General features: G+C 42.9%; 2 protein-coding genes across 3 annotated transcripts; one reads left to right on the forward strand and one right to left on the reverse strand.

Moving 5' to 3' along the window:
- The first annotated feature begins 10,595 nt into the window (after window positions 1–10,595).
- Window positions 10,596–88,392, forward strand: LOC148525240 (uncharacterized). Of its 2 annotated transcripts, XM_088470997.1 has the most exons (6): window positions 10,596–10,838; window positions 33,291–33,637; window positions 70,978–71,080; window positions 79,497–79,668; window positions 86,444–86,552; window positions 88,098–88,168. In XM_088470997.1, exons 1-5 carry the CDS (start codon window positions 10,737–10,739, stop codon window positions 86,530–86,532), a joined length of 813 nt encoding a protein of 270 aa, XP_088327123.1. In that variant the 5' UTR covers window positions 10,596–10,736; the 3' UTR covers window positions 86,533–86,552; window positions 88,098–88,168. The 2 variants fall into 2 exon arrangements, with proteins under 2 accessions (XP_088327123.1, XP_088327122.1); XM_088470996.1 differs by lacking the exon at window positions 86,444–86,552 and having other exon boundaries at window positions 10,599–10,838; window positions 88,098–88,392.
- On the reverse strand, window positions 87,288–104,555 carry GATD1 (glutamine amidotransferase class 1 domain containing 1). Its single transcript, XM_088470998.1, has 8 exons — window positions 104,157–104,555; window positions 103,037–103,113; window positions 101,529–101,634; window positions 100,299–100,406; window positions 96,839–96,933; window positions 90,950–91,043; window positions 89,143–89,254; window positions 87,288–88,773 (listed from the first exon to the last, which is right to left on the reverse strand). The coding sequence occupies exons 1-8, from the start codon at window positions 104,245–104,247 to the stop codon at window positions 88,767–88,769; spliced, it is 690 nt and encodes a 229-aa protein (XP_088327124.1). The 5' UTR covers window positions 104,248–104,555; the 3' UTR covers window positions 87,288–88,766.
- Between the last annotated feature and the right edge of the window lie 39,624 nt (window positions 104,556–144,179).

Genomic DNA, 144,179 nt, shown 5'->3' on the forward strand with positions numbered 1-144,179 from the left:
GCTGTATCAGCCCTGTACATTCGAGCAGTGCCGGCTGTAGCATCCCTGTACATTCGAGCAGTGCCGGCTGTAGCATCCCTGTACATTCGAGCAGTGCCGGCTGTATCAGCCCTGTACATTCAGCAGTGCCGGCTGTATCAGCCCTGTACATTCGAGCAGTGCCGGCTGTAGCAGCCCTGTACATTCGAGCAGTGCAGGCTGTAGCAGCCCTGTACATTCGAGCAGTGCAGGCTGTATCAGCCCTGTACATTCAGCAGTGCCGGCTGTATCAGCCCTGTACATTCAGCAGTGCCGGCTGTATCAGCCCTGTACATTCAGCAGTGCCGGCTGAATCAGCCCTGTACATTCGGCAGTGCTTCATGTATCAGCCCTGTACATTCGAGCAGTGCCGGCTGTATCAGCCCTGTACATTCGACCAGTGCCGGCTGTATCAGCCCTGTACATTCGGCAGTGCTTCATGTATCAGCCCTGTACATTCGAGCAGTGCCGGCTGTATCAGCCCTGTACATTCGACCAGTGCCGGCTGTATCAGCCCTGTACATTCAGCAGTGCCGGCTCTTTCAGCCCTGTACATTCAGCAGTGCCGGCTCTTTCAGCCCTGTACATTCAGCAGTGCCGGCTCTTTCAGCCCTGTACATTCGAGCAGTGCCGGCTGTATCAGCCCTGTACATTCGGCAGTGCCGGCTGTATCAGCCCTGTACATTCGGCAGTGCCGGCTGTTTCAGCCCTGTACATTCGAGCAGTGCCGGCTGTATCAGCCCTGTACATTCGAGCAGTGCCGGCTGTATCAGCCCTGTACATTCAGCAGTGGCGGCTGTATCAGCCCTGTACATTCAGCAGTGCCGGCTGAATCAGCCCTGTACATTCAGCAGTGGCGGCTGTACCAGCCCTGTACATTCAGCAGTGCCGGCTGTATCAGCCCTGTACATTCAGCAGTGGCGGCTGTACCAGCCCTGTACATTCAGCAGTGCCGGCTGTATCAGCCCTGTACATTCAGCAGTGGCGGCTGTATCAGCCCTGTACATTCAGCAGTGGCGGCTGTATCAGCCCTGTACATTCAGCAGTGCCGGCTGTACCAGCCCTGTACATTCAGCAGTGCCGGCTGTATCAGCCCTGTACATTCAGCAGTGGCGGCTGTATCAGCCCTGTACATTCAGCAGTGGCGGCTGTATGAGCCCTGTACATTCAGCAGTGCCGGCTGCACCAGCCCTGTACATTCAGCAGTGGCGGCTGTATCAGCCCTGTAAATACAGGATTTATGGTGTGTCTGCCATTTCTGATTTCACATAAATTGCCCAAAAGAGGATTGATCCCTCACACAAGATATGACTTTATGCTGCACCACCTCTGGCCCCTCCTCTCATTGTCTGAGATATGTGTAGCTGTCACTATTTACTGAGCAGTTTGTACTACAAGCTAAAGACCAGACTTAACTCTTTCCAATACCCAATGTATCAATACATAGTGCTGCCTTTGAATATGTATGAACTGGCTAAATACAGTAAGATGCTGTATAACCATAGGGGTGAGACCAGTATAAATGGTATAAAGTAATAATAAGGTTCTGTTGCAGAGTTGCTCCCAAATCTGTTTTGTGGATGGATCTTATGATGTTTAACACTGAGCAGGTAACTACGGGCAGCGCAGGGTTGTGCGCAATTCAGTCGCAACTGCATTTGCAGCTGAATGGGTGTAACAGGACGTTTCACGTACGAGAAGTTTAGTTTAGGGTACATGGTAGGAATTGCTGGCTATGAGGAGTTGTATCTATGCAGAATTCTCCCTGATTTTAGCAGATCTCTTGCACCAGGTATAAGTGTATGAATAGGGACACTGCAGTGGTAGCAATGTGTACAACTCGACATACGGGCTATATCAGAATATGATTCAGAGATTTATGCTAATGCAATCGCAACTGCATACTCTCACGGATCGCAGTTGTTAAAATATGCTTATGCCTTTCAAAGCATAGTCCAGCATAGAGGCGCCCACTGCTGCCTTCTCATATCTGTCCAACGACGTGCAATACCATAAGGCGCCCATAACTTTATTGCAATTAAAGACAATATAACAACTTACAACTAACTTATACTAAAATAAAGACACAGACACAGACTGCTTTGGTTAAATGGTCATAACTTGTTTTTATTGGAGGTATAACCCAGAGCTTTTAATTTACTTTTGGGAGACAAAGAAGGATGCTACAAGCACTCAGCTCCAGCCATATGTTACTTGACCAATATTAGGAAGCGACTTATACGACCCCCCTGTGGTCATTGTAAGCTGAGTTGTGAACACTCACCACCCCCTATAATACTACATACAGTAGTATGAGCGTGTCCGCAGAGACAGACGCCCAAAGTCCTCCCGCAGAGGTAGGCCATACTATGACCCTTCAAAGGAAATGTGCTCCACAACGTTTTCTTACACCTTACGTGGCTGCTGGTTTGTAGCACCTTCTCGCCCAACACGATAATATAACATAGTGTTAGTAAGAACACAACACAATAAAGAGCTTAGGAAAGAGATAGGGGAGGGAGGGACAAACACCGTCCAGAAAGGAAGCTGCTGGATGTACACCAGTCTTATAAAGTCCACATATAGCCATATAGATCTCACACGTGGTCAGAAACCAACCAACCAACCAAATAAACCCCCCAATCTTATCTACCTAGCAACAGTTGACTAAATTCTAACCAATTACAAAAAACTAAGGACTCTTATATAGCCTAAAGCCTATGCAGCTCTCGTCTCATCTACACATTGGTGCAAGCACGCAGCATGCAAGACAAGTATGACCAGATGCAAACACTGCAGCTCTCCTGAAATGCAGAGAGCTCTCATACCCCGAAGGTGAAACCCCTGTATTTTTCTAAACCCCCTCCCCCCCACCGTTACCACCCTTAAATGCTGACATCCTGTCACTCACTTTGCCAGTGATTCCTATGTAGGAGAGTAATCACAAAGCAATAGCAGAGAACGCACATGCAGAGTGAGTGTTACTGTGCCAACTTGCATGCAACTCTGAATTGGAAACTAAGGGCCTGATTCACTATGGATCGCTATTCTGCTTATACGTACTCAGATGCGTTGCTAATATCAGTGGTGTTATTTAAATGTTTGCATTCGCAGTCTGACATAAAGATGCCCCCTACCCCATGCTCACATCCGTATACTTTGACAACATAGCAAAACAATCGGTAACATCGGACAGTTAGAGAAGCCCAGACCTTACTCAGTAATTGCTTACCTCTGCGCACGCTATGAGCAATGGCTAATTTATGCACACCTGGATTCGCCCAGCCAAGGTCGCAACCCACAAACAGCACTTCCTGTCAATCACTCTGTCTTGGGTCTGTGTACCCTCTGCGATCGCAGTTCTGAACGCAGTGTCTGGCTTGCACACGCACAATGCATACGCATGCGCAGTGCGACTTTATCGACCCATTGTGTGTGTATAAGCAACTGCGTTCCTTGCTGAATCAGGCCCTAAATATTAAAGTGCTTATTAAATATAACGCCCATACTCACAGATCCAGATTAACAATGGGGCGGATGGAGCTACAGCTCCAGGCCTCCACATAAAGATAGGCCCATCATCATGACAGTATGATGATAATCAGCTGCCTAGATGGTCACCTCATCAGCCATAACACATAAGTATTAAAATAGCTTTTCTAGTTTTCTCACAAAAGAATGCAATATTTACATGTTTCTGTATTTATGGAGACAGTGGGGCTGATAGTGTAGGAGGTGTACACACCCACATGGCTCTGGTCACACCCACACAGCACTAGTCACAGCTCCTCTCCTTCTCAATATAGGTCCTGGAATATTTTCAGCCCCAGGCAGGGCCGGTGCTAGACTTCCAGGCACCCTAGGCAAAACTTCTGCATGCGCCCCCCCCCGGTACTCATTTAGCCCCTCAGGTGAAAATTACTTTGCACAGGTGGAGTGGCGGAAGAGTTTTGTGTTAAAAAAATAATAAAAAAAATATGCATTTATATATATATATATATATATATATATATATATTTTAAGAAAGACCCAGCACTCCATAAGCCCCACACTGGGTAAATGCCTTGCTCCAGGTGCCCTCAGTGAGGCGGAGATCACTCCCCTCTGTATAGTCCACAACAGGTACAGCGGCACTCAGGAGACTTCACAACAAACGTGTATTTATTTTGACGTTTCGGGATACGGAGACCCCGTCTTCAGGAACATACAGATAAACAACATGCAATAACAGTGGTCTTAAATACCTGTGTCTGTGCTGAGTGGAAGCAACTGGTCTGCCCTCCTCCGGCAAACGGACCCCACACATCCGGTCGCAGCACCCGCGAACCGGAAGTGACGTCATCCACTGCCCGGAAGGTGACACAGACTCTCAATGGTGCAACAACACTAATACAAGTGCATTATTAAAATACCATCAGCGCTAGCCTGAAAATAGACAGCGCTATACACTATACTGTCTATTTTCAGGCTAGCGCTGATGGTATTTTAATAATGCACTTGTATTAGTGTTGTTGCACCATTGAGAGTCTGTGTCACCTTCCGGGCAGTGGATGACGTCACTTCCGGTTCGCGGGTGCTGCGACCGGATGTGTGGGGTCCGTTTGCCGGAGGAGGGCAGACCAGTTGCTTCCACTCAGCACAGACACAGGTATTTAAGACCACTGTTATTGCATGTTGTTTATCTGTATGTTCCTGAAGACGGGGTCTCCGTATCCCGAAACGTCGAAATAAATACACGTTTGTTGTGAAGTCTCCTGAGTGCCGCTGTACCTGTTGTGGACTATATATATATATATATATATATATATATATAAAAACCACAAAACTTATCTGCCACTCCACCTGTACAAAGTAATTTTCACCTGAAGGGATAAAATAGTACGTAGAGGGGGGTGCAGGCAGAAGTATGTATATACTCACACATTATACTGTGTATATATATATATATATACACGGTACATATTATATATATATATATATATATACACACACATCCACACACACACAGTATCAGGGGTGTAATGCGGCCCCTGTAATGCCCCCAGTAATGCGACCCCTGTAATGCCCCTGTAGTGCCCCCAATAGTAAGGCCCCTGTAGTGCCCCCAGTAGTGTGGCCCCTGTAATGCGACCCCTGTAGTGCCCCCAGTAGTGCCCCCAATAGTAAGGCCCCTGTAGTGCCCCCAGTAGTGTGGCCCCTGTAATGCCCCCAGTAGTGCGGCCCCTGTAATGCCCCCTTTTAGTGCCTCCAGTAGTGCGACCCCTGTAATGTCTCCTGTAGTGCCCCCAGTAATGCGGCCCCTTTAATAAGCCCCACCCGCGCGCGCACACACATATACATACATACATACACACACATAAAAAAACAACAACACTTACCTTAAACCTTGCTCCAGTGCCTGCTGCTGTCCGTCCCCGGCACCCGCTCCTCGGTACTATGGGAGTGACGTCATGATGTCACTCCCATAGTGCACTTCGGGACCTGTAAGACGGGGCTCAGGAGTGAGCTCCGTCCTCCGGCGCCGGGGGAGCGGGGGGGGAGAGAAGGAGCCGGGTGCCCGCTGGTAACACATTCTCAACGGGCAGCCGGCAAATGGGAGGGGGTGATCGGAGGGCCGGGCGCCCTCTAGTGGCCGGGGAAGCTGCCTAAGCTTGCCCATATGGCCCTTAAGCCAGCCCTATATCCCACAGCATAGAATGGTTAATGGCAAAAGAGGCGTGACCATGCTACAGCTCTTTATCCAAGATCTTGTCCTTCCTGGGACACATGCCCATTGTTATTCAGTTGGTTAAAAGTGTCTGTTAACTGGGTTGTGGCCATGCAAGTCAGAAGCTGCATATGGTTGTGTAATTTGGAGAAGTAACTTTTGGCAAAATCATTTTGAATTATATTCTCTTGGTGTACTGTTTGGCAACATATCATAGATATTATTGTATGATATTGAAAGAAATATGAACACCTATTATCTTGAAGCAGAGCATGGTTCAAAAACTGAATGTTCATTTTCTACATTTCTAATGGTGACAAATGCATAGAGCACATCATGGAATAGTATTCCTGGTCACGATATGCCAGGCTCCTCTCTATGAAGCCAACAGTTGTGCTTTAGTTATATTATGCTAATAATACTCTGTACATTAATACAGAGGTTCCCAAACTCTGTCCCCAAGGCACTCTAACGGTCCAGATTTTAAGGATATCCATGGTTGAGCACAGATGGTTAAATCAAATTGACTGAGGTACTAATCAAGTCATATGTGCCCAAGCATGGTTATCCTTAAAACCTGGACTGTTGGGGTGAATTGAGGAATGAGTTTGGGAACCTCTGCATTAATACCCTTTTCATGGCAACAGAGGTGCAACAAAAACATTATGGGTACTACAGCAACGTTGGGCCCTCCAATGTTTCTAGAGAGGGTCGACAGAAGAGACAGGTCTAGTCCTGCTTGTATTATGTTTTCCTCCCTATCTCCCACTAGTATTAGGTTCTCATTTTTCTCCACTACTTGTATTGTGCTCCTCTTCCTCTACCCAGCTTGTTTTGTGCTCCCCTTCCACTACCTGCTTGTGTTGTGCTCCCATTCCTGTCCCCAACTTGTGTTGTGCTCCCCTCTCTCTTCTCAGCTTGTGTTGTGCTCCCAATCCTCTCCCTGACTTGTGTTGTGTTCCTCTTCTTCTTCTCAGCTTGTGTTGGGCTCCCCTTCCTTTTCTTGGCTTGTGTTGCTCTTTCTCTCCCTGACTTGTGTTGTGCTCCTCTTCTCAGCTGGTGTTGTGCTCCCATTCCTCTCCCTGGCTTGTGTTGTGCTCCTCTTCTCAGCTGGTGTTATGCTGCCATTCCTCTCCCTGGCTTGTGTTGTGCTCCTCTTCTCAGCTGGTGTTGTGCTCCCATTCCTCTCCCTGGCTTGTGTTGTGCTCCTCTTCTCAGCTGGTGTTGTGCCCCCATTCCTCTCCCTGGCTTGTGTTGTGCTCCCATTCCTCTCCACAGCTTGTGTTGTGCTGCCATTCCTCTCCCCAGCTTGTGTTGTGCTCCTCTTCTCAGCTGGTGTTGTGCTGCCATTCCTCTCCCTGGCTTGTGTTGTGATCCTCTTCTCAGCTGGTGTTGTGCCCCATTCCTCTCCCCAGCTTGTGTTGTGCTCCCATTCCTCTCCACAGCTTGTGTTGTGCTGCCATTCCTCTCCCCAGCTTGTGTTGCACTCCCCTTCCTCCTCTTGGCTTGTGTTGGGCTCCCATTTCTTTACCCGGCTTGTGTTGTAATCCTCTTCCTTTTCTCAGTTGGTGTTGTGCTCCCCTTCCTCTTTTTAGCTTGAGTTGTACCCCCTTTCCCTTCTTCAGCTTGAGTTGTGCTCCCCTTCCTCTCTCAGCTTGTGTTGTGCTCCCCTTCTTCTCCCCAGCTTGTGTTGTGCTCCCCTAACTGTTATTGGCTTATGTTGTGCTCCCCTTCCCTCTCCTTGGCTTGTATTGTGCTCCCCTAACTCTTATTGGCTTATGTTGTGCTCCCCTTCCTCTCCGTAGCTCGTGCTGTGCTCTCCTTCCTCTCCTCCCCACTTGACTTTCAGTCACTTCTGTTTGTCTCAGGTACCACTCTTTAACATGTTGTAACAGTGCCCTTTGAGAGGCACTGGTCGCACTGCTGTTCTGCTTCATGTCTGGTAGTTGTATAATGTTCCTTGTTAATTAATCACTAAAATCATATGACTCAATCAACTCTGGGGCAGGTGTAAAACAGTGATAGCTGATTTTATGAATTTGGCTGGGTTGGAAAAAATTGTGAAGGCAAAACCCATAGCGCATACATTCTCAGCTACCACAGTAGCTCAGTCTTTATATGGAAACCCATTTTAGAAGGATTGTGGTGGTTGTAAATCACCCACGGTGCTGAAACCTATGGTTAGTGAGATTATAACTACTTATTTTAATAAATACAGATACATGTAACAAAACCTACAGCACATAGAATTTATCTGCAATCCATGTTTTGACAAATGAGTGGACATTATACAGTGGATAATATTACCTAAAAGGGGTTGATTATCAGGGGTTTAAATGAATGAGGAACGAGTGAGAGGTAATTCCCTATGTTTAGTTTTATTGAGATATTTACTATATAGTATCCATATTAATATAGAAATCAGTATATGAAACTGGTTGTCTAGTCTAATGCTGGTCTTAGTTGTAGAGTGTTTTGTGGACAGATCCAGTAGTTAGGATTTGAGACCATACCTTATATTACAAAACAAGGCTATTGCAGTGTCGCAATTTAACACATTATTTATTTATTAACAGTTTCCCATACAAGATGGCCGCGGGCAGCCGCGCATGCGCAGAACGGCGCCAGATGCCGTTTTTGGCGCTAATCAGTACCATGTCAGTTGTGATATAAATAGGGCACCCCAAGTAGTTCACCCATACCCCTGAAGAAGTCTATTTGGCGAAACGCGTTGTAACCCCTGTTCCAGCTCCTCTCCACACTGCTGATTATTCAGATAAGCACCTCATTATCTTATTTATATGTTTTTTTAACCCTTTGTGTACCCTGTATCCCTATGTAGTAAGTGTCATTAAAAAAACCCTTGTTGATGAAGCTCCTCTGAGTAAGGGTCATTTTCTGCTTATTTTAAGCTGACCTACTCCACCTACATACGTTAATGCTGGGGCCATTATGGGAGTTTGAAGATGCGACTTAGTACTTTATGCAGTGATTCAAGTGACGTTCTGGTACGCATTCTTAACTATTTATCACACCATTCTATTTGGATGAAAATTACTACACTATATGTGCTTATTTTGGCTCGATGTGAGTCAATCTTATTTAAGGTTACTGGTCACCCTGAAGCTGTGAATACACCACACCACATGAGGTCCCAGCAAAAGATCCACAGATAAGCGTTAAAGTTTTATTTTCTGGTACGCACATTTATATTCGAGCACGTGCTAAAAACATTTTAAAATACTACACTATCAGGCGCATGTTCTTTCCAAACCCCATTTCCATATAGTATCCATATTAATATAGAAATCAGTATATGAAACTGGTTGTCTAGTCGATGGCTGGTCTTAGTTGTAAAGTGTTTTGTGGACAGATCCAGTAGTTAGGATTTGAGACCATACCTTATATTACAAAACAAGGCCATTGCAGTGTCACAATTTAACACATTATTTATTTATTAACAGTTTCTTATATAGCGCAGCATATTCCGTTGCGCTTTACAATTGTAAGCATTAATAGAACAAAACTGGGTAATAACAGACAGATATATAGGTAGGAAGGCCCTGCTCGCAAGCTTACAATCTATACTGCATCATATTGCACCTCTTATGTCAAGATAGAGAAACTTTTAAAGCCTCTCCACTGTAGGCGTTGTGGATTTGAGAGCACTTCCTATGCTGAGCAGCATATACACTGTTTCTCAAACTGGTTGTAACAGTCTAGTTGAGATTCTGATGCAGCACATGTTGGAGTCATGCTCATTCTTGACAACTAGAAAGAAACCATTTGTGTCACCAAACGGGGACTCGTCCAAGCCTAACAGAATATCATCTTTTTGTTGGTTATGCAGCCAGAGGACTGATGGAGAATCCTGGTAGACTTCTGTTTGAAGATAAAATACAGCAAGGTTTTCAAATTCATACTTGTGACTTGACAACACCCTTCTCATAAAGCCTATTACTTTAAGTATGGCCCAATCCCATCTGTTTAATAACTGGCCTAAAATATCTAGCTTTTCCAGGTACAGTACTTCCGCATTAAGATGTGTGGGACAAACTAAAATTACAGTGATACCCAAAAACATTAATATCAACATTAACACCTCAAATTCAGGGAAAGATTTAGGGGTCAGGCCGCCCCTAGGCACAATATTATTGGATGGCTGCTCCCTACACCCCCAGTGCGGGCTTCTGGCGAGACTCCTCCCCCTCTGGCTACCAGTTTTTATTTTGGCTTTCCCGTGGGTTTCTATCATAGTCTCCTTTTTTTGGCTTCCGGATTGCACATTTTAACCCTACGGAGACTCAACCTGACAAATCTAATCTGGTCCTGGGCTGCACAGGTGCCCACTCCTGAAACCCCCCTTGATGCACCATTGGGGATGTAGTCTTTGTTCTGTAATTAAATATCCAACGATCAATTGGGGCACTTGAAAGCTCTGATGCAGGGGGACTGCTTTGCCCCTAGGCACGTGCCTAGTGGGAAATTCAGCACTGCTAGTAAGTAACTCTGCCTTTGCTGCATTTTTCATATTACGATCTATCCCTGCTGCTTAGAACAGCCTGTACTCAGATCCTGCATATCCCACCACACACACAATAAGGGAAAATAATTCACCCGGCTTCACAGGATGAGCAGAGAGTCTGGAAGATATCTTCTGTTATAATGATCTGACATCTGCTTACACGTTGTCTTGTTCTTAATCATGTACATCACTAATTCCTTTCTGGATAAAATGCTTATTTGTTGTTATGGAGCATTTTCCATCACGTGCAAGTGTCCTAACCTTACCTGAGGATAGATGCATCAGAAATTTAATGAGTAAACATCAGGTTCCTAATTTGGCAGCTGAAAGTTTGAGCCTCCTCCCTCTGTTTAGCAGACAGACCATTATTAGACACATTTCATCTTGAGCAGCACTAAGGTATATCCACACCCTTCATAGGAGCAATACAAATCTGCAGTGCAAGGATCCCCTTTAACAAGGCTCTTATGGACCTTTGGCTCTGAAATGGGGCTGCAAAACTTGATCACACTATGGATTTTATATTCGTATCTGTTATTTTGTGGATTGATCTGTGCTGAACTGTCAGATAACCAAAATCATGTGCAGGTAAGGGCGGAAATGTCTTATCCATTAATAGACAACTGTTGTAACTGTGCAAATAGTGCTGAGCGCCTCCCAGCATTGTCTTATCTTCTTCTTGTGACTTAAATGCTGTGGTCTGTAGTAATACATCTCCTCACTGTGCCTTCTATTGACTGTCATTATTACTTAATAACACCAATCTTTCACCATGAATCCGTGGAAGTGGTTGTTACGTTATTATGAACATTTATTTATGGTGCCAGCACATTCTCTGCTCTGCAGTGCTTTACATTTGGAACATACACCGTAATAAAACAAGATGATCAGAGACAGTGGTAGGATGGCCCTGCTTGCAGAATTACACTCTATAGGAATTGACACTTGTACTTCATCAGATGTTAATGAGAAAAACAGCTTAGCAGGGCTATATGATCCAGTCACACCGCATTAATTGTTTGGGGGTTGAGCATAGAAGGAGAATAATTGTTTAGTTGGAACATTATATAGTAGAGGTAATCAGAATAGTTTAGGTTGAATCGGGAATACAGTATCAGAAATAGACCATGCCCACAAATTTTGTCAGCTATCAGGAATTTGTACTGTTGTAAGTGGATAGAAATTATTTTAAACATGAAATTTACAACATTTTGAATAACAAATATCCCTTATTAGGTCTGGTGAAAGTATACTCGACACTATGGGGCATATACAATTGGATGCGAGGTTTAGCAAGGAAAAAACCTTGCGCCCCTCACCCCCAAATTAGGAATACCGCGTTTATGCACGCTCCCGATACCCGCGGTGTCCAATTAAATAAAATTGTGGTTGCAGAGTTTTCAGCTCTGAATACCCCGCGCCTCGTAAAAAAAAAAAAAAAAAAAGGAAAAATTATTCACTTTCCTGCCTGGTGGTCTCCGTGACTCCCGGTGGCCTCCCCTCTATCTTCTTACTGGAGAGGGGGCTGCTGGGAGTCCCGGGGGCTCCTGGGAGGCTCCAGGGGCAAGGGCTGCTGGGAGATGTAGTTCTCCCAGCGCCCATTCCAGGGGGCACACTGCCAATGGGGGTCATACACACTAACAAACACCACACATACTCACCCTGCTGCAGAAGAGCTGGCTCCCGACGCTGGATGAAGAAGACAGCACTGCAGAAGGTAAGTAATTATGAACTAATTAAGCTAATTGGAAACTTCCAATTTCTTAATTAGTCCTAAGGGGGGGGAGTGTTGCCGGGGTGCCAGAGCAAGTCCCACTGATTTTTTCAGTGGGACTTTCGTGAAAAACAACCTTCCGGTGTGCACAGAAAAAACAACCACGCACCTAACTGAATAGCAGACAACCCGCACCTGCAGGAAAAACCTCGCAGGTAGGGTTTTTTTGCTATTCCGCACCCAAATGAATTTGCCCCTATAAGTGTCCCATTACCAAATGCTGCTCCACTCCCCTACTGCTTCTTATCATATGTGGGGGGGAAAGGGAATGGCTGGCAGAAGGGAAACCAATTTTTTTATCCACCATCGATGGTAAAACTATCGTCCATCAACTGATATCATTCAATTGTTTCTAACAATCGATGGCCATCTCTAACAGACAGAGGAGGGGAAGGTCCGTCTCAGTGCTGCTTCTTCTAACGGCTATTTCACACCTGCCAGCTTTCACTGGCCGGCAAAAATCCTGGCGTTTTTTTTCCGGGTGTGAAATTTAGTGGTGGATGGAAGCTGGTGGGTCCTTTCACAAGACATGGGCACGGCATGGTCGCCGTGTTACAGCCGGAAATATCCACTAAGAAGGATGGTGTCCATGCCATCCCTACAAGCCAGTGGAGTATAGGAAACACTGTTTCCTTACACACACACACCGGCCGCTTGTACAGCAGCTGCTGCTGCGCATTCCCAGAAGATAAATAAAAAAGACATTAACAACGTCTCAAAGCCACAGCATGTGAAAGGCTCTGAGTGTTTAAAAAAACAGCCAGCTTCTGCCTGGTTTTTTGCCGGCCGGGCAACACCAGAGAGTGTGAAATAGGCTTTAGGGATGGACATTGGAAGCCCTGCATTGAATGGCTGTCGGGCTTCCGACATCAAATTCAGCTATGCGATGGCAACTAACCATCGCATCGCAACCATTAAATAGTTATGGCAAAAGGGTTGGAGCCTATGTGAAAGAGGGCGGAGCCTTGCAGCACCCCACCCCATCACTGTTGTGGTGTTCCCAGAACTCTCCAAGATGCTGGGCTGCCCCCAGGCTCACCCTACACTGAGAATAGATGCGCACGGCATCTATTATCCTGCTGTTATGCAGCGCAGCAGTGTGTGCCCTCCACCTCCCTTGCAGCCAGCCATCGGATGTGCATCGGAAAGCTGCATCCGATGACTGGTAACCATCAAATTCCCGGTATTCGATGGAAAAAGTACTTCCATGAAATTGGAAACATTGATGTTTGCTAACCATTGGCTTCCGATGTCCACCTCTACTTCTCCTCTGTGTTAGTGATAGATGGGAGCACTGTGCCACACTGCCAGCCCAAACCAGATTAATAATAGGGTGAGCAGGTATACAACCCCAGGCCTCCTCATAAAATATGCCCATCATTATTACAGCATGATGAGGACCAGCTGGCCACGTGGTTGGCCATAAATCATGTCTATTAAAAACGGAAGTTTTATTTTCTTCACTTTAATTATGTATTTTTGTCTACTTTCACATATTTAGGGAGACATTGGTGCTGATAGTGTAGGGGATGTACACGCCCACATGGCACTGGCCACACCCACACAGCACTGGTCACACCTCTTCCACTTCTCACCACAGATCCTTGATAATTTTCAGGCCATTTGGTCCCTGGTTCCAGCCTATCACTGATACAGATGAGCAGCAGCTAACATTAATACAGAAGGTAGGAAACAGGGCACGCTCAAGTTAATTGAAATGATTCAACAAACTGGGGTATATTTATTAAAGTGAGAGTTTGTAGAAATAGAGATGTTGCCCATAGCAACCAATCAGATTCTACTCAAAATTTAACTAGTACGTTCTAGAACGGATGGGGAACCTTTTTTCTGCAGAGGGCCATGTTGATATACATAACATTATTCGCAGACCGGGTGCAACCCACGCCCCCTTCGCGTGACGTTACACAGGATGAGGCCAAGAACAGCAGCTGTGTGACCATCTGAAGTGTCCTAAGAATGCTCCAGACGGCACTGCTGCATAGATTCTGGCTGCAGTGTGCCATTCTAGGCACCCTGCTAGCCAGATGAGGCTATCAGAAAAAAGCTCAGAGGGCCAGACCAAATGATTCTGAGGTTCCCCACCCCTGTTCTAGAAGATAATAGCTAGAATCTGATTGGTTGCTATGGACAACATCTCCACTTCTAAAACTCTCACTTTAGTAATATACCCCACAGCCTCTTCTTAATTTTCAGCAAAATTAGAGGGGAAGGTTGTTTCATTTAAATCCCCAGTCCAGCTGCATAACAGTGCGGGGGCATCACAGGGAAAAAAAAAAAAAAAAGCCTCAATGGGTGACAAAATGGGCCAAATGCAATTACCTCTGATTTGCAGAAAGTGATTATTTTTCAGATGGATTTAAAGCAGCAATTTTTTAAAAAGGCAAAACCAGATTGGATTTGCCATTTATAGAATGTCTGGAAAATATGTTTGGAAAATATGCACTTTAAACAAACTGGAGGATATTGCAATAATCCACTGTCTGTTTTAGGTGACCCCAAAATGTTGGAGCTTTAGGCAACAGCCATACTGTACTTTGACTAATGGTAGTGCCGGCCCGACACACTATATGATAATACTGTTATAATATTTGTCTGTGTTTTACCAGAACCGTTTCTGGTTTTCGGCAGTAAAAATATTTATCTGAGACTGTTTATTTTCATATAATTTAGTTTCCGGATGTACATGTACTTGTCATTTGCATTCTGTGACTGATAACTAACAACAGTGCTGCTAAGGTACACTTACAGAAGTGCCTGTGCAAGTAAGATACAATAAGGTTCATTTAAATGGACTTGAAAATAGATATTTTATTTTTTGAAGAAAATCACAGAGATGTCTTAGAGTGCGAAGGAGTGCCCATGGCAGACCTGCAAACCTGTATATAATGGTTTTCTTAAATGTAGAATACTTATGTTTATGAATATAACTGATACAATCTAACATGAATTCCTTTCTAGAACTTCTTCCCCCTAGAGTCCTCTCTCAAAAAAAATTCTCCAACCGGCTCTATTCCCTTCTTTGTACAGTGACAGAGAGCCATTTAAATTCCTTAATCCATTCTAATCATCAAAACATGACCACATTTGGGTAGAATCCTTAATATACTGTATGTAATCTAAAGGTGCCCATCCACTAGCTGATTACACTGTACGATTGCACGATTATGACATCGTAATCGTGCAATCGCTCAGTAATCGGCCGCTAATCGTGCACAAATCGTGCATCCAAATGTCGGAAACGACCAGTGATGCGCGCTCCCGCTTGTTGTTTCCGACATCAGTCATTGGTCGAACATGCAGGCCAATCTGCCGATAACGACACGTTGGCCATGTTTGGGGATGATTGATGTGCCTACACTAAATTATGAATCGTTCAGTGTAGGCACTGCATCCCCTAGGGGAACTATGGTGCGATTACAATGTCGTAATCGTACCGTCTTTCCCTGAACTACTAGTGGATGGGCACCTTATAAGTTTAGAGGTAGTGGAACCAATCCCTGATATAGCTGGACAGCCGTTCAGATAGTCTCAATAGAATTCTTTATTTATATTGCTTCTAAAAGCTGAGGATGTGAACACTATTGCTACCGCAGCTGCTAGTTTGTGTGCAGCGGCTGTGTGAAAATTTGCAGATGTTGCAGCTGTCGAGACATGTATTGAGATGGCCTCCAGCGCCTTCGCAAATCCAAGCATCTGCATACAATGACCCAGCATCGGCCTTCGCAGTAACCCCATGCTTGCACAGCATAGCCGTGTGTACTGAGACGCCGGAGACAATTTTATTGCATACAGGATTGCAGACGAGGCTGCGACACACCTCAAAAACTGGCTCAACACTGTCACGGCCAGGGTATTTCAGCATGGCGCTAGGCGAGTGTTACCTGTGAGGTCATTGTGGCGCGGGCTGTCTGGTGGCGGAGCTGGTGTCTGGCGGGGGGCTTTGGCTGCGCGCGTTGTTGTGCGGGCCTGTTGTCACTCTGCGCTGGTAAGGCCTGGCGGCGTCTCCATTCCGTTTGGCATGGGCGCCGCCATCTTGCCTTCTGGCCATGTGATGCGGCTGGCCAATCCTGGTGAGTAACATGTTCCCTCCGGCCAGTAACAGCACGGCATGGGGTATTTAGGAAGGGTCAGTGCCTTCCTTCTTTGCCAGTGCAACGTGTATCTCAGCCTAGCTAAGAGGGAATTCTCTGTGCTTTCCTGTTCCTGTGAATTCGCTGTCTGCCAGTCTGCCTGTCAGCTCCTAGCTCCCACTGGACTACCCCGCTTCCTCCATCACCCTTGCCCATACCTGATTGCCTGAGCCTGCTGACATCCTGCGCTTCAGTTCACTACCTGCAAACCTGGCTTGATTATTTTCAGTTCACTACCTGCATACCTGGTTTGATTATTTTCAGTTTAACTACCTGCACACCTGGACAGCTCTAATTGTTTCTACTTGGACATTAACCCTTTTACTCCCACCACAGAACTCTTGTGCACATTTATATATTCCTGGACTTTTATTTACTGCCACATTATATGTCTACTCAAGCACTTATTAAAAATCCTAGTTTTATTTTCAAATCTGCTTCTGTGATCGCTCCTGCTACCACCCCGGGTCCACAAACAACCCAGAACATCACAAACACGCCTGCGTTTTTGGCGCTACCTCCCCCAAATACTCCCTATCTGTCAAACACAATGCGGGTAGTCGCTGTGAACAAAGACGGTAATGTAGCATGACACATGCACTGTGCGACTTAGACACATCTGCAGATTGCCGATAATTGCTCAACTAAGTAAATATCTGCATTACATCCATCTCTGAGTCAGTAGAAAGTCAGGATTCCATTTGTTGGCAACTTTTTACATTGATCTTTTTTTCCCAGAAAACAATGTTTTTAGGACTACATAATAAACCTGTTTACAGCTAAAAACAAATTAAAACTGCTTCAACCAGTAAATAAATGTGTTGAACTAAACACTGGTGTACATTTGGTTTATATGGTAATATACCACTATACATTATGATATAGGGTCATATTCAATTAGTTTCGCATCGGCGAGAAAGTTTCGCCTTCCTGACTTTTCGCCGCCTTCGCGTGTTTGGATGTGAAAGCTTTTTGTGCGCGCTCCCGATTTATTCCGTATTCAATTGCCAAACAGGCGAGAATGGGACACGGCGAATGTGAAACAGGCGAAAAGTGCAGGTTGAATTGGGGGAATCACTCTGTACCCCAGAAAAAGATGGGCTGACTTCGGAAAGCAATATGGTAGTTTAGTATTAGCCCTAATTGAACTACTAAGTGATGGTAATTGCTTGCTATTAGCGTCTTGGTAAAAGTGGTGAAGAATGGCATCAAGCAGTGTTTTTTTTTTCTAAGAAAATAAGTAGTTCCATCAAATTTGGGGTGCTGTAAATGGGTACTACCATATTTAAATGTCTGTAAAGTGAAGTTTTAGAAAAGTGAAATTCCTCCGTCATACAAGCACCTGCAATCCCCAAAACACTTGGCCCCTTCTTAGAGCACCCTGAGAAGCTTATTTCGCAAGTTTTTGAATTTGTCCCCCAACTTTTTTTAATTTTCGCTCCAAATTTTGTTGGGGATGAATTGTACATTGGGGGGGAGGTGTACCAAGGGTTTTGAGTGGTTTCCCAACATCTGAACCCCAAAATATCGATTTTACACTTTTTTTCACCTGCTATTCTGTGGAGAAAAAGTATCGCCTCTTTCAGTGCCTTGATTTTTCACATAGGCAAAAACGGCATGGAATTATAAAAACAGACAAAAAAAAAAAAGGCTAAATTTTTGCAAAAAAACATGCGATAACAGCTCTTTGCTCCAAATTGAATACGGCCCATAGTTTGTAAACCCCACACACCACCACTTGAAGCACTGGGACTGAGAGGACCAGCAGGAGGAATATCTATCACACTATCTGGGTGGAGAGGAAATGTGAAGAGGACTGAGACTTAATAAGAAAACCCATCCAACAGACCATATGAACCAAAGATAGTTACATCAGTTTGTTCTGGGATTATTGAACACCCTGCATACAGAGGACATTTAAGGACTAATTTTCTACTACAGTCAATTTCTGGACTTTATGCGGATAATATGTGCAGTGGTGGTGCAGCCGGTGCCTTGCAGAGGGGACCGCTGTGGTGCAGGGGCCCATAGCCCCAGCAGCCAACAGCGCAGCTGCACCCGCCGCCAGTGTCCCCTGGGCCCCACAGTGTAGTGCGGACCACAGTGAGTGCGGTCTGCACTACGCACCAGACACCGCCGCCAGCCACCAGTTAACATTTTTTCAGTTTAAACTCTGTGATAGCAGCTACCAGGTTTCAATAAGTATGACAGATAGTGTAGGACCTGCAGAGAAATGGGGTGCCGTGATGTGGGCTGCAGGCTTAAATGCATTGATCAATCCATGAACCAAAACCCCCATTATTTATGTATTATTGTGAATGATTTAACAATGGTGAGTGCTGAGTTTTCTGTCTTTATTTATTTAAGCAATGTGGTCACAAGCCACTTTGCACCCCAGGCCTGGGAATGGTGAGTGCAGGTTTGCACCCCAAATCTGGGAGTGGCGAGTGCAGTGGATTTCTGACTTTGTTTTTATATACAGTGGGGCAAAAAAGTATTTGGACAGCCACCGATTGTGCAAATTGTTGCACTTTAAAAGATGAGAGGTCTGTAATTTCATCACAGGTACACTTGAACTGTGAGAGACAGAATCAGAACAAAAAATTCCGGAAATCACATTGTCCAAATAGTTTTTTTCTGAAAGAATATACAAATAAATTGTTTAAAAATCATACAATGAAAAAGTTAAACTCAATACTTTGTAAAGTAACCTCGGTTGCCAATTACAGAGGTCAAACGTTTCCTGTAGTTCTTGACCAGGTTTGCACACACTGCAGCAGGTATTTTGGCCCACTCTTCTCATGTTTTGGGGCTGTCGATGGGCAACACAGACTTTCAACTCCCTCCACAGATTTTCTATTGGGTTAAGGTCTGGAGACTGGCTAGGTCAATCTAGGACCTTGAAATGCTTCTTACGGAGCCACTCCTTAGTTGCCTGGGCGGTGTGTTTGGGGTCATTGTCATGCTGGAAGACCCAGCCACGTTGCATCTTCAGTGCTCTTACTGAGGGAAGGAGATTTTTCCCCCAAAATGTCACGATACATGTCCCCATTCATCCTCTCCGTAATATGGATCAGTCGTCCTGTCACATTTGCAGAAAAGCATCCCCAAAGCATGATGTTTCCACCCCCATGCTTCACAGTGGGTATGGTGTTTTTGGGATGCCACTCATTATTCTTCTCCCTCCAAACACGGCATGTGGAGTTTATACCAAAAAGTTCTATATTGGTCTCATCTGACCATATGACATTCTCCCAATCCTCCTCTGGATCATCCAGATGGTCACAGGCAAACTTTAGACGGACCAGGACATGTGCTGGCTTAAGCAGGGGGATCTTTCGGGTGCTGCAGGATTTGAATCTATGACAACGTAGTGTGTTACTAATGGTAACCTTTGTGACTGTGGTCCCAGCTCTCTTGAGGTCATTGACCAGGTCCACCCGTGTAGTTCTGGGCTGATCCCTCACCGTTCTCAAGATCATTGATACCCCACGAGGTGAGATCTTGCATGGAGCCCCTGGTCGAGGGAGATTGTCAGTGATCTTGTATTTCTTCCATTTTTTAATAATTGCGCCAACAGTTGATCTCTTCTCACCAAGCTGCTTGCCTATTGTCGAGTAGCTCATCCCAGCCTTGTGCAGGTCTACAATTTGTCCCTGGTGTCCTTAGACAGCTCTCTGGTCTTGGCCATGGTGGAGAGGTTGCAGTCTGACTGTTTGAGGGTTTGGACAGGTGTCTTTTATACAGTTAACCAGTTCAATCAGGTACCATTAATACAGGTAACGAGTGGAGGATAGATGAGCTTCCTAAAGAAGAAGTAACAGGTCTGTGAAAGCCAGAATTCCTGCTGATTGGCAGGTGTCCAAATATTTATTTTCCGCAAGAATATACAAATAAATTGTATAAAAATCATACCATGTGGTGGGGCGTGGCCATGGCAGCAATGTAGCTGGACGTGTTCTCTAGGGCTCTCCAACTGAACATCCTGCGACCAGAGGGCTGACTCTGGTGGGTGACTTGCCCTCCCCTGGGATCCAGGCTTCCGGTGGTCCGGTCTGTGGGTACCAGGGACAAAGGAGAGACGCGGGCGTCATCAGTGAAGTCTCCTGCAGAGGTACAGGGGTGCATGTGGTGCTGCTGAGGTCAGACTGCTAGCACTGACACATCGCGGGCAGTGGCAGCTTGACTGCTCTGCTGCGCTTCCTGAGTGGGGCCCACTTTGATCCTGCTTGCCTGGTCGGTGTGGTCTGCCCTGACTCACTGGCTGTTTGGTGCTGATTCCTGTGGAGGTGGCAGCCATTGTTAAATGCTGCAGTGCTCCCTCCTTCTCAAAAGCCCCCTGCTGGAGTAGTGCAAAATTGCATGCTGCATAACCCTTTCACTGCCAGAATGGGTAAAATCAGGCCATGCTGCTGCAGCAGCTGCTAGACTGGAGATTTTCTCCAGATCATCTACTCCTCAGCCCCCTTCCAGTGATGATTCCAGGGGTCCCCCCTCGCTGGCTAAAGATGCTCAGCCACCTCATCAAGACTCCCAGCCTCAGGCTCTCTCCTCCTCATCGACACCTGAAGTGACCCTTCAACAGGTCCTGGAGGCAGTCAATTCAAGCGAGCAGAAGCTGTCTGATAAGATAGGGAAAGTACAGTCTGATTTGTACTTTGTACGCCAGGATTTGCAACGAGTCCATGAGCGAGTTGGGGAAGCTGAAACTCGCATCTCCACTTTGGAGGATGTACAAGCTCCTTTGAAAACGCAAGTAGCCGCCCTGACCTCCCAACTCTCTTCTATGCAGCATAAAATGGCCGATATAGAGGGCCGGCTGAGATGCAATAATGTTCGCTTTGTTGGCTTGCCAGAAAAGGAGGAAGGGTCATCCCCTGAGGCCTTTTTGAAAAAATGGCTTGTGGATACGTTTGGTCAGGATTCCTTCTTGACTCAGTTTGCAGTGGAAAGGGCGCATAGAGTTCCTGCTAGACCAATGATTCCTGGAGCCCCTCCGCACACCTTCACAGCAAAATTCTTGCATTACTTTGACTGACTCTGTGCTCCGCATGGCTAGGATAAAGGGTCCATTGGAACGTAACGGGGTGAAAGAATCTGTGTTTCCAGATTTTGCCGCTGATGTGCAGAAAGATAGGGCTAAATTCATACCTGTCAAAAAAAGACGTCTTCGTGAAATGAATATACAGTATGCCATGCTGTTTCCATCTAAATTGAGGGTTGTGGTAGATGGAGAATCAAAATTTTTTGTTACCCCTCGTGAGGCTGCAGCATGGCTAGATCGCAGGGCATCGGGCGCCAGACAGTTGGCTCCTGATTGATATGTTTAATTTTGAACGCTCGCAGCCGGGCTACTTTTTCTTCCTATATGCGAGGCTGTTTGCTCTATTATATTGTAGGTGCGCAGTTATTTCTACTTTGTATCTATTCGGATGACGCTGCCTGTTGCATAGATATATGTAAATTGCAACATCTTTCTTCATATTCATATATATGTTTATATTAGATTATATTACGTTAAATAGTACTGTATTGGATCAAGGGAAATTATATACTATGTTCTATTGGTTTTAAATATGTTGGAGAGCCCCATTGCTTTGGTGGCTTTGATCTCTATTTGCTCCGCCACTTAGCTGGGTTATATGGCATAGTGGGTAGCTAAGGTTAGGTTCTAGTTTGGGATTAGGTATGCCAACATTTGGGGTGGTATACAGGGAGGGGGGAGGTTGTTGGGGTTATATAATGTTTAGTTATATAAGGTATCTTTTTTTATTTTTGCCTGCATTGTATCGCTTTTTGCATAATCAAAGTATTTTAGATGGAGGGTCTGATATGGACCTGATGGTATTTTTGGTAATTACATTTAACATTTTTGTCGATGCTGAATCTTTTGACATAGAATGTGCGTGGTGCTAATGACAAGATCAAGCGGTCATTCATTTTTAGACTCCTTTAAACAATATTGTCCGGATATTGTTTGCCTGACGGAAACCCACTTGGTGGGAAGCAGAATCCTATCATTGAAACGCCCTTGGGTGGGCTGGGCATATCATGCCTCCCACACCACATCCTCTAGGGGGGTATCAGTACTCATAAACAAAAATGTGCCTTTTATACTGAACAGAGTCCAAACTGATATGTATGGGAGATTTGTATTCTTAGACTGTAAAATTTATTCTACTCCACTTTTCTTGTTAGCAGTTTATATTCCTCCTCCGTTTAGCTATGATGTACTTAAATTGGCTACTGGATTTATTGCTGACTTCCCTAGTACTCATGTTATATGCCTGGGGGACTTTAACAACATTATGAACGGGTGCTTGGACAGGTGGCAGCAGACACCCATTAATCAGGGGTTGACTGACACTAGCTTTGCAAGATTTATTGAGGGCTTAGGTTGGATTGATGCCTGGCGTAAAAATCACCCTGCAGTACGCCAATTCTCATGTTTCTTCTCCTCATATAACTCTTTTTCAAGGATTGATATGGCACTGGTTTCATCCGATCTGGTTCCCATGATAGCTAAAATTGAATACATGACTAGAGGGGTGTCAGACCACTCTCCGATGACACTGAGTTTGGATTTAGGTGGGCCGAGAGGACAGACATCCCTCTTGGTTGATGCAGATGGGGGCCGGGTCTGAGCTTGAGGCATTATGGTCGGGCTATTTTGGAGACAACATAGGGTCTGCTAGGTTTGACATGATTTGGGATTCATTTAAAGCTTTCATGAGAGGGACTTTATTGAAAAGGGTTGCCGAAATTAAAAAATATTATAGGGACAGGGAGGTAGAGTTGGAATGCACTTGTAGAAATTCTGAACTGCAATTCTTACAAGATGGACTTGATGTTTCTAGAATCATATGGTTGGCTGCTCAGGAGGCTTGGTCTGCCCACTTAACAGATAGAACTAATCGTCAACTCCAATTTCGTGCTAATTCCCATTACATGTATGCTGATAAACCAGGTAGCTATATAGCAAGATTGGTCCAGTCCACCAGACCTGTTAATACCATTTCAGAGATTGTGGGAGGGGATGGCGGTGTGGTCACGTCCATCTCTGGTATAGCTGATGTTTTCCTATAATTCTACAAGTCCGTCTATAAATTCCATTAGTCATGTAATTTGGAAGAGTTACGTGCAGTTGCAAAGCCTTTCCTCAGAATCTAGGGCCTTTCTTGATGCTCCACTGACTGCAGAGGAGTTAGGGGGGGGCATTGATTCCTTCCCTGGGGGTACGGCGCCGGGTACGGATGGTATCCCATTAGAGGTCTACAAAAAACATGCTAAAGTATTTGTCACTAAACTATTAGAGCTATATAATGACCTGTTTGAATTGAATTCTCTTCCACCATCCATGTCAGATGCCCTAATTATTGTATTATTAAAACCAGACAAGGACCCCAGGTTCCCGGACTCGTACCGTCCTATTTCTCTGATACCAACGGACATAAAAATTCTTGCCAAAATTCTGTCTTTAAGACTAAATCAGGTCATCACCTCTTTGGTCCACTCGGATCAATCCGGCTTTATGCCGGGCAAATCCACTTCTATAAATATGAGGCGCCTGTCTACTCATGTTCAGGCCTCCCATGGGGACGAGTCCTCCTCAGTCATTGTGTCTTTGGACGCAGCGAAGGCTTTTGATTCTGTGGAGTGGCCGGTCCTGTGGGAGGTCATGAAATGTATGGGTTTTGGACCAGTGTATTTGCGGTGGGTTCAGTTATTATACTATAGGCCAGTTGCTAGGATCTCTGTCAATGGATTTATCTCCTCTCCTTTCTTATTAGAAAGGGACAAGAAACAGGGCTGCCCCCTGTCCCCAACCCTTTTTGCGTTAGCAGTTGAGCCTCTTGCTTGTGTATTAAGGTCACACCCTAAGATTGTAGGTCTTAAGATAGGCACCAGAAATGATACTGTGGCTTTATACGTCGATGATCTGCTGTTATTTTTAACCAGTTATTTAGAGGCTCTGCCTATAGTTTTACAGGTTATTAATATATTTGGTGTTTACTCTGGGTTAAAGATTTATTGGAATAAATCCTATATCCTTCCTCTTAAAGGACAACCACCTGTACTTCCTCCCATACCTCTTCCCCTGCGATGGGTATCCCAATTTAAATATTTGGGTCGTCTACATTACAAACTCCCCACTTGACTTTATAAGGCTCAATCTGGATCCACTATTTGACTACCTAAAAGTCAAAATTAAAATTTGGAGTAAGCTGCCCCTCACGGTTACAGGCAGGATAAACCTAATAAAGATGATAGTACAACCTAAGATGGTGTATATACTTCAACAGTCCCCAGTGTTTATTCCTCAGTATTCTGTAAACTGGACAACATGCTATCTTCCTTGATATGGGTGAACAGACGACCTCGAGTTAGACTTAAAATATTGATGAGACCTAAGTCTGCCGGTGGGTTAGCGCTCCCTAATTTTCGACTATACTATTACGCGACACAACTAATGTATGTGAGAGAATGACTTCAAGATAACTCCCCTAATGCATTACACTCACTGTTGGTGTCTCAGGCCTCCCCTGGTCACACACCCTTACAGGCCTTGTTGAGTGACAGGGTTAATAATCTTATTCCCCAGATACTAATACAGGCTGTCAAGGTCTGGCGGGCTACCATTAATATCACGCACTCTTCTGGAGGAGTTTTCCTTACCGAAAACTCATTTTTACAGATATCTGCAACTGCGGCATGCTCTCAGTGTTCAGCCTTTTCCCATCAAGACAGTACTCACTTCATTGGGTCCCCGTAGGTCTTTGTCCTTTATTTATTCATACCTTCGTCTTTTCAACATGAATCCAGGCTACTTGATCTTAAAGGAAAATGGGAGGCAGATGTGGGCTTAATAGATGACAAAGACTGGGATATGGCTTTGAGTATTCCCCGAATCTCCACTGCCTCCGTGAGATTCCAGAAAATCCAGCTATATAGCTTGCATAGAGTCTATCTAACTCCAACTAGGCTGGTGAAATTTGGGGGCCTTGCCTCCAATGTTTGTCGAAGATGCCAGATGGCTGTTGGTATATTCTGGCACTTACTCTGGGAGTACCCCACAGTTCAGACATTTTGGTGCAGGGTTATACAGGTTCTTTCCAATATTGGGATTCAAGCCCCTCTCCTCACCTCGTTGGTATGCTGTTTGGGTGTTCTGGACGATACCACTCTTGATGATAAATATGAAAGGCAGTTGGTTATCAACTTGTGTACTTTAGCTAAAGTCAGTATAGTTTGCAATTGGTTGGCCTCTCAGGGTCCGGACTTCCGTGCTTGGCTGGCGCTGGTTCGCACCACTGCCAGACAAGAGAAATATCTGTATTTAACTCGAAAGGCTGAATTTAAATATGACCGTATTTGGGGTAGTTGGTACAGGTCCAGTTATGCTCTCCCTGAAGTGTAATGGCCAATTGTTGTTTAAATGACTGTATGATTTACTGCAGGCTTGGGAGAAGCTCCTCTTCTCTCTTTTTTATTTTATTATTATTATTTTTATATATATATATATATATATTATATAAGATACCGTTTTTTCTATAATAAAAGTAGGTTTTGTTTACCGTAGGATGTGGGTGTGTGTATTAAATAATATGGTGGAATAGATGTCCTAATTGTGATATTGTATTAGAATATTTTGTGTTTAGGACTCAGTGGTACCAACTGGATGTGTTTTGTAATATATGCAACATTTTTATAAAGTCGAGATGATGTTTAAAATTTGAAGACATGTTAGGGTTATTTAAAATACTGAATATTTCTGTACCATATGACGGTGTAAATATACCCTTATTTGATACGATGATGTATATGTTTTTACTTAAATATGCAATTATTATTGTTCCTGTTTGTATTGAGTGGTGGTTTTGTGAAAACTCCAAAAAAAATAAAAATACTCAATTTAAAAAAACTTAAAATCATACCATGTGATTTCCGGAATTTTTGGTTCTGATTCTGCCTCTCACAGTTAAAGTGTACCTATGATGGAAATTACAGACCTCTCTCATCTTTTAAAGTACACCAACTTGCACAATCGATGGCTGGCCAATTGCTTTTTTGTGTGTGTGTATGTATATATATATATATATATATATATATATATATATATATATATATATATATATATATATAATTACACAATGTGTGCATATATTATAAATACATGGGGGCCTATTCATCAACACTAAAATAAAGTTTTTAAGGACATGTTCCTTAATTGACGTTGGTTTAGTATTCATGAAGAGACTTAACATAGGAGATATCACTGCGTTAATTTCCACACTCCCCATACATTAGTATGGGGATATAGAATTATGCTATTCATCAAATTCTGAAAATGATGTATATTCGGAATTTGATGGAGTTACTATACGCCACTGTATTGTGTTCTGTTGGGAGAACACCGTGTCGGAGCAGCCACCAGAGCCAGAGGAGAGACCAGAGCGCCGGAGGGAGACGCTGGAGGACCTGCCCAGCTGAAAGCAGGTAAGTGTTACCTACTATACGCCACTTCACAGTGGCGTATGGTAACACCATCAAATTCAGAAAATACATACTTTTCGGAATTTGATGAATAGCATAATTTCCATATCCCCATACTAATGTACTAATGTATGGAGAGTGTAGAAATGAACGCAGGGGGACTTAACCAGGAGATATCGGAGATATCTCCTATGTTAAGTGTGTTCATGAATAGTAACATAACGGTAATTAAGGAAAATGTCCTTGAAAAAGTTAGTGTTGTTGAATAGGTCCTTCAGTAATACATATCTACAGTAAGGTCTGATGTATCAGGCTCTTGTAAGAGGGTGAGGTTTTAAACTTTTTATTTTTAATTAATAACCTACTTTTATATTCCCTTGAAGTTGTTTTCCTTAGGCTCCAGGAATTCATTTAAATACATGCAAACCGACAGATACATTATACTGCATTAACACAAAAGGCAGAAAAACACATGTAAAAAAAACAACAACAAAGAACATGACTATCTTGCCTGTCATCCTATAAAATATGAAAAAGAAGACTACCCCCCTGAACGAGCCATGCTACTTAGCACTTATGCCTCTAGGAGGTGATACCAAACACATTGGGATAAGTTAACTGAAGGTATTGCATCCTCATGGTACCCCTGGCTGGTGGGTACCAGGGTAAAATAAAAATTACTTAAGTTATATAAGCTAATGTGTGCTCCCTTTCATTTAATAAAGAATGTATTATTAAATAGAATAAAAAAACAATATCTGAACCCCATTTGTTTTTAAATCTAGTATTGGTGCCACTTTATTTTTATATTATCAGTGCACCCTTATAAATTAAAAATATCAGTGCACCTCTTTTTTTTATTATGTTCATTGCCCATTTTAATAATATTTAATGCAGTCCCCTTATTTTCTGTAATGTAGTGGCTATTGCTCGGTTTCTACTTCTTATTTTGCTCCTATGTAGACTAATGGGTTAATAAAAAAAAAAAAAAAAAGCCCAACAAACTGACTGAAAATGAGTTTTACCAAATCATTGTTATGGATTCCTAGGCTGTTCTGTGTAAACCCCTAGAACCCAGGCTAGTGAGGTCTTCCGCCGCTAACAGCCACCTGCTGTTCCCTTAGAACTCTAAGACGTTCACCGGTACTTAAGTGGCGGTCTGGACTTAGTACTCAAAGTCGTAGAGGTTTACACTGGTTACCTTCGGAAACTGGAGAATAGCGGAAGATACTGGAAACTGGAAGGACAGTCAGTAGTATGGCTATGAGAGCCGATGGCGCGGCTTTGAACGCCGAAGGTGCGGCTAAAGCCGGTAGTACAATTTGAATAATTGATGCAGTGGCTTGGAGGCCAGTGATGCGGTTTTGAGAGCCGGTAGTGTGGCTGGAGAGCTGGTGGTGAGATGCAGCTTTGAGAGCCAGCAGTATGACTGGAGAGCCGGTGGTGAGATGCGGCTTTGAGAGCTTGTAGTGTGGCTGGAGAGCCGGTAGTGTGGCTGGAAAGCCGCTGGTGAGATGCGGCTTAGAGCCGGTAGTGTGCTGGAGAGCCGGTGGAGAGATGTGGCTTTGAGAGCTGGTAGTGTGGCTTGAGAGATGGTGGAGCAGCTTGGAGGCTGACAGTGCGGCTAGAGAGCTGGTGGAGCAACTTGAGAGCCGGTAGCACTTGGAGGCCGATGGAGCGGCTGGAGAGATGGTGGAGCAGAAGCAGTTTGGAGGCCCACTGAGCGGCTGGTAGCCTGGGAAACAGCATGAACTACAATCAGGAGAGATGAGAACGCTGACCATGCAGCAGAGTCGAGAAATCCACAAGGAATGCTATAGTCTGCGAGGTGGCAAAAGGCCAGCGTGTACAAAAAGGGGAAGAAGCCAACCATGCCGTGTTGTGGACAGCACATGACATCCTGCGGCGTCCAGATTGCCTAGCAGCTGACGGAACCGGAACCAGACTGCCAGGAGGAGGTAAATTGCTAGAGGGAAGCAAGTCGTGACCGCGACTTGTAACAATCATCTTTATAGACATGCTCCAATAAGAAGCAGTCTCTCTCACTGTGAGTAATGAAAGAATGCTTCTGGACAAGCTTTTATTGAATCTGCTTTGGCAGATGAAACGCATCAAAATAAAGTTACCACACAGGTAGATTAGACTTTTTGGATTATACATTATAATGAACATATTGCTTTGTACCTCTTCATAATAACAATTTGAATGTGCGGTTTGCTGTGCACAGCAATTTAAGGTTGTTGCTTGCATCCGAAAGGAGTTGTGGTAGACCCCCCAGAAATTACTGTATCACATAAGCCCAAATCATATTTTACACATTGGTACTCAGCTAATTCATAGTTATCAGCCACTAGGTTGATAGGAATTTCCTGCACTACAAGTTGCCTACTGCTTATTTTATCATTTTAGATGGTCACCCTGGCAAACAGCAACTTGTTGTTGGGACCACTGCAGAGATAACTCGCTGTTGCCCTTAGTGGTATTGGAACGGCAGGCTTCTGGGCAGGTGCTAGGCCCCAGAGCACCATGCTGAGAAGTGGCAGTTCCAGGACATTGCACCAACCATCAGCTGTGATTTTATTTTATTGGGGTAGCTGTAAAGTCCAATGGTACTAAGGTCTTGTTTTTACAGCACATGTATTGTGTTTTAACCTGCAGGAGGTTCAAAGCAGATAATACAACAACAACAACAACAACACAAAATAAGAAAAATGCAGACTAACAAAATGGAAAACAGATTAAAAAAACTGAGTAATATTATTAGTTTTCAGTCCTGATTCAAACTCGCTAAGGGTGTAGAAAGGCAATTCGGCAGTCTGATTGCACATACAATGGACATCTTGGATGTTAGTCTGCCATTGGCTAAAGCAATTTAAGATGGGATGGACCAGGTAGTACATGATGAAAGGGTTCCAGACACCCCACCTGCCCCCTCACCACTGTGATGTGTTAGATGTAGCTGTGATGGGTACAATAAGGCAGCATACTTGCCTGGCCTCAATCCACATGCGTACACTCACTGCTCCACCACCATCTCCTCCGTGAAACCTCCTACAACTCCTGATCCTCAACTCGATTAGTTGCTGATAGCTTCATTTACTTTAGTGGCCCTATCGTTATTATTCATCTGTATAACCATCTTATTTACCTGTATCATCTGTACTGTCTACAAAGTTCATCATATATCCACATATTCCTTATCCTGCCTATTGTAAGTTAACTTATGTAGTGTGCCTAAGATGGCTGCCTGTCACTTTTGTGGGCAGGATGAACAAATTGTGACAATAATGATGCTATGGGTAGCCTGTATTTCATGTGCTTATTTTGTACTCTCTCCAATGTGTATCAATATTAATTTAATACATCATATCAGCATGCAATGCTTATACCACCCACTCTATACTTTGTAGTGCGCTGCCTCGCCTGGTGTTTTATTATGGGTGGGGATGAACAATCTGTGGGAATGATGTTTCTGTTTGTATTTATTTTTGTCTTGGTATACTTTACTCTGTATCACCCTAAAGTATAGTCATGTCTCTGCATATAGCTTTCCCTACTTATTGTAACCTATGTCGTGTGCTTCAGATGGTTTCCTCGCATGGTACTTTTTGTAGGTGGGGTGAGGGATTAATGAAACGGATAATTCGGTGGTTAGTTTGCGGTTCGTATTGTTTCTCTTGTACTTTGTATCTTCCATAGGGGTAATCAAGTCTCCTATAGACAAAATAATAAAGAGAGACTGGAAAGGTGTGCAATAAAACCGTGGGTGCAGCTTAATCAGTGTATCTTAAGTAAAAACATCCAATATTACTCAAAAAGGAATACCATAAAAAACATAGTAGTTACACTGGAAACACAGCGCTCCCCTGATAAATACATTTCCAAAAAGAGCGTTCCAAAAAGTGTCTAATTAATTACCATTTGTTCAGGGTTGTCTACCCTCCTGATTTGGCCTGGAGCCTCCTGATAAATGGGTGCAGCTCCCAGGCCCCCCGGAAAGGCAGGCAAGCCTCCCGACTGCTGCCGATTCTCCCCTCCGCGAATACCTGTTAAACCCTCGCAGCGGGGAAAGCAGTGACGCGATTCACGCTGAATCGCGTAATTTTGGCCCCACCTGCTGCTTCACAATGCCTGTTTTATCGGCTTCCTCGGAAGGACCAATTGGTCGGAAACGCGTTAAGCAATTCATGGTTTCTATGTGCTGAAGGACTCCAGTGACCAGATCCGTGGGGTGTACCTGTTTTGCATGAATTGGTATTCGGAAACCTTTATCCAGCTACGCTTAACTTACATTTTTGGACTGCAGGAATCACCTACCTGGGAGCTGTGTGCCACTGAGGAGTCATTTTACATGCTTTATGTTTCTTTTCAATTATAAGTGCAATGTGTTTATTAAATTCTTATCTGTAAAAAGTATTTCGGCACTATTCTCTTTCTATGTGGCCTATTCATCATACCTAAAAAATCGATGGAGGTAATTCGGTTTAGAACTCGCATGGAGTTGTACCCAATTACCAGGGGAATTCATCATTCCTCCTCTCCATAACTATCTATTCCGAAAAGCTGTTATTTTTGCAATGAAAGCTTTTCGCGAAATAGTTTTCCCTGTCTACACTAACTTACCGCAGCTGGAATCTGTGCTGCGCATGTGCTGTTACATCTGTAAAACCAGCGCATGCGCAGCACTGCCTACACCTGCGGTAATTTTGTGCCCCCCTCCGCATACCTCCCCCGCCCCCCATCCCCGACTTACCTGCCCACTGCAGCGCCTCCGGCACCAGTGGCTGCTCTGACACGTGTTCTCCCACATGACCACAGTACAGTTTTGAAAAAAAAAAAATATTTTTTTTTTTCTAAACTTTATTGTTTTCTGCTGGGAGAACACTTGTCAGAGCAGCCATCGGAGCCAGAGGACGGACCAGAGCGCTGGAGGGAGACACCGGGGGACCTTCCCACACTGACACAGGTAAGTTGTACCTGCTATTCGCCACCTCGCAGTGGCGTATAGTAACTCCATCAAATTCCGAAAATGCATAGTTTTCGGAATTGGATGAATACCATCATTTCCATTTCCCCATACTAATGTATGGGGAGTGTGGAAATGAACACAGGGGGATATAAGTGATATCTCCTGGTTAAGTGTGTTGATGAATACTAAAATAACGTTAATTAAGAAAAATGTCCTTAAAACCGTTATTTTAGTGTTGATGAATAGGCCCCTATGTGTCTTCCCTAATTATTGATACTGAGAGGTACAAGGAGAAGGGAGGCACTGTCTTTCAGATTGGGACAGAATAAAAGAAGACTATGGGCTTGATTTCAGAGCTGCTCGCTCTGAATCATGGCGGGGATTTTTAATTTTTTTCTTCAGGCCGCTCGCTAAGCTGTGGGTGCCTAAAGCGCCTCCCCTCCCCGCCTACAAAACTGGGCATCGACAGCTGCCCCATCTTGTAGCGAGCCCCGGAGCGACTGAACTTCAGATGCTTGCTGGGGATCGCGCATGCGCACGCCAGAGGCGGCGCATGCGCAGGGGGCAAACATCGACCCGCTTGCGAGCGGGTCTGAATCAGGCCCTATATCCAAACTTCATCTATTACAAGGGGATTTTTTTAAATAAAGTTTCTATTGAACAAGCCTGCATTGTGTTACTCGAAAGAATATTGACGGTGATTATCCTTTCTCTAAATTGTATGAATAACACAAATGATTTTTAATTAGACACTTTTTGGAACTCTCTTTTTGGAAATTTAGTTATCGGGAGTGCTGTGTCTCCAGTGTAACTACTATGTTTTTTTATTGTAATCAAGTCTCCTGCAAGGTAAAGCTTTTTGAGTCCTTACGGAGAAAACTTCTATATTAATAAATATTATTATTATTACTCTCTCGGAATGTCTGAAGTTCCACATTCCTGGAAGCTCTCCAGCAGTGTCGGGAGAGTAGGCCAGCCCACTTCGCCATTATATTGGTCCCGCCTCCAATGCCTGATGTCACACTCGTGCATTAAACACCAGGTTGTGGGGACACTAGGATTAGTGCACGTATCTCAGGAAAAATTTGGAAAAACATAATGTGTGAAAATTTTCTCTATTGTTTTCAATGTAGGTGGTCTGTGCACATCTGATGAACATTAGAGAAGGTAGTTCCCGATGTCTGTATACAGCAGACCTTGACATAATGTGGTACATTTATTGCACTAGGTTGTCTTATTGTATACCAATCAGGTTTCAAGCTAATTGTTGAGATCTTCCCCAAATGATGGATAAAATCTAGGATGGTGTGCCACACGGAAAAATGATCGGTATGACTGTGAATTTGCAGTGCAGTGTTAACCAGTAATGTGTGTGTGTGTGTGTGTGTGTATGTATGTATGTATGTGTGTATGTATATATATATATGTATATATATATATATATATATATATATATATATATATATATATTATATATATAATATATGTGTGTGTGTGTGTGCCAGAAGTGTGCTTTACTGTACATTATTTTCTTGCATCACCTTCTGTCATTGTATTTGCTTTATGCATGTTGTGGTGGCGGGGGTGCAATCTCTGGGTGACCTGAATTTGTCGATCAGTAATCTTCTTCTTCTTCTTTTCTGCCTATGTAGGAATATAATATGGACCCTACCATGGACACTGGACTGGGAAATTGTACAAATCACACCACGGCACCCCAGTGTCACATCTTCCAGCAGACCAACTTTGTATGGACAGACTCCTTAACAGACAGACAGTTTGGCAAATTCCGCTTTGGTATTGGACTCAGAACAGATGCCACCTCAGGAACCAAGTTTGTGAAAGAGACCTTAACATCTCTCCTGCAGGTGAGGGGTACAGAGCAGGTTTATGTCACAGTGACTGCAGAGACCAACCGCAGTGACGTCATGCTGGTCATCATCTCCTGCAAGCTTGTGAGCACAAAGAACAAAACCAGGTCCTACTTCATCCAGGATGGGTAAGAGCCAGACAAACAGTTCTTAAGTTATTATCAGTCCAAGCCAAGCTAATATACTAGAAATAGGGGGTAAGGAAAACTAAAAGCTACAACAGCTACTGGTACTCACGTAGATCATATTTCTATGTATTTTATGCACTTGCTAGTTGCTACTCAGCGAATAACACGTCCAAAGTACTATTAAAGTTCCGCTGCGTTAGGTGTAATTAAACATAGCCAGTTTTTATGGTTGGTGATTCTTACAATAATTACAATGTGGATGTGCTTTTACACAACATGAGCGTGCAGAGTGCCTGATTCAGAGATGCACGCAAATCCCGCTACAACTGCGATTCCCTAAGTAGCAGACTTGCTAAAATGTACTAATGACTTAGACGATGCAGGCTTGCCTACCCTCCTGATTTGGTCGGGAGCCTCTCGAATATCGGGTGCTGCTCACGACCCCCCGGAAAGGCAGGCAAGCCTCCCGGCAGCCGTCTGCCCCCCCAGACCACTACTAGAAACCCCCGCAGCGTGGGGCCCGATGACGCGATCTGCGCCATTGTAGCTCCGCCCCCTGCTTCACAATGCCTTTATTTTCGGCATTGTGAAGAGGGGGCGGGGCCACAATGACGCGATCGCTCGGTCACGCCCCTGGCCCCGTCCCCATATGGAGTCAGTGCCCGGCAATGCCCCGCGCTGTATGCAGGGTTTCAGCTCCCTCCCGGAAGGAGGGAGCTGAATATCGGCAAGTATGAGATGATGTCTTATGCACACATCCACCACATACATACAAAAGAGGAAACATTGGTCGCACATTGAACCTCTGAGTAACCCTATGCTGTCTCAAAATTAGTGGATCACCTAAGATGCCGGGGCCTCTCTATCTGCCTACGAATTCGCAGAGGCTCACTAGGGCATGCCCAGAAAATGGACTTTACGCTCCTGACACCCCTGTTACCTCCCCCAAATGCTGACTACCTAGCACTCGCTTTGCGAATAAATCCTCTCTGTGACCGCCGTTGCTAACCAATCGCTATGAATGCACAATGCGGCTTTGGTGCATTCGCAGTTGCACACAATTTGCTCCAGTGGATCCGGCACCGACCATCTCTGAATCAAGCCCATACTTGCCTACTTGTACAAAAACATTTCAGGGAGATTGTGAAAGCAGCACCTATGAGCTCTGTGGTAAAGTGGGCGTGTACTGCTACATATGAGAGGCGTGTCATAACACTGACTTACATCCAAATGTAAACCCCAAAGCAGTTACTAGATATATTTGTTAATGAGAACATACTTTTCAGGGCTTGCACATGTATTGTGTTTTACAAGTGGTTCCATCTAATACCGCTTTTACACCAGAGAAAAAAAATGGGTTATTGCTGGGTCTACCCGGGTCGCAGCTCAGTGTAAAAGGGTCCCTGAACTTGACCCGGCAATCCAAACCAGGTAGCTACCAGGGTCGGACCCAGGATGTACCCGGGTAATGGTGCTGTGTAAACGGCGCATCCCGGGTTATCCGACCTGGGTCATGCCTAAAATGAATTGATTGGTGGCTGTAGAGCATTCACCTCCCACTTTTTATAACCTCACAGGTTTAGCAGGGCAGACCCAGGCTCAGTGTCAACGGGGCTGACCTGAGCATAACCCAGATCAATGGTGCTGTGTAAATGGTGTCTGACCTGGGTTGGAACCATGTCTGAAAACCCAGGTCGGACCCGGGTTTTTGGTGGAAAAGAGGTATAAGTGGCCACAGGTAACTTTATATGAAAATGCATGTAGCCATAGGGATCATTCTGCCTCATAACCAATGCAGGAAAATGGCACTTATTATACAATTTGAATGAGATGTGTGTATGTGTGTATGTATATGTATGTATGTATATATATATATGTGTGTGTGTATATATATATATATATATATATATATATATATATATAATACAGTCAGGTCCATAAATATTGGGACATTAACAGAATTTTCACATTTTGGCCTCTATTCACCACCACAATGGCTTTGAAATGAAACAAACAAGATGTGATTTAACCGCAGACTTTTAGATTTAATTTGAGGGTAATTACATCCAAATCAGGTGAACGGTGTAGGAATTACAAAGGTTTCTATATGTACCTCCCACTTTTTAAGGGGTCAAAAGTAATGGGACAAACTAAACAATCCTCAAATCTAACTTTCACTTTTTAATACTTTTTGTTGCAAATCCTTTGCAGGCAATTACAGCCTGAAGTCTGGAACGCATAGACATCACCAGACGCTGGGTTTCATCCCTGGTGATGCTCTGCCAGGCCTCTACTGCAAATGTCTTCAGTTCCTGCTTGTTCTTGGGGCATTTTCCCTTCAGTTTTGTCTTCATCAAGTCTAATGCATGCTCAATTGGATTCAGGTCAGGGGATTGACTTGGCCATTGCATAACATTCCACTTTTTAGCCTTAAAACACTCTTTGGTTGCTTTTGCAGTATGCTTCGGGTCATTGTCCATCTGCACTGTGAAGCGCCGTCCAATGAGTTCTGAAGCATTTGACTGAATATGAGCATATAATATTGCCCAAAACACTTCAGAATTCATTCTGCTGCTTTTGTCCGCAGTCACATCATCAATAAATACAAGGGAACCAGTTCCATTGGCAGCCATACATGCCCACGCCATGACACTACCACCACCATGCTTCACTGATGAGGTGGTATGTTTTGGATCATGAGCAGTTCCTTTCCTTCTCTTCTCTTCCCATCACTCTGGTACAAGTTGATCTTTGTCTCATCTGTCCATAGGATGTTGTTCCAGAACTGTAATGGCTTTTTTAGCTGTTGTTTGGCACACTCTAATCTGGTCTTCCTGTTTTTGTGGCTCACCAATGGTTTGCATCTTGTGGTGAACCCTCTATATTCACTCTTGTGAAATCTTCTCTTGATTGTTGACTTTGACACATATACATCTACCTCCTGGAGAGTGTTCTTGATTTGGCCAACTGTTGTGAAGGGGTTTTTCTTCACCAGGGAAATAATTATTTTGTCATCCACCACAGTTGTTTTCCGTGGTCTTCCGGGTCTTCTGGTGTTGCTGAGCTCTCCGGTGCGTTCTTTCTTTTTAAGAATGTTCCAAACAGTTGATTGGGCCACACCCAGGGGCATAGAGAGCCACGCCGGGCCCCGCTAAAGAGGGGGCGTGGTCTAATTTAAGAAGGCGTGGCCACGCCCCCTTGAAAAAAAGGAGTTTTGCAGCGGCGCTGCACGCCGGGGAGGGGGCGCTGTGAGCCCCTCAGCCCGGCGCAAAGCCAGTGGGGGGCGCAATCAGTGTGATCGCTCCCCCCTTCAGGCATAGGAGATTGCTGTGGCTGCTACTTAGCAGCCTGCATAACGGTGGGTTTCGTTCTGATCGGAATGAACTAGTACACACATGAGACCAATATGAGTGAGTACAAATAAACACTTTATTTACAAGTAACAAACAAACAATAAACAAACAACATACAATGTATACAGTATACTCAACATTTGTCTATGTATTCAGATGACACCGGTAATTCATCATCTTCAGCATAAGATGTACTTCATCTTATCTTCTCTCTTCTCTTCTGGGGAGCCCTCATTTCACAATGCCCAGATAATATATACATTATACATTGGCAGCATCCTACTGCAGTCTCAGATCTACCATGAGCTAATGGGTCCTTTGTGTACCTCCTGATTATATACCCTAGTCTGGGGTGTTGGCTTTCCGGATATTAAGCCCATATTAATTACATACAGTGCTCGGTATCAAGCACTCATTGGTCCAGCATAGCACTGACCAAACTTATCTCTCTTGCACATGCTCCGTAAGCACTAAGATATATACTACCAGACAAAGACATACAGTAATGACGTATCCTAGTATGGAGATGAACTGTTTCAAAGCTCCTTTGTGTGTAGAGTATGGATCACACTAAGTTACCCATAATGCTTAGCATCTCTACACAGCTTTAAAGTGGTCACCTCATTGGAATGTGGTTCACTAGTGATAAGAACATGTAGGCTATGAATGGCTCATTATACTTATAGTTGCAATAGAAATGACAGGTAGAGTAGGCCCCTCAAATTATGGCTTATTTGACCCCAAAAGGTCATTTGACCATTCTATGGAAAAACAGCAACTGTAATAAGACAATCTCATTTCAAACCTCAAGAGGCCTAGCAAGGGGTTAATGTGTTTGTAACTTATATGCCTATGTATAAATTAACTATTTAATCCACTGATTACATTCCACCCTAATTTCTACATCAAATATAAGGAACATGATCCCCATTGCATAATCCAAACCTCCATTGTACTTTCACCACTTGTCCTAACAAACTATGTAACAACATATAACATAACAAGGTTAATACTATGATTACATATAACAAGTAATATAAAATCACTAAAGCAACATTTCCATTCAGGACTTGACCACTTTGGCTGTATTGCAGAATCCTGGCAATAAGCATCACTGAACTCCTGTTTCATTTCTAACTCTCCACATATACATATATATATACATATACACACATATATATATACATATACACACACACACACATATATATATATATATATATATATATACACACACACACACATACATATATATATATATATATATATATATATACACATACAAATATATATACACACATATTCCTCTATATCATTTGAATATTCTAATAAAACAGTGAAGAATACATATGATTATATCAAATATATGTTACTTATGAGATAATATCAGTAAAGTAAAGCAAAGTTCAGTTCAATCACATCTTGAAAAAATCTTGAGAATATTGGCGAGTGTGGATCCAACCAATATAAGGCACAAGTTCAGTCTTGCAGAATACACATAGATGTATGTAATGGTTGTGCTGTCAGATCTTATATTTCTTTTGTCTTCCTGGACTCTCTCCTGTATAAGAAATCACTCTCAGGTCATCGCCATCTTAGACACACCTCCAGCGACGTTCTCTCACCTCCAGCGACGATCATCAATCTGTTGGCTTAGACAAAGAAACAGTGTGAGATAAACCATAACAAAATAAAATAAGCATTTACTTATCCTGCAGCAATTATATATTACACTTGTCTCTATTCTCTTCATACTAAACATCTCTTAACAACCTTATCATAAGTGTTTGTGTCTGTGCACCAGATATCTTAAAAGTTCAACCTTTTACCACCCTCCGGTTAACAAAATATATATATACTGTATACAGCCTGCTCTAAACACCCAACATTGTATATATAAACATTCCTGTTTCCTAAACAACACATCCATTCATTCAATCATACTGATGTCAGTTTTGTGAATGGTATGAAGCATAGAAAACCCAATACACTCCATGTTTCTGTAAAATGGGCGTCTTTGTCTGCTTGAATCTTCTCGGACATCCCATAATATCAACAAATCAGTCTGTGTCACATGTTCAGGAAAGTCTCTTATCTTGTATCACTCTGCATGAGACAACTTCACTCCTGAATGACAGTGTTCTGTAGCTGTTCAGTACAACACTCGTCCTCCATCTTCTTGGTGGCAAACGATGAATTCAAATTGCCAGACTTGTGCAGTCATTTCACAGTATATGAGGCCTTTATCAGTAACAAGCAAGGTAGGCCACATTTCCAGCTGTTGGCAAATGTAACAGGTTTTTGCAATGTCTCTGACCATGGTTTGGATATAAGGAATCCCTTTGATTTGAGCTTGCTCGAATGCAGCTTCAGCTCCATCATGGCTTAACAGTTCTAGCACGATCAGTGCTGTCTTTGCGGTGAATTGCACACCATGTTCTGTGCTCAGTTCACTTGTGCACACACCATTGAAGTTGTAGGTGTATGTATCAGCATGTCCCACGTCAATCTTCCAGCTTTGGACAGCAGCAGTCCATATAGACTTTGTGTCAAATGTCCATTTCTCAGTGAGAAGACTTTCAGGGCATCCAGTCTTGTCAGTGACTTGGAAAACAGTCATAGATGCAACAAGTTCTCTAGTCCCTTCTTCTGTCTGTCGGCTGTCAGCTTGTAAAGAAAGCTGCTTTGCTTCAGCAAAAATCCACAACAGTCCTGTGTGGGTGCAGATAGCACCATAGTCCATGAACCAATAATGCTCTCTGTCTTGGAAATCTTCCCACCACCGTGGAGCTGTGATCATAAAGAAAACCAGTATGGACAGTTCAAACATTGGTTTAAATTTCACTCGGCCAGCAAGTAGTGCTTTGATCTCCTTAATTAGCATGAGAGTTTCTGCCGTTGTTGTTAGCAACTGTGTGTCTTTCAGCTGCTTCAAAACCTTTGGCTGGTAAGGCTTTGTAAGGAAATACACTGGGATGCAAATTTCATTACCAAACACAAAATCTGCAACTTTATCACAAAACAAACCCACAGTCAGTGTGTCTGTACTGCATGTATGCCCCTTGTGGTTAGTCAGTGTGTACCCACCAACCCCTCCTTCACAATGAGCAAGCAAACCATGAACATCATTTGCAATGGATGTTTCATCAGAAAACACATCTTGTTCACTTTTTGCATTTTTAAATTCAACAATGACACATTGATCATGCCATGTAAAAGTAATGTTGTCATGGGGGAAGTGTTCAGTCTCAGGGGCATGGTCTATAACTGCAATCCTGCCCATTTCCCACCCCTTGGCTTTGGGCAATGCCCATGTCTCATTGGGCAAGGCAAAAGGCATCATCACCACCCCTTCACTCAGCGACACCCCTTCGAATGGCCATGCAAACACATCTTTTTTTTCAATCAGTTCACAGTGTATAGCAAACGGGACAGTCCTATACAATTCAAGCATACCATCATTCACCTCAAGAGTATCACTAACCAATGGCATGTTATCAGAAACCTCATTTGCATTCAATTTTGAATCTGATTTCTGGACATATTCCCTGCATTCATGGATTTCAACATTTTGTTCATATTTTATGAAATCATCAGAAATTTTAATCACACAATCACTGCTCTGATCAAATATATTTTCTGTAGTGTGAATACATTGTTTAATTTCTGTTTCAAGTTCTTTCTGCGTAACTTCACACACTTCTCTTTGTATTTCAAGCTTACAAATTTCTACACTTTCTGTGTGTAATAAATCAGCACTTATATCTGCGCTAGCTGGCATCTCAACTCTTGCTTGTGAGGATTCCCTCCTCCCCCCTATGGAATTTCTCAAAGGCAAACTTTGAGAAATCTCAGGAACACATAATTGCAAAACTTCATCATCTGATGCAAAATCATTAGCTTTCAAAAACCTCATATCACTACATTGTAAAGGCGTCCCCAAACATGTTGGATTAAACTGAGATTTTTTAACACATTTCTGAAATTTCACCAACTTTTTCTGTAATCTACCCTTAGCATTTTTCACATGTTTCAAAAGTTTGCAAAGCATTTTTCTTTTTTTTTAAGAAAAAGACAAAACAACATACAGTGTGATTTAAGCTAAATCACAATCTTTTTTCTCATAGGAATGAGACAGAGAAAACATACACAATGCAATATACAGGTCAGCAGAGAAAAAGCAAAACATCATTTTGCACTTTTTTTTTACAGAATCAGTCAATTGGTCACAAACTAATTAACCCTTCCGATCCCACTTCTCGACACCAAGTGCATAACGGTGGGTTTCTTTCTGATCGGAATGAACTAGTACACACGTGACCAATATGAGTGAGTACAAATAAACACTTTATTTACAAGTAACAAACAAACAAACAAACAACATACAATGTATACAGTATACTCAACTTTTGTCTATGTATTCAGATGACACCGGTAATTCATCATCTTCAGCATAAGATGTACTTCATCTTATCTTCTCTCTTCTCTTCTGGGGAGCCCTCATTTCACAATGCCCAGATAATATATACATTATACATTGGCAGCATCCTACTGCAGTCTCAGATCTACCATGAGCTAATGGGTCCTTTGTGTACCTCCTGATTATATACCCTAGTCTGGGGTGTTGGCTTTCCGATATTAAGCCCATATTAATTACATACAGTGCTAGGTATCAAGCACTCATTGGTCCAGCATAGCATTGACCAAACTTATCTCTCTTGCACATGCTCCGTAAGCACTAAGATATATACTACCAGACAAAGACATACAGTAATGACGTGTCCTAGTATGGAGATGAACTGTTTCAAAGCTCCTTTGTGTGTAGAGTATGGATCACACTAAGTTACCCATAATGCTTAGCATCTCTACACAGCTTTACAGTGGTCACCTCATTGGAATGTGGTTCACTAGTGATAAGAACATGTAGGCTATGAATGGCTCATTATACTTATAGTTGCAATAGAAATGACAGGTAGAGTAGGCCCCTCAAATTATGGCTTATTTGACCCCAAAAGGTCATTTGACCATTCTATGGAAAAACAGCAACTGTAATAAGACAATCTCATTTCAAACCTCAAGAGGCCTAGCAAGGGGTTAATGTGTTTGTAACTTATATGCCTATGTATAAATTAACTATTTAATCCACTGATTACACAGCCGCAAGCAATCTCCCGCTGCAGCCCAGCACTGCTGCAGAGGGAGGGAGGGAGGAAGTGAGGGGGGGCGGTGCCAGACCCGGGCCCCTCTGGAAGCCCGGGCCCGGATAAACTGTACCTGCCCCCAGGGCTGCCATCAGAAATTGTGGGGCCCGGGACTGCCAAAATAGGCAGGGCCCCTGGGCCCCCTCTTCCGCCGCTCCCCCTTCCCCCGCTACATCTCATAAATCATGATTTACCTTAACGCCTTGAAGAATGCTCCTTTCTTCTGGCTTCTTCTCCTTCAGGTCTTGCTGGCACTGCTCCTCACGCACCGCAGCTCCTCTGACCTCTCCCTTCCAGCATCATGGCGTCATGAAGTCTTGCGCGCCGACTCCAAAGGAGAAAAAAATATATTGAACAAGAGCAGGGGCAAACTATGGATTTTCTGGGAGGGGTGTATATATATATATATATATATATATATATATATATATATATATATATATATATGTATGTATGTATGTATGTATGTGTGTATATATATATATATATATATATATATATATATATATAGCAATCTTTGAATCCGGCACTTGTTTTAGGGAAAAAGGTTCTTTGCGCTCCTGTGCCTTCCGACGGGTCTCAAACCCAAACAAACAGTAAGCAATTCGGCGGCACTAGGAGACTTGGTAGTGTAGAGTAAAATGCCTTTAATATCCTACGTTTCGGAGGTTAATCCGTCGTCAGGGAAACGTTTCCCTGACGACGGATTAACCTCCGAAATGTAGGATATTAAAGGCATTTTACTCTACACTACCAAGTCTCCTAGTGCCGCCGAATTGCTTACTATATATATATATATATATATATATATATATACGCATATTTATAATTTATATATAAAGTATATAGTAAACATGTATATATTATATATAACAAATATAAACTGACTAACATATACAGTGTACACACACTAACACATATACAGTATTCACACACTACCACATATATATGCATTATCATACATACAGATACATACACACCAACACATACATATACACTAACATGCATACAGACAGACCAACACATATGTACACACATACATACACATATATACACACTAACATACATACACACCAACACATATGTACACACTAGCACATACAGGCAAATACATACTCTATATACACATATACAATATTCACACATATGCACTAACATACATACACATATATACACACTAGCAGATACATACACACCAACACATATACACTAACATGTGTTGGCGTGTATGTATGTTAGTGTGTATATATGTGTATGCATGTTAGTGTATATGTGTTGGTGTGTATGTATCTGCTAGTGTGTATATATGTGTATGTATGTTAGTGCATATGTGTGAATATTGTATGTGTATATAGAGTATGTATTTGCCTGTATGTGCTAGTGTGTACATATGTGTTGGCGTGTATGTATGTTAGTGTGTATATATGTGTATGCATATGTACACACTAGCACATACACATTCATATATACACACTAGCACATACCTACAAAAACATACAGACACATACATACACATGCTAAAACACATACATACTTTTTCTGAAGCAACAGCAGCTTGATAATGGGGGCGGGCACCTTGCCTCATTAGGCTCCGCCCCTCCGGGGTGACGTAAATCGCGGCCGTACGGGGCGGGGCTTACTACATTGGCTCCGCCCCCATTTTGCTCAGCCTGATCAGAGAGGGGAATTTAATCGGTTCAGCAGAGGAGGCTCTCAGGTTGGAGTTGGAGCAAGTGCGGGCAAACGAGTAGTGTGGGCCGGCAGGCGGTAGCAGCACCCCACCCCAGTCTTAACTCCTGGGGGTAGTGCGTGGTATGCACTGGTGGTAGGAGCGGGCGGTACTAGGTAGGAGCCACGCGGGCCCCCTCTCATGCTGACAGGGTCCGGGCCCGGGACTTCAGTCCCGGCAGTCCCCCCCTGATGGCGGCCCTGCCCGCCCCCCCCCCTCTCGGCGCCCCTGGCCACACCTAATGTTTTTGCTATCTCTCTGATGGGTTTGTTTTGATTTTTCAGCCTAATGATGGCTTGCTTCACTAATAGTGACAGCTCTTTGCATCTCATATTGAGAGTTGACAGCAACTGATTCCAAATGCAAATGTCACACCTAGAATCAACTCCAGACCTTTTACCTGCTTAATTGATAATGAAATAATAGCCCACACCTGTCCATGAAATAGCTTTTGAGTTGATAGTCCCATTACTTTTGGCCCCTTAAAAAGTGGTAGGCACATATTGAAACTGTTGTAATTCCTACACTGTTCACCCGATTTGGATGTAATTACCCTCAAATTAAATCTGAAAGTCTGCAGTTAAAGCACATCTTGTTTGTTTCGTTTCAAAACCATTGTGGTGGTGAATAGAGGCCAAAATCTGAAAATTCTGTCAATGTCCCAATATTTATGGACCTGACTGTATATATATATATATGTATATATATATATATATATATATATATATATAAAGAACAGCGGCACTCACAGGACTTGAAATAAAGTAGACTCACGACTCCAAAGGACGCTGATCCTTTGGAGTCGTGAGTCTCATTTATTTCAAGTCCTGTGAGTGCCGCTGTTCTTCTTTGTATATTTGGTTCATGCACCATTAGAGGGCACCCAGGCAGGTACTGATTATATTGTGGAGTGCCGGCGTTATCTCTCTCTATCTATCTATCTATCTATCTATCTATCTATCTATATATATATATATATATATATATTGGAGCTTGTACGGTATGATAACACACTACATAAGCTTCTGAATGATTTATGTGACATTTTTCCGGGATAGTTCACTCTGATGCATTTCTTCTACAGTGTGAGCAATACCAACAGGAGCTCCCAGCACAGAATTTACAATAAGAACCTTTATGAAAGCTCACATTATGTGCTATTAAGTCTCCTAAGAAACAAGAGCAGACATGGAGTTTGCTCAGAGACACTTGGATACCTAACTGTGAGTGTTGTGCTGTGCTTTTGTTGCTGGCGAGAGCATTAGGCCCTGCCAGGTTCTGGTAGTGAGGGAACTACCTGTGAAGTTAGTGCCCCGACAGGGCTAGGATTTATATTTATGTTTTCTTTATGTTTCTGACATTGTACAATAAAGACTGGCACCGACCAGCTTGTACTTGCATCCAGACTGGTGTGCTGCTTCCCTGCTGCTGTGTGTATGTGTAAGGAAGGAGTCCTCTACCCAGGAGAGGGACCCCCTAACCTAACTGTGTCACAATATGGTGGAGAATGCGGGCATCCACACACACTAAAGTTGCAGCAAGAGGAAAACTTTCCATTTAAAAATTAAAGGGACAGACACCCAATTTGTGAGTGTGGAAATAACACTGTGTCCTTGGAGTCCCATAGAGGAGGCGTCAGCCAATGCTCAGAGAGGCAAGGTTCAGCTTCCAACCTACACCCCAGGACAAAATGGAGGACATTATTAAGGCCTTGCTCCAAGCAGCTCAGCAGGAATCTACCAGGGCTCAGCAGGAAGCTACAGCAGCTCAGCAGGAGACTAACAGACTTCAACAGGTCTCCATTGAGGAAACCCGCCAGGCCTTAAGAGAGGTGGTACAGCACCTGGTCGCCCGGCCCAGGGATGTTAATACTGGTCCTCCCACCACCACTCACTCCGTACGAGCCAGTCCCTTCCTCCAAAAGATGACTTCGGGCGATGATGTGGAGGCCTATCTCGCCGCATTTGAAAGAACGGCCGAAAGGGAGAGTTGGCCCCAGGAGCAGTGGGCAAGTCTGGTGGCACCTTTTTTGTCTGGGGAGCCACAAAAAGCATATTTCGACTTATGCCTGGCTGATGCCAAGGACTATAAAAAACTAAAACAGGAAATCCTAACTCGCTTGGGAGTCACCACCTTTGTTCGTGCCCAACGGGTCCACCGCTGGGAGTTCCATATGGACAAGCCTCCACGTTCACAGATGCATGACCTCGTCCATCTGTCCTCAAAATGGCTACAGCCCGAGACGCTGACGGGACCACAGATCGTGGAAAGGGTCGTGATGGACCGGTACCTGCGATCATTACCCGCGACTCTGCGCAAGTGGGTGAGCCATGCAGACCCTAAGACCGCGGACCAGTTGGTCGAGCTAGTGGAGAGGTACGTGGCGGCTGAGGAGCTGAGGAGTATGCCCCACCAAGCCCCGATGGCGCACCGGCGAACTCCCACAGACACTGGTAAGACTGTTCCAGGGGAGAAGGGTGCTGGGCGGTGGGATGTACCTAAGACTGAGGGTGTAGAACCTGGAGACAGGCCTGCCAGGCCAGGAAGGTTCTTGCCCCGTAAACGACTAGACATTAATATGATTCAGTGTTTCCGGTGTGGTGACTTCGGCCATATTTCCGCTAATTGTTCACTTACAACTGAACCTATGCAATGTGATACTGCTCATGTCTACCGGAGGGGGTCTTTCTTTGCACAGACAGCCTGTACGGCTGACCGGCAGGCTGAGACTGATAAGCACATGTGTGTACTCACTGTAGAGGGCAACCGAGTAGAGGCACTGTTAGACTCTGGTAGCTTGGTGACACTTATAAAAGCTGAGCTGGTGAACCCCTTGAGGCATAAGGGGAAAACTGTTGGTGTGACCTGCATACATGGGGATAATCGATATTATGTTACTGCCGAGGTGAACATCGAGACACCATGTGGCTCTGCTATAGTTTCTGTGGGTTTGGTGCCTGGTCTGATATACGATGCAATATTGGGGAGAGACTTTGCTCACTTCTGGAAATTGTGGGAAAGCCGTTTTGTTCCAGAAGTGAACAACCCCAGTCCACTTGAGAAGGTTGTTGATATAGTGGAGGAGGGAGTTTCTTCTGAGTCAGAGTTATTCCCTTTCTCTACTATGATTGGCGAACTAGAGAATGCGGAGCGTGATGGTGGCCCGCCAACTGATGTGCCTCCCATGGAGGTGGGAAGTGTTGTTGGGCCAGTTGATCGTCTGCCTGATTTAGAGGTCAGAAGAGAGGTCTTTGCCATGGAGCAGTTGAAAGACCCTACTTTGGTAAAAGCCAGGAAGAATGTAAAGGTAGTTGATGGTAAACCTCTAGACCCTGATAGTCCTTTGTCCTATCCCCACATGGCAATGTGTCAGGATTTACCCTGCCCTGAGTGTCAGTATCATGCTCCCAGACCACGTTTTAAGGGTCCACTAGTTCCATTGCCTATTGTAGAGGTGCCAATAGTGAGAGAGCACCTGAAACAGGCTCAACAGGCACAGCAGAGGGTATACAACTGCAATGCTCGGTTACACAGCTTTGCTCCTGGGGACAGAGTGTTAGTGTTGGTTCCCACTGTGGAAAATAAACTTTTGGCTAAATGGCAAGGGCCCTTTGAAATCTTAGACAGAGTGGGACAGGTCAATTACAAAGTTTACCAGCCGGGGAAAAGAAAGCCGGAACAGATATACCATATAAATCTGTTAAAGCCCTGGAAAGATAGAACGGTACTGTCGGCCATCCGAGCCCCTCCAGTAAGTCCAGGGCCCTTAGTTCCCGAAGTGACAGTGGCAAAAACCCTGTCGGCAATTCAACAACGAGGGGTCAAGGAGTTTCTGGTTAGAAATAGGGTGCTGTTCTCTGACGTACCTGGGAAAACCTCGGTCGTTAAACATGACATCATCACTGACCCAGGGGTTAAAGTTAATCTAAAGCCCTATAGGTTACCAGAAGCACCAAGAGCATTGGTGTCGAAAGAAATTAAAAATATGCTAGAGTTAGGGGTTATTGAAGTATCACATAGTGAATGGTCAAGTCCCATTGTGTTGATTCCAAAGCCCGACGTGAGTGTGCGTTTCTGCAATGACTTCCGAAAGTTGAACAGTGTTTCAAAATTCGATGCCTACCCGGTGCCACAGTGGAGAAGGAGGCGTTGGCCATAAAGTGGGCGTTACAAACTTTAACATTTTCGGTGGAACACAGACCAGGGGGCCTGTTGTTTAAAGCAGACGCGTTGTCACGCGTTCATTGTTTGGGGGCTTCAGTTGTTCCGCCCCATAGGTCGAAACAAAGGGGGGGATATGTGATAGGATCACTGGTAAAGTGGTCTGTGACAGGGATATTTATCCCAGATTCCTGTCCTATGTGTTTAAAATCCCCAGGAGAAAGTCTGCAGTGTAGCAGGCTTGAGTTTCGGCTTTTTGAAAAGCCGGTTTGGGACCTGGGGGTTGTGGGTGAGAGGAGAGGGAGGGCTCCACCCACGGCCACTCCAGGTTTTGGTTCTCGCAGCCTGGTAACAGGCTTGTTAGTTTTCCACCTGAGAGTGGCCAATATAAGCCTAGTTTGTTTAGGGCTGATTGTCTCACCTGGGAGAGCAGACAGGGAGTTTGCTCAGAGACACTTGGATACCTAACTGTGAGTGTTGTGCTGTGCTTTTGTTGCTGGCGAGGGCATTAGGCCCTGCCAGGTTCTGGTAGTGAGGGAACTACCTGTGAAGTTAGTGCCCCGACAGGGCTAGGATTTATATTTATGTTTTCTTTATGTTTCTGACATTGTACAATAAAGACTGGCGCCGACCAGCTTGTACTTGCATCCAGACTGGTGTGCTGCTTCCCTGCTGCTGTGTGTATGTGTAAGGAAGGAGTCCTCTACCCAGGAGAGGGACCCCCTAACCTAACTGTGTCACTATATATATATATGTATATATATATATATATATATATATATATATTTTAATATATTAATGTGTGTGTATTATATAGCTACATAATGGGGGTAAGGTGCAATCAGGGAGACTATTAGGCTCTTCTGGGAGTCAGGGAGATTACTACTATTACAGGGAGTCTCCCGACATTCGGGGAGAGTTGGCAAGTATGATCTAGCCCAGAGTCGGGTGTAGCAAACACACTCATCTTGTGACTGGGCCTGATTCATGTTTGTATGCAAATTCGGATGTTTATGCAGATTGAGCAATTATAAGCCATTGCACATGCATGTGCAGCAATTGTGTTGTGATTACGTTCGCACAGAGGAATCATTCGCAAAGTGAGTGACAGGTAGTCAGCATTTGGGGGAGGTAATGGGGGGTGCATAGAGAAACGCAGGTGTGTCAGGAACGTTTAAACACCGTTTTCTGGATGTGAATAAATTAGCCAATGCGTCCTTGCTAGCAGCAGGAGAGCCCTATGCATGTCTGGAGACCCGCTATATCTGTGACAGCTTGGGCTTACTCAGCAGCCAGGTGACCCCCCTGATCTGCGTTCGATGTTACCGGTTACATGCATGTGCGGTTAATGTGAGATGCTTCCAGTGGGCGTCTCTAAGCACTAGTCCGTGAGTGGCTCATTAGCATATTTTCACATTGCGATCCATGAAAGATCGCAACTGCGATTGGATTTGCGTACAAACATGAATCAGGTCCGCTGTAGCTACATTTATTTCTAATTCTATTGTCTAATGCTGGGTACACACGGGACAATCAGTCAGCGATAACGATTTTGCTGACTGATCTCCCTACACCTTCCCGGAGTGCTGGATGAACGATACTGATCATCCAGCACACCACCAACCCACCAACGATGGGCCAGCGGAGTCCCTATGTAACCTAGACTATATCGTTCAGGTTGGCCTGCATGCACAGCCGATGGACGATATCGCTATCGTCCATACGTGCCCACGCATCACTGGTCGTTTGTGGGTTGGAAGGCACAAAAAAAATGAACAATAACTATATCATTATCGTTCTTATTGTTCATTTTTATCGTACCGTGTGTACGCACCCTAAGAATTGTGTAAGCAGAGGAAATAATACATACTTCCCTACTCTCCTGAAAGATGTGTCCTTATTTCATACACCGGTTTTGTCCTTCATTCCTTATGCTGGCCATACACCTGCACAACCAGCATAAGATCAGATTCATCATACGATTTCCCTACGATTCCCCGGAGCTCCCTGGCAGTCCCAGCAGCATGTTTGATGTTTTTCTTAAGCACACGATCTGTCGTAAGATCGATCCTTTGTCTCACAGGCTCATAAGGGAAACAGTCATTGAAATGATGTGAATTGCTGCACGATGGATCGCATGAACAAAATAAACGGCACGATCTGCACACGATACAATGGATAAGATGTGCTGCACATCTGATCATAAGATAGGAGCTACGGAGTGCACATCGGATCTTATCTTTCTAAAATAATGCATGATTTTCACACGATCCATCTTATGACTCATCGAAAATTGGGCAATCGGCCAGAAATCGTGCAGGTGTATGGGCAGCTTAAGTGTGATTGATTGTAATAATTGACAATTAATGAGAGTATTAAACTGTCGGCAATGGCAGCTGGGAATGAATAGATTAGTTTCCAGTTACACTAATTCAAGCAGAAGGGAATGGAATAATCAACACTTCCCAGACATGGGCATAACTAAAAAGGAAGGACCAATTACGATATTTAAAAATTACCCCAAAGTTTTCTAGTGAGGGACACCTTTAACAATTCAGTGTTCCGTGCTGCATTTGTATTATGTTCCAGCCGCACACAAGTGGCTGTGCTATTCCGTCCTGCAAAAAGGCAAATGCAGAAGGAGATGTCTGACCCCTCCTCCTGCATCTGCGATCCCAGCGCAGTGACTGAGGTCGCAGCCTGGGATCACCATAGACGATGGTCGCCCCTTTGGTCAGACTGTGGTAGCTGAAGCCGGGTCCTGTCAGCCTGCAAGGCCACGAAGTCTGCATCCATGGACGCAGATCATGGCCTTGCCACTCCGTGAAAACGCAGGCCACTCCTGCACCGCAAACGCCTCTGCCTGTCAGTCAGGCAGAGGCATAGGGGCCGGTGTGAGATTTCACAGATTGCACATGTGGAGAACGGCTCCTTTGCATGCACAGATTCCAGATGATTGGGAATCTGCGATCATCAGTACACGCAGGAATCAGGCCTTCATTCTGGAGCTTGTACGGTATGATAACACACTACATAAGCTTCTGAATGATTTATGTGACATTTTTCCGGGATAGTTCACTCTGATGCATTTCTTCTACAGTGTGAGCAATACCAACAGGAGCTCCCAGCACAGAATTTACAATAAGAACCTTTATGAAAGCTCACATTATGTGCTATTAAGTCTCCTAAGAAACAACACACATTGGATAGATATCCTTGTTTTATTAATATTCTACAACTTGGGACATCATCTACAACTATGTATTAATATCTGATTGTTTATTGCTATTGGTTTATATTGTGCTATTTATATTATTTAGGGGGAGATTTAATAAAGCTTGGAGAGAGATAAACGTGTGAGAGATAAAGTACCAACCAATCAACTCCTGTCATTTTTTCAAACACCGCCTGTAAAGTGACAGTTAGAAACTGATTGGCTGGTGCTTTATCTCTCACAATTTTACCTCTCTCCAAGTTTTATTATGTCTCACCCTTATTCTGTTGTATAGTTCTGATTTAAATACGAAAGTATAAAAATAAATCCACCGATTTTGCTTGTACTACAGAAGCCCTGTGAGTGCGCAGCAAACTCCCCGACACTACTTTTATAGCTGAGGGCACCTGGGCACATGGCGGACATTTGGGACTGAGTGCCGGCTACAGCCTACTATGTAATGATTATATATATATATATATATAATTTTTTTTTATTATCGATTTCATTCTTTACAACGGGATTATGTCACATGATCAACATGTTCACAATGTCGACATCTGAAATGTTGCCATGTAAAATGTTGATATTCTCAGAATGCTGATGGATAGGGTTAGGTGCCGCCAGGAGGGCTAGGGTTAGGCTGTGGGGGGAAGGATAGACTGTGGGGAGGAATTTAGGGTTAGGGACTAGGGGGACAGGGATTAGGATTGGTGACAGAATACTTACCAGAATACCGGTCCTCGGACGCCTTCGCCGTAACTGCACGTCATATGGCCGCTGGGTCCTGGAAGGCGAAGCTGGAGCCACTGCAGCTGCTGTAAACAGGTAAGTGACCGCTGGGCCACCAGGGAAGTTAGGTTGACATACTATCCTATCGACATGTCATACAAGTAGACATGATAAATGTTGACATGGTCACTGTGGACAAGGGCAGATTGAGCCACCGGGAACGTTCCTGCTGGGCTGGTGTTCCCTGACTAGCGGCCCCCTGACGACCTCTACCAAGATCGGAGCTCAGCTCCGATCGGGCAGCAGTCAGAAGCTTCTGACTGTAAGATGTAAAATGGCCTTGGGAGAGCTGCTGCGCATGCCCAGCTACAGCAGCTCCTCCCATGGGCCTTTTCGGAGCTTGTGAGTGATAGCTGTGAGGGAAGAGGGGTGCTGTGCTGAGAGGGGTTCTGTATGGAGAGAGGTTCGTGTCTGTGATGGGTGATATGCTGACAGGGGTTCTGTACTGTGATGAGTGAGGCTGGGGTGCTATGCAGAGATGAGTGCCGTACTGTGAGAGGAAAGGGTGCTATGCAGAGAGGGGTGCTGTACTGTGAGGGGTGCTGTGCTGTACTGAGAGGGGTGCTATGCTTTGAGGAAATAGGGGTTGTTATGAGCCATCGTGATAGCTCATATCTGCTGCAGGTTCCGTCCAGAGCTGAAAGGGTTAACAGGCAAAGACAGCCACAGTGAGGTTTGGTCCAGGCTGATCGCTCCCAGCTGGGAAGCCTCTGTGAACATGCAGCACTCAGCTGCTCATAGTGTTAATTTCCAGAATCTGGTCTCGTTTTCTCACACTGGATTGGCTCTGACTTCTGTTATAGGGCAGCCGGCCCATTCCTGCCTTGCCGGAGACAGTTTCTTGTGGAAGTCGTGCCAGCTGGTCCACGTTCCTGTATTTGCTGTTTGGTATTCCTGGTTCGTGTCCTGGCTCTGCCTTGTGTTACCTGTACCTGTTACAAGTATACCTGGAACATTCATTGTGCTGCAAATCCACTCTGCAAGCCATTTGTGTTCTGTACTGTTGCTATTCCATTCTACAATATATGTACATCTCTCTTGCCGCTATTATACTCTGCAAAACACACGCTGGTTAATATATTGCTATTCCACTCTGCATTATATGTTTTATGCTGCAATTCCATACTGCCAGCTGCAAGTGGATCTGAATTTATTGCTATACCATCTTGCAATATATCTGTTGTTTGTGATTGCCACTACTTTATGTAGTTGTGCTTATAAGCAATCATATTGTTATTGTCCACAGTGCACGCAGCTCTTTGGCAATTAACCTGCGATATTATTACTTAGTATTGCTGATATTCACACTTCCTGTTTATTAGCGTGCAATTGCATTCTATCTTGCTTGTGTCCATGGCTGCGGACAAGGTTAATATTACCTTTGTAGTACTACTCCAGTTTTACTTTGCGAACTCCAGCTGTTTGTATAAGCCCCTACTGTCCAGAGGTTAAGACTTTGTGGCATGCTAAGTACCAGTGAGTGCGTCGTACTCTATGGGAACAACGGGCGATTGTTACAACAGAAGGCCTCCGTAGAGTGACTGGGTGAGGGGAGTGCTATACTGAGAGGGTTTCTGTACTGTGAGGGGTGCTATTCTGCAAGGAGAGGGGTGCAGTACTAAGATGGGTGCAATAGGCCTAACCATGGGTGCAAGGTGTGTAGCTGCTATGGGACCCAAAGCTGAGTGGGGCCCATCTTCCTTGTCAAAATTACATGTGTTTTATATGTACATTTTTTACCATTGGGTGGTACATAGGGGCCCTTACAAACTTTTGCTATGGGCCCTTCAAATACCTAGTTATGCCCCTGATGGGTGCTATACTGAGCGGGGAGAGAGGTGCTGTACTGTGATGGGTGAGGGGTGCTATGCTGCAAGGGGATAGGGTTATGCTGTACTGAGATGGGTGCTGTACTGTGAGGTGGGCAATGAAGGGGGCAATATGTGGTGTTGTGAGGGGCTCCATGTGCTGTGGGAGGGAGGGGCAATGAGTGAGCTAAAATGGAGGTCCACTAAGGGGCGCTAAAATCTATATACGCTTACTAAAAAAAATAGGCTCGGGCTACCCCTGTTTGTATGCTGCATGTAAGGAGAGGATTGAACCTGCACAGCCTGTGAGGAGGATTGTAAGGAGCCGGCAGGAAGATGAATAGCTGAGGAACTGAAGAAATAAAACATAAGGAGCTAGAAGAGGATAAGGCAGTAAGTAAGAAATAAGTGAAAAGGAAATATTGTATGTCATATTACGTACTGGGGAGCATGGAGTGGCATATTATCTACTGGGGGCACTGGGTGGCATATTATGTAGTGGCGGGGCATTGTGTGGTAGATTGTATCATACTGTGTACTGTGGGAACACTGAGTGGCATATTGTGGTATTGTGTACAGGGTGGATTGAGTGGAATATTATGTACTTAAGGGGCACCGAGTGGCAGATTATGTAGTGGGAGGGCACTGTGTGGCATACTATGCACTGGGACACATTGTCTATTATACTGTGTACTGGGGGGGATGTGTGCCATATTGTGTAGCTTACATGGGGAACACTGATACCCCTTTCAGACATCCGACCCGGGAATTTCTCCTGTGCAAATTCCCGGGTATTTGGTCGAGACCCCCCCCCCCCCCTTTCACACTACATCGTCTACTCTGGAAATTCCCAGGTAGACCCCTTTCAGACAAGAGCAGGGTTTTTTCATTTTTAATATTACCTGCTTCTCCTCTGCTCTTCCTAGCCTATCCCCTCTCCGGCTGCCGCTGATGATGTCATCATCATGCAGCCAACCAATCACTGCAACCATTTTATTAATAATAAATTATTTAAATCTGCCCTGGTGGTCCAGCGGGAGTGCGGGCGGCCCACTGTGACAGAGACCAGCCGGCGGGTGTCCCCTGCATCCGGCTGGGGTTCTCTGTACACAGCCACCAGCGCAGGGGGTGGTGAGCAGCAGCGTTGAGCGTCCAACTCAAAGCGGCAGTGCTGAACGTCCGCGCTGCCAACTCAAAGCAGCAGCGCTGCCAACTCAATGTAAAAGCTGCTTGGTGCAGCCCGGGAGTAGTAAATTCCCGGGTAGCACCATTCAGAAATAAGCAGGGTAATTTCCCGGGACTTAAGTCCTGGGAAATTCCCAGTTCGATTGAAGGGTGTTCCCGGGTAGGTACCTTTCAGACATATGCAGCAACCCGGGAATTTGGCAGGCCAAATTTCGGGATTCTCGGTATGTCTGAAAGGGGTATGAGTCTCATATTATGTACTGGGGGACAATGTGTTTTTTTTTTTTTTTTTCCCTGATGGGGCCAATGGGTTTTTTTTTTTTTTGCCACGCCCCTTGACAAACCCCACCCCCTCAACAGATCCTGCCTCATTTAGGGCTGCTTGCATGAATTTCCCAGGCTGGTTTTCCATCCCAATCCACCCCTGACTGTAGTCATACTGCATGTCACCATTTCGACCATGTCAACGTAATCATGTTGACCCGATGCACGGCGACATGACCTAACATGACACACCCCTGTAGAACCCCATGAGCACAGCTTAATTTATTTATTCAGTCATTATTTATTGCACTGTTGGCAATTAATTTTTTTTTTTTTTTGTTAGCTGCTGCGAGGAGCATGGGTGTAACTACCATAGGTGCAAGGGGTGCAGCTGCTATGGGACCCATTTTCCTTGCAAAGTTATATACATTTCACCATGGTACATAGGGGACCTTACAAACTTTTTCTATGGGGCCTTCACAGTGGTGGAACTAGCGGCTGTGCAGCCGGTGGCTTGTGCAGGGGTCCATAGTCGCTGCTCTACCCACCGCTAGTGTCCCCACAAGTGTAGTGCAGACTGCAGTGAGTGGTCAGCACTACACAGTAACTAACACACAGCCGCCAGCTGTGTCAGACAGACTCATTGGCTGCTGCGTCCACAGAGGGAGCTAGCTGGAGCTCACTCATAAGCTCCACTTTCCAGCTCCCCCTGCAGCGGGTGATGGGCGAGACGTCATGACGTCTTTCCCATAGTGCAGAAGAGCGGCCCAGGAGGAGTGGACATTCAGGTAAGTTGTGGGTTTTTTTGTCTGTGTGTAAGGGGGCATGGGAACTGGCACTGTGTAGGGGGGCTGCTACTGGGGGCAGTGTATGGGGGGGCTGCTACTAGGGCAATGCATGGGGGCACTACTACTGGGGGCAATGCATGGGGGCACTACTACTGGGGGCAATGCATGGGGGGACTACTGCTGGATGCAATGCATAGGGGGGACTACTACTGGGGCCACTGCTTTGGGGTGACCACTACTGGGGGCACTGCTTTGGGGTGACCACTACTGGGGGCACTGCTTAGGGGGGGACCACTACTGGGGGGCACTGTATATGGGGCACTGCCAAGGGGGACCACTACTGGGGGCACTGCATAGGGGGGCCCAAAGCATATTCTTGCACCAGGGCCCACCACTCTCTAGTTCCGCCACTGGGCCTTCAAATACCTAGTTACAGAGAGGGTTCTATTTTGGGTGCCTTTGAGCACTGAGCTGCCCTTTTCCAGCAAATATTTAATACTTTTACAGGACTACAAGTCAAAACAATGATCGTGCCAACGTAAGCAAAACATCTACATACCATCACTTTATGAGCATTCCCTTAATTACAACGTTTAGATTTATCATCTAAGGTACTGCTAGTAAGATAAATCATAATTGAAATGTTAAATTTTTATAGTTTAATTTCTTTATTATATTGGTGCTTTTATGCATTTTAAGATGACCATGAAGTTACTCTTTCTGCATATAGGCTAAGATGCTTCTACATTTCTGCATTCTAAATTGCAATCTTACGTCTGCACTACAATCTAGGAAAATATTGTCCTGAGGTGCCTTTAGCTGGAGTCCTGGGATCTGCTCCATACAGCTGTTTTCCCTAGTGCTCCTTCATTCTCTCCCAGCCGTGGCTGATGCCTGCGGATAAAAATAAAAAGTATGGTGGTCGCTCACATCAACTTAATGACATTGCACAGGTGCTTGTAAAGGGCGGGGTTTACACTGAACCACAGAAAAAAAGGGATATTCCCTCCAGCACACTGCAGCAATATCAACAAAAATACTTGAATCCTACATGATAACAGAATTTCAGAGGTATTAGTTTCATACATTTGCAAATATATGGATTAAGCTCTGGGCCAACGTCAAGGCTCCTCTATACCGGCGTCCCTAACATTAAGGGGTTCACGTCCAAGGCGCAGGGCACCCCAAAAGAATCCAGCCAAGGACCATCCCCAGGTCATCACACAAAAAAGGGAAAAAAGGTGATAGTGAAGTGTAAAGTATAGATGTGTAAAGATAATCAATAAGTGTTAATATAATGAGAGAATTCAAATGACAGGGGTACCTCCTAGGTGAGTCAGCTCTCGGCTTACACATGTGCTGTTATTATGCAGTACATTAATTTGTAATTATATGACCCACAGTGGGTGCTACTATTAGGTAGCAATAATTATGTTGGGGTGAGCATTTGGGCGTGGGGCCCCCAGAGTGCCTCTGGCTGGGCTTTTTTCAGGGCATCACCGCTTAATTCACATAGATACTTTTTCATCACCTTTCTATTTGTTTGTTCATTATTTATGTAATTTTAATTCTTTCTCATTATATTAACACTTATTGACTATCTTTACACATCTATACTTTACACTTCACTATCACCTTTTTTCCCTTTTTACGTGTGATGCCCTGGGGATTCTTTTGGGGTGTCCTGCGCCTCGGACGTGAACCCCTTAATGTTAGGGATGCCGGTATACAGGAGCCTTGATGTTGGCCCGGTGCTTAATTGTATATTTGCAAATGAATGCAACTAATACCCCCTGAATTTCTATTAACATGTAGGATTCAAGTATTTTAGTTGATTTTGCTGCAGTGTGATGGAGGGAAAATCCCTTTTTTCTGTGATAACTGGCGATCCAATGGGGCCCTAGGCAAGATGCCATTTTACAACCCCACCCCAGGGTTGCCTGCCCCTTCCGGGAGGGAGCAGCCAGATCAACATAGCAGGGGGGCGTGGCTGGCACAAGGGGGTGGGGCCGGACAGCTTCCCAGCATTTGTGGGTGGAGCGGGGTGTGGCCATGCGATCACGTCATCTTGGCCCCACGCCTGCTACACAATGCAGAGATTACTGGCATTGTGAAGCAGGGGCGGGGCAAAAATGGCGCAATTCAACGTGAATCGCATCACAGCCCCCCCTGCTGCGGGGGTTTCTATTGTTACCGTGAGGGGGGCCTGATTGGGTTTCTTGCCTGCCTTTCCAGGGGACGGGAGTGGCACCCGATTTTTGGGAGGCTCCCGGCCGAATCGAGAGGGTAGACAAGAATGCCCCACCCCCCCTTTCCATATTTACAAATAGACAAACCTGTATATATGGGGTGGATCACATATAGAAAGATACACATACAGGGAGGATCACATATAGGGGGAGACACATATACAGGGAGTATCTCTTAATCCTATAAGAACTCACGCAGTCATACATACATACATACATACATACATAGGGACATATTCAATTGGGCGTGAGGTTTAGCGAGAAAAATTCTCGCGCCCAATTTAGGAATACTGCGGGTAAAAAAAATTCTTCACTCCCGTAACATACACACTTACAAACACCACACACACTGACATACTCCCCCTGCTGCAGAAGAGCCGGCTCCCGACGTTGGATGAAGAAGACAGCGCTACAGAAGGTAAGTAATTATGGACTAATTAAGCTCATTGGAAACTTCCAATTGCTTAATTAGTCCTAAGAGGGGTGCCGCCGGGGTGCCAGAGCAAGTCCTGCTGATTTTTCCTAAATATAAAGATTTTAGGAACAATCACGCTTGCTCTGGAGGTGCGTGAAAAAAAGCTCCCGACTCAGGAACCCCCCCCCCCCCCCCCGCAACTAACTGAATTGCAAAAAACCCGCACCTGCAGGAAAAACCTCGCATGTGCGGGTTTTTTGCAATTCACGCACCCAATTGAATATGCCCCATAGAATGTTCGCTGATAATGGATCTTTTGTAGGTACAGTTATTCTCAATGTGTTTCTACAGTGTTACTACAACCTTTGTGATGAGTCCCAGTGTATACGCCTATGGTGTTTTAATTTATAATTGTGCATATCAAATATACATACTTCTAAATATGATCTATAGTCTATACGCATTATGTATGATTTTCTATTGTTATATGTATGTACATATGTGAATATCACGATTATTGATTTTATTAAGTAAAATTGTGTTCTATATGAGTGGATACATCAGTGATTTTTGTGACTATAAATTGCACTCCATACACTTTGCTGCTTTGGTTGTGTTTTCAGCGGAGATTTGCCCTCTCCGGCTTTTGTTGCAGCCAGTGGCATAACTAGGGTGTGCAGACAGACTGCATCAGATGGTGACACCAAAAGGGCAGAAACCGGGAGCGGGCATTGTACGATAATGTCACAGTGCAGCGCCCAGCTCACGGTTACTGCGGAGGAACCGGTAGTGTGCGGAAAGTCTCTGGGGGGCACCCCAGCATCTCTGGGAGTGCTGGATCCCCCCCCTGAATGATGAAAATGGGGACATGCCACAGAAACAAAAACCTTAGAACACCCCAAAAAAGACATGTAATTTTTGGGGTGAAAATTTTAAAAGTGGGGGGATAAACATAAAAAGTAGCGAAATAGACTTCTTGGGGATCCCCAAGTATGGGTCAGGTGTTTTTGGGATTGCAAGTGCATGCAGCAGGTGGATTTTTCACATATTTTAAAAGTTCACTTTAGAGACATAAAAACATGCTATCACCCATTTGCAAGTACCCCAAATTTGACAGGACTACTTATTTTCACCAAAAAATACTGCTTAATGCTATTCTACACCACTTTTTTACCTAGATGCTAATAGCAAGCAATTTACACAACTTGAGTACCCAAAATAGTTTTATTAGGGCTATTAGTACACATCTATATTGATTCCCTATGTTAGAGCATCTTTTTATTGGGTACAGACTGATTTCCACAATTCTTTCAGTACTTTTCGCCTGTTCCGCATTCGCTTATTTACGTTTTCGCCTGTTTTGCAATTGAATTAGGCGAAAAGCGGGGACGAGCATGGAATAAATTCGCCTATGAAACAGGCGAATGAAGCGAAAAGTCACAGGCGAAAACTTCGCCTCTAATTTTAATTCCCCTCTAGGTGTCACTAACCCTAGTGACGTCACTGGATGTAGCTATTTGGTCCATTGGTATAATACTTCTATATATAATCTTTATGTTTTTACATTTAGATTTGCTCTCAACTCTTTTTGTTAGTGGTTAAATAAATCCTAGCCTTTCTGGCTCTACTTGTGTGGAACCTAATATCCAGCCCACACATTTACAATAATTAATCCATACTTACCTACTTTTGTAGGACATTGGAGGGGGCAGTGATGGGGACGGAGACGGAATATTCATGTCATTAGGCACTCACAAGGAAATCTCATGAATAGCACATATTTGAATAGGAGGTGGGGCCAAATTACGCAATTATCAAAGACTTGCAGACCTTGGACTGCAGGTGACATTCTCACCATTCCGGGATGCGGGAGAAGTGCCTACTCTTCCAGGGCGCTACCCAAAAAATCAGGAGCCTCCGGCAGGTTCGTTGAGAGTAGGCAAGTATGAATGAATCACTCTGCATAAGCTTCTCCTGCTCAGCTAGTGAGGTATGGGCCTGATTCAGAGATGTATGCTAATCTGTTACGGATCGCAGTTGCTAAAATATGCTTATGCCTTCTAAAGCTTAGCCGAGCATAGGGACGCCCACTGCTGCCTTCTCATATCCATCAGACGACATGCAACAGCGCAAACAGCGATACCATCGATGAAGATCGGGCAGCCATGCAGCATGTAAGTCATCTGACCAGCCACAAACGCTGCAGCTCTTCTGACACGCAAAGAGCGCTCATGCTGCGAAGGCAATCGCAAAGGCTGCTTTATGCACGCCCATGAGACGGCGTTCAATCTGCAAAAATATCGGCTTTACGTAAATCTCTGAATCAGGCCCTATATTTACTAAAGATCGATTTGAAATTTTTTTTTTTTATAACAATTTCTTTTATTGAGACACTGCACGTAAGCACAATCAAATACATCAAAATAACAATCACAGAAAATACAAATATACATAGAGTACATTAGACATATAGATCATAGTTGTTACGGACATTATAAAGTAACAAATCAAAAAACCATATATATATATACGTAGCTTATGATAGTAGTGCTCCTCGATATAAACACTGTATATATCCTAATTATCAGATCATATTGTATATCAGATAATGTTTGAAACTTCCAACATCTGACAAATACAACCAAAAACAAATATAAATAATACAAGAACAAAAACAAAAAGGGCTCTCTCCCAATCCTCCCCCCCCGCCCCCAAAGGAATCACAATCATCTGCATCCGATGTAGACACATTAGGTCGTGGTAGAGTTGATGTCTATCGGTGGATTATTTCCAATAGTCTGGAGTAGAAACCAAGATGTATCCTTCACACTATAATATATTTGGCGCCGCATGTCTAGGGATAATGTGGATATATATGATTCCCACATATCAAAAAATTTCTCTACTTTCTTATCTTTCTCTAAGACTACCTCTACCCAATCCATTCGAAATATATTATATAACTTTGCCTTAAATAACGCAAAAGATGGGGAGGAGGTCGAAATCCATTCCTGCAGTATTGTTTTACGAGCAGCCGCGCTTATTGCCAATAACAATCTTCTGCTTCCTTTGCTAGTTCTCATATCTGTAGGTATAATGCCAAAAATAGCCCACTCTGGAATGAAAGGGATATAATTGAGTAAAGCTGACTCCGCATATCGTTTAATCCGTAACCAAAATCCTCTGACTATTGGGCACGACCAAAAGCAATGGTATAAGTCTGCATTATCTTCTCCGCACCTATAACAGGAATGAGAAACCGAACGTCCCATTAAAAAACTCCTATGCGGAGACAAATATGCTCCATGAAAGATGTTTAGAAACATCTCTACATATATTGTTGATGTTAAAGATTTACAAGAATAATTAAGGGCAGTCAATAGCTCGTCAACTGTATACAAGGGAAATTTATGAACCCACTTCGAAAGACCCCTAGCATTGGACATGTGATCCAAAGATACTTTAAAATATTGGTAATAATTAGAAATAGCTTTCTTAAGCATTGGGGGTTTGGAAAGAAGGTCATCTACTGGATTATCCCAATCTTTCGCCGCAAACTCCTGGATTACTAAATTGATATAGTGTTTTGCCTGCAGGAAGGCCTTGGGGAACCCCAACAGAGTATCATACTTTTCTGCTGCTTCGCTAAAAGACAAAGCCCGACATGTTTCTTTATCTACTAAACAACCTATTCTCTGAATGCCACCCACTCGCCATATTGTGAACGGATATGTCGCCTGTCCAGATTGGAAATGCGGATTTCTTACAAGAGGAAGAAATAATGACTTGTGTGAGTTAAGGCCCGCCTCATGTCTTATTAAATGCCATACTCGTTTTGTATTCCACAATAATGGATTAGTTTTAATTGTGGTGGGTGATTCCTGATCATGGGAATGAAGAAACGTAATCAAATCGCCCTGGTCTAAAAACTCTCGTTCAAGTGAAGTATTAGCGTAATTTTCTGTTCCATTTATCCAATCCGACAAATAGCGGACCATAGCTGCCTTGTTGTATAATCTGATGTCTGGAAAGCTTATTCCCCCATTCAATTTGGTTTGTTGCAATTTTATCAAACTAATCTTGGGCCGTTTACCATTCCATATAAAGGATCTAAATAACTTATTTAAAAGTCGCAGATCTTTAACTGTAATGAACAAAGGTAAAATTTGAAGCGTGTACATTAACCTTGGAAATGAAATCATTTTGACTAAGCTCGCGCGTCCCATATATGACAGAGTGATATTCCTCCAGCCTTCCAACTCGTCCGAAATTTTTTTTATAATGGGCCTATAATTAAAAGGATACAAGTTTGCCAAATTGCTAGGAATTACAATACCTAAATATGCAATCCTGTCCCTGGCCCAATTGAGTGAAACATCGCTAGGCAGACGTGGCAATGAATTGCGCGAGCCCAAATAAAGTGCCTCTGACTTACTGATGTTCACTGCAAACCCTGATATTTCTTCAAAACTTTTCAAAAGCCCCAATATATGAATTAGACAGTCATGAGGATTGGCAATGTAAAGCATAATATCATCCGCAAACGCTGTTAATTTTATTGTTTTAGATCCAATTTTTATCCCTTTAAAAAGATTGTCCTTTTCCAGTATTCTAATCAACGGATCTATAGCTAGATCAAATAAGAGGGGTGAAAGGGGACACCCCTGTTTTGTTCCTCTAAACATCTCTATAGGTGCACTAGTACAACCATTTATCGTTAGGGACGTCACTGGGGAAAAATAAAGATATTTGATCAATCCGATAAATGAAGGGTTGAACCCACGCACTTGTAATATGTTAAATAGATGGGGCCATAACACTGTGTCAAAAGCCCTTGTCGTATCTAAACTTAATAAAGTGTTAGTAGAAATTGAAGATACCCCGGCTGACACTGCCACTGCGGCAATGGCCGCTCTAACTCCTCGAACTGAGTGACGCCCTTTTACAAAACCCAATTGATGGGGAGTTAGTAATTCTGGCAAAATAGTTTGTAAGCGACTTGCCATAATTTTAGCTAATAACTTTACGTCTGTATTTAACAAACTGATAGGCCGGTATGATTCCAATTTTTGGGCATCCTTTTGAGGTTTAGGGATCAATATTGTGGTAGTATTCGTAAAATATGGAAATGGAGAGTTGTTGTCTATTATATCATTAAACAAATCCACTAAAATCGGAGCCATCTGATGCCGCAATATTTTATAATACTCGTTTGAGAAACCGTCTGGGCCTGGTGATTTCCCAAGTTGTAACTGTGATATAACCGACAGCACTTCATCTAGTGTTATTTTTCCAGAGAGTGCCTCCTGTTGTTCTATAGTTAATAAAGGCAACAAGTCATCAGGGATCAAAGCATCATATCGAGATTGATCAAAAGGAAGATCTCTATACAAGTCCTTATAATACTCCTCAAACTTACTCATAATCTCTTTATTCGTAGTGAGTAAAGCATTAGTATGTGGATCTTTAATGGCTGTGATATACGTTCTTTTACGCCAGGGCTTAGACATGTTGGCAAGCAACTTTCCAGCTTTATTCCCCCATCTGTAAAATTTATGCTTAGTAAACAATACATCCTTTTTAGCTTGGGATAAAAGATGCGATTCTAAGAGTTGTTTCGACTGAACATACGTTTCCCGAGAAACTTCAGTAGGGTCTGCTATATAATTTTGTAACGCTAAAGTTAAGGCCTCTGACATTGATTTATAAACAGCAGCCTCTGCCTTTCTTTGGGAAGAGACAAAAGCCATGATCTGTCCCCGCATTACAGCCTTCGATGCACCCCAAAAAATTACTGGCGTATCCCATGCCTCTATATTATCGTCTTGATAATTCATCCACTGTGTTAATAGGTGGTCTTTAAATTTAGTGGACTTGTACAAGTAAGACGGAAACCTCCAATGTTTCAAGCCCCTCGGTGACTGCGTTAGACTCAAAGAAATTGTGATGGGCGCATGGTCAGATATTAGAATTGAATGTAATCTGGAATCCTGTATTCTAGATACCAGGCTATCTGAGACCAGAAATAAGTCAATTCTCGACCAAGATTTATGGACAGCCGAATAAAAAGTGTATGATTTATCTGTAGGGTTCAACAGCCTCCAAACATCCGTAATTTGATGGTTTGCTTTGAAAGATTGGAATTGTCTCCAGATTGTCATATTAGATGAACGGGGAGTCGGTTGTCTGTCCAATGAGGGATTCTCTACCGAATTAAAATCTCCCGCCACTATCAATGCATAGTTAGTACGTTGTGCTAGGATGTCCATCACCCTGCCTATAAATTCTTGAGGTGAAACATTTGGCGCATACAAGTTTACCAGAGTATAACAGGCACCCTGAATCTCTACATCAATAATCAAAAATCTACCATTAGGATCAGTTATGGTATTTATAATAGAATATTGCATATTCCTTTGAAATATTATGGCCACCCCCCTGATCTTTCTGCTACAGCTAGCCTTAATACATTCCCCTATCCATGGGGCCCTCAAAGTAGAAATATCTCCCTCTGCCCAATGCGTTTCCTGCAGGAATATAACATTAGATTTAAATTTTTTTAAATGAGTTACTACTCTTTTGCGTTTAATAGTAGAGTTCAAACCCCCAATATTCCAGGATAAAAATTTCAACTTACCAACCGATGACCCAGTGTTACCAGCAGTCATATCGTTAGACATGTCTTATCCAATACCTTGTCGTGGGACAAAATAATCTAAGAACAAAATTAAATTAAAACGTGGCACTCCGTCCCAGCAAGCGGAGACCACCTTTTTTGAAGAATGCGAGTCCTCCGGCTCCAGAGTCCCCCAGGGAGGGAGAGAGAAAACGAGAGAGAGCCAACAAAAAAATAAAAAATATAAATGAAAAGAATAAGAAAGAAAAACAAACCAGAAAAAAATAGATGCATTATACCTTTTTGTGCAATGTCCCCTACACCCTTTTCTTTTATTTTCTCTCCAACATTTCAATGTGGTGTTCATCACTTACAACCTGTGATTCACACCTGAACTACTCAATATCACCTATAAAGTAGCAAACAAAACGTGAAGCAGTATACTAGAAAATCTTCACTGAAATGAGGAATGCTCCTTTATGTCAATCAGACATGATGTCATTCAATATTAGATACTCGTTAACAAAATAACATCCAATGTAAATAAGCAATCTGTTCCTAGGAATGAACGTGGTTACTTTAGAAATTAGAGTCATACCCTAAAATGCTACTATATCAGATATCCAATTATCTATTTGGTGAACGTTGTGGTGAGCGCTCCCTGTCTATACCCACACCAAAATGACGCTTAGCAATCTTAGGGTCTGAAAAATACAATGTTTGACCCCCATCCTCCACTCTCAGCTTGGCAGGGTACAGTAAAGCAAATCTAGTGTTGCGCTCATGCAATAATTTGCACACATCTGAAAACTCCCGTCTTTTCTGTGTAACCGCTGCCGAAAAATCCTGGAATACGAGCACCTTAAAACCATCTATCATTAGTGTGGGTGTCTTTCTATACTCAGCAAGTATCCTTTCCTTCATTCGATAGTCTAGATACTTAGCAATCACCGGTCTAGACCGTGAATTAGGCGCTGGTCTTTCTGGGCCTATTCTATGGATTCTCTCCACGTGGGGCAAGATGGAATCCTCTGACAAATTTAGGGCTGCAGGAATTTTGTGGGTTACCAGTTGAACCAGAGCTTGGCCAGTTATTTGCTCAGGTACCCCAATAAACCTCAAATTACTTCTTCGAAGTCGATTTTCCATATCATCAATTTTGACTAAAAGCGATTGTATGCTATCTGATTGCGTGCCTACAGTTTGTTGCATATCATGGGAGCGATCCTCCACATCGCTAACTCGCTGCTCTAAAGTAGTGAGTCTGGAGGCATTTGAATCTATTTTAGCAAGAGCAGCGTCAAATGATGACTGGAGGGAATCCAATTTTTTATCTATTAGGGGCATTAGTATTTTAGAAATTTCCTGAGCAGTTTCAGCAACTGACGAGGGACTCTGAGAATTATGACTAAAATTTGTAGCTTCCTCAGGTTCCATATCAGCAGTGTCACTACGTGTTGGTGAAGGAGGAATAACCTTTGCTGGAGTTTTAGATACTTTGCCCATTTTACTCGTTGACCCTTGTGAGGATGTAGCGGGAGTAGACTTACGGACGTATCTGTCCATAACCTAACAAGAGATCCCTAGAAAATTCTACTCAAAGTAGATCTTTAGCAGTTAATAAGGTCTGAAGAATTCCAAATTCCTCAACAAGACACCAAATTAGCAAGAGATATAGCAAGATACAGGAGTAGATGTGCACGAATCACCCCTATATTGTAAACATATTATGAAGATTCAAAAATATGCATCACTTTGTCAGATGCCCATGTCTTATATTCTGAACAAGAATAATTGGATTGCATTCCTCTATATGTTGGAGCCCTAAAAAGGTTCCATGATATACCGTGTACTTATAAAGTGATACTGACAAAATTTGCTTCCTTTACTGCCAGTATGTGGCAATAATACTATATAGATAATTTATGAAATTACTATTATCATAGAGGCTAGAATTAGATACTGTTGTTTGTCACTTTGACCACTAGGTGGCAGCGGTGAATTAATGTTAGATCAGATACAGTACATATAAAAGACAATATATTATAAACTTGCAAAAAGAAAAAGAAAGGAAAAACAGCAAGTATATATAATTAGCAATGTTACTTATCAAACTTTTAACACGGGCACAGCAAAGTCCAAGATCAGCCTGAGTATTACCCAAAAGCAGCAAGCTGATCTCCCCGTCTCCCACCTGCTACGGGGATAGCAAAGATAGAAAGTCCAGTCAACAGCAGGTCAAGGACAGAGTCAGCGGAGCCTCCTCAGCACCCAGAAACCGCAGGAACCGCGGTGTGGGGATAGGATTGACAGGGATCTGTAGGGTACCAACCGACAAGGTGAAGCTTCCGGCCACCAGCTCCAATTACCTTCCGAATAGCAACCAGGTCATAGTTCCCAAGTTAACACTATTATGCAGATAAGGTAAGTCAGGCAAAAGGGGTGTCTGTTGGAGTGTTCACCAACCGCCTCAACTGGAGTCAGTGGGAAGTATCTGTGCAGTGGTTACCCACTGGGTCAATTGCAGGACGATAGGGCATTCAAGGCAACACACATCACCCCAGGTAAGCAGCCACGTCACCAGGTCACAAAAAGATCCCAAAGGAAACTGTAAAAGTTACTCAGCGGAACCATAGGACTCCTCCAGAGCCGCACAGATCAGGAGCAGGTGATTAAAGATGATTGCCTCACCCTTCTGGCAGAGCTCCACTTCCAAGTCGACAGTCCGCACAGTGCGCCCAGTCTCACGCGGCGGCGCGCGTCAGCCTCCCGACAGCCGCGCCCAGTAAGTAGCGCGATGAACGGATGGCCACAGCCAGGGTTATTTCACAGGGGCGTGAGCGGAGGATCCGTTCAGCCGACAGGGCACAGCAGGAGATTCCGGAACGCCGCGCTCCACGAGGATCCGCCGGCGTCAGACCTGTAGGGCCCCCGCAGAGATCCAAGGCAGCACCGCCCGGTCAAGCTGACATTAGTCAGGTCAGTGATTGTTGCGGACTGGGGCTCAGGTGCAGGATATCTCCTAGGGGAAGCCAGCGGTAAGCGTTTTCGCGTCAAACAGTCCGTAGGCGGTCATGCAGGCCACCAAAATGGCCGGACTCCGGGGTAATAATGAGTGCTCCTAGGCGATATGGGTATCAGCTGATTCCCCAAGCAGTAGGGAATGCTATAGAGGACCCAAATATTCTTTAAGTTTTAAAGTTCGACAGGATGGCCTGCGATTCTTTGCCTGGTGTAAGGAGCTCAGCTAAAAAGCGGCCATGCTGGATGCCCCGCCCACCGGAAGTCTCGATTTGAAATTTTAATCAATCTCAAATCAATACAAATCAATCAACACTGATGTGTTTCTGGGGCTAAATCACACATTTACTAACACTTAAATAACCAAATCAGTACTTGTCTGTTAGTAAATGTGTGATTTAGACCCAGAAACACAACATCGATGTTAATTGATTGTAGATTGATTAGAAATCGATTAAAGTTGATCCTTATTAAATATACCGCTAAGAGGAGGTTGTCACACCCATCACGCAGCCTAACCTATTATTAATCAGCCTGTAGAAGACCCAAATTAGCCCACTTATATAAAGAGGTGTAGCGTGAAGCCTCGGAACCCCGGAGCAAGCACTTATTTTGCCCCCCCCCTTCCACTGCGCCTTCCCACCCTAAAGTATGTGACCATTAAAAGTAGTGTTTCGAAGTGCACAGGCAGGATACAATTTAAGTAACTATGATGCATGCTCTGGTTTTCAGATTTGAAATCCCCCTCTGACTGGGCACCCCCCACCCCACTCCCCATGTGGTACATCTAATTTCCACTCCTACTAGGCACAATTACACCACCCCCTACTAGTGGACACACCCACCCTACACTGTACACCCCATCCCCCATGTATGTGCTTCAGCCTACCCGTCCCTCCACTGTGGTGTGCCTACTGGACAGGCACCACTGCTTTACTGGACATATTCACACCAGTCCATTCCCAACCCCCATCCTGCCACAGAGAGTCTCCTCTCCAGTCACAGTCCAGCCACTGCCTTAGATTCGCGCTACGGTGATCCCGGCATCAGAGACCTGGCAGGGGAGTTGGGATACAGAAGAAGGGAGGAGAGATGGAGGCAGGACAGAGCAGAAGGGATGGAGGCGGGATGGAGAAGAAGAGTGGAGGGAAGGAGCCAGGCAGGGGAAACTGCCGATGGTGGCCAGTAGTGGTTGACGGGGGGGGAGGGGTAGGAATAATAATAAATGCAACACAGATGGCGCCCTCGGCTAGGGCAGACGCCTGGAGCATGAGCTCCGCCCTTGCTAGGCCCCTGCATACATATATATAACGTAGCAAGTATGTGAAAGTTTAGAATTACATTGATTTCTGCACAAACTGGCCGTAAAACATGATCTGATCTTCATCGAAATCACAAAAATAGACAGTCTGCTTAAACTAACACAAATTACAGTAGATTTCTTCTCCATATTCCGTTACATAATTACTTATTCCTTGGTACCAAACATTGTGATTTGAGTATTTCAGATATATCTGATCTCAGCAAACCATTATTTGATGGACCTCGCTTTTTTTTTCCTGTTGAATCAAGAAAGCATGTTCCCACTGCTCCAGAGTCCAATGGATGTGTGCTTTACACCAGTCCAGCAGACATCTGGCATTACATCTGGTAATCTGAGGCTTGGGTGCATCTGTTTAGCCATGGAAACTCATTCCATGAAGCTCTAGCAGTTCTTGTGCTGCTACCCAGGGCAGGCTATTCCCATGTGCTTCAGCGTTCGGCTATCCCATTCTGTGAGCTTGTGTGGCCTACTGCTTCAAGGTTAAGCTGTTGTAGCTCCTAGACATTTCCACTTCACGATAATGGTACTTACTGGTGACTGGGGGAAGCTCTAGCTGGGCAGTAACTTAACTAACTGACTTGCTGAAAAGGCAGCATCCTAAGGCAGGGATGTACTAAAGGCAAAAATACAGTAAAGCCCCCCAAAATGCTGTTTTCTGAGGTCTTACTGCATTTCCCAAATGCTCTAAGCACCGGACTGCATCGACCCGATGGGTAACGCCACCTACATGAATTGTTTGGGGTCCTGAGGACCGAGTTTGCGAACCACTGAATTAATGAATTAACTCACGACTGTCATGAAGACATTTGTGAGTTACATCCTTTTGAATCTGGTTATACCCAGCCAGTACTTCCACGGAAATCAGGCAGTAACACGGAGGTTCCCAAACTCTGTCCTCAAGGCACTCTAACAGGTTTTAAGGATATCCATGCTTGGCCACAGGTGACTTAATTAGTACCTCAATTTGATTTAACCACCTGTGCTCAACCATGGATATCTCTAAAACCTGAACTGTTGGGTGCCTTGAGGACCGCATTTGGGAACCTCTGCACTAACACCATCTTCACTGTGTCTAGATACATGAACAGGGCCCTATCCCAGGCATGTGTTACTATTTCCAATGCCGACATTGAAACTGTTGTTATACATTTGAATCTGTACAACTTTGTTTACCTCACCCTGTATATGATTTACACTATGCTTCCTTAATCCAATTACAGGTGCTTAGATAACAGAACCGTAAAGAAAATCACTAGAGAGGACAACAAAATGGACTTCACGCTGCATCTCTCAGGAGTAGCTCAAGCTCCTAGCTCCTCTGTGGTAAGTGTGACTACTTTCCCTGAAGGTTTGTGTATTAATTTTACTGAGAAATGCCATGTTGCCTATTCTGCTGACATCAAATCTGACAAAGACAATATTGGAACCATGTTCGGTGTGTCCTAATGAATATAAAGCTAGACCTGTGGATGCATATACCTTGCAATAAATAATTAAAATATAGAGCAGTGTTTCCCAACCTCAGTCCTCAAGGCACACTGTTGCCCATAGCAACCAATCAGATCCCAGCTATTATCTTTTTTTTTTTTTTTAATCTTTTATTTTGAATACACTACACAAATATGTCACAAATAGTTAAAAATAGATATCAGAATATATAGAACAAAAATATACAATATGATACAAAAACAGAAGTAACATTCTTTTCAGCCACAATATGACTAGTGTAATTTTTTTACAAAACTTAAAAAATTACTATATATATATATATATATATATATATATATATATATATATATATATATATACACGGTACCAGTCAAAAGTTTGGACACACCTTCTCATTCAATGGTTTTTGTTTATGTAAATTATTTTCAACATAGTAGATTAATACTGAAGACATCAAAACTATGAGAGAACACATATGGAATTATGTTGTAAACTAAAAAGTGTTAAACAAATCAAAATATGTTTTATATTTTAGATTCCTCAAAGTAGCCCCCTTTTGCTTTGATGACAGCTTTGCACACTCTTGACATTATCTCAATCGGCTCCATGAGGGAGTCTCTTTGTGGAATTACTTGCCTCCTCAATGTGTTTGAGACCATCAGTTGTGTTGTGCAGAGGTAGGGTTAGTACACAGTGGACACCACTATTTGACTACTGTTGTAATCCATATTATGGCACCAACCACTCAACTCAGTAAAGAGAAACGACAGTCCATCATTACCTTAAGACATGAAGGTCAGTCGACACAGAAAATTTCAAGAACTTTGAATGTATCCTCAAGTTCAGTTGCAAAAACTATGAAACGCTATGATGAAACTGACTCTCATGAGGACCGCCCCAGGAAAGGAAGACCAAGAGTTACCTCTGCTGCAGTTCATTAGAGTTACCAGCCTCAGAAACTGCTACTCAACAGCACCTCAGATTAGAGACCACATAAAGTCTTCACAGAGTTCAAGTAGCAGATAAATCTCAACATCAACTGTTCAGAGGAGACTGCGTGAATCAGGCCTTCATGGTCGTATTTCTGTGAAGAAGCCACTACAACAACAATAAGAGAATTGTTTGGGCCAAGAAACACAAGGAATGGATATTAGACCAGTGGAAATCTGTACTTTGGTCTGATGAGTCCAAATTTGAGATTTTTGGTTCCAACCGCCATGTCTTTGTGAGACGCAGAGAAGGTGAATGGATGGTTTCTGCATGTGTGGTTCCCACTGTGAAGCATGGAGGAGGAGGTGTGATGGTGTGGGGGTGCTTTGCTGGTGACACGGTTGGTGATTTATTCAAAATTCAAGGCACACATAACCAGCATGGCTACCACAGCATCCTGCAGTGCCATGCCATCCCATCTGGTCTGCGCTTACTGGGACCATCATTTGTTTTTCAACAAGACAATGACCCCAAACACACCTCCAGGCTATGAAAGGGTTACTTGACCAAGAAGGAAAGTGATGGAGTGCTGCGTCAGATGACCTGCCCTCCACAATCACCTGACCTAAACCCAATTGAGCTGGTTTGGGATGAGTTGGACCGCAGAGTGAAGGAAAAGCAGCCAATAAGTGCTCAGCACCTCTGGGAACTTCTTCAAGACTGTTGGAAAACCATTCCAGGAGACTACCTCATGAAGCTGATTGAGAGAATGCCAAGAGTGTGCAAAGCTGTCATCCAAGCAAAAGGGGGATACTTTGAGGAATCTAAAATATAAAACATATTTTGATTTAACACTTATTTGTTTACAACATAATTCCATATGTGCTCTTTCACAGTATTAATGTCTTCAGTATTAATCTAATATGTTGAAAATAATTTAAATAAACAATAACCATTGAATGAGAAGGTGTGTCCAAACTTTTGACTGGTACTGTGTATGTATGTATGTATATGTGTATATATCATATCTCTCAGAATCAAATATTAATTACATTTATAAAAGAGGAGAAAGGGAAAATAGGGGTAGAAGGGGTAAAATCAAAAGAAAAACCACCAAAAGCAGAAGAAAAAAAAATTATATATAATAAGGTACTATTGCCATCTGTGATAAAATTATCAGTGAGGTGCTCCTGGCATTGAGGAGTTCTGGTAGGTAAACCAAGAGCTCCAAACCTGCTGGTATGTGGATACTGTATTGTGTAGCAGGGAGCTAATATATTCAATTGAAGAAATATACCATAGCCTGTTAATAAGAGCTGTTTTGGTAGGAGAGTAAGGAGATTGCCACTGTTTGGCTATTAAAAGTTTGGAGGCATTGCAAATGTGCCCAATCAATTTATCCTCAGACTTCGATGCCAAGTGCAGGGCTACTTGAAACAACAGTATTAGCGGATCCAAGGGTACATCGGAGGAGATTATTTCTGACATTAAGGTTAACGCCAAAGACCAAAAATGTTGAATCACGGGGCAATCCCACCAAATCTGGAGAAAAGAACCTTTCATACTGCAGTTACGCCAACAACAATTAGAGGAGTGTGTGGGTACAGGTTATGTAGTTTGTCGGGTGTTAAGTACCAGCGGGTGTAGACTTTGAAGGCTGTTTCTCTAATGCTAACACTAATAGAGGCCTTAGAAATTGCATTCGTATGCGGGCCCATCCCTCGTCATCCATTTGTAAACCAAGATCGCGTTCCCATGCTACTTCGAAGTTTTCCTTGAGGGGTTGTTCAGGGGCCAAAATCGGCATTAAAAAATATAGGCATTGGCATTCAAATTTAGTGAGTTGGCGGGGATTCTTAGACTGACATTGAGTCTGTATAAAATGAGTGATCTGAAGATAAGGGTAGTGAAGATTGGAGGAGATGTTATATCGTTCCTGAAGGTCAGTAAATGTGGTGGGGGCAAACGCTCCTGAAAGATGCGAAAAGCGTGTTATACCCGACAAGAGCCAAGGCGCCGCCCAGCTTGTAGAGAAACCTGGAGGAAACGGGATGTTTCCAGATAGGGGTCAAAGGAGATGGGAATGATGTGAGTGAGAAGAGCCTATTAATTGTGTCCCAGGTCGACAGGGTAAACTGTATGGAAGAGTAAGTGTAGGCCAAGTCCGGTCTGTGAATCCGTGGCAGCCAGGGAAGAACAGCTATACCCAAATCTAGGGAGGAAGCATTTTCAATATCTACCCATTTTTTTGTGCCTGGGTAAGAGTGCCAGGAAATTATATGGCTCAGTTGGGTGGCGAAGTAATAATTCTGCAGTAGTGGGAGACCTAGGCCACCATTTCTCATAGGTTTGGACAAAGTTAGCCGGCTCAATCTTGTTTTTTTTCCCTCCCCAGATGAAATTCCCAAACAACGTTTGCAATGACTGTAATACATACATAGGGACTTGTACCGGTAGTGTCTGGAACAGATACAATAATCTAGGGAGTGCATTCATTTTAACTGCATTAGTTTGCCTATCCAGGATATATATATATATATACCGTTTTTTCCAATTTGATATGTCCCGCTGCAACGCCCGAATCAGAGGAGAATAATTTGCTCGATACAAATGGGTGTATTGATTGGTGATATATATGCCTAAATAGCGAATCTTCGCCGGACGCCATTGAAATTTATATGTAGACTCCAAGCCAACCCTTAGTTGTCGTGGGATATGTAAAACAAGCGCTTCAGATTTTGATTCGTTAACCTTGTATCCCGAAATCTCACCGAATTGTTGCAAAACATGGAGCAGGAATGGTAAGGATACATTTGGATTGGATAATGTGAATAGCACATCATCGGCAAACAATGATATTTTATATTGTTGAGGCCCCATGGTTACTCCCTGTGATACTAGGATTTGCTCTGATATGCGCAGCTAATGGCTCTATACATAGAGCAAAAAGCAAGGGTGAGAGCAGACAGCCTTGTCGGGTCCCATTTCCCAATCTGAACACGTCCGAAAAAATACCGTTAGTTGTAACCAATGAAAGCGGGTTTTGGTAGAGAGATCTGATGGCCTGTAGACATCGCCCGTTAAATCCAAATGTTTCTAAAGTGTAGAATAGAAAAGGCCAAGATACTCGGTCGAACGCTTTCTCAGCATCGATCGCTAAAATCACCGAGGGTATCTGAGCACTATTGATACTGTGGATAAGATCTATAGTTCTACGGGTGTTGTCAAGGCCCTGACGGTGAGGTATGAAGCCTACTTGATCCGGATCAATTAGTACCAGCAATAGCTCTTTGAGCCTATTCGCCAAAATCTTGGCAAACAACTTGACGTCCGTGTTCAGTAGGGAAATGGGTCTAAAATTGGAGCATGGTGGTCCTTGTCTGGCTTAGGGATGACAATAATTTTGGATTTGGTAGATTCCAAATAAAATAGGGAACCATCCATAATATTATTGAATAATTTTGTTAGGTGAGGGATTAAAACTGTCCCAAAAGATTTGTAGTAAGACATTGGGAAGCCGTCTGGACCAGGTGCCTTTTTGAAGGCTTTTGGGTCTTAAGAGCCTGAGTGATTTCTGCTATCGAAATATCCTGACTAAGACTTAGTGCAGTGTGAGAACTGATAGAGGAGATGTGAGATACTCCCTACATTTATCTGCTAAAGTAGAATAGTCTAAGGGGGGAGGTATATTGTATAGTGCTTCATAATATTCTTTGAATGTTTGGTTAATAATTTTGGGGTCGTATGTGAAATTACCAGAGCTGTCTTTCAAAGAAACTATTGCTTGAGCTGCACGTTTAGCTCTGTTTTTTAGCTAATAAAGCATCCGCCTTATCGTCTTTATCGTAGAATTGTTGCCTGAGCCAGCGAAGATTTGTTTCTGTTTTTTTCAGCTAAAATGTTATTTAGCTCACCTCTGACTTTATCAAGTTGCTGCAGTATTGAAACTGAATGTGTACATTTATGTGCTGCTTCCAGTTTATTAATTTGGTTGTTTAGAATCAACATTGCTGCCATTTATGTTTTTTTGCAATGTGAGGCATACCTAATAATTTCCCCTCTAATTACTGCCTTGTGTGCCTCCCATACCGTCCCTGCAGAAACAACTGGGGTAGAATTGGTCTCAAAAAATTCTTTCATCTTAGTGGTTATTAGTGTTTGAAAGTCTGGGATTTTCAGCAGCGTCTCACTAAGCCTCCAAAAGCGCGTCCCTGAACATGAGACAACCAATCTAGTCGAACCAACAGCGCAGAATGGTCAGACCAAGGGTTAGCCTAAATAGTCGAGTCTACAAGTGTCAGTCAACGAGGCACTGCAGAGGAGCATATCAATTCTAGAGTAAGAATCATGTGGGCGGGAGTAAAAAGGTATAATCCCTGACTGTGGGGTATAGAGCTCTCCAGGAATCAAACAGACCAGCCTCGGTCATTTGTCTATTCAATGTTTTGGTACTAACGGTGCTGGATAAATGAGGGGAATTCCCCGAATAGTCTAGGGAGTGTGAAAGAATTGTGTTAAAGTCGCCCCCTAGTATGACCCCACCATGTTGGAAGTATGTAGCTCCAAAAAGAAGCTGAGGAAGAAAACAGACTGACCTGAATTTTGGGGCGTACATTGTAGCGAGTGTAATGTTCTTCCCACTGTTGACCCTTTAGTATGAGGAAGCGGTCTTCTTCATCGTGTATTGGGTCGAGCAGCGTGAAAGGGACAGAGTTACGAATTAATATCGCTACTCCACAGCGTTTTGAACTGTGGTTCAAATAGTAGGTGGAAGGGAAACGACGAGTAGATAACAAGGGATGGCTCGCCTGCTTAAAGTGCGTTTCCTGTAAAAAAAACTATCAGCAGAATGGGAATGAACAAAAGAAAACAACATAGATCGCTTTTGTGGAGTGTTGAGACCTTTGGCATTCAGCGTCAAAACAGTGACATCTTAAAAGAGAAGGAAAAAGAAAAAAAAGGGAAAAAGTACAGCTGCAGGAAAAAGGAAGTAGTAGGGAGGGGTAAAGACTGTGTGCGAGGTCTCCCCACCCAGGGAGTTCTGCCACACAATTAGAGCACCCTAACTAGACAGTCCAAATGGGGCTCAGGATAGGGTGTGATTAAAATGTCCTTATAAATACTAGCAGGGGAAATTTTTTAACAATGAACATACTGAGATACCCTGGAAAAAATTTGTGGAGGCGTGGAATGGTAAAGGAACTAGAACATAAAAGCACACCTCCAGAGCCCTGAAATAGCTAAATCTAGCAAGTATGAAACATTTAAAACTAAGTGGAATGTTTTAACAGTATTAATAGGAAAATCACTTAAGTAAAAAATAATTACATGAAACACGTGATACACATGAAACTCAGACCAGAAATCCTCAAATATGAGGACATGTAATCTGATGAACTCACATCAAATTAACACGCCTTATTAGAGTATATACCGCATTATAAAGTGTTTAGAGGAAAGTGCAATTCAGGTGTTTGGATCATTTTCCTCTGACATCAGGGAAGGGCCAGGTGGAGCAGAACAAAGATTCAGCTGATGGAGAAAGTGTTTTCCTTCACGAGGAGAACGGATAATATGTTGGCGGCCTCCATTCTCTACTATTAGAAGAAAAGGGATCCCCCAGCGATATCTGTAGCCATGCTCACGGAGGACAAGGGTTTGGCTATGGTGATGGGTGCTAAGTCTTGGAAAATTTGAAGTTTTGATACTTCAAAATTTAATGAGGTTGAATTGCGGCTTGCTACTAGGATTTATTCTTTAGTACGGAAGGATAGAAAGCGAAGAACCACATCTCTAGGAGGTTCGGTATCTTTTGGTCTTGGACGTAAGGCACAATGAGCACGTTCAATACCTATCTCTGAAGCTGACAGGGTGGGTATCATTGATGTAAAAAAGCTGGCAAGATAAGAAGTGAGGTCCGCAGGTTCGATTGACTCAGATACGTTCCGAATTCGGAGATTATTACTGCGTTCTCTGTTTTCGAGATCTTCATTCTTCTCTTTCAGGAAATCCAATTCATGGCTCAAATATTCTAGATCTCTACTAGTTTTAGATTAGAAAGTGGTATATTGGGAGGATGCCGCTTCTAGGGCTGTGGTACGTGTATCGATGTCAGAGATGTCTTGTTTAAGTTCACCTACATATTTATCTAGTTTACCTGCTAGATAAATATGTAGAATCTGATTTGTTGCTATGGACAACTCCACTTCTAAAAACCCTCAATTTAGTAAATATACCCCTAATAGTCCAGGTGTGACAGATATTCATGCTTGATCATGGTTCAATCAAATTAAGTTGGGTACTAATTGCCACCTGTGCTCCTTTAAAACCTGAACTGTGATATAGGTTTACACCACTGAAGTCCCAGGTGTGACGTGGTACTTGGAACTGTGACATACCCCTTTTACACTGGGTCGGCACAGCTGCACCTGACCTGGGTTTTGACTGCAGTGTGAAAGGGGTATTAGTGTGCCTTGAGGACCGAGGTTGGGAAACACTTGATATAAAGGTATAGTTTGAAAAAAAAAATTCAATGAGACACTAATTCAACACTATTTCATACACTATTATGAGATCTATTGGCCTAGAATATACCCAATTATCCCGGTCTTACTCCACATTGATACTGGTCCTCATTAAACAGTTCATCACTGCTCCTTACAGGCTGAGAAACTAATACCCCTTTTACACTAGCAGCAATAACCAAGGTTATTGCATGTGAGCGAGCAGCAACCCAGGTTACTGCGCAGTCTGAAAGAGCAGGGTTGAAATAAGCCGGATTGGGCGACCTGGCATGTCAACCCAGATCACGTGAAGGGTTGAACACGTGTTTAACTCTGATCGTGATGCAGTGTGAACGGGTAACCTGGGTTGAGATCATCTCCAAGCGCTGGATCATCACATGATCCAGATGACATCATCGACCCAGCATTAGTGCGGGGCCGCCTATCTGTCTGGGGTCTCAGCCGGGTTGCACCCAGGATGGGCGCGTGGACAAAATCTTGGGTGCGACCCGGCAGATGGAAAAGAAGTATGGGTAACCATGTATGGCACAATGATGACCAGCCACATTTATTTGCCTTTTCACTTTCCCGGTTACTAGAACTTTCCGAATAATGAGACTCTGGATAAAAGATCTCATATCTGTACCCTTATCCGATTTTCATTGGAATATCTGCTCCGTGAAATAAAAAAGTATAATTGTAATTAAAGAAGAGAATCTAGTTTGATAAATGGAAATTCAGTTGGTGAATTAAAGGAGACTCAGATAAAATTGTGTTTCATGCCTTAATTGCTATTGATTACAGGTTTTAGTTCTTATTTTAATCTTCTCTCCATATTGCATTTTCTTCCTAACTAGGTATTTATAAGCTGTGAAGTAAAGCTGTGCCTGAACTCCAACCAATCACAGCCCTGTGCATCCAACTGTCCCTCTGCCCTGTTTTCTAAGCAACCATTAGATTCTCTGCTAGAAACAGAGACTTATCATGTGACCACCAAACTTATCCAAGTGATCCGGGAGCCGAACAAATGTAAGTATAAAGCCAGACTAGGTCAGTCCTATCCAGCCCGTGGATGGACTTAACTGTGTAAAATATATCAAATATGTCTTACATAACATATGGCTTATTGTCATTACAAATAATGTTATCACATGCTGTTTAAAATACAGATTTTAGGCCTGATGTAGAGCTAAAACGGCGCTCATTTGTGGAGCGTATAATGCGTCTTTTTACACTGCGCATACTCCCAAACCAAACATAAACCAAAAGCCAAATTCATGCACAATTTTTCGGGGTGTTCTTTTGTAGGCAAAGTTCAGTAAGGGCGTGTAGGTGCAACTGTGGGCTGCAAAACACAATTTCTTCTTCAGGGTCCATAGGCTCCACAGGGAGACCTTGGGGTTTAGCTGGTAGCAAGGACATCGGGCACCACGCAGTTAAATTTTTACTCCCAGGATGCACTGGGCCTCTCAATATACCCCACCCCCGAGCCAGAGGCACCTCAGTTTCGTTTGGTGCCCGCTCAGAGTCAGATCACTGTAACGCAGGTGGAGCTGTTTACAGCCCCAGAAGAATTTCAAGTTATCTTCAAAGTGAACAGTCTGGTGGATGTTCATGCTGCCGCTCCGTCACCCCGCAAGCGCCGAGACGCCAGTACTGATCTGGGGAACTCGGCGGGACCTCGGGGTCTGTGCTAGCCAGACCTCGCAGGACTCCCAGGACTGCGGATGAATGTACGGGGAGCAGGTAAGAAGCGGATCACTGCTTGCGGTGACCCGCTTATAGCAGTCCTCTTCCTCCAGGTCTCAGGGGATGGACCGGGGATGACGGCAGTGGAGCCAGGCACCGACAAACTGCGCTTCCACTAGACCGCCAGGGACTTATACTGGCAAGCATACCAGTGTCCTGGGGGTTAATTGCCGGCCAGGGGAGGCAGCTTTCCCTGTTCACAGCAGCTCCTCCCCTCTGCGCGCCTTTCCACTGCGGTCTGGCTTGGCTGAGGCAGTACTCCTCCTACGGGCACGCCCCCTCTGAGGTCTCCGGCGGCCATTTTCTTCCTCTGGCAAGTCGCAGATCTCTCAGGACGTCGCGGAGCCCGGGTCCCCCTACATACCTCACCTCCTGGTCAGCGTATGTAGCATTATAGCCTACCAGACACTGAGTCTGTGTAGTTGACTTATAATGCCATTGTGCAGGTGTTTTCTGCTTTGTATGTGACTTTATGTTAGCGCTGTCTGTCTGTGTTTTACTCATTCTGTCAGCCATATTACTATACCTTTCCTTTTTCTGAGCCCTTACAGTACAAGTGTTATTATAACTCACATTTATATTAATATCTGTGTGGTTTGTCACATACAGTGTGCACTTTCTTCTCTACAATATGTCTGAAAGTGAGGATAATGGCCCTCATTCAGAGCCGCTCGCAATTAGCGCTCGCTCGTTCAGAAAAAGGGGATGGCTATTCAAATGAACCGTACGCTCTTTGCGGTCTGTTGCCGCCTCCATGTCTGAACGAGCGAGCAAAACATACGCTCGTTTATTTGATAAAAACGCCCCCTGGCCGCTCGCATCGTACGTCATGTCCGCTATTTATTAGATTAATCGAGTACATCGAACAGCGTATGAACTGCTCGCTATTCTTGTGGTTGGTTTTTTCAACCGCTATTTTGCGAGCAGTTCTGAGTTAAAAAAAAACAAGTGACGTGGTCAATGACGCTGCTGGATTAATTATGCACTCCCTTAAAAGGCCCGTTTTGACCTTTAAGCACGCCTGCGTTCTGATCTCCACTCCCCGTTTTCAAGCACCTTTCCCTGTTACCACCCACATACGCCTCATTCTGTCACTCAAAATTGCAGGCCCTCACTATATAGCGAACAAACGATTTGGTTCCGTCTGTGCCTCCTCAATGGGTAAATACACTCTCTACTACAGTGCAGAACCTGGCGGATACCAGTACTGCTCTCCAGGCTATGCTGCAGGGGGAATAAACCCCTTAGACCGGCTAAAAGGCCTATGCCGTCATCTCAGTCGGAATGGGTATGATAAACCGCCGGCCGCATGGCCGACAGGAGCAGAGTGCGAAACAGCAGAAGCCCGACAGCGCTGGAGATCCCGATCGTGGATAGGTAAGTATGTACTAACCTAACCCTCCTTAGGGGTGCCTAACCCTAACTTCCCCCCCAAGTGCCTAACCCTAACCATCCCCTTCCCCGCTGCCTAAACCTAAGTCCCCCGGGGGGTGCCTAACCCTAAGTCCCCCCCGGGGGTGCCTAACCCTCCCGGGGGGGTACCTAACCCTAAGTCCCCCCGGGAGCCCTAAACCTAACCCTCCACCCCGCGGCTGTCCGCTCGCGGCGCCTGGCATCACGATCGCGATGCCGGGCGCCGGTCTCCCGCCGTCGGGGAAATGCGGGCGTCTACATCTATACGCCCGGCATTTCACCCATGCCGGGATAAGACAGTCGGGAAGCCGGCTGCCGGTATTTAGGCAGTCGGCTTCCCGATTGCTTCCCTCTCAGTCTACACTAAATGATGACTATGACAAGACATCTGATAACTGGGAGATTCCAGCTGTCTGTCTTCGCCTCTTGCGGAGAGGGCTCAGAGTCAAAGTCTAAAATCAATATTCCGGCTCTGATACGTGCCGTCCGTTCGGCCTTCGTCATAGAGGAGGACGAACCACCAGCTCCCCGGTCCAAACATGCTCTGTTCAAGGAAATAAAGGTTACCGCTGCTGCATTTCCATTATCTGATCAGCTATTAGAACACATGGAAGTGGCTTGGAAATTGCCTGGGAAGCGATACTAGCCTCAAAGAAACCTTACTTATGCCTATCCCTTTCCTGAGGAACATTGTACCAAATGGGAATTACCTCCTGCAGTGGATTCTCATGTGATGCGCTTAATTAAAAGTGCTACTCTACCTATGCCGTCCATATTTTCCTTAAAGGATACTACGGATAGGAAGGTAGAGGTTTGTTTAAAGTCAATGTATTCTCTTTCAGGGACAGCCTCCAGGCCAGCCATGGCTATCTCCTGGGTGGCAGGGCTATGGAGTTCTGGGCAGACTCCCTAGAGGAGTCATTTCCTTCAGATGCTACCAGAGATCAAGTGACTGGTGGGTAACCTGCGTGATTCAGCCGCATATATTAATGAGGCTGCTTTGGATGTCAGCCTCTTAACTTCCAGGATTTCAGCTGCTGCTGTGTCAGCTCGCCGTTCCTTATGGCTGCGCTCGTGGAGAGCGGACGCGGACTCTAAGAAAGGATTAGAGTGTCTACCTTATAGTGGTAAAATCTTGTTTGGTCCTGACCTGGACAAGATTGTGGATAGGTTGGCAGCGGCTAAGTCTGCGTGTCTGCCTTCGGCATCTACTTCTTCAGGATTCCAGACCTCGTCCTTTCGGCCCCAAGGTAAGCCTAAGGGTCAGCCCTTTCCTTGGCAGTCAGCCCCCAAAAAGACTGCCAAGTCCTCAGCCTGACTGGACGGGCCTACCCTTGGGGGATCCCAAGGTGGGAGGCCCAATTTCTTCGGTTCGCCCAGTGCTGGTGTCAGACCACCACAGACACTTGGGTAAGAAAGTGGTCTGTCACGGGTATGACCTCTCCTTCCGCAGAAGGCCTCCCCATAAGTTTTTCTGCACAGGCCCTCTGTCAGACAAAGACAAGGCATTACAAATCCAGAAGGCCATACAATCCTTGCTTCAAGGAGGAGCTGTCATCCCGGTCCCGTTTCCTCAGAGAGGAACGGGTTATTACTCCAATCTTTTTCTGGTTCAGTAACCGAATGGATCCCAGCGGCCTATCCTAAGGCTCAAGTCCCTGAACAAATTCCTCAGGGTATCTCGGTTCAGGATGGAAACCCTACACTCAATTATACTGGCTATGGAACCTGGGAATTTTATGGTATCGCTGGATATTCAGGATGCATACCTGCATATTCGATTGCTTCATCTCCCCAGCATTTTCTCAGTTTTGCTATACTTCAACAACATTTCCAGTTTCGGACTCTGCCGTTTGGCCTCTCTACTGCACCTCAGGTGTTTACCAAAATTATGGTGGTCATGGCAGCCCATCTACGGCAACAGGGTGTTCGCCTGTTGTTTTACCTGGATGACCTCTTATTATTGGCAGGGTCTCCAGAAGTACTTCACCACCATCTACAGCTTACAATTTCTGTGCTTCAAACTCACAGGTGGTTGATCAATTGGATGAAGTCCTCCTTGACTCCATCCCAGAGGATGCTTCATCTGGAAGCTCTGTTGAATTCCCAACAGCAGAGGATCTTTCTGACCGCAGAAAAGATATCATCTTTACAGACGCGAGTACGCAGAGGTCCATGGTATCAACATACGACATGATGGAATATGTCCAGCTTCATTCCAGGCCTCTACAGAAATTGATCCTCTCCAGGTGGAACGGATTACCCCATCGGATAAAAGCATACACGATGGTGCTCTCTCCAGAGGTGCATCTGTCTCTTGCCTGGTGGCTGCAGACGTGTCACCTCACCAAGGGGCGCCCCTTTTGGATTCTGGAATGCCGACGGACGCCAGTCTCTGAGGTTGGGGCGCAGTGACAGGTCCACACTCGTTTCAGGAGTGGTGAACAGCAGAGGAGTTTGCCCTACCAATCAACATATTGGAGGTTTGGGAGGTCTTCAGGGCCCTACAGCAAGCTAGACTCATACTTCACCGAAAACCCATGCAAATTCAGTCTGACAACACCATGACTGTGGCTTACATCAATCATCAAGGAGGAACTCTAAGTCAGACGACAATGGCAGAGGTGTCACGCACTGGAAAGTCATCTCCCAGCCATATTGGCAGTGTTCATTCCAAGAGTTCTCAATTGGGAAGCGGACTTCCTCAGCCGTCACGACGTGCATTCAGGGGAATGGTCTCTTCACCAAGAGGTGTTTCAGCTCCTAGTGGACAAGTGGGGCCTTCCAGACGTAGACCTCATGGCCTCCGGACACAATCACAAACTGCCAGTGTACGGGTCCAGAACAAGAGATGCTGAGGTGGACACTCTGTTCGGTACAGTGGACCTTCCAGTTTGCGTACCTGTTCCCTCCAGTCTCCCTGCTTCCTCCAATAATTCGGAAGTTCAAACAAGAAAGAGGCACTGTCACATGCTGGTGGCTCCAGAGTGGCCCAGACGACACTAGTACTCGGATCTTCGGAGTCTTTCCATCGACACCCCGTTGCTGTTGCATCAACGTCCGGACCTGTTGTCTCAAGGTCTTTGCCTTTACCCGGACCTGGGTTATCTGTCTTTGATGGCGTGGCTCTTGAGACATCCCTCCTAAGGACAAAGTGTTTTTCCAGCCCTGTTGTAGATACTATGCTCAGAGCGTGTAAACCAGCCTTTGCTCTGATTTACCACAGTGTGTGGCATACCTACTTCCAATGGTGTCATCCCAGAGGTTACGATCCCCTGATATTTCGGATTTCCAGAGTGTTGGCTTTCCTTCAAGCGGGTTAGGATCTCTGTCTCCGCTTAGCCTCGCTGAAGGTGCATGCCTCGGCTCTGTCCGTATGGTTCCAGAGGAGGATTGTTCCTCTACCCGATATCCGCACCTTTCTCCAGGGTGTCCTTCGGATTCAGCCTCCCTTTGTCCCTCCTGTGGCTCCTTGGGATTTGGCTGTTGTACTTAGGGCCCTCCATTTGAAACCCCGGCTTCAGTGGATCTCAAACGGCTTACAGCAAAGTTTTTCTTCTGGCCATAGCTTCCGCCAGACTTGGGAGAACACTCCTGTCGTTCCTCGTTGCTGATATTTCACCAGGACAGGGGGGTGCTTCGGATTCGCCCTGGGTTCCTTCCTAAGGTGGTTTCGAGTTTCCACATTGAGGAAATTGTTGTGCCAGCCTTTCAGTCTCGATACCTCAAAATGTATGTGGACCGTACCAGTTCCCTTCGGAAGTCAGACTCTTTGTGTGTCCACTACGGATTTCACAAGTAGGGATGGCCAGCCAATAAGCAGACATTGGCTAGATCGCTGCGCATGACTATCTCTGAGGCTTACACTCTGGAGGGCCTTCCTGTTCAGCCGTCTGTTACCACTCATTCTACTCTGTCTGTGGGTTCCTCATGGGCAGCTCGCCGTGCCTCGGCGGTTCAGCTTTGTAAGGCTGCCATGTGGTCTTCTGTCTAGACCTTTTTAAGGGTCTATGCATTTGATACCTTTGCCTCTCAGGATGCTTTCTTTGGGTGGCGGATTCTCCTCTGACTGCTTTGGGACATCCCCAAGGGCTCCCTGTAGAGCCTATGGACCCTGAAGAAAATGAGATATAGTAAGAACTTACCTTTTGTTATCTCTTTCTCCAAAGTCCATAGGGTCCACAGGGCACCCACCCTGACATACCTGGCTTCAGATGGGCTTCGCTTTAGTCACCGTTTTTTCCATCTCCTTCTACGTGAGAATGTGATTCTTGAGTGTTCCAGACTTTCTTCTCTTTTATCCTCCTCCAGCCTTTGGCTTACTACGAACTGAGGTGCCTCTGGCTCAGGGGTGGGGTATAGGGAGAGGCCCAGTGCATCCTGGGAGTAAAAATTTAACTGCGTGGTGCCTGGATGTCCTTGCCATCACCTAAACCCCAAGTTCTCCCTGTGGACCATATGGACTTCGAAGAAAGAGATAACACAGGTAAGTTCTTACCATATTTATCATTTTATCTTGATGCTATAACAAAATAGGAAGAGCTGGATGAGAGGTATCTAATAATATTCATATCAAATAGAAAAATAATGCTAAAGACAAAAATATATTCTATCATCATTATGTTTTTTTTTTTTTTTTCAGTCAGCTGTTGGCTTAGAGTAGCCTGCATCTCTAAACCACTGGCCATTATCTCCAATCCTAAAGTACCCCCACAAGGAAATGTTTTCTAGATTTCTTTAATCATGCACAGGTGAGTTAATCTATTTTGCTAGGTCATCACACCTGTTTCCAGATATAAATCCTGAAAACATGAACTGTTGGAGGTACTTGAATTAAGAACCACTACTCTGATCAAATCACACATTTAAAAGAAGGATTAGCAGTGCTAAACCTCTTGTGTATATTAGATTAAGTGCTACTGAAAGACGGGACTTTCAGAACGATCAAATGTTTATTGAAAAAAAAAAAAAAAGATTTTATGTGACATCTGATTGTTAGGCTGTAAATACCGGCTTCCAATGGCACTTAATATAATATACAAAAAAGGTTTATATCGCTGTTTATCCTTCTTTTACACGCAACTGTGGGCTTGGCCAAATTGTGCAAATACGCCTGTTTTGCACAAAGCATAGGCTGATCCCAGTGTGCCATGATGATAATGATGACATTGGGTAACAAACCAAGTGTACGGATAGGAACACTCCACTGGTAAAGGTGCGTACAGGCGAATACACGCATTTTCCATCGTGCACGCAAAGTGGGAGCATCTGTTGCCAAGTGGTGTTGAACTTTGCATCATGTCCTCTCAGCTGGTATTATTCGTGGTCACTAGTAATAGATGACAACTTTCTTTTCAAAAGAATAATTTCACAAAATTTAATCTTCGTTGTTGAAGCAAATTTTAAATGTGCTAAGTAGTTGGACAATATTTATTGAGATAGGTAAATATATGTCTGGGCACAGAAATGTGCATATAACAATAAACAGGGCATCTGATATAGGTTCCTTTAATGTTCAAATCACCAGCAGCAACGCCTATTACAGATCCGGTGATTAGTAGTTGGTTGTGTCCTTTGTGCGGTTATATATCAGTCTTTATAAGGACACCAATAACTGGAAAAAGCAGCACATTTATGTCATTGCATAGTAGACATATGTTATGGTATCCAATTCCAAATCACTGGGGAAAATGTATATTTCACATTAAATTCACCCTGTAATTTGGCAGTCTTGTGGCTTTTATTAGTTCTTGTATACAATTTAAAACAACATTGAGGTGGCATAACACACAAAATAATAATAAGGGGGAGGAATACAATACAGAGAGAATGAAAAATACCAACACTGCCTAGTTTGGCCCTATTAGTGATGTATTATAATAATAAGACTTTGTAGTATACATGTGCACTCCTGTATCTTTTATTAAAAATATTCCTTGGCATTTCCTTACAAGTTTTTCACCAGTGATCTAGAAGCATCCAGGCACCGTTCCCTTTGTTATGCTGGTCCATGCATAGGACACAGCTCCATTGTTTTATGTTTGTACTCTGCCTTCATGATATAAACACCTTGGTGAAAACACACAGAATGAAACAAGAAAAAGTAAAGCATTGCAGTCAGTAAAAGTTGCATGATGATACACAGAAAGACAGCAGCCATTTTGCTTTATTTTATTACACTAATTTTCATGAAACAAATGAAGGCAATGTCTGATGATAAAGGGTAATCACGTATTTCTTCCATCAGCATCATATTACACATAAGTAATGCGCGGAGCTCTGTTTCTTTGCATTAGCTGCCCCCAATTACCCGGCCCTGGCTATCGGCATGGTCCTGGGCGGCACGGTTGTTGCAGTGGTTGTAGTGCTAGTGAGGAAATCGTTTTCCGGAGTGCGGAGGAGGAATATTCTACTGGACCTGTGATTACCACACCACCTTCTCACAGTGGACACTGTGTGAGGAACAGGCTGGAGGTATTGGACAAACCCACAATAGACAGCATTTTTATTGAAACTGCAAATAACGTCTACATATAAAAAGCCACAGATGATTTGCTGCAGACATTAACAATAAAGAAGATTTCCAGTGTTGTTGGAGTTCAGTGTCTATTACTGACAACATACTGCATCGGAGATGTTGCACAATGGTTTCCTACTGAACAGGTGGCTAGTTTGATGGTGCACAGGTTATTTATTAGCTGTAGCTGTCTGAAAAGATAATTGTGTAACAGTGGTAACACAAAGTAATCACAGTAGCTCCCTAAGCTTTAGAAATCCACTGGGTGTAGTGCCTGCTCTCTCCACATGGTGGGGCTAATCAGTGTATTGTTGCATGGCTGGAATGGATATGACATCTCAGCGTTGCTGCTGTTCACATCAGACTCCAAATCTTCCCCATTAAGTGTCTCCTTCAACCATTTTTATTACAGAATCTTAGTTCACTTGGGTCTGTGAGGCATGTGACCTTATTTCCTATACATAAAGAAATATAGAATGCATTAAACCACTGCTGACCAACCTGCAATTTAATGTTTCTATCTACTAGCTGTTACTCTTCAGTGATGCAAAATATAGTTGTTCCTACAAACTTCTCGTCCTTTTCTTTTGTCTCCAAGTAAACAATTATTATTCCAGTGGTATCAATCACAGCAACGCACAAGACTGCAGATGTGCTGTAGATGGGTTATGAATATTCAAAATTGTATAATCACATATCGGCTCAATTTACAAGGCGTAGTCTTCGCGGGGCACAAACAAACAGTTAGCTGGCAGGCGGATGCTATCCTACATACGAGACATAGCACGCCAACCATAGTATGAGCACACAGAGAGGTCACCAACCTTCCATTGCAGAGGAGAATCAGATTCTGAACGGCAGCCATTGTGGAATTTTCATTCTGTCCCGTGATCAGATGTCTGTCCAAGACCACATGGATGGCATCTGGCTTACTGGCTACACAGAGGAATTCAAGTGAAAGCTACAGATGTGCCCTCATACAGCTAACCTCAATACGCCATTCGGCACAAGACACCTGTGGCGAGTGAGCTGCACTGAGTGGTGTAGCGTCTTTTTTATCACAAATGCACAACTGGATGCTAAAAAGCTGCTTCATGAGACTGCACGCATTAATGTGATATGCGACGCTTGTATATGTGCGTGCGACAAGTGAACCTGTATATGAAGTAGGGATGTGCAGGCTCGGATAGGTTCGAGTTTGCACGTGGAGTTCGGATTTTTCCCTCCAAAAAAACGGAACTCAGAAAGAGGCAAAACGTCATCTTGCATGGACGAACATCATCATTCCTGGTTTGGCCAGGAATGATGATGTTCGTCCATGCAAGATGACGTTTTGCCTCTGAGTTCCGTTTTTTTTGGAGGGAAAAATCCGAACTCAACGTGCAAACTCGAACCTATCCGAGCCTGCACATCCCTAATATGAAGCACAATGGAACATGGCGTGAAAGTAGGCCGCAGCCTTGTGGCACTTCGGACAGAGATTCAGACTCAGTCGCACACAGATATACAAGTGTCGCATATTAAATCATTGCAGTCTTGTGAAGTGATTCTGTCGCATCTGATTGCGACTAAGACGCACATTTAGCGAATAAGATGCTCGGCGCACGCAGTTTCGCACAGGACCTGACATTCTGAGAGGGGATGTTTGACGTGACTGCGGCAATAGTGTATGAGGACACATCTGTAGTCAGCGCCAATAACAGCCATTTTATGAACTATTCATAGAAAATATACTTTTGGATTGAAGAGCTAAACACAAATCATTTCAGAACGGCAAACGGTTAGCCAGCCTGCCTCATAGTGCTGCTCCGTCCTGGGGCCCAATTTATTAAGCAGGGTTTGTTTAAAAGACAAATTTTTCTGTCTCATTTTAAAACAAGTACATTTTGTTATAGGCACAACTTGGCACGCCGGGATGGAAAGTATAAAAACAGCCGCCATGTTTTGCCTTTAATAAAATGACTGTTTTAAAAGCAGCTATGAATGCCGTTCTGTTTAATAAACAACCTCTCAATAAAACAGTCTTGTAAGCCCATTATAAGAGCAACACAATTCTCTAAATTCATCTCACAATTTAAGATCATCTACAGCATGAAGCACAAGCTTGAGGCTAATGGAAACAATCATGCCATACTTTAAAGAACAATAACATGTTTCAATACACACACACACACACACACACACACACACACACACACACACACACACACACACCTGTAAGCTTATATTTTATTTGTGAATAGCCCCTAGAGATGAGCTTTTGGGAGCAATCAGTCTGATTTGGCAGAATTTTAGTACTATTATTGGATAAATTATCCAGAAACCTTTCATTCCTAAGCATTTTGGATAAGTTTTTGTCTTATGTGCAGCACCATGCCTAAAATATGCTAAAATATATATTATATTACGCTCTTAATCCACAAAGCCTGTGCAATCTCCCTCCTCATTTTCACACCTGTCTGGACAATAGATTGTCCGATAAAGGATACCATACCAGTATTGTAAAATTAATCAGCTTTATAATGCTTATTTCAAACTTACCCATACTTACCGATTTTACACCAAAGGAAAAAAAATAAAAAATCGGGAGCCTTCTGCAACTTCCGGGAGTGTAGGAGAGTATGTACTTACCACTGAATGTCGCTCCAGAGTCTTTAGCAAAGTCCTCCAATATCAGGGGCAAGCTGGCATAGTCTAGCTGACGGACCAGTTCATATACAGAAGGCTGGAGTCATAACACGTCACAGAGGAGAGAGAGAGAGAATATATTTTATTTAAACCATCTTATCTGGCATGAAGTTGGGCAATCAGACATTTTATGCACAATGATCTGATTACTATATAGTAGGGTCAGATATACTCATTTGTGTATGTGACAACATAACAGCGATAGCTGCAGAATAACATAATACCAAACACACAATCTTTATAGATTACCTATTCTCTTTCATGGAACTAAAGCATTAGCAGAAAGTAGAAAAAGGAACAGTATCATAGTTCCAGGGGATGTGCAAAGGCAGACACTGCGACCGCTCATGCCTAGGAATGTAACTGTCACAATAAACCATGATAAATCACTAATGTACCTGATTTGTATAAAGGGAGTGAGTAGATACTAGTGTATTGTAACATAGGCCTGGATTAGACCAATTGTACTGGGACTGAGCTTTATGAGATGTAAAGTCCAAAAGGAGAAATAGAAGTTTGTTAGTAGTTTCAATGTAAATTTGCTGATTTAGCTGAAAGTGGAGTTTCTGTGCCTGCTGGCTACGGAAATCTCTCTTACTGCAGAGCACGCACCTCTTCTCTGCATTGGGAACTGGGGTATATGGGTGTCTGAATGTTTGGTCACATATGGAGTGAGAGGTAGTCACATACAAAGCCATGCATTGGAGCTGTAGGATACGAATGACAATTTGTTCTACAATAAGCAAATCTTTGATGGAGGATCTCTGAGGACTAGGGGACCTCACGTTACCCTACACTACAGGGGCAACCAACATGGAATATAGATTGCAGTTCTAGGCAGGCACTAACACTAATGTAGCATCATTAGACTCCATAGATTTTGATGCATTTTTGGTTACATACAATGTAAAAGGGAGTGTGACATTATAGATTCATTATTCTGGAGTCAGGAGGGATTTTTCCCTCAGTTCTATCATCTAGGTACAGAATCAAGGAGGATCTAAATATATACTTTTCATATCATGTACACATCAGATTTATAGCACGAATGACCTATAAGTAATTAGGTAGAGAACATTGAAGTCACAGATAATAAAATAAATGTAGTAAAAGTGTCTGGTGAGAGGCCGCTTACATGACTAACCAAATATTGTAACCTCAACGGCCAAATAAAAATAATTAACATTGAAATGAAACTATAACAGAGGCTTATAATATTGTGCTTATACATCACGGACATCTGGGGGAGCTGTTGGCTCTCTCTCCAGGTTGCCCCACTGAATACGTATAACAGCAGCACAACACGGACACACATGGTTCCTGTCCTTAGCCATCGGTTTGGTCTCTGGTTGCTCTGTCGTCACTACAAAGGCGAATCTTAAGTTGCTCTTTTTTATTATTTTTTTTGCCTAACTGGTTTTCGTTCCATGTTTTCTGAGAATCCCCATAGACATTTTTAAATAGCCCATGTTTTTACAGAAACACAAACCAATAACCTTGGCGCTGATATATCTATATGTGCAAATAAACAAATCTAAATTTATATTATCGATTTATAAATTATAATTTTTTTTAAATAATTACCAACTGCAAATCTATAATTTAGGGTTTGTGAATACAAAATATACAAAAACAAATATGAATATCCAGATAAGACTGCGCTAATTAGTTTAACACCATTGGACTGTGACAGGGGCGGATTGGGATAGAAAACTAGCCCAGGAAATTTTTGAAAGCAGTCCTGATGGGGGCGGGCTCTGTTGAGAGGGCAGGGACTGCTGAGGGAATGGGATACTCCCTCCTTACAGAGCCCGATTCTAAGTTGAACGGAGTCGCGGCTACTACTAACCCCTTGCATGGTGCACAGCCGTGCGTCCGAATGTGCAAGGACTGAGAAGCCCATTTTTGCCTCTATACATTACCATTAGACGCACCATCTGCTAGATTATCCATCTAAGTCTGGCCTCCAATGTGAGTGATTCAGCGTCTCTGCACGCACCTACTTTCAGCAACACTCCCGTGTCATTCTAATAACACACCCATCATCGCAGTAAGATATATATATATATATATATATATATATACACATATATATATATATATATATATATATATACATACACATACATACACACACACACACACACACACATATATATATATACATATACATACACACACACACACACACACAATATATATAGTCAGCAATATATATAGCTAGCGAGTGGATGGGCAGCACTTTAATGTACTGTATGTGTGTGTGTGTGTAATATATATATATATATTCAGGCAGACACATATTGGCTATATACAGTTTACTCACTGACTGTCACACAGTCAGAATTTGTAGGCTTCCGGGCTCCTCGGTGCTGCTGTGCATGTCTGCTGCTTGATGCAGGCAGTATCCAGTGCTGCCCGGACACATAGATGGTCCTGGAGGTGCCGAGGCGGGCCGCAGACTGCATGAAGACAGAGCCATCACTAGTGACTGACAGGCTCCGCAAAGGTTTATGGGGGAGCTCCCCCGTCAGCCATTTATGTTTAGGTTCAGAACACTGCATGATTGGAGCTGAGCTCCGATCACGGCAGAGAGCTGGGCCAGCAGAGGGGTGGTTGAGGGAAGGGCGGCTGCCGGCACTGCACAGAAGCTGCAACGCTGCCCGATTGGAGCTGAGCTCCGATCGTGGCAGCTGGACCGGCAATGGGGTGGGTGAGGGAAGTGCGGCTGCCGGCCCCTAAAAGGCATGAAAAGGGATCGGCCCAGCAGGAAACGGTACGGCTGTCCAATCCGCCCCTAGACAGTTTGATGGCAGAAATATACACAACAGTCAGGGCTCCAAATGATAGAAATCAATTGTTAATTTAATTGCATAAAAAAGGTTAAAATACACATCACACTCCACTTAGGGACTGTAGAAAATGCTAGCAATATCATTATTATATATATATATATATATACCTAAGTATCACAGTGGTAACACTTTGTATCAATTACTATAGTAATAAAGTTACATTTATATTTTTGAACAATGTCCCGAAAAAAACGTGATGCTGTAAAAACTTTGTTATAATCCTCTTTTATAAGGGACACTCATGTCACTCATGCGACTTTCCGGTGTACTGGTAATTGATCCAGTTAGAGTTAAATCCGGGAAAGGAATCTGTGTTTTTGTACATACCATTGCACACGGTCTATATTGTCCCGATTGGGAAGCGTGACATGGGGTACAAACTGACAGATGTCTCACGCAATGTCCCAAATAATTACCGCGCTGGATGAATCTGGTCTCTGAGATCACTTTGACGGCAGCCTGAGCTATACCAGCTATACCAGCGTTCGTCTATTCTTCCATAGCCTTGGCTACCCAGGCTGCAGCCATAGCAGGTCTGGTAATAGCTCCAGATAATGAAAATACTGATTTTAAATAGTTATCAAGTTTTCTATCTGTAACCTCCTTCAAAAAGGATGCTGCATGAATGGGTAACATAGAGCTAGATCAATCTAGTTACATGAGCAACTACTGATGGGGGAACTTCCCATTTGCTACATTCACCCTGAGCAACTGCGTAAAGAGAGGTTAAATTCCTTGTAGTATGGAAATGCTTATTGGGAGTACACCATGCTTCAGACATGAGATTCATCAGTTGCTCAGACTGAGGGAAATAATCTCTAGCCACCTACAGACGCCTAAAGACCAGAGTCCGAGATTTTGGGGGCACCTCCTCTTCCTCCTCTACACTGAGGACAGATCTAACCGCTCTCACCAGAGAGGGGACATCTACAGAGTATTGACGGTCTTCTTCCACTGAGTAATACCCCGAACACTGAGGATCATAGTGTGATGAGGAGGTTGGGTCAGAATCCTGAGGCAATGTCTGAATAGAACCTCTTATGGCCCTGCTTCTTTACTGCTACTGGTCTATTCTCCTGTACCACCTGCTGAGGGGCTATAGACGGCAGCATACTCTGACTAGAGTGAGCAGAAGAATCAAACCAACAGGGATTCATAGGGGACATGTACATAGAAGGATGCAACTGCTGTGGGTATCCCACAGTAGGAGGCAATATCATGGTAGGAGCACACGATGCTGCGACCTTGTCCACCATATGCGACAACACCTGCGACCAAGATGCCACCCAAGATGGCTCTTGTGTAGGTGCAGGTGTACCAGATAGGAAAGGTGGCTGTTTACAACAGGCACTACACAATCCATCCTGCACAAAATCCTGTTCAGACAGGTCTGCCAAACAGGATTTACATGTCTTGAGCACCGGAGGCTCACCCTTCTCACCTTTACCCTCAGACATAACAATGTGTGATCGGTATAAGGTGTACAGTATAAATGCAATGTGACCCACTTCACATATGAAAAACCCCAAACACCTTTTCAGAGGGATGAGGAGGAAACACAGTGATAGATATAACTGACAGTTTGCAAACAAAAGACAGTATATTTACAGCGCCTAGCATGAAATTCACATACAATGCATAAATACAAACATTGCTATTGCAAATTGACTCTGAATCAACTGACCAGCCCCACCGGGGTATTGGCAGGATATAGAGCGCTATATACCAGACCCAGAGGAGAGGTATACAGGGAGACAGACCAGACCTATGAGACAACCAGCCTGCAGCAGTACGCACAACTACGAACTGCAAGTGTCTCACACACGAGGTGGTCAGAAGTAGCAACCCAGAGGCGGGAATCCATAACCGGAAGTTGCATTTGGGTAGGGGGGGAGGAGCTGCCGGGGGAACACCTATCTCCCCTAAGCTGCGGTTTTGACGCCATGGTACGCTGGACTCACAGTAGTAGACGCTACTACCCAACCCCGGCGACAGACGGTATATGGCCCCGGCCGCCTTAGTGAGTACACTTTACACTAGTCCTTCACCCGCAGTCGCCTCTGGTGCGTCTCCTACATCGGAGGCCTGGACTGCATCGCGCACGATTCCCCTCATGAGGAATCGCTTACCTGCCATCTCTGTGAATCCAATCACAGTCCGGACCCCAGCGACGCCGCTAGCTAAGCCTCCCTGAGGCCTGCCGAAATCCCCAGGGCATATGGCGGTACTGGCATTTCAGCATCGGTGGAGGTAGATGGGAGTCGCAGTATCTGCGTCCTATTCGGCGCTTAGTACCGCTCAACTCAGAAGTTAAAAAAACTAAGTTAAATCATAAAAGAAAAAGCCTGGGACTGCCTAAGCAGTCCTGCTGTTACACAGGTGCGTCTGGATACTTACCGCGCACCAAATAAAAAAACTGAATGCCTCTGGCTGGAGGTGGGGTATATAGGGAGCTTAAAAGCTGTAGCTGTTTGGTACAATGGATCTCTCCAACTACATACCCCAAGGTAGATCCAGTGGACCCCATGGACCCTAAAGAAGAAATTCTTATTTTTTTTTACCGGACCCATCTTATAAAATGACGTATTGGGATGGCACTGAGCCATGTCTACTTCCTAACAAGGTTGGTGCTGATATGCAAGTTATGATGACTAGATACGAACATCAGTGAAATCTTGTACATGTAATAAGGTATTTAAACATAAATAAACGTACACAAAGTAACAAGGGAGAGCTACTCCACATATGAAATACAAAAGAGCCTAACGGAATATTAAAATAAAAATAGGTTGTTTCCAGTCCACGAATAGCGCTCTCTCAGCCCTAGTCATCATGCTAAACAACATTACAGATCTCACCCTTCACACATTTCAGCTATTAGGATATAGCCTGTTCCTCACTGCCAATAACTGGAGGATGGCAGACTGCTGGAGATATCTCTGTTGATTAATAATGGGTAGAATGTGTTTGAACTCACCCCAGTTAAGCTGTAGTCCTGAAATAACCAGGATTTATCATCATTGGTGACGCAGCACAGGGCAGTCACCCCATGACCAATGGCACAAATGGGTTCTATGGAGAAAATACAAATTAGTAACCAATAAAGAAAAATTCACTTTTTCCAAGTTAAAAAAAAAAAAAACACCCACGAAAAAAGCAATATGTAATACTGATTATACATGCAGATGAGATGTCAGCTCTTAGCAATAAGAGCAGTTTTAGGGTTAACAGGATATTTGACAATTCTGTACAAAAATATGCAATGACAATAACAGAGCATGTGTGGACATTGTACAAACCATTTGTTAAGCTCAAAGACTGTATATGTCACCTGCCACGTACTGAAACATCGGAGGTCGTCACTGACTGACCTGCTTCTATCTAAGGAGATATTTGTCACATGCTGCTTACTGAAACATTGGAGGTTGTCATTGGCTGACCTGCTTCTCTCTACAGAGAGATAGATCACCTGCCACTTACTGAAACATCGGAGGTCGTCATTGGCTGACCTGCTTCTCTCTACAGAGAGATCAACTTGGACTTTGATGTTTAGAATGGTAATTGAGGTAGTAACACAATACAATATCTAACCAAATTACCAAGTCAACAGGAGAAAATCAGTAGGTGAGCGGCCAAACTTACATTTCAAATCTATTTCCACCAAAGGCTAAATGTGAAGTTTACAGTTTCCAATTTATCAGATTAAATTTCCTCAGTATAGGGAAGCCTACTGGCAGGGAATGTATAATGCATATGATCCAGCTTTAGAAAAAAAAACTAAATAACATCATTCCAAGCTTGTCAGAGAAGCATATATAATAAGTAAATAGCATGTCATTAGACTATACAGCTGTGCAACCTGCAAAATAAAGTCATAGAGCAGTTTACAAAGCTGTACTTAAGTTAGCAATAACTGTACTGGCCAAGCTGTGTAACTTTCTCTGTATCTCTTATGTATAACAGAACCTGCTCCATGTTTGATCAGTACTCCATTATGACTATGGGCCTATTAACATGTGGGGATAGGAAAGGGACATCCAGAAACAAGTACTAGGTGTGTTGGGATCAGCAACATTAGTGTGGCCTCTGTAAGGTATGAAGAAATATGAGGGAGGCTTCTGTAAACCCATCAATCTCTTTCTGCATCCAGACGTAAGCTGGGTACACACATGGCCGCCAGTATCTAACAATAGGTAAGTGCATACACATTTCCAATCGTTTGCCCGATGTGTCTGCGCTGACATCACAGCTTGGCAGGCATCTAGATTTGTCACCCTGCAGAAAGTGTACGGCCGGTCGGCAAGTCACCCATACACTTGCGGAAGGTTATCTGCCTGGGAGGAAGGTGCGGCAACCATATTGGATCCTCACTCTGAGCGCTGCCGATTCGTGGACATAGAAGGGGAGAAACCCAACCTCCAGCGTGTGTGATAAAGGGGTCTATTCATGTACCAGTGAGAAGCCCTTTATCAGGGAAAACTGGGATTTTCACTGCTTCACCCTATTCATAGAAGCAGTTACCTCATATTTGCTCCTGCTCCCTGTGTGACTGAGACACTCTACTGAGAGGTCCCCAAAGAGTATATATATTAGTGAGGTGATCCGACATACTGTATATCAGGTCACCTCATTGCTGAATGCCCACTGCCGGCTCGCTCTGAACCCACCCCCACTGCTCTGTCATGAGTATAGACTAATGAAGTGACGTTTCACCTCACTCTGCTGACTGTCCGCTACTCCCACGGCCAGCTCGCTCTGCTCTGCTCTGCTCTTTCCCTAAACCCCTTCAGAGCCAGATCCACTGCTCCCCCCAGTGGACAGTACTGGTGGCGCATGCGCAGACAGGTCCAGCTTGCAGAGATCACAGTATCTCAGAAGACCGCAGCTAAAGCCAGGACCGCATCGCTGCATCGGACAGGCAAGTAGAGGTGAATTTTTACATAACACGCATATATATATATATTTGATATGATGCGATATATAGTGCTAATTACACATGCGTCCGCTTACATGGTTGCTAATCATGCTACAAATGTGCGGGCGCGCATCATGCGGCTGCATACGCTACGGCACACTATGGCGTGTACTGCGATCACACCATGCAATCCTATGGAGTCGCTGGTGCACACAACCGTTCGCGGGCATGCGACTCACGCCATGCATAGCCCGATTTGCCGCGCAAGCAGCAAAGATGTAACTGGGCATATCTGTACCAGTAGCCATTTCATTTTATACATGAACAGACCCCTAAATGCCTCTCAGTGGAGACTGAGGATCTGCTCCGCGCCACGACCACCACAGAGGAAGATCAGGACGGGGCAGCTCACATCAGGCCAGAAGGTCAGCATATTCTAATGTTAATATTTACCATGTCACATCAGGCCAGAAGGTCAGCATATTCTAATGTTAATATTTACCATGTTACGTAGCTCGTATACTATCTCACTCATTGGCATAATACTGTCACAATGATTGTATGCACGTGGCATAGTCCCTATAAAAGACTCTTCTTTCTCAGTTTATTATTATTATTGAAAACGCAGGTCATGTCCAAACCATATGCACACGAGCCTTAGAGCCACTGTGTCAGATCTCCCTTGTCACATTAGGATTCATACTGCTGTACATCGCTGAGAAGTACAGGGACTCAGCTAAACACAGCAAATAATTGTATAATCCAGGGGATGGACCACCGCTACACCACTAAAGTGTAATCAGTGGTAAAGAAGTGAATTTAGTTAATTACCTATTTAAAGTGGGAAAATATGTTTTATGCAACATCCCAGCACAAGGTTAGTAGAGGCCTGTTTATCTGGCTGTACAATGCACATAAGCATTAGTGGGAAGGATGGCAGCAGCACACTAAGCTGATTATTTCAACAACAAGTTAGAGCTGTGCAGTCTTCTCCCTGCAGGTATCAGGCTGTTATAGGGTTATGTGTCCCTGCTATTTGGAATGGGATGCGGCCTGGAGGGCGACACTCACTATCGTCACAGTGATTATGTTGATCTCACAATACCGGTGCAGATAACCCATGATGGGCGTAATGTTACTTGCAGCATTTTAGCAGTGCGGGCGTTATAACTTTACACATTCTGCATACCGGCATGTTTAACACCCCCACACTTACATTGCTCCAAGTAGCATTACAGCCATGTCGTGATCCCAGTGCCGACATTATGAGTCTGACATACTCACTGTGACTATACCGAGTGTCAACTTCCCTTTCGGAAACCATTTGGAATACTAACAAGTCTTATTGCTAAATTATGATTTCATTTAGATTTTTTTTAAATTTCCATTGGAAGAGACAGTTGCGTCCATCGCTCAGACTGCAAATGTACAGCACACAAAGGAAACATCCAAACCGCACAATGTTCAGACTTCACTCCAAGTGAGAGAGGCAGATTCTCTGTTACTATTGCTTCCATCTTACTCTTTTCTGCTTTGAAGTTCTGTAAGATCCTCGCCAGATAACCGCTGTTTGCCAAGTCAGTCATAGCACCCGGGCAATGTGGGATTAGAAGTGCATGGTACCGAGAGCCTAGGGTGAGGAAGGTAAAGAAAACATTATTGTATTGCAGAATGGTGACTCTGCACCTCAGCCTCCTTTCTATGCAGTAAAGACTCTAGGATTTATATGATCTGCATGAAACATTAAGAGCTCCCTGACTCCACAGTGTTGAAGAGCACTGTCGATGGGGTTTACGCCTGTGCCGACGACATGTGCTGAAAATGGGCCATGTGTCTGTATCCTGATCACCTACCCGTTCACATAACTGTGTGAAAGAATATTTACCACCCCAGTAAGCTGAATACACTGCTGCTTTGTCTGGGTAATAACACCATGTGCTAATAGGTGACCAATGAGGTGCAATGTGACAAGGATCACATTCAGTGCTTTGTGTAAGTAGTCAGCACTGTATTACTGCGGCCACACTGCATGCACAGGGCAGTTCAGGCTTATGGTGTTAATGAGCTATTAGAGCTGTAGCTGGTAACAGATGTCCCTTAGAGAGTCATACAGTGTCCTGCTTATCAAGGTGCCTTACCTCATTAATCCTCTTTTTAATAAGTACAATGTCTTGGAGACCGTAAAGTACATTCCCATAGTCTAAGCAGCAGGTCAGTGCCTGACTGGATGGTGAAGGCTTCTTATCAATTTGATGAGACAGCCTGTTTGGTGCTCTATTCTCAGATGATTCTTCTTTGTAAAGTTACTATGTAATCCCCTTTGGATAAACGGGCATTTATAAGACCCATGAAAAATATGATGTCACACACCACCGAATTTACAGGCTACCGATATACGATGTAGTAATCTACATAACCCAGATTACAATTCTACAGGTACATTTTGTTACTCCCTCCTTCATGTCCTAAATACCTTTTTTTCATGTACGTGTCTTCCAAACTCTCAGGTAACCATATATAAACATTTTGGAATAGAAGTTATATTTTTAGCCATAACAGGATTTATCTAATGCCCACCTACAGTCAGATAGCATGCCAGAATTCCATCTACAGCTGGGGAGCCAGCCACGTGTGCTAAACAAGGACTAGAACCACAATGATCTAAAATAGCACAACTTAATATAAATGTCAGATAGCATTGCTAATATATCACACCGACATACAGGTCTGCTTGCCAGATATTGCAGCTCACCATCTATCGACTCCAGTCTTGCCGGGTTGGCATATGGCTTCAACTGGAAATCCTGGAACCATCTTGTGTCTGTTTCATTGATACCCACAAAATCTAGAGCCTTTCCCTGAAAGGGAAGTTAGTGAAGTGTGTTATCCATGCAGAGCAAATTTTAACCATATTAATGTAAAATTAGACTAGGCAGTTCAAATGTTCTCCAATATAAAGGAAGTTAATTTCTACTGCAGATCCACTGGTTACATATGGTTAAAAACAAGCAGATGTAGGAGCCATTTGCAACAGTATAAGCAAAGCAAGAAATAATGCACTTTAGTGCAAATCACCAAAATGACAAATGTAATAAGGGATAGTGATTTTAAATAGGATATAAAAATAAATCCTACTAACAGCAGCAAATTACATGACGGAAGTGGAACGTCATGCACAGCCAGGTCACATTACAGATAATAGGATTCAAAATGAAAGTATTTAAAAATATTAGAGAATAAAGTATACAATATATAGCTAACATTCTGTGTATTAGTTAATAAATAAAACAACAACAACTTAACAAGTCACAAAGAAAAGTAGTGCATTATGTAAAATGATATCACTATTATACATACACTGATGACAAACTAGCTAATATCACCTGGCTGATATACATCTGCTTGCATACCCAAAGGTACTTAGGAACCCTGAGATTTTATTTTAAGGGAAGTGTTATATATCCAGAGTGCCGATACCCTGTACTGCATGCGGCATCAATAATGGGCCTATTAATATTTGCGAAAATAAGTGCAAATGTTAAGAATCCCTTAAATGTATCTAGAGGGGACCGCAGCATATATAGATCTCTGCTGCAGTCCACTATTTTCGACCATAAAAGCCACCTCCATAGAAACCTATGGATGTTGCTTTCCTGCCAAATCTAAAGATGATGTTGGCAATTGTAGTCTATAGGCAAAACATACCGGGAGAGGGATCCTGCGCTCACAAATTGCGCAGGCGCTGTCAGCAGACCGCACATGCACAGTAGCCCCAGGAAAATTAAAGTAAAGTGACCCCTAATATGATTACTTATACACATCTCAAGGATGGGCTCACATCGGAGACTCTGGCCCTGATTCAGAGCCGGAAGCTCTGACAGAGCGCTCGCTCTGAATCAGGGCCGGGCTATTTTTTTTTTTTACAACGGCCTCCTGGCCGCTCGCATAGCTGTGGGTGGGTTAGGGTGCGGGGAGGGGGGAGGTTAGGCACTAGAGGGGTGGGTTAGGATTAGGCACCGGGAAGGGAGGGTTAGGAAAATACTTGCCATTAGTTATTATGGGTGTCGGGATTCTGGCTGTTGGGCTGCCGCTGTCGGTACTCTGACCAGCAGCATCCCAACAGCCGGGATATCATACCCATTCCATATCCTGAAAGAAACAGATCGATCAGGTTGACATCTCTTTATGTAAGAGGGAAAAAAACACCATTTTTTTTTTTTAGCAACTAGCTTTATTGCAACATTATTTTACATAACTTACCCCAGGAGAAGCTACTTGAAGATTAAATGCTGAGCTTGCAATGGTGAAGGTCTGCAGGAAGGACTGTGCTGAGACACCTGATCACAAAGTGTACCAGATAAATGTTACTAATCACAAAAAGTAACGAGCATATTAGTAAGGTTAATACCCATTTGAACATAAATTTCTCTTTTAAGCTGTGTTGCAAAGGGTAACTTCTCTTTACTAAACTCATATGTAGAACTACAAGTTCTAGCATGCCCTGCCAGAGCTAGTGGACCAACAACTGTACCTGTGGTTTACCTAGTGCAGAGCCGTAACTAGACTTTTTGGTGCCCTGTGCCAGAAAGAGCATTGGCGCCGCCCCCCCTATGTTTTTGAATAGGGACATAAGTGCACCTGAGAAAGGGCCATGGCCTCATGGGGAAGGGCCAGGGAAGAGATAGGGGGGACGAAGGAGATGTTGGGGATAAAAGAAGAGGAAGCTACAAGTGAGAATGATAATAAACAGCAAAATTGACAGGTCCAAACAGCGCCCCCTGCTCTACGGTGCCCTGTACCATGGCACTGGTCACACTACCCCAGTTACGGCCCTGATCTAGTGACTGTAGTTCTCCTCACAGCATGGGTGATACACGCTATAAAGCATTACTACGCTAGTACATCCTTATAACTGTGGTGCCATTTGCAATTTACAGACAGCACATTATATACAGGGACATAAATAACATTTAGTGCATTGAATAATAATTTATGGATGTCCGTTACATAGATGTTCCTTTAATTACTTAATAAAGTTTGCACATAATTCACAGCTTTATTTTTTAATTCAAAATAGAAAGTGTTATGGGAATCAGTTAGCGGTGAAGTATGAGTGTCACCTCCTACCTGCTTCTATGTAAGCCACTTGTTGCTGTATAACAGCATGTGTGCTGCAGGAGTGTAGTCAGGATGCTGTAAATGATCCCCTATAAGTAGGCACATCATGCTACGCTGCAGCAGCTACAGGGACATATATATATATATATTTACAGTAGTACTCCAGCTCTCCCTATACACACACACAGGTCAGATGTTACTGTGCAGGCTGCATGGGTCACATGACACAGTGGCAATCACATGATCAGGCCCATCGTCTCACCTCCAGTCACCGCGCTGGCCACAATCAGGCAGCTGGGCTTGGTGAGGCGGTCAGTGACCCCGCCGGGTCCCGGAGTCCCCTGCTTCTTCATCGGGGAATATATAGATCAGGGCCCAGAGAACACGCCGGTCACTGCTCCACGCATGCGCGATTTAAAAAAAAAAAAAAAAAAAATGTCGACGGAGCTCAGTTTCAATAAAGATTGCTAAAATGAATAGACTCGGGTGGTGTGGTGTCACATGACCTGTCAGTGTTTCACCAATATGGCAGCGCCACGTCACTACGCTATATCCGGGCAATGTCTGACCTGTGCGCTCACTGCTTCCTACTTGTCTTGTACTAATATTGTTTTATGTTATAAACTGAAGAACCTGAATAACCTATTGGCGTTACCCCAATAAGGGCGTGGTCTAGAGACGGCAATGGTTGGCTCGGGGCGTAACCTAGGGACGCATAGTGTTACCACTTAGTTTCAGCTCAGCTACATCCTGCTCGTTGTATTAGCAGGGCCAGCTCGAGGCATGTTCCATCTGTGCGAGTGTGCGGCCACACAAGGTCTGGCTACCTTGTCCCGTAAGGTGGCTGGTGAAGCTGCACTTTGCAGAATCCACCAGGTTAGTCGGCTGCCGCAACATGGCCGACTCTAGAAGAGTCTCGCCCTCCACCCACCTGCTGACGTTAGAAGGGACAGAGGCAACATTGCAGCCTAGGAGGCACTGCCACCCTGATACGGCGCTGGGTGCCGCTGTAATGGCTCCCTGCTGCCAGAATCTCTGCAGCAATGCAGCCTGGACCATCTGTAGGATGCTCCAGACGGTCACAACGCTGCCCTTACAGCACCCTGGCGCAGGCCACGCCCCCTCCACGTGATCTCATATGGAGGGGCGTGGGGAGCGCTAGCTACGGCACTGGTGCTAAGATATGTCTCTTGCCACATGAAAAAAAATAAAATTGTAATGGCTGTGCCTTCAATGGTGGAGAAGCTTTGAGCGCTACCATCAGTCCTGTGAACAGTAAAGAATCCTAAGACCATTCATGTGAGGGGTTGCTTCTCAGCCAAGGGAGTGGGATCACTCACAATTTTGCCTAAGAACACAGCATGAATAAAGAATGGTACCAAAACATCCTCCAAGAGCAACTTCTCACCACCATCCAAGACCAGTTTGGTGAGGATCATTGCCTTTCCCAGCATGATGGAGCACCTTGTCATAAGTCAAAAGTGATAACTAAGTGGCTCGGGGAACAAAACATCAAAATTTTGGGTCCATGGCCAGGAAACTTCCCAGACCTTAATCCCATTGAGAACTTGTGGTCAATCCCCAAGAGGCGGGTGGACAATCAAAAATCCGCAAATTCTGACAAACTCCAAGCATTGATTAGGCAAGAATGGGCAGCCATCAGTCAGTATGTGGCCCAGAAGTTGATTGACAGCATGCCAGGGCGAATATCAGAGGTCTTGAAAAAGAGGGGTCAACACTGCAAATATTGACTTTTTGCATGAAGTTAATGTAATTGTCAATAAAAGCCTTTGTCACTTATGAACTGCTTGTATTTTTACTTCAGTATACCATAGTAACATCTGACAAAAAGGACGATAATACTGAAGCAGCAAATTTTGTGAAAACCAATACTAGTGTCATTCTCAAAACTTTTGGCCATGGCTGTAGTTCTGTCTTATTTGGAATCCAACCCTAAGAGAATAGTAGAATTGGAACAATGCATAATGAGTGATTATGAAAATACTATTCTAAAGCATCATTGAAATACAGGAACAGACCATTCATAATTGGTCAAAAATAATGGACGATCTTGAGAACCGCCACAGACTCAATGGCCTCCAGTTCCTCTTGGTTTCCAAAGTGTATTAAAGATAATGATTTGGGTCTTCTTAGCACTGACCTAACTTATATTCTACAAGTCCCGATTTTGTGGGTGATTCAGCTGTGGACATAGGCTATTGCAGCTGCTAACACGGTAGCACTAATATGATAATGTGGCAGGAGGCATCATGTCTCCTGCACGCATTACTAATCCAAGCTGCGTCCTCGGATCATCAGCGCTACTATTGTCCGGCTGAGTGACGCATGGGGTAATGCAATCCAGTAGCTGCAGATTCACAATAGAGGCTAGGAAATCTCCATCAGGTGAGGGAGATCCTGGCCTCTCCACCCCCTTCCTCCCCCAGCGGTGACAATATATTATATCATTGCTATTTTCTGGAAGACTATGTTGAGGATCACCAGGTCCTAAGTGGAGCTATAAAAAAAAAAAAATTATATACTGTATAACAACTTTCTGCACAACCAGATATATATGTACTAAAAGTTTAGTACTTTCAAAGTGCAGCTCTCCTCCTTAGTCCTTCTCCAAGGGCAGTATCTATAATGTGGAGAAAAGAGAATAAAGAGCGCACACTGGTGAAGTACGTTCCATACATAAACTTTACTCAAGGATTAAAAGCACTCAATATCAATAAGAATAATATGGTCATATCAGAAAACCAGCCTGCAGTAACTTGCACTGTGGTCCCACTGCTCCTGCCGGTAACCACGGAAGTCAGTGCGCTTCAAATTAATTTCTGAGCCAATGACATCACTACATCTCTGTCTCTGCAACCCACACCAAACGCGTTTCGTCAACAGATTGACTTCGTCAGTGGCTGTATCCCATACTTGCCAACTCTCCCTCATGGTCAGGCAGACTCCCTGAAATAGTAGCAGCCTCCCTGAAGAGTCTACCAATCTCCCTGATTGCACCTTAGCCCCATTATGTAGCTGTTATACAACCATATATACATTCAAATGGGATCATTAGTATACTTTCCCTGCATTGGTTATAAGGCACAATGATCCCTATGACTACATACATTTTCTGATAAGTATCTGTGTTTTCATCAACAACTAGATCTTAGTAACTGCTTTTAGTCTAATTTACATCATAAGTGCTGCTTTCACAATCTCCCTGCAATGCTTTTTCAAAATTAGGCAAGTGTGCTGTATCCAACTCGGACACCAATGATGTTTATATAGCAGCATCAATCAAGTTCATTGGCCTCATCATATGTGTGCATGTGTGGGGTTAATGCTAAGGGCGGGTATGTGTATGTGCAGGGTTACTGCCAAGGGCAGGTGTGTGTGAGGTTACTACTAAGGGCAGCTATGTGCATGTGTGCGGGGTTACTGCCAGGGGCAGGTGTGTATGGGGTTACTGCTAAGGGCAGGTATGTGTGTCTGCGGGGTTACTTGTCAAGGGCAGGTGTATGCATGTGTGGGGTTACTGCCGAGGGCATTTGTGTGTGTGTGGGGGGGGGGGGGTTACTGCTAAGGACAAGTATGTGTGTGGGGTTAGCATTCTCAGGAGAAAATCCTATTTTGGAACACCATGTTGCATTGCACAGTCCTTATTTTCAGATATTTTTTGACAATTTTCTTGCCTCAAAAGGTTTCTATATATCCCTTCTTTGGCTGCCTTGTGATTTCTATTTATTAGAGTTCCTATATCACAGATACCGAATGCAGGTGCATGAAAAACAGTGGGCGTGGTCTCATGGCACAGGGCATGTCTGTGCATTATTATGCCCGTTTCTTGTCACTCTGGGGGGTGTGTTCAGCACTCTCCAAGCTCCCAGGCACTCTCTGCACTGGATACTCTGCAGAGCAGCGATGAGAGAGTGCCCCCTCCCTGCAACCTTCCCCCACCAGACACTGCAGCCCGCAGGAAGAGTGGACTATCCCGCCAAAATCAGGATGGGTGGGGAGTATGCTGTAAATGCTAGTGTAGATTCTCCCAGTAAAATATATAAATTAAGAAACAGCTAGGTAAACATCAAATGGTTTAGTCTACACCATCAGAGATGAAAAAGAAGAGCCCATGCCCTGAAGACCGTCATGGGAAGAGGAGAGAGAAGGGGAGCAGGAAAAGAAGATGGAGACAAGAGGATTTCCTGCTAAAGAAGAAGAGGAGAGCAGCGAGCAAGGCTGAAGAGTTAGATGGAGCCTCGCCAAGACCAGGTAGAGAGGGGAAGGTGGTTTTATCAGGCAAAACGTTTCTTAGTATGGGGCAGGTGTAGACCCCCAGTAGTACGAGAGAGACACAAAATGTAGTTGGATGTCTGTTAAATGTTGTTAATTATTTTACATTAACAAAGTTTAATCTTTAAAATGTTACTATGTAACAATATTTGGTATTTAAGCATTATAGGGACTACCTGTCTACTTGAAGTATTATATGGACTAATATTCTTTATTAACTTTCTTAAATATCAGAGGGGGCTATTTACTAAGCCTTGGAGAGAGATAAAGTAAATGGAGATAAAGTACCAACCAATTAGCTCCTAACTGTCACTTTACAAGCTGTGTTTGAAAAATGTCAGGAGCTCATTGGTTGGTACTTTATCTCCATCCACTTTATCCCTCTCCAACGCTTAGTACATAGACCCCACAATACTAAAGGCGCTACTTGTGCTTATTATGTTTCTTAATCACTTAACTGGCTAATTATTTTGGCCAAAACTGCCCAGAAACTTTTTTTTGATTATTATTTAATTATATTAAGAATGTGTATTGAAAAAATGTATTTACATTTGACTATATATTTTTTTATAATGTTACTGGGGGTGCACTCGCACCCCCATTTTCATCTGATGGCCATCCCTAGCACCAGCACCTAACTCAGTATATAAAAGGCAAGAAAAAGTAGGGTAGCAGTGGGTACCATTCTGTCTTTTTGTGCCATAAGCTCTTGTGCATCGGGTCCCACAGGGGATTACTATGACCCCAGACTGATCCAGTAAGACACTTCATATCGGAATTGGTATGAATGACCGCCGGACCTAAGGCCGGTGGTTCAAATATGGACAGTGGATGCCTGACGGAGGAGATCCCGACAAGGTAAGAATTTAACCTATCCCTAACCCCCCTTAACCCTAATCCTCCCTTAAGGGTGCCTCAACCTAACCTCCCCCTCAGTGCCTAATCCCCCTTGTAAGTGCCTAAACCTAACCCCCCCTTCCCCGCAGCCTAAACCTAAGTCTCCTGGGGGGGTGCCTAACCCTAACCTCTTCCCAGGGGTGCCTAACCTTAATCCCCCTTCCCCTAGACTAATCCTAACCTCCTGGGGGGTGCCTAACCCTAAATCCCCCCGGGAGTCCTAAAACCTTACTTCGTATAGTATGCTGGGCTCCCGGCGTAGGGATAATGACAGGCGTCTGTATTTCGATGCCTGTCATTAGTCCCCTGTCGGGATTAGACAGTCGGGAAGCCGGCGGTCGGCATTGCGACTGTCGGCTTCCTGACTGCATCCCTTTATAACCACACTTACTAATCACCTGGAAAGTATAATGAGCTGTTCTCCATTACATAACAATAAGTGGTGACATTATTTTGTCTCTGTGTTACAACACTGTCAGCATAGTAAGCGCTGAGGTTGCTGCTGTTACAGTAATGAAATGATGGATGATGAATGGAAATGAGACAATTCTACATGTATTGAATATGGAGTATAAAGAGATAGTTGGAAACAGTGTGTACATTAATAGTACATGCACATGATGGAGGTTACTATACAATGACACCTGGTGTTTCTGAGTAACTATAGGTCTGTAATCAGCTTTATAAGGGACATACAGGTGTCTCCTCACACATCATTGCTGCAGCAGCACCAAACAGCCCCTCTGGGTGCACCAGGTCCCTGTGAGATCTGCTAGCACCAGGCATATTTATTACATCTTTATTTGCAGAGAATGTGATGTGATGTAATGTGACCAGGATGTACCATGAGACTGTGCTGATTAATCTGATATGTGACACTTGTATATCTGTGTGTGACTGAGTCTGTGATCAGCATACAAAGTGCTACGATGCAGCAGCCACAGCTTTTTTCCATGTACAGACTCAGACGCACACAGATATACAGGTGTCACATATCACATTACTCATTGCATTCTCCTGGAGCGTTTTAGTTGCACCACATTGCGACTACGGTCTGGATTCAATTAGAGGCGAAAAGTCTCGGCCAGCGAAATGCATTGACCGCTGTTATCTTTTTCCCTAATTCACCTGTTTGGACGCAAAGTTTTCGCGTACTTTCACAATGCGCACTCCCGCTTATTCAATTGCAAAATGTGTGAATGCAGCGAATGGCGAAACTAGAGAAAAGGACGGTATATTTAGCGAAAATCAGTCTGTACCCCACAAAAAACCTAACTGACCCTGGAAATCAATATAGAAGTGTATTAATAGCCCTAATAAAAGTATTATGTGTTTTAAATTGAGTCCAATGGCTGTTATATAAGTGTGAATAAATGATATTTAAAAATTGTTTATGGTAAAATTATTCATTGGATTTATTTTGGATGTACATTAAAATGGGTGCTTGTATATTTTTGTGTCATTAAAGTGCATTTAAAAAAAAAAACCACCTGCTGCAGCCACCTGCAATCCTAAAAACACCTGTCCCATCCATACAGCACCCCAAAATACCAGACCCAGTACTTTATACCCATTTCCAAACACTTTTTACATTTTCACCTCAAAAATGAAAAAGTATTTTTTAGGGGCAATGAAGATAATTTTTTTTTGTGCCTAATTAGTCATTAGAGGAAGTGTCCGAGGGGTTCTGAACCAGGGGCCCAATTCATTAGTGCACGCTATGATCAGGAATCTGCACAGGCACCATACCCGATCTGCGTATTTGCAGAATGGGTCTGCGAGCCCGCATGTAAACTGGCAGCAGACTGTCAGTGATTGACAGTCTGCTGCCATTTGTGGGCGGGGAGGGGGCGGAGACAGCGTGTTGCTGCCATTGTGGGGAGGGAAGAGACCAGGATCTCTGTCAGCTGACAGAGTTTTCCTGGCCTCTTCCTCGTTACTGTGATGGCCGGCTGCATGATCCCATGGGTCACCTTAGCCAGCCGATGGTCCGCAGAGTATCCAATGCTGCGCTGGACAAAGCAGCTCGGGTACGTAATGCAGCAGGGAACGTGATGCCTCCTGCTGTATTACAATATCAGCGCAGACGGAATAGCAAAACTTTGCGAGCATCTTAGCTATTCTGTCTGACGCTGATTCAGGTCCCAAGTCCTCACATTTTTAGTTCAAAATAGGGATTTTGCAAATCTTTTCTCCTTCCTCTGGGTGGTGAAACTTTTTTGCTTGTTTTTGCCTATGGAGTTTTTTTGCACAAGTGAAAACATCCTGGAATTGAATAGCGCGATACGCTGGAATGTGGCGAAAAGTTTTTGCCTCTAATTGAATACGGCCCTAAGACGCATTTTCGGCAAAAAAAACCCCCTCAGTCTCTAGCAGAGCTGCACAGGAGCTGGCTGCTCACTCACATCAATCCATGCTTGCCTACTCTCCCGGGACTGTCGGGAGCCTCCCGAAAATCGGGTGCCGCTCCCGACACCCCGCAAGACTAGGCAAGTCCCCCGGAATAGATGCCGGCTCCCCGCTAACCCCCGCGCCAGCCGCAAAAGCGGGCGGTGTGGGGGTGTGATGACGCGATATTGGCATTATAAAGCGGGGGGGCACTATGACCCGCCCCCATCCTCCCTGCTGGACGGACCTGCCAGCCCCCTCCCGGATTCCCCTGCCGAGATGTCGGCAAGTATGCATCAATCATCTCACACTGTGGTGTACTGAGGCTAGATGTATGAGGACACATCTGTACAATGTATGTTACTTAGTGTTCCCAATTATCCCAGGTCAGTAATCACCGGTATCCTTATTACACAGTGTTGTTAGACAATAAATGAATAATCTGATCTTTACTTTACATTACAAGGACCAAGCAGCGTCTCACCTGCCTGCCCCGAGGACACCTCTCAGTCTATGGAGAGATTTACCATCAGACGTGAGATAGGCCGGGGCAGCTATGGAGTAGTAAGTTGTATGACTTTATTATGGGTACTTTATTATGGGTATTATGTTCTACTAGAAGCATACCGCTATTTCCTGTTTGAGTATAACATGTGTGGGACAATCCCCTTATAAATGTGACTCACCTGGATAGGTGGTAATGGGATACTGATAATTTATAGAGACAGAAACACTGATTACAGGAGTGACAGTATCATTTTTTTAAGTCACTTTCTAAAAATGATCATCACTTTTCTTTTTGTTTTTACACTAAAGCCTATAGCTGCATACACACACAACGATTTAGTTAATGAACGATCTTAGTAAAAGATTTTCTACCTTGAAAAAAAATTAACTAAAACCGTTTACTAAAGTTGTTCATTTACTATGTTCATTTAAATGTAATGAATGATTTTTATGAACTACAAACGATTTTTGCATATTAACTTAATGAAAATCGTTGAGTTGACAAGTCTGACTTAACTACAAACATGAACGCGCATGAACAATAATCGTTCATCGTTTGACTCAGAAAGTGAACGATTTTTTCAAATGATTATCATTAAACGATATCGTTTAACGATAATCGTTCAAAAAATCGTTGTGTGTGTATGCACCTTTAGGCTACTTTTCTTTAACACGAATTCCAATCAGAGCGCAGTTTACCTAATTGAGCTATACATTTGCTGAAACGGTTCCTGTGCAGGCGCAGATTCCTGATAACCGGTAATCTGCATTCAGCATTGCTCTTACAATACAATAGGAGGAACTAGCAAGAGGTGGATACTGTTAGCAAAATGGGATCCCTATACCCCACGGTTGGTGAAGTAAGCCCACTCGGGTCACTCCGGAATAGTGACCCATCTGTACTGACTGCTTGCTGATTAAGCCCAGTCACATGTCTGATTTACTTCCAAAATCCATGCGTCCAACACCAGAAAAACATATGCAATTAGCTTAAGCCTTCCAAATGTCTTACATAAGTAATAAGAATGATAACGGCCAACTTACTCCAGACGTTGCCTGGCATCCAACAATTCTGCTGGAAAACGATTTTCTTTATGCTCCTATAAAAATAAAAAATAGGTAAAATGAACAGACAAGTAAGTATTAGGGAAGAGATGTGGCTTGGGTATCCCAAACCAACCAAAATGGTCACCAATATGCAGAGAGACACCTGTGCCCATAACTGGCTACTGATGGTAGTGTTTATTAATGTTGCTGTGTTACCAGCTATTTAGAGACAAATATAATAAGAGATATTGGGAAAAAGAGACCCCCTCTCCCCCCCTCACATTCTATAAGATCCACATCTGCGGAGTTACTGCAGTGACACCAGCTGAGGATCCCATCTCTGTTAGATGAACTCTCACTATCCCCAGTGTTCTTCTCTAGTGAGTGATTACCACCGAGCTCTGCTCAGGGAATGATAACCTGGATAGGTGGTGGAAGGGCTCTATAATTGTCATCCTATTAGCAGGGCCGTTGAGAGCCTGGCCGGGCCCGGGTAATAGAGGGGGTGTGGCCTAATCATGGGAGGCGTGGCCACTACCCCCTTGAAAAAAATAAAATAAATAACCACATTTTCAGCGCCGCTGTAAGCCCCCCAGCCCGGTGCTAAGCAGGGGGGGCGTGATCAGTGTGATCGCTCCCACCTACAGCCATAGGAGACTGCTCCTGCTGCTGTAGCAGCCGCGAGCAGTCTCACACAGCACCCCAGCACAAGATGTGTGCTGAGCTGCTGTGAGGGAAGGGGGGGGCGAGGGCGGACCCCTCTAGCGAGCCCGGGTAAACTGTACCCACTCCCCTCCCCCTCTCGGTGCCCATGCCAATTAGGTGGAACATGGATTTTAAACACAAGGACTTACACTGTAACGCCATTAATTTCTATAAATATGAACGGAAAGGCTTCTCTCATTACACAAATTACACTATTGAATAGATTGTACATCTGTATCTTACATCCCTGTCCATCCTGCCACTGCCAATAATTATATTACTCAGGAAGAGCTATGTGGTCAGGGGCATCTTACAGACTGCACTACTTAGTGGCACTACAGGCAGAGGATTCACTGTTCAAAAGATGGAAACAGAGATCCAGATTGAGGGTATAAAAGTGTAAGGACTGTTATACAAGCTAGCACTAAGGGCCTAATTCAGAGCCGCTCGTAAGCGGACGCTCGTTTGCTCTGAGCGATGTTCGCACAACTGCGCATGCATATGGGTCGTAATGCACATGCGCAAAACAGTCATTGTGATCGGAAATCGTGCGCTCGTAAAACAGCGAGGGGTTGCTAATTTGAGTGACAGAATGTACTGTTTGTGGGTGGTAACAGGGGAAGGTGCTTGAAAACGGGGGAGAGGAGATCCGAACGCAGGTGTGCCTAACGGTAAAAAGGGCGTTTAATGGGTGTGCATAATTAGTAAAGGAGCGTCATCGACCACGTCACTTGGTTGTCTTTTAGTCTGAACTGCTCGCAGTGATAGTGGTAAGAAAATCCTACCACAAGCACTGCGAGCAGTTCATATGCCTTTCGATGTTCCCGATTAATCTAATAAATACCGGAGATGATGTGTGATGCAAACGGCAAAGGGGCGTCTTTACAAAATAGTGAGTGCATTTTTCGGACGCTCGCTCAGACATAGAGGCGTCAACAAACCGCAAAGAGCGAGCGCTCAATTTAAATATCCTGACCCTTTTTTAGAACGACCGTCCGCAAATAGTGTCCGGCTCTGAATCAGGCCCTAAATTCCCATTATAAAAAGTAAAAGTGGACAGTTATTCCCATTTATGTACATAACCAGCAATGGTGAAAACACAGATTACTCAAGCAAGTTTGTCTAAAGTAATGTCTGTTTCTGGCCTGGTCATAAACTATGTGATAACAAGTTGTATACTGTATATGAACATCAAATATATATCTGTCTACAAAAAGCCAAACATCATTACACTGTGCTGCTACCTCCATATTATCACACCAGGACATTGGCTTTGTTATATGCAGACCTGTCCTCCATACATCTCACCAGTCACTGCCACCCAGAATATTGCTGCAATCCTTTGTCATGCGATGAGGATACTGAAAACCTCAATACCGGTTGATCTTTTCAGATGATCTTTCCCTGGTGCCCCCCTGACTTCACTGCTGATGGCTTCTGACCCCCACAATAGTGACAGGAGCTCTGAAGCAGGGGGCTCACTGGGGATTTACCCGGCCCCCTGCTGAGCCAGTCCGAACCTGCTACCCAGTGACTGTTTACCATTAATCACTGGCTAGATGCTGTATATCTATAACAAAGCATGAAAAAGAAAACATCATTCATAAGTACTGTTATTTATCCTTTAATTATATATAATTTATACAATACTATACTAAAATCCATAATAAAATAACTACACTTTATAAGCAGTGCAATATCAGAAACTTCCCGTCTCCAACTAAAAGGGCTGTGAGGTCCCCTCCTCAGGACCTATGTCCTAGGGAGATATTACTCATCTGCTGAGTTCCCCTTGGTTGGTTGTCTTCCTTATAGGTAACGGAATAAATGTGGGCAGAGGTGAAGGTAGACTGTAAGCAGCTGCAGTCACCACCTGCATGCACAATTAGGGGCTAATTTTAATGTCTAATATATGGTAAGTATTCATAGTGCAAATAATTCTTATTATTATATGTTCATATTATTTTCCATATATACTGGAGCAGCCATTTGTGCTCCTGTCCCTGTAATATATCTATATCTGTGACACATACAGGTTATGCTGGCATATGATACCATCTTCAAGACCGATGTGGCCATAAAGCTCCTGGACAACAGCGGAATATCAGAGAGGGAAGAGGAGAGAGCACAGATGGAGACGGCAGCTCTACAATCAACATCCGGAAGCCCCTTCCTAGTACACGGCCTTCTGACATTCCAGACGGAGGTATTACCATAAATGTTACACTGATCCTTGTGGTCAGGTGAGAGCTCTGTACCAGCGGTGCACACCAGGTGCAGAACCCACCCTCCCTGATGTGGTGCAATGCAGTGATTGGTGGGCCTATGGGGAGGGGCCAATATGATGTGATTCACAGAAAATTATGTTTTGACCACGTCCCTTCCCTATAGATGCTGGAATCATGGTATAATGTCATGAGGGGCCTAATAACATAAAGTGTTCTCTCACAGTGTGTGTCATAGGTGTGTGATTATATCTATCTACATATATCTATATATATTATTATATATTTATCATTTACAACTCCCCCCATACATATGCTGTTTTGCGCCTGTTCTTATATTACTATATTAGAAAGGGGTCATACGAGTAATACTTATACCCTTCTGTTCTCAAGGAAGACATCCTGAGGAATTTGCACAAATCATGATTATATGTAAAATAATATATATACATATAGGGGCCTATTCATCATACCTTAAAACTCTCTGGAGGTAATTAGGTTTAGAACTCGCATGTAGTTCTACCTAATTACCGGAGGAATTCATCATTCCTCCTCCCCATAACTATCTATTTCGAAAAGCCGTCATTTTTGCGATGACAGCTTTTCGGGAAATAGATAGTTATCTCTATCTACACTAACTTACCGCAGCTGGAATCCGTTCTGCGAATACGCTGTTACAATCGTAAAGCCAGCGCATGCGCATCACTGCCTACAAAGGCGGTAAGCTTGTGTCCACCCCAACCCCCTCACCGTCCCCGCTCACCTCTGCCCCGTCCCCGCACTTACCTGCCTGCTGCAGCACCTCCGGCTTCGGTGGCTGTGCTGTCACGTGTTCTCCCAGCAGCCCACAGTACAGTTTAGAAAAAAAAATTAATTATTATTTTTTTGTTCTAAACTTTATTGTGTTCTGCTGAGAGAACACGTGTCTGCACAGCCCCAGGAGCTAGAGGACGGACCAGAGTGCCGGAAGAAGACGCCGGGGGATCTCACCAGCTCGAAGCAGGTAAGTGTCACTTGCTATTCGCCACCTCACAGTGGCGAATAGGTACTCCATCAAATTCCGAAAATACATAACTTTCGGAATTTGATGAATACCATCATTTCCATATCCCCGTACTAATGTATGGGGAGTGTGGAAATTAACGCAGGGAGACTTAGCAAGGAGATATCTCCTGTGCTAAGTGTGTTCATGAATACTAAAATAATGGTAATTAAGGAAAATGTCCTTAAAAACTTTATTTTAGTGTTGATGAATAGGCCTCATAGACATAAAAGAACATTGGGCCCGATTCCGGGTTGTATGCAAACCCGGTGATTCTCGTACAACTCTGATAATTGGAGATCTGCACTGCACATGTGCAGGTCTATGTCTGTGACCAAGGTCGCAGTGCCCCTAAGCCACAGCAGGACTGACTGGTAACATTCCCAAAAACGTGGGCATGTTGGTCCGTTTTCTGGGAGTGGCAAGGACAGTGGCTGCGTCTTCCAATGCAGATTTACTGGCCTCAGCTACGGAACTGAGACAGCCATTCTGAGTAGCCTTAGGGTCACAGAAAATTGCAAACAAAGAAAAAGAGGGGTTACCCGCACAGATAATATTATAGACGTATTTATTTTGAGTCCTTCCTTATCTCAACAAATATCACATTATATAGTATGCATAATGTCTTGCAAATTTCACTACTATTATAAGAGGAGGTGCACCCAGGAATATATATCAAGCTATACCAAAGAGAGAAAAAGATAATTCCTTTATGGGACACTCACGGACTCAAAAGTTGTATCAATCGATATTAATAACATTGATCAAATTGAGGAATTGTCATGTAATTATTAAAACATAACTTTTATTAATATTATTAGTAAATAAAAAGTAGTCCGCGAAATATAATATTACTATGCAAAAACAAAAATCCTATTAATAACATTGTGTTGTAGCCAAATTATGCTATGTATTTATTGCTATTATATCTAAATGGTCATATACCCGGGTGTCTGTAACTAAGGGGACATAACCATTATTCACTAATCTTCATGACAAATTGGATAATGTCTCAAGGGTCCATGAGTCTCATATACCTTCATAATCATGAAGAAAATTGTTGTAATCACAAATCCTTAAATGCAGGGATGATCAGATATATGGAAATAATAAACTACCACTATTTAAACATCCATAGATTTGTTCCTAATTACCCCGGAGTTAAATCACCTCTTGCAGAGGTGTCTAGATTGAAAAAAAAAAAAACATCCAATGAGATATTAATCATCCATCAAGTGACATGATTAAACCAAAAACAAACCATATAATCCTAATAATAAAGGGAAGTATCTTAATCTTCCTTCACGTGCATTCTGAAATTAGCGGATTATAATGGATGTTATGGTGTATAAAGAATCAATATCATAAATATCTTACGATGGTTCCTGAGTTTTATATAACATTGACACAGTTCAAATATAGTATTATACTTTATTAGGTATGTTCAATCCTATAGTCCAAGAGTGTTCACATGACCTCAATAGAAATAGCCATATATTTAATATGATATATTTTATACACATGCCATCTAGTTAAACAGCTTATGATGAATGATCGTAATACATATCCGAGATCAGTGTTATTATCCTTCATGGATCTCTTAAATATAAAACCTTTATCATAAAACTAATATTCTTAATCAGTAATAATCTCCGGGTGAGTCTGATTGTGATTTGTAGGTTTTTGCTACATTGACAGAGTTCCACGTGTCTCACTGTATCTTATATTGCAACATGTCAAATACATTGTTGCACTTTATTATGTATACTCCGTCCTCTGCTCCCGATCATATAGTCCCCCTGTCTAACAGACACCCTTCATTTTCAGTATCCTTATTTCATTGTGGTTACACAAACACAAACATATAACACATAACACATATAAAATTGACACAGGCGGGACCGCATGCACCGCGTGTCTCCTGACGCGCGTTTCGCTACAACTGCTTAATCATAGGATCAACCCGTTGCACGGGCTGACAGTTCTTTTATTTGGTTCACAGGCCAATCAGAGTCTCATTTCATTTGATGGATATACACAGTAGCCAATCATCATCCTTCATATTGCAGGACTACTGTCTAGACCAATAGGAGCAGGCTGTCAGCTTCCCCATTGGTCAGATCTCGTATTTCACTCCTGATACCCAGAAAAAGGTGCTTGTCAGTTCTCCCACTGATCACACATACAAATCCAAGAATTAACTTAGTAAACAGATGGATTATGTTCCGTTATTTGGATGTAATAGATCGATAGTCACTAATAGTACCTACAACAGAAGTGTCTATCAGTGCTCCCACTGGTCACACTTATAAGTCCAAGGGTTTATTCTATAACTAAATGAATTGTATTCCATCATTTTAGATATAATCAATCAATAGTCATATAACCAAATTCCCACCAATATGAATACATTGATTAAAAATACATTAAATAAAAATATCCAAACCAATAAATATTACATAAAAGATATGTATAAATTATATACTATATCCCTCCTAATCTAATAGACCTCCACAGTGTCATAACTATATGTACATAAATAATTAATGTAAGAAAACTATGATCATAAAAAACAAATGCAAATATTACTAGTCCCCACAGTATGTAACAAATATATGTGTATAGGTGCTATTATTAATACAATACTTTAAATCAAAATTATTATAACATAGTTCATGTAGTGCCCAAATTAATAAAAAGTGAAATTAGTGAGAAAAAAAAACGGAACAAAAAAACCAAAAAACCCAATGTGAAAAAATATATAATTTATAAAAGGATCAATAAAATAAGGAAACGTGAAACAATTAGTGTGAAATTCATCAATACGATATTTATTAAAAAATATATAGATATATATACAATAGTGTGGAATGTGAAGATAAAAATAAAAAATGAAAAATAGTAAAATAAAATAATAATAGTGAAATACTCCCAATCCCAATCAAAGTGAACCAATATAGAAAAAATATTGAATAACTAGTTCCAATAATATTTATAATTTGATTGATTGCCCAATTTAAATATATTACTATCGCAAAAACAAAAAATATAAGAATTGAATACAATAACAGTAACAAATTCATCCATCTGTTCATAAAAAGGCTCCATAGTAAATCTGCTCATTCAAGCCTGAAGGTTGTAGACCTCCCATCAAAAAAGTCCAAAAACTCTCCTTTTTTACTAGTTCATGTGTAATATCACCACCTCTAATGCCCAACTTCAGTTGTTCAATACCAAAAGCCTTCAAATTAGAGGGACTTCCTTGATGTGATTCAAGGAAATGTTTAGCAACCGTGGTAAGCTTCTTGCACTTTTTTAAGTCCGCCTCACCATTTCTTATTGTCCCTACATGCTCTAATATTCTTTGTTTAAGGGGTCTAGTTGTCATCCCTATATATTTCTTATTACATGGGCATGTAATACAATAAATGACTCCCACTGAGTCACAATTGATAAACTGTCGTATTTTATGGATTCTCTGATATTTATCTCTGAATTCCGTGGTTTTGTTCATGTAAGTGCAGGCCTTGCATTTACCACACTTAAATGATCTCTCGGCAACTGTTTTCTTCTTCTTTAGATTTATAAAGTGGCTATGAACCAATTTGTCTTTAAGATTTGGAGAGCGTCTCCAACTAATGTGTGCTTTGGATCCCAGATTTTTTTCCAGATCTTGATCTACAATTAGTACCGACCAATGTTTCTGTATAATTTCTTGAATTTCACGCCATTCCACACAGAAATCTCCAACAAAACGAACAGTATTATCTTTCTTCTCTGTATTAATTTTGTTGGGATATAATAAAGAATTCCTATCTTTAGAAAGGGCATAATACTTAGCCTTTTTAATTGCTCTTCTACTATATCCTCTATTAATTAGTCTTTCTTTTAATTCATCCGATCTAGCATGAAAGATATCTAGATTAGAGCAATTCCTCCTTAGGCGTAAAAATTCACCTTTAGGAATCCCTCTCAAAATCGGTGGAAAATGCGCACTAGTGTTATGTAGTACACTATTAGTTGCCGTAACTTTTCTAGAAAGGTCAGTTTGGATTCGACCATCAGGTTGTTTCTGTATTCTTAGATCAAGAAAAGTAACCTCTGTGTGATTAGTTTCACAGGTAAGTTTCAAATTCAAGTCATTATTATTAAGAATACCTATAAATTCAGTAAGGAGATCTTCTGACCCATCCCATAGGATTAATAGATCATCTATGTAGCGTATCCAAATCAAGACATGTTGAGTGTAAGGTTCATTTTGTTCATTGAAGACCATTGTCTCCTCCCACCAGGCCAAATATATATTGGCGTACGTGGGGGCACACGCTGCCCCCATCGCCGTGCCACGAATTTGTAGAAAAAACTTCTCGTTAAAAACAAAAAAGTTCTTAGTCAAAATAAATTTAAGTAAAACCACCAAAAATTTGCCAAAAGAAGTCATTCCCTCCTTGTCTAAATAGTATCTCACTGAATCCACACCCTTGTCGTGTTTGATACTGGTGTAGAGGGACTCTACATCACAAGTAACAAGTATAACTTCTTCATCAATATAGATCTCATCTAGTTTTTGCAAAACTTCCATTGTATCCCTAACATATGAGGGTAAAATGGTAACTAACCTTCTCAAATGAGTATCCAAGAAATTACTAGCATTTTCCGTGAGGCCCTTAATGCCCGATACTATGGGGCGTCCAGGAGGTACTTTGTTGTTCTTATGAATTTTCGGGAGCATATAAAATGTTGGTACTGTAGGTTCTTTGACTTCCAAAAATTGATATTCAGTTTTAGTTATCACACCCTGATCATATGCTCCTTTGATAATCAAATCATATTGTCTCTTAAAGTCCTCCATTGGGTTGAATAATAGCTGTTTATAACAAGTCTGATCTTTCAGTTGTTTATTTGCCTCATATATGTATTTCTCTTTATCCCACAGGACGACATTACCCCCCTTATCCGAAGGTTTAACTATAACATCGTCCCATGACCGTATTTCCATCAGTATCTCATTCTCTTTTTTTGTTAGGTTTCCTACATATGGATGTTTATTTCTATTCCATAGAGTGTCTAGATCCCGAGAGACTAAATCCATAAAAATACCAATAGATGGACATATGTTGGTAGGCAGACAAATGTTCCTTTCTTTTTACAAATAGGTCTGGGACCAGTAGTGTTCTCATCATTTGCTGTAGATGTACCTGATTCTTCTTCTAGATCCTCAAGAATTTGAATTGATTGCATATCTTCCAGAGAAAATTCTGCTGTCATATCTGAATTATTCGTTGACAAAAACTCTATCACCACATGGACGTACCTGAGAATAGAATTTATTAAGGAGACGTTTTCTCCCAAAAAGATGAAGATCTTTTTCCCATTTAAAATGATCAAAATGTGTACTTGGAGAAAAAGATAAACCTCTACTGAGAACTTTGATATGTGTCTCATCAAGTTCTCTGGAGGTTAAATTAATAATTCTCAATTCACTATCTTTCTTTTCTACCGTCTCTTGTATGGTCTTTTTGGATATTTGGGAACATCTTGTGATTCCCATTGTTCTCTGTTTCTGGTGTTTCCCACCCCTCCTGATCTTCCTCTTCGTGGTCTTTGGTCCAAAATAGGACCTGATGTTGGTCTAAAAAATCTCTCGTTGTATAAGTAGGAAGATTCTCTCTTAATTGAAAAGAATGACTGGAGTCGTCAGTTCCTACTGACTCCTGGTCCGAAGAAGTATATCCATGTGATGGTCTCCTATCTTCAGGGAAGTTTCTACCACCCTTTGAGCCCCATCTAAAGACTTGATTTTGAGCATAGTCCCTTTTGTCCCTAGCAAATTTCCTTTCATTCTCTCAATCAAGTTTACGATAAAAAACAATAATCTGCGCTATGTAAGAAAAGGGGGGGAGGGAGGGGGGTAATGTGAGCAGCTTGATAAAAATTGGTAAATGGTTAAAATATATATAACAAGCGCTAAATAAATAAAAGTAAGCAAAAGAAATGCAAAAATAAAATAAAAATAAAATAATGTTTACAGCCCCTTTGGGGTAGTGTGTTTGGAGCAGGTTGAAAGGAATGGGGACGCTATTTCCATGTCCACACAAAAAGTTCCAGATCTTGGCTTGGTGAGTAATGATCTAACGCTTTCCCTACCTCTAAGTTTGCTGTCCTCGCAGACCGGGGATCTCTGCCAGCCAGATAGTGTGTTGCCATGGCGCCGCTTGATGACGTCAGACGCCCGGACCTCGTGCGGTAAACGGATGGTTCTCCCAGAAGACTTTCTTTTGCTTTGCTCCTCACTGTTCCAACGCGTTTCACGCCACTGTCAGCGCTTTGTCAAGGATGGTTGGGGCATTCCCTAGAGTGCTCCTTAAATAGGGTAATTTTATTAGTCAATTAAGGTAAAACCCGGATATTCAAAACCGGAAGTGCCGTCCAAAAGAGCGGCAACCACATGTTAGTGGGAATAATGCATTTTTTCTCTTACTATTGTGAAAAAATAATAATAATAAAGGAAGAAGGGAAACAAGTAAAAGTTATGTGCCTGGAGGGAAAATATTTAAAGGAAAGCTTTCAGTTCTATATCAATATTAAGGCCATAAGGCTCCAAAGTTTCAAGATTATATATCCATTTTGTTTAGTTTTGTAGAAGTTTTTTCACAAGGTCTTCACCTCTCCAATGTGTAGTGATTTTTTGTATACCCATAAATGTTAAGCCTTGTGGGTTGCAATTATGGTATTTGAGGAAATGTGCTGATAAATTATGGGTGGTCAAACCTCGTCTTATGTTATATAAATGTTCAGAAATTCATACTTTGAGTCTTCTTTTCGTCTGGCCTATATATTGAAGGCCAAAGGGACTTTCAATTAGATATATAGCGCCTTCTGTTTCGCAAGAGATATGATCTCTTATTTTGAAAACCTTTTTATTTTTGTTTGAAATAAAATTTAGCACTGCTTTTGTTGTTGTTGTTTGATTCTTGCACCCTTTGCAATTAAGGCAATGAAAAAAACCTTTCATCTGATGTTCTTCCATCTTCTCTATCGGTGAAAAGCTATTTGTTAATTCATTTTTCAGATTCTTTGCCTTCTTATAAATGACTCTGGGTTTAGTTGGGAGTATCTTTTTTACCTCCTCATCCAACATTAGTATGTGCCAATGTTTAGCTAGTATATTTTCGATTTTCTTATAGTTTCCATTATACTGTGTAATAAAAATTGGTTGTCCCTCTATTCTTGATTCTCGTTGAAGTTTGTATTTAATCAAATCTTCTCTTTTCAACTGTGATGCTTTTTCTAATTGATTTTGTAAAAATTGCTCATTATATCCTTTTTGTAGGAATTTTTGTTTCATTAGATCACTTTGTTCTTTAAAAGTTGAGTTTTCTGAGCAGTTTCTCCTAATTCTGCGGAACTGTCCTCCCGGAATGTTCCTAATCCAGTTTCGGTGATGGTTGCTATTGAAAGCTAGAGCATTATTACCATTACATTCTTTGGTGTGTGTTCTTGTTTGTACTCTATTCTCTTTTATAAAAATTTCCAGGTCTAAAAATATGACCATGTTGTTGATGTAAGATTAAACAAATTCTAGATTGAGTCTATTATTGTTCATATAATTAAAGAAAGCTTGTAGGTCTTCTTCACTGCCATCCCAGATGAAGAAGAGGTCGTCTATGTATCTTGACCAAAATAGAATGTTCTCTTTATGGGGGTTGTTGTTCCAAATCCTTTGCTCCTCCCACCACGCCACAAACAAATTGGCGTAGCTGGGAGCAAAGGATGTCCCCATTGCAGTCCCTTTTGTTTGTAAGAAGAAATCGCCATCGTACCAAAAATAATTGTTTCGTAAAATAAAGTCGATGTTGTCCATAATGAAGTTAATTTGCCTGTTCGATATTGCTGATTGAGAGGAAAGAAAATGGTGTGTTGCCTCGCATCCAACTTCATGGTCTATGACCGTGTAAAGGGATTTGATATCACTAGTGCACAGAATGTATGTCTCTTTCCATTCAATGTTGTCTATTTTTTGTAAAATGCTGGTGGTGTCCTTTAAAAAACTTTTCTGTTTCTCTACCAGAGTTTGAAGAAAGAAATCTAAATATTTAGAAAGATTTGATGTTATTGATTTGATTCCAGAGATGATCGGCCTTCCCGGTGGCTTGTCATGGTGTTTATGTATTTTTGGCAGATGATAGAGTGTTGGTATTCTTGGATGTTTTTCAAGAATAAAATCAAATTCCTTTTTTGTTAATATTCCAATTTCTAATCCTTCTTCCAAATGTTGTGTTAGTTCTTTTTGGAATTCTTGGGTTGGATCCTTTCTTAATCTTTTATAAGTCTCCTCATCTGATAGTAATCTCTTTGTTTCTGTTTCATAATCTGTTCTGTTCATCACTACCACACCTCCACCCTTATCCGCTGGTTTGATAACAATTGATATATCTTTTTTCAGTTCTTTTAGTGCCTTTCTTTCTTCTTGGGTAAAGTTATATGTATTTCCCAATTTTTCTGGTAATTTCGAGATATCATCTTCAACTAGACGCTGAAAAGTTGATATGTGTGTCCCCTTAATGTGGGCTGGGTAGAATGTTGACACTGGTTTGTATGTCGTATGATAATATTCTGATTCTGTTGTCTGCTCATTTGACGTCTCTTTTGAGAAGAATTTTTTAATGCACACCTTCCTAATAAACTTCTGGGTATCGATAAAAAGGTCGAATTTGTTTATATTTGAATGGGGGGCAAATTTTAAACCCTTTTCCAATACACTGATCTGCGTGTCTGTTAATTTCTTATGACTTAAATTGAACAGGGTTTCACTTTTTTGGTTTGTCATTATCGATTTTGATTTGTTCTTCTTTCCTCCCCTTGACCCTCTTTTCCAAAAGTTATGTTGTTTTTCCTTTTCTTTATATCCGATTTGATGTTGTCTGGCGGCTTCTCGTGTCCCCATATCATCTCTAAAAAATCTTTTTCATCATCTTCATCACTTTGTGAGTCTTCCCGATAACTTCTTTTTTGTTGTTTTGTACGTTGTTCTATTTTTTCTTCTTTTCTTCCCTCTATATTGTCAATTAATGTTACGAAAACTTGAGTGTTCGTCGTCTTTTGCTTTGTTTGTACCTTCTTGAAAGGAGTGTTTTATTAATTTATAAGGATTGCTTTGCTTGTATGAGAAATTCTGCCAATTGTAAGGCTTGTAATTTCTTGTTGTTCCTGATCCTGAAGGATGTTGCAGTAGAGGCTCTCTTTTTGGGAACAAAAGAAGAAAAAATAGAACAACGTACAAAACAACAAAAAAGAAGTTATCGGGAAGACTCACAAAGTGATGAAGATGATGAAAAAGATTTTTTAGAGATGATATGGGGACACGAGAACCCGCCAGACAACATCAAATCTGATATAAAGAAAAGGAAAAACAACATAACTTTTGGAAAAGAGGGTCAAGGGGAGGAAAGAAGAACAAATCAAAATCTATAATGACAAACCAAAAAAGTGAAACCCTGTTCAATTTAAGTCATAAGAAATTAACAGACACGCAGATCAGTGTATTGCAAAAAAAGGGTTTAAAATTTGCCCCCCATTCAAATATAAACAAATTCGACCTTTTTATCGATACCCAGAAGTTTATTAGGAAGGTGTGCATTAAAAAATTCTTCTCAAAAGAGACGTCAAATGAGCAGACAACAGAATCAGAATATTATCATACGACATACAAACCAGTGTCAACATTCTACCCAGCCCACATTAAGGAGGCACACATATCAACTTTTCAGCATCTAGTTGAAGATGATATCTCGAAATTACCAGAAAAATTGGGAAATACATATAACTTTACCCAAGAAGAAAGAAAGGCACTAAAAGAACTGAAAAAAGATATATCAATTGTTATCAAACCAGCGGATAAGGGTGGAGGTGTGGTAGTGATGAACAGAACAGATTATGAAACAGAAACAAAGATATTACTATCAGATGAGGAGACTTATAAAAGATTAAGAAAGGATCCAACCCAAGAATTCCAAAAAGAACTAACACAACATTTGGAAGAAGGATTAGAAATGGGAATATTAACAAAAAAGGAATTTGATTTTATTCTTGAAAAACATCCAAGAATACCAACACTCTATCATCTGCCAAAAATACATAAACACCGTGACAAGCCACCGGGAAGGCCGATCATCTCTGGAATCAAATCAATAACATCAAATCTTTCTAAATATTTAGATTTCTTTCTTCAAACTCTGGTAGAGAAACAGAAAAGTTTTTTAAAGGACACCACCAGCATTTTACAAAAAATAGACAACATTGAATGGAAAGAGACATACATTCTGTGCACTAGTGATATCAAATCCCTTTACACGGTCATAGACCATGAAGTTGGATGCGAGGCAACACGCCATTTTCTTTCCTCTCAATCAGCAATATTGAACAGGCAAATTAACTTCATTATGGACAACATCGACTTTATTTTACGACACAATTATTTTTGGTACGATGGCGATTTCTTCTTACAAACAAAAGGGACTGCAATGGGGACATCCTTTGCTCCCAGCTACGCCAATTTGTTTGTGGCGTGGTGGGAGGAGCAAAGGATTTGGAACAACAACCCCCATAAAGAGAACATTCTATTTTGGTCAAGATACATAGACGACCTCTTCTTCATCTGGGACGGCAGTGAAGAAGACCTACAAGCTTTCTTTAATTATATGAACAACAATAGACTCAATCTAGAATTTGTTTCATCTTACAGCAACAACATGGTCATATTTTTAGACCTGGAAATTTTTATAAAAGAGAATAGAGTACAAACAAGAACACACACCAAAGAATGTAATGGTAATAATGCTCTAGCTTACAATAGCAACCATCCCCGAAACTGGATTAGGAACATTCCGGGAGGACAGTTCCGCAGAATTAGGAGAAACTGCTCAGAAAACTCAACTTTTAAAGAACAAAGTGATCTAATGAAACAAAAATTCCTACAAAAAGGATATAATGAGCAATTTTTACAAAATCAATTAGAAAAAGCATCACAGTTGAAAAGAGAAGATTTGATTAAATACAAACTTCAACGAGAATCAAGAATAGAGGGACAACCAATTTTTATTACACAGTATAATGGAAACTATAAGAAAATCGAAAATATACTAGCTAAACATTGGCACATACTAATGTTGGATGAGGAGGTAAAAAAGATACTCCCAACTAAACCCAGAGTCATTTATAAGAAGGCAAAGAATCTGAAAAATGATTTAACAAATAGCTTTTTACCGATAGAGAAGATGGAAGAACATCAGATGAAAGGTTTTTTTCATTGCCTTAATTGCAAAGGGTGCAAGAATCAAACAACAACAACAAAAGCAGTGCTAAACTTTATTTCAAACAAAAATAAAAAGGTTTTCAAAATAAGAGATCATATCTCTTGCGAAACAGAAGGCGCTATATATCTAATTGAATGTCCCTGTGGCCTTCAATATATAGGCCAGACGAAAAGAAGACTCAAAGTAAGAATTTCTGAACATTTATATAACATAAGACGAGGTTTGACCACCCATAATTTATCAGCACATTTCCTCAAATACCATAATTGCAACCCACAAGGCTTAACATTTATGGGTATACAAAAAATCACTACACATTGGAGAGGTGAAGACCTTGTGAAAAAACTTCTACAAAACGAAACAAAATGGATATATAATCTTGAAACTTTGGAGCCTTATGGCCTTAATATTGATATAGAACTGAAAGCTTTCCTTTAAATATTTTCCCTCCAGGCACATAACTTTTACTTGTTTCCCTTCTTCCTTTATTATTATTATTTTTTCACAATAGTAAGAGAAAAAATGCATTATTCCCACTAACATGTGGTTGCCGCTCTTTTGGACGGCACTTCCGGTTTTGAATATCCGGGTTTTACCTTAATTGACTAATAAAGTTACCCTATTTAAGGAGCACTCTGGGGAATGCCCCAACCATCCTTGACAAAGCGCTGACAGTGGCGTGAAACGCGTTGGAACAGTGAGGAGCAAAGCAAAAGAAAGTCTTCTGGGAGAACCATCCGTTTACCGCACGAGGTCCGGGCGTCTGACGTCATCAAGCGGCGCCACGGCAACACACTATCTGGCTGGCAGAGATCCCCGGTCTGTGAGGACAGCAAACTTAGAGGTAGGGAAAGCGTTAGATCATTACTCACCAAGCCAAGATCTGGAACTTTTTGTGTGGACATGGAAATAGCATCCCCATTCCTTTCAACCTGCTCCAAACACACTACCCCAAAGGGGCTGTAAACATTATTTTATTTTTATTTTTGCATTTGTTTCTCTTACTTTTATTTATTTAGCGCTTGTTATATATATTTTAACCACTCAATCAAGTTTGTTGAAACTTAGTATCTTGTTCAAATTGTTTTAAATCAGATGTTAAATGATCAATCTCTTTACCGTACTCTTCTAGTAAGAGATTGTCATGTTTAATTAATATCAACATTAATTCAATTGTACATTTTTTCAGAGTCTCTTCCCATTCTTTTTTGAGATTTTCAGTAGCCAATTCGAAAGAGGGGAACACTCGTGGCCTAAGGCCTCTGGGGAATATTTTTTGTTTAATATAATTTTCAAAAGTGGTCGTCTCCCACCAAGCCCTTGTCTGCTTATGCAGAGATTGCTTAAGATGTGAGAGTCCTTCATGCCAGTTCTTTGTCCGGTCATCATTTTCACCAACATTCTCTGGAAATATGGTACCTAAATCAGTATTCCATCTATCCCTCCTATTCAAAATTTCTGTTGTGAGATTAAAGTTGGCCATTGTTTATTATATCACAGTCCCAAGACAATTCCTTCAAAATAGTATCTGAATTATAATATAGATATTAATATCGCAAGATACAGCCCAAGCGCTGAGGGGTTGATATTTACTGAACAGATTCAATGTGGTTGTGTGGGGTAGTCAGTCCCACTCAATAAAAAGTACATGAAAGATAAAGCAACCACAGATTCTGTTAGTATAATTAAAAATCACTCAAACCAGTAGCAACAATGTATATAATAAATGAATAATATCTTTATTAAGACAAAGCAGGCAATGCTTATAAATTCAATAAGAGCAATAAAACACACATGTAAATAATGAAATTGCATGTAAATAATGGTTCCTAAAATGTATGAATATAGAGTCCCGGACTTTTGAACAACATTTGGTGAAACCCTCTGAAGAATTCCTCCATACACAAATATATTTTTTGAACTGATGTTGATTAGTTCATCATCCGGTATAAAAGTTACAAAGTAATAAATGGGTGTCGATATTACCTTCCGTATAGTTGGATCAGACCCAGATCTGAGTATATGAATACAATGTGGATGATGGTTACCGTGGCTGAAGATGGCAGACCTCCCGATCTCGACCCAGCTGACGATGGAGATGCAGAGGGGAGTGGGTGGTCGCTCTAATGCTCCAGGTCCGGCACAGGAGGGGCAAAACAATGTACTCCGTGCTCTATGAGTGAATGGGTCGTCTGATCAAGATGCACGTGCTCTACCCGGCCAGCGGGGAGACTTGGGAAGAATTGAATGACGCCGCTCTGAGGCTCCGTGTCAGGGGGAAAGGAACAGAGGGCTCTGCGTCCCAGATGTGTATGGAGGATATTCCACTGCAAGCTGATAGAATGGCTTAAAGCTTGCCAGGCACGGTGTGTAGACGTGCAGAGAGAGCCAGTGATGAGACTCCAGGAATCAAAAACCGGGTAGATGTAGCAAAATCAAGCACCAACGCGTTTCAACGTCCTTCTGACGCCTTTTTCAAGGTGAATGAGGCATTGCAAGTTTGAACAGTTTAAGTACCTTCAGCAATTAATCAGCATTAGATACATGTGAGTATAGTTAATTACTGGTTTGAGTGAAAAAGCAGTTTGATCCTATTAAAGGCACATGAATGGCTCATAGAGCAGACACTTTATAAATGCACATACATATATTTACTGATAAGAACGGAAGACATAAGAACAATAATTCTAGAGGAGAACAGGCAGAATCATTTGTGTATATATACATATACATGCAGATATGGGTGCACACCCATATACATATGTATATATACACACGTATAATGAATAAAAACAATAAGCGACAAATTGGTATGTACCTATGTGAGATCAATTCTATAAGTCTTATGTTAATAAGGATGAAAAAAAAAATATATATATATATAAGAATAGCGCTAGGTGTAGTCAAATAATAGTATTTAACTCAATTTGTTCGTTAAGACCGTCAGGGTAGAGACTATTGAGATTAAAAATCCAGTAAACTTCTCGTTTACATTGAGTTCTAAATCTATCTCCTTGTCTAGAAGTGGGCAATATTGATTCTATTCCTAAAACTCTTAGGGAGCATATATCACCCTTATGTTTATCCATAAAGTGTCGGGAGACACTATGTAAAACGTTTTTCTTCAGGATGTTTCTCCTATGTTCTAGGAATCTTTCTTTTAAACCTCTAATGGTTCTACCAACATATCTAACGTCCCTACAACTGCACAATAACACATACACCACATATTTAGTATTGCAATTAATGAATTGCTTAATGGTGTAGCTCTTATCCATTCCCTCAAGGTTAATAGTTTTTGTTTTATTTAATGCATGGTGACATGTGATACATCTAGTAGAACCGCATTTATAGAAACCGGGAGGTCTGGAAGGAAGCCAATCTAATCTGGATTCTAAAGTCCTAGTGGGAATCTTAAGAATACTTGGTGCAAGTATATTTTTAAGTGATTTATTTTTCCTATAAATGATAGTAGGTTTCGTTGGTAATATTTGTTTCAGCACATGATCGAATTTTAACATAGAGTAATTTTTCTCTATAATACTTTTAATTTTTCTCGAAGAGTCGTTATAGGTGGAAATAAATGCGAAATTACTCTCTGTTTTGTGTACATGAGATTCTCTTGTTTTAGGTTGTAGTAATGATTCCCTCGGTATAAGTAAGACTTGATTATATGCTTTTTCAAGCAGATCTCGAGGGTAGCCTCTATCTAAAAAATTCTCACAAAGTGTTAAGGCCTGTTTGGAAAAATCTTCAAGAGTGGAACAATTGCGTTTGATACGCATAAATTGTCCCTTAGGTATATTGGTTTTCCAAGGATGATGGTGACAGCTTTTAAAGTGCAGGTAGTTGTTAGTTCCCACTTCTTTACAATAGTTAGTGGTTATAATATGTTTTTCACTAATTGTGAGAGTCACATCCAGGAAGGTAACCAGATCCCTGCTGTATGTGTGTGTGAAGGAAAGATTAAAAGAATTAGTGTTAAGGGAAGAAACAAAAGATTGTGCACTAATAGAGTCCCCATCCCAAACAATAAAAAGATCATCTATGTAGCGGCCGTAGAAGACCAGGTTCCCCCCCGAACTCGCTCCCCCACACATGTGGGACTCAAATTGTCCCATGTATAGGTTTGCGAAGCTCAGGGCGAACCTGGTCCCCATGGCCGTCCCAAGCACCTGTAAGTAAAAAGTGTCAGTAAAAATAAAATAATTGTGAGTGAGAATGAAACGAATAGCTTGGAGAATGAATTCCTGATGTTGAACGGATAGGGTTCCATCTTCAGACAATGAATTTGCTACCGCATTAATCCCCAACTCATGGGGGATATGTGTATATAGCGCTTTCACATCAAGCGTGAGAAAGGCATATTTTTCATTCCAAATGATATCTTGTATAGAATTCAAAAAATGTGTAGTGTCTTTCAGATGGGACCTTAACCGTGCAACATGTGGTTGGAGAAAAGAATCTACATAATGAGATAAATTGGAAGTGAGAGAATCAAGTCCAGAAATGATAGGGCAGCCAGGGGGTGTAGTGAGAGATTTGTGAATTTTGGGTAAATAATAAAAAATAGGGGTGACAGGAAAGGGTATCAGCAGGACTCTGTATACCTCCCTGGTAATGACTCCCTGATTTAGGGCTTTATCCAATAAAAGAGTAAGCTCATTAAGATATTTTGCTGAAGGATCCGAAGCTAATACTCGGTAAAAAGTAGTATCTTTCAATTGCCGGAGGGCTTCGAGAATATAGTCGTCTCTATTTAGAACGACTATACCTCCTCCCTTGTCCGCTTCTTTAATTATTAAAGAGTCATCTTTACATAACTCTCGGATAGCTACCCTTTCCCATTTGTTTAGATTCGAATCCTTCGCCTTGTATGTTGAACAAATCTCTTTAAAATCATTCAATGTTGTCTTATAGAAACATTCTATACTTGAACTTTTATTTTTTATAGGGAGGAATTCTGACTTAACCCTAAACTGTTTCATGCTATCTTTAACATCAAACAGCTTAAGGTTCTCATTTTCCTCATTATTCTCATCTAGTAGCTCTTCTAGGATGTTAAGAGCATTTGTGTCTCCACTATCCAGCAAAATAGGTGTACTTTCTGGTGCATTTTTTGATAATTTTTTATTGGCATAATATCGTTGCCTACATAAATTTCTAATGTATCTGTTAAGGTCCACATAAAGTTCGAAGATATTTGGACCACAAGAAGGTGAGAATTTTAATCCTTTAAGGAGCACTCTCTTTTGATTCTCACTTAGCACTTTATCTGAGAGATTGAAAATAGATTTATTTCCCTGAGTCCCATTAGAGGTTAATATCTTAGGTCTGTCCTTCTTATTTCCTCTCTTTCTACTGGATCTGATAGACGTCTTTTTTTGGGGGTTGTTAGGATGCTGAATCGGTTGTGCAACAAGGGACCTTGTTTGGGGTGGTAAGCACGTTTCTCTAAAAAAACCTGTGAAATTTCATTGGACGAATCTTTCCTAGTTGGTCTTTTGGGGATAGCTCCAGAAGTCACTTTCGGTGGGATGGAATTATCACCATGCGAATGTTTTCTTTTAGGGTAGAAGCTAGTTATCTCATCCAGCTCCTCCCGGTTACTAAACGGTTTCTTAGAGTATTGAGTTCTATAAGTATTCCACTCTTTATTCTGGATGTCTCTGGGTGTATATTGGGTATGACTGTAAGTCTTGCTCTTAAATAGAGGATTCATATCTTGGTGTTGCTTCCTATTCCGATTATATGTTCTAACCTCACCTTTCTGATAGTCGGTGCTGTCTCTCAAATATTTTCTCTTTTTATTATAAATAGTGTTTTTTTCAAACTCTATAATTTTCTTTCCGATTGATTCATCTTTTTCTAAGAAACCTGAACAATCCTTGAAACATTCTACTATTTTCCTTTGTTTATCAATCTCACCTTTTATTTCCTCTACTTTATTCATACGAAATTTAATAATAATAGACATAAGTTTAAGGGAGCAATTATCTAAAGTGTTATTCCATTCTTTCAATAATTCCTCATCCTTTTCAAAAATACATGGTTTATTAAGGCGTAAGCCTCTTGGCACAATTTTTTCTTCCACATATTTTTGAAGATTCGTAGCATCTAACCAATGTTTAAGTTCAGTTTTTAGTAAATTTTCCAATTTGTACATTTCTTTCAACCAATCATCATGCTTTCTTAAAATATCTCCGTTCTCTTCAAGGTCATTATCTCTATAGAATGTCTGTCTCCTCTTAGTACGTTCGTCAAAATTATTTAAACAACTCATATCAGCTGCCAAAGGGTTGACTCAACAATAGAAAAAACACAAGATACAGCCCAAGCGCTGAGGGGTTGATATTTACTGAACAGATTCAATGTGGTTGTGTGGGGTAGTCAGTCCCACTCAATAAAAAGTACATGAAAGATAAAGCAACCGCAGATTCTGTTAGTATAATTAAAAATCACTCAAACCAGTAGCAACAATGTATATAATAAATGAATAATATCTTTATTAAGACAAAGCAGCCAATGCTTATAAATTCAATAAGAGCAATAAAACACACATGTAAATAATGAAATTGCATGTAAATAATGGTTCCTAAAATGTATGAATATAGAGTCCCGGACTTTTGAACAACATTTGGTGAAACCCTCTGAAGAATTCCTCCATACACAAATATATTTTTTGAACTGATGTTGATTAGTTCATCATCCGGTATAAAAGTTACAAAGTAATAAATGGGTGTCGATATTACCTTCCGTATAGTTGGATCAGACCCAGATCTGAGTATATGAATACAATGTGGATGATGGTTACCGTGGCTGAAGATGGCAGACCTCCCGATCTCGACCCAGCTGACGATGGAGATGCAGAGGGGAGTGGGTGGTCGCTCTAATGCTCCAGGTCCGGCACAGGAGGGGCAAAACAATGTACTCCGTGCTCTATGAGTGAATGGGTCGTCTGACCAAGATGCACGTGCTCTACCCGGCCAGCGGGGAGACTTGGGAAGAATTGAATGACGCCGCTCTGAGGCTCCGTGTCAGGGGGAAAGGAACAGAGGGCTCTGCGTCCCGGATGGGTATGGAGGATATTCCACTGCAAGCTGATAGAATGGCTTAAAGCTTGCCAGGCACGGTGTGTAGACGTGCAGAGAGAGCCAGTGATGAGACTCCAGGAATCAAAAACCAGGTAGATGTAGCAAAATCAAGCACCAACGCGTTTCAACGTCCTTCTGACGCCTTTTTCAAGGTGAATGAGGCATTGCAAGTTTGAACAGTTTAAGTACCTTCAGCAATTAATCAGCATTAGATACATGTGAGTATAGTTAATTACTGGTTTGAGTGAAAAAGCAGTTTGATCCTATTAAAGGCACATGAATGGCTCATAGAGCAGACACTTTATAAATGCACATACATATATTTACTGATAAGAACGGAAGACATAAGAACTAATCAACATCAGTTCAAAAAATATATTTGTGTATGGAGGAATTCTTCAGAGGGTTTCACCAAATGTTGTTCAAAACATGTAAATTCCCACCAATATGAATACATTGATTAAAAATACATTAAATAAAAATATCCAAACCAATAAATATTACATAAAAGATATGTATAAATTATATACTATATCCCTCCTAATCTAATAGACCTCCACAGTGTCATAACTATATGTACATAAATAATTAATGTCATGTATTGGTGAGAATTTGGTTATATAACTATTGATTGATTATATCTAAAATGATGGAATACAATTCATTTAGTTATAGAATAAACCCTTGGACTTATAAGTGTGACCAGTGGGAGCACTGATAGACACTTCTGTTGTAGGTACTATTAGTGACTATCGATCTATTACATCGAAATAACGGAACATAATCCATCTGTTTACTAAGTTAATTCTTGGATTTGTATGTGTGATCAGTGGGAGAACTGACAAGCACCTTTTTCTGGGTATCAGGAGTGAAATACGAGACCTGACCAATGGGGAAGCTGACAGCCTGCTCCTATTGGTCTAGACAGTAGTCCCGCAATATGGAGGATGATGATTGGCTACTGTGTATATGCATCAAATGAAATGAGACTCTGATTGGCCTGTGAACCGAATAAAAGAACTGTCAGCCCGTGCAACGGGTTGATCCTATGATTAAGCAGTTGTAGCGAAACGCGCGTCAGGAGACATGCGGTGCACGCGGTCCCGCGTGTATCAATTTTATATGTGTTATATGTTTGTGTTTGTGTAACCACCATGAAATAAGGATACTGAAAATGAAGGGTGTCTGTTAGACAGGGGGACTATATGATCGGGAGCAGAGGACGGAGTATACATAATAAAGTGCAACAATGTATTTGACACGTTGCAATATAAGATACAGTGAGACACGTGGAACTCTGTCAATGTAGCACAAACTTACAAATCACAATCAGACTCGCCCGGAGATTATTACTGATTAAGAATATTAGTTTTATGATGAAGGATAATAACACTGATCTCGGATATGTATTACAATCATTCATCATAAGCTGTTGAACTAGATGGCATGTGTATAAAATATATCATATTAAATATATGGCTATTTCTATTGAGGCCATGTGAACACTCTTGGACTATAGGATTGAACATACCTAATAAAGTATAATACTATATTTGAACTGTGTCAATGTTATATAAAACTCAGGAACCATGGTAAGATATTTATGATATTGATTCTTTATACACCATAACATCCATTATAATCCGCTAATTTCAGAATGCACTTGAAGGAAGATTAAGATACTTCCCTTTATTATTAGGATTATATGGTTTGTTTTTGGTTTAATCATGCCACTTGATGGATGGATCTCATTGGATGTTTTTTTATTTTTTGAGATTGTCCCAGCGGGCATGCTGATTGGGTGGCTGCTTAGATGAAAGACAGCGCTGGGATCACAGATGCAGCAAGGTGGTGACTGTTTCCTACAGACACCTGCTGCTGCATTAGCATTATAGATGGAGGGAATTACACAGCTGCTTGTGTGTGACTCTGCAATTCCGTCCATCTCTGAATCATGCCCATGATCCGCAAAGAAGTCACAGCCTCATATCAGCATAATGTCCTGGGAAATATATGCGATGTGCGATATTTAAAATACTTGTTGCATCTTTCCGGCCCCCATAATACCAGATCCGGTACGTTAAACGCATTTTTCACAAAAGAAAAAATTTCAACCAAAATTTCAGTGGTCGTTTTTCGCCAAAGAACGCAACTTGCGTAAATTATCATTAGGGGGGCTGTCCAAGGGTTCTGAAAGAAATCCCCACATTTTTAGCCAAAAATAGAGATTTAGTAATTTTTTCTCCTGCCCTAGGCTGGAGAAAAGTTTTCTCCAGTTTATTTATTTATTTTTTTAAATTGTTTATTAGAATTAGAGGTAAACAAAAGCACAATCCGGTGTCACAATAGATATATTATTCAAAAACAATATATATATATAGTCGTATAGAAAGAATATACCGGTGACATCACAATAGAAAAAATACTTCAGTTAATTTGAAATTGAGAAAAATAATATCTTAACAGCATTGGTAAGATGTGGTAAAAAGTAAAAGTTCAATCAGAGGATATTTGGAATGAAGGGAAAGTATAAAAGGGAAAAAAGGAGGAGGCAGGAAGTATGTAAGCGAGTCGGGACAACATGGCGTAAAATAATAAATGAAAACATGAAACCATCGGAAGTAGATAAAGGGGGTGTGGTTCATGAAAGACCTGGAAGAGGAATTGCCTGGGAGGAGTACCAGGGAGACCAGATTGAATGAAATTTATGCACCGAGTTATTCAAGAGGCTGGTAGTATACTCCATTTTAGAAACAAACCAGATTATATTTAAAAGTTCTGGTTCAGATGGGGTATTCATTTTCTTCCAGTTGCATGCTAGTTGGTATTTGGCTGTACAGGAGATGTGGAGAATTAATTTGTTAGCATCTTTGGAAACCTGGTCAACCGGGACACAGAGTAAAATGTTAGCGGGGGAAAGGGAGAAAGGCAGGGTAACAACAGATGATATGAGGGAACAGACCATATTCCAGAATGGTACTATTTATGGGCATGACCACCAAATATGGAAAAATGTGCCGACATGACCACATTGCCTCCAGCACAAGTTAGAGGTGTTGGGGTACATATGATGGAGGCGTTCCGGGACTAAGGGCTTCATTCAAAGGCGGCCGTACGGTCTTTCTATAGGAGAGGGATTTCGAGGTGAGGAAGTGGAAGATAAAGTGGCGAATTTGCAAATATTGGTAGTGTAGCGAGTTGGGAATACCGTATTGTTCCTGAACATCAGTAAACGATTGAGGGGCGAATTGCCCTATAATGTGACGAAGGCGGGAAATACCCGCCCTGGACCAGATAGATGCCATGGTAGGTGAGAGGCCTGGTGGGAAGGAAGGGTTGTTCCATATGGGGGTTTGAGGAGACGGGTAAGTGGAGAGAGAGAGTTTTTTATTAAGATTATCCCATATGAGGAGTGTCAGGGCTACCGTTGGAATGTAGAGGGCAGTACGCGGTCTGTATTTGCAAGGTAACCAAGGCAAATATGAGATTTTCTCCAGTTTTTAAGCGAAATCGGATGTTTTTTCACAGTTGGAGAAATCACAGGTCAGATCAGCTGATTTCACCTGTAATTAAAACCAGCCCATAATGTTACAAAGTTCCCCACACACTTATAATCACAGTAATTGTCAGTGTGGATGATGGTGGAGAGTATGGTGCCAGTAACTATAATAGCAGAGAGTGTATTAGAGTAATAGCAAATATGTGACTGTGTTCTCTCTGTGTCCTCTGATAGGAGATAATGGGATTCGTCATGGAGTACGCCAGCGGGGGAGACCTCTACGACCTGCTGCATGAAAGAGGCCGTCTTACGATCAACGCTGCAACGTAAGATCTATCAATGAGCGGACGTGAGATTCTGCGTAATTGTGTGTGAGAGACAAACTGAGACATAGGAGCTTACAGTGCGGGCAATGAGATACATTATATCACATACAGCGGCAGCACAGTTATCATACCACTGCCTTCATTACATTTATCCTACTGATCATACCAGCACTGGCCACCACTGATCACCACATTGTGTACATAACACACAACCACATTTAATATGGCAAACAAAGAAATAATATTAGGCCAGAAAACACACATAGCCACACGTCATACATACATACACACATACATACATACATACATACATACATATATACATGGTACATACATATACATACACAAACACACACAGCCACACACACATACATACATGAGTAATATATTATATCCCCCTACATGTTGGTCACCCATCATTTAGTCTCTAGCAGCTGGAACTCTTTCCTGCAGTCATTTGTCTTTATTTCCCTTCTCTATAGCTCTTACTCTCTCCCCATCCCACATTGTATCTCTCTATCCCCCATATACAGAGCCGGATTTAGACCTCATGGGGCCCTAGGCAAGATGCCAGTTTGGGGCCCCCTCCCTCAAACACACAGAGAGAGAGAGAGGGGGTCTATGCGGCACTCACAGGTCTTATTAGCAAGAGTAGTAAATTAGGAGACACTACTCCATATAGTTGATAAATCCTTACTACTAATGCTACTAAGACCTGTGGGGGGGGGGACAGGACAAGGAAGGCTGGCAGGACTAGGAGGGAGACAGAGGAGGCTGGCAGAGCTAGGAGGGAGACAGGGAAGGCTGGCAGAGCTAGGAGGGAGACAGGGAAGGCTGGCAGAGCTAGGAGGGAGACGGGGAAGGCTGGCAGAGCTAGGAGGTAGACAGGGAAGGCTGGCAGAGCTAGGAGGGAGACAGAGAACGCTGGCAGAGCTAGGAGGGAGACAAGGAAGGCTGGCAGAGCTAGGAGGGAGACAGGGAAGGCTGACAGAGCTAGGAGGGAGACAGGGAAGGCTGGCAGAGCTAGGAGGGAGACAAGGAAGGCTGGCAGAACTAGGAGGGAGACAGGGAACGCTGGCAGAGCTAGGAGGGAGACAGGGAAGGCTGGCAGAGCTAGGAGGGAGACAGGGAAGGCTAGTAGAGCTAGGAGGGAGACAAGGAAGGCTGGCAGAGCTAGGAGGCAGACATGGAAGGCTGGCTGGACTGGGGGGTGAAGCACAGGGTAAGGAATAATGGCTGGAACATGGGGGGAGCAGGGCAGGACAGCTGGCTGGATTGGGGTGGGGGAGAGAACAGTGCTGGTAGTGCTGCATCGACATTTCAAATATGGCGCGGCTGCGAGCTAATCACAGCTTGTGGGCCGCCAGCCAATCAGGAGCGGCCACTCCGGATTGGCTGCCGGTCCGCGAGCTTAGGCTGGCTCGTGGCCGGCACCATAAATGACATGCAACCTGCATTGTATTTCAACTCTACGTGGCTGCCAGTGCAGCACCGCTGCACCCGGTCCCCCCTCTTTCCCCTGTCTCTGGCCCCGGTACTCAAGGCCTGCCAGTTCCCCCCTGATGGCGGTCCTGTGCGCAGGCGGCACACTGACACAGGGGCGGATTAGGATGGAAAACCAGCCCAGGAAATTTATAGTCTGTTAAGGGGGACACATGCGCAGATTAAAAACAATGCACAAAGAAAAAAAACACATTAGTCCCCACAAGTAAATAATAAAACACATTGGCTTCCATAGAGAAAAAAAAACAAACACACTGACCACCGACAGGAAAAAAAACCACATTAGCCCCCACATAAAAAATAAACAAATTGGTCCTTACAGAAAACAATAAAACACATTGGCTCCCACAGAAAAAAAAAAAAAAAAACACATTGACCCCTGACAGGTAAAAAAACAATACACGCATTGACACCGTCAGGAAAGAAAAAAACACATTGTCCCCTGCAGGAAAAAAATAAAAACACATTGTCCCCTGCAGAAAAAAAATTGGCTGAGCAGTGTACTTCACTGGGGCTGTGGGGTATGGTGGGTAGTGTATGTCTAGGGGGCCAGGGAGTAGGGTATGATCTGGAGGCTGGGGGTAGGGAGGGTTACAGTATGTTCCAGAGGCAGGGATGGTAGTTAGGGTAGGTACTGTATTGTGAGGCCATGGGGTAGTCTGGTTAGTCAATCAGGGGGCAGGATAGGAGTAGTAGTAGTGCAGATAAGGGGCTGGATGGGAGTCGTAGTGGGAAGTGGGAGTAGTTTAATGCGGGTAGGTTTGGAGTAGTAGTATTGCGAAGCAGGGGGCAGGCTGGTAATAGTAGTAGTAGGGAACAGGAAGGCAGGTTGGGAGCAGTAGTGTGGAGCAGGGGCAGAGTGGGAGCAGTAGTATGGAGCAGGGGGTAGGTTTTCAGCGGTAGTGTGGAGCAGGGGAGCAGTAGTGTGGAGCAGGGGGGCAGGTTGGGAGCAGTAGTGTGGAGCAGCGGAGCAGGATGGGAGCAGTAGTGTGGAGCAGGGGGGCAGGTTGGGAGCAGTAGTGTGGAGCAGGGGCTGGGTGGGAGCAGTAGTATGGAGCAGGGGGTAGGTTGGGAGCAGTAGTGTGGAGCAGGGGAGCAGTAGTGTGGAGCAGGGGGGCAGGTTGGGAGCAGTAGTGTGGTGCAGGGGGGCAGGATGGGAGGAGTAGTGTGGAGCAGGGGCAGGGTGGGAATAAGCAGGCAGCATGAGAGTGGAAGGGAATTACAGAGAAGAAGTAAGCTGAACATGAATCACCTCCACTCCGGGGTCAACTGCTCTCCGCATGGGTCCCGACTGCCATCCCTCTCTCGCGCTGCCAGCAGCTGCCAGTGTGTACAGCCAGTATCCCGTTCCTCCGGCGACGGCTCCTACTTCATTCCAGCAGCCTCAAGCACAAGCCCCTTTCATCCTGCCGGCTTGTCTCCTGCAGCCCCAGGGGATGGCCCGGCCCCGACTATCCCACAGAGACATGGGGCCTGACAGCGGGTGGCAGAGGACTCCCAGCACAGTGATGGCGGAGCCGGGAATTATGCAAATCGCGGCAGCCGGCGTAGGCCAGCCCAGCAGAGGGGTTCATGGGAAGCAGACAGCAGCATGGACTCTCTGGGAGTGAAGGCGGACAGCGTGACGTCACGCGGTACTCGCAGTGCTCCTCTGGGAGCGCTGTGAAAGGCTGATTTCTTTTTTTTTCAATATTCAATTTTTATTGATTTTCAAAGAGAAATTTTGGACATATAATAAAAACAGACAAAAAATACAAAATAACAATAGAAATAAAATAAACAATAATAAAAAAACAAACAACAAAAAAAAACAATAATAACTAATAATAATAAAATAAAAAAACAAAAAAAAAAAACAAATTACATTACATAAACAACTGATTCCACTTAGAAAGGTACATACAGTATAATTATATCTTTGACTCCTTATAACTTCTTAAATACAAATACCAAAAATATAGCACTGATATGAGGAACATTCATTCACATAGTCGTGACCTCTTCCTTATCCAATAGCTTTTCCATACTCAGCTCGATACTCAATATTACCATATAACCTTATTGTAAATTATATCGAATAAAATCTAGAAAATATTATTGTATTGTTTAATTCACATCAGTCATCCTGTCCACCTTTATGATTTCTGTATTCGGTCCATACAAACCAGCGGACCAGTGGGTTAGAGATTGATGACGAATATTTGGCCCCTGCCGTTTCGAATTCGTAATGGGCCTGAATTTTATTTTCAATAGCTTGTAAATTAGCAATAATATTAGATTTCCACTGCTGAGCTATTAGTAATTTTGTAGAGATCAATATATGTCCCAAAACATAACGATCACTTTTGGATATGAGACCCCGATATATATGGAACATAGCTATTAAAGGATCCGGATCTATAGAAATCTTCAAAACCCGGGTTATGAGATTAAATACTTGGTTCCAAAGTGATTGAACCATGGGACATGTCCAGAACATGTGTGGTAGTGTACCCACCATCCCACAATGTCGCCAACAGAGATTGGAAACCGAAGGCCAAATCTTATGTAGTTTCTCTGGGGTTAGGTACCATCTATGTAGTAATTTATAGTATTGTTCTACATGAGAAACACATTTTGAGAGTGCAAAACAATTACGGAAAACTAACTGCTAGTCTTCTTCAGTCAAAGAGCATGACAGATCTGATTCCCATTTGATCAGGGAGGAGAATTTAGAGGGTTTTATGGATTCCGTTATAAGAGAGTACCACCATGTTATGCCACCCTTATATGTAATTGTATCCATTCTTTTCTTTAAGTATTGAGGAATTTTACTAATATGCTGAGGGGCATTAATTACATTATATAACCAGTGATGTAATTGTAAAAACTTAAAGAAATCTTTTGTCAGAATAGAAAACTTCTCACAAATCTGAGCAAAGGAGTTCAACTTGTCTTCAGTAGTTACATCACCAAGGGAAAGTGCCCCCCTTTCTATCCAATTATCAAAACACAAATTCGGAATAAGGGTCGCAATTCCCCTAAGAGAGAGGTTAGTAGTGGGAAGAGAAAAGTCATTCAGTCTAGAAACTACTTCGAGCCAAGCCTTCCTAGTGGACATGATAGCTGTTAAATACTTTGGATTGTTGATATTACAGAATTGAGGCAACCATAGCATATCAGTCAAAGGTAGTGGGAGTATTGCGTCCCTCTCTAACATAACCCATATTTTCGGCTTATCAAATTCGAACCAATCTACAATTTGGCTCATCAAACAGGCTAATTGATATATTTGCAAATTTGGAAATGCCAATCCCCCATTCCGTTTAGGTAAGGACAAAATATTTCTAGCTATTCTAGGCCTCTTACTATTCCAAACATATGTAATAAATAGTTTATGAAATTTATCCAATATATATCTTGGAACCAGCACCGGAATTGTTCTAAAAAGATACATCAGCTTGG

This window comes from Taudactylus pleione, unplaced genomic scaffold, assembly GCF_031769625.1.
Source record: "Taudactylus pleione unplaced genomic scaffold, aTauple2 ptg000109l, whole genome shotgun sequence".
Lineage (NCBI taxonomy): Eukaryota > Metazoa > Chordata > Amphibia > Anura > Myobatrachidae > Taudactylus > Taudactylus pleione.

Bases quoted from the DNA above. Each gene is read 5' to 3' on its own strand.
- LOC148525240 (XM_088470996.1), top strand. From the start codon at position 10,737: ATGGGGCTGCAAAACTTGATCACACTATGGATTTTATATTCGTATCTG. The intron at 33,638-70,977 runs GTAAGAGCCAGA...ATCCAATTACAG, and splicing joins TCCTACTTCATCCAGGATGG to GTGCTTAGATAACAGAACCG. The intron at 79,669-88,097 runs GTAAGTATAAAG...TCTTTGCATTAG, and splicing joins GATCCGGGAGCCGAACAAAT to CTGCCCCCAATTACCCGGCC.
- GATD1 (XM_088470998.1), bottom strand. From the start codon at position 104,247: ATGAAGAAGCAGGGGACTCCGGGACCCGGCGGGGTCACTGACCGCCTC. The intron at 103,114-104,156 runs GTGAGACGATGG...CTTTGTGATCAG, and splicing joins GGCCAGCGCGGTGACTGGAG to GTGTCTCAGCACAGTCCTTC. The intron at 100,407-101,528 runs GTGAGCTGCAAT...TCCTCACCCTAG, and splicing joins AAGACTGGAGTCGATAGATG to GCTCTCGGTACCATGCACTT.